We start from the raw sequence: 144179 nt of genomic DNA on the forward strand, positions 1-144179 counted from the left end.
GATATTTGCAAATGACATATCTGAAAAGGGTTAATATCTAAAATATGTAAAGAACATATATATCACAATATCCATAAATGAATAATCCAATTAAAAATGGACAGAGGACAAGAACAGACATTTCTCAAGAGAAGACATACAGATATTAGACAAACGAAAAGATGCTCAATATCACTCACCCTCAGGGAAATGCAAATCAAAACCACAAAATGATATTACCTGACACCTCTCAGAATGGCTAAAATAAAAAACACAAGAAACAACAAATGTTGGTGAGGATGTGGAGAAAAAGGAACTGCTGGTGGGAATGCAACTTGGCACAGCCACTGTGGAAACCAGTATGGAGGTTCCTCCAAAAATTAAAACTAGAACTAACCTATGGTCCAGGAATTGTATTAATGGGTATTTACCCCCAAAATACAAAAACACTAATTCTAAGAGATATACACATTCCTATGTTAATTGCAGCATTATTTACAATAGCCAAACTATGGAACTATCCCAAGTGTCCATCAACAGATGAATGAATAAAGAAAATATATTTATATTCATATGGAATATTATTCAGCCAAAGAAAACAATGAAATCTTGCCATTTGCAACAACATAGGTAGAGCTAAAGAGCATAATGCTAAGCAAAATAAGTTAGTTAGAGAATGACAAATACCACATCATGTTACTCATATGTAGAATTTATGAAATGAAAAAAATGAACTAAGGAAAACTAGATAGAGAGAGGCAAACCAAGAAACAGACTCTTAACTATAGAGAACAAACTGATGGCTACTAGAAGGGAGGTGAGTGAGGAGATTGGAGAAATAGGGGATTCTCATTAAAGAGTACACTTCTGATAATAAAAAAAATAAATGAATAAAACAAAATGAAAAAAAGGATACACATCTGTTGAATATTTGTGTCATGCAATGAGAAATGTGGAAAAAAAGTACCTTTACTGCATACTAAAAGACCATGATTATCCCAAGGAAAAGCATGGATATAGTTTTTGTTTGAGTTGCAAGCTGAGCTAGCCACCACTTTCATGGATTACTTTTTTTCTTTTCTTTTCTTTTTTTTTTTTTTTTTTACATTTCAGAGAATGACTGACAGAGACTATGGTTGCCAGACTTGTGGATTTAGCACTCATTTTCTAAAATGAAGTAAGTGAGTTTGTTTCTTCAAGGAAAACAACTTTCAGTATTTGTTGCAGGATACAAAGTTAATGTTTTCATGTAATAATTACAATGGTGGAAAAATTTTATCCACCATTATGAACTTGGCAGCTTCCTAATAGTTTGAGGCTTTTCTGATGAGACTAGTGGTGAAATTAATAAGTGTGATACGGTTGTTTGATGCTGTATAACAAAAGTGTATCAACATTTGGAAGGTCTAGATAATGAAAAAATAAGATTTTACAAATAATAAATGCTATGCATGGGTGAAAGGTCCACACAAAATGCAAAATAGATTAATGAAGTCTAGGGTAACAGAGTAGGAAAGATAGATTGACATGGTTTCAGATTCCACATTGCAACTAACCTTTAAGAAACAGCTAGTGTTTCAGTGTAGCATCAAAGAGCAGTATCTACAAATATGTGAAAAGGTTATGGAAATACTCTTCTTGTGTCCAATAACAAGTTTATTTGAGACCAAATTTTCTTCATATGTTTCTACAAAAGCAACATATTGCATCAAATTGAATGCAGATGTAGTGTGAGAATTCAAAGGTCTTCTGTCAAGCTAGACACTGGAATGTGCAAAAATAAAAAACAAAGTCAATCTTCTCACTTTTTGGCTTGGAAAATATTGATTTTCAAATTAATTCATTAATTGAATATATCCTATAGTGGTTTATTATTGTTATTTTATATGAATAAGTAAATATCTTTAAAAAATTTCTCAGTATTCATTTCTAATTCAGAAAATAGTGATATACTCACATGAACAAAAGTGCTTTGGTGTCCTCAGTGATTTTTAAAAAAATAAAAGGGATTCTGGGAGGAAAAAAATTGAAATTTGAGAAGGATTAGTTATACTTTAGGTTAATATTTCTCAACGTTTATTCTTCAGCAAGCTCCTAACTAAACATTTGGATTTCTTTTTAAAAATTTAATTCCTCCAGCCCAAGAGCTACTAGATAAGAATTACTAGATGGGTCCAGTAAATCTGAATATCAAATAATCTCTGAGGGATGCATCTCATGTATAATAAAGTATGCCATCTGGGCAGCCCAAGTGGCCCAGTGGTTTAGCGCCGCCTTCAGCCCAGGGCGGGATCCTGGAGAACCGGGATCAAGTCCCACGTCAGGCTCCTGCATGGAGCCTGCTTCTCCCTCTGCCTGTGTCTCTGCCTCTCTCTCTGTCTCTCATGAATAAATAAATAAAATCTTAAAAAAAAAGTATGCCGTCTTGTACTAGTCACAGGAGAATCTCCATACTTTCCAAGATATATCAACTAATTTAGCAATAACCTCAGTTCATTGTGAGTACTCTTCTCTTAACCTCTGTACTTTGTAGCCTCACTTCTCTCCCATAGGTAAGTGGTCAGTTTTGTTTCATCATAGCTGATATGCAAAAGTCTTCATTTAAAAGATAGATTCTAATCTTTTCTCTTTTACTCAAGTACACCCTCAGCGCACCTACCTATATATCCCTGTATCCATGAATACTCTCAGAAGTGACATAGTCTAGGATAAAAAAGGAGAAGGCCTGGGAGGAACTGGTAACTGGGTCTTTAGGATGATGAATACGCTGACCAATTTATTGACACTGCCCAGGGGATGAATCTGGTCACTCAGAGTGAGAATATTTGGGCTTTCCTTTTCTTTGAATTTTTTTTTTATTATTGTGATGAAAATGTACAAAACAAAATTTACCACCTTAACCATCTTCAAGCATATAGTTGTATCAGAGTGATTGATACAAAGATCTTCTTCCCATGATAAGTAGAATTGCGTCCTTTTTAGAAGTGAAGAATTCAATAAAATCTCTTGTTACACATATGAAGTACTAAATCTGCAGCTCCAGACTTTTAATTGTCCAGATACATTATGGATTATATGTTTTAATATATTCATCCATTATACATTTTATTATTTTTGGTCAGGGAGAACTATATGGTGTGTCCCTGGGCAAGTCCTAGAATCAGAGTTATAAATCCAGATTCAGAAGGACCTCAAAAGCTAGCTAATTTAATTACCCATCTGATGGTTGGAAGCAACCATGAGAAATCACCACCCATAAGGCAAAACATTTCCTCTTTAGATTTCCCAGATTGTTAAAAAGAAAAACAGTTATATTACATGAAAATCTCACCTCTCTAACTTCAAAATGTCAGTCCTAATTTCACCTCTGAGGAAATAATGAAGAGAACTATCCTATTTTCCCTTGGTCTTTCTCCAGGCTAAATATCACTATCTCCATCAGATGTTCCCTTGGGATAGGGTTTAATGCCTTCAGCATTCTCTTCACGTCTCTGGAATAAACTTCAGTTTGTCTGAGTCTCTTCCCTAGGAGATTCTGTATCAAGAGGTTTGGTGATTCTTAAGATCAGAGAGGTGAACCTGTAGGAATATGTCAGACCAGCTAGATTACAGCCAAACAGCACTCTCTCTATTCAGAATACCAGTATTATATGAATGCAGCCCAAGGCCATGTGTGCTCTTTTATCGGACACAATACATAGCAAGCTAATATTGGTGTTATTGTTATAAAAATCCATAAAAATAATATTCACATCTTCCCCAAGCTGTCCTTTTCCAGCTCTAATTTTTTTTTCTTTTTAAATCTAAGATCAGGCACTGGCATTCCTACTAAATTTTGTTGGCTTTAGCTATTGTACCAAGACATTAGTATCTTTTTGGAATCTTATTCTACTGTACAATATATTTTCTATTTCTTATGGCATATATCATTTGCAAATTTGATAATTATGCATTCAATATTCTTATCCAAGTACCTGACAAAATCTGTGAACAGGACTGGTCCACTGAAATGGAATTCTTTTATACTTCATGGAAACCTTCTTCCAAATTAATGGAGATTATTTTAATCTGCATACCTAAGATTCAATCAGCCAGATTTTGTTCTTCCATCTTATCTGTCAAATGCCTCACGATCAGGCTAGTTGGTATCTCTGGTTTTTATTTGCCCCCAGCAATTGAATAGAAATACAAAATGCATCACCTCTTAGAAGCAGGGTAAGAATTTATGAGATAAGGTCAATTGAATGCTTTAAGTTCCTTGGAGGAAAATGGGCTATATACCTATGATTATTAAGAATAACAAAATAATTTACTTGAGAGAATCCTAATCCTTCTGTACCATTCTCATCTACTGGGTAATGACTGCTTAAGACAAGGAAACTAAGCTAATACAACTCTGAAACACATTGTGACCAACAGATTTTGAACTTGAGGATTTTTTTTTTTTAAGATAAAGGACATTTTTTTGTTTTTTTTTTTGTTTTTTTTAAAAAGGAAGACAATGGGAAAGCAACTGTTCATTATTTTCTCATTCATCCTTCACTTATCCTTTATGCACGTTTAGATCAATTGTTGCTAGTACGTCTTCATAGAAGGGGAAAGAAAAAAACAACAGAAAAGACCTGATTTTCAGGCTCAAGTGATTCATTCAATTATAAAGACTGGGAGAGCAGGCCTTATAGCCAAGAGCTTGACAGATCCTTTAACTACTGGAGTGTGCTCTAGATTTGAAGGCCGAAGTTCTTATGAATTTTTCCTGGTCCACTTAACTGCATCATCTAAACTTGATAAAAATGACCTTACAATGGCAGTCATTTTCTTGAAAATATTAGGATGTGCGGGAAAGCTACTGAGAATAGAAGGGAGTGAGCACTTAATGGGCTGGACGATTATAAAGACTATGTGTTTGTTGAGGGGGGAGTGCTCTGCTATACAGAATCTGAATCAATTAGAAACAAACTCCCTCCTTCCAGGTCTAGGAGCCCAGAAACCCCTTCACACCAGACTAAGGATGCCAGGAAAAATCAATAAGCTATTGAATTGGGTTCTCTGGGGGAGAACACAGTGTATTTTGTAATTTCAAAATAGCTCTTTTATTAGAGAGCTGAAGAGGGCATAGCAGACATTACATTTCTATGAAATATAAGCCAGGCAACATTCAGATCTGTTTTAAAATTAATAGTGCTTCAATCTTTTTTTTTTTATTTTGTCAATAGATTGAGTTGTGATGCCTGCTAACTGTCTTCATTCTGATTTAGTAAGCATTTATTAAGAACAGTTTTATATTTCTCTAACTGCATCTCCAAAGCCTCTCTCTTTCCCCTGGACATTAAATTAAGTATAAAATGAATTGCAGCAAAGCTAAATAAATAGACCTTTAATTTTTCCAAGCAACATACATATGTATAAAAAATAAATGTTATGGTGTTGGGCTTTGGGACTAGAGAAAAGGTGGTTTGTGTGTAGGTTTAGTTATCAAAATCCACAGCATATAGGCTGACAGCTTTTGAAATACATAAACTGTTTCTCTCTCTCCTGTTTCCATAGCAACAGAGTGCACAAAGCCTTAGTTTTTGCACATAGAGAGAAAAAAAATTGGGAATGGAGTCTGGAATTGTCTGGAACAAAAGAAAAATGTAGCAAATGGAAAATTAAGCATCTCTAGTCCTCCAGAGGTTCATACTTGCTCATGGCCCCTTGATGTTATTATTCACGGTATGTATTCAAATGCAATGTTGGGGTAACTTTGAAGAGTTTGTCTGGACCTGAGAGCTTAGAGCACCTCTGCCTCACTTCTGCAAGCCAGAAGTCTTTTTGGATATGTCATTGCCACCCTTTTCTTGGGAAGTTTCATTATGATTCCCTCCTTCACGGCATTCTCCTGAGAGTTGTGTTGAGCTTTTATCTCCTAAGCGGACTTTAGGTTAAATGTTAAGATCTCTCCATTTTCTGTTTTCTCCCTAGTTCATTAACTTGAAAGGGCCAATGACAATGCACTAAATTCAACAGATAATAGGAGGACATAACATATCTTTTAAGGAAGAGTGTCACAAAGCAAGGCATGGAGACCAACAAAGCAACCAAATCCTAAGGAGTACCTTACCTGGGACTTCCCTGTTGGGCTGGGGTTGGAAGGTCTGCATCAACCCTGAATGGGTACAGCTCATTTATTGCCACAGATCTGCATGTGTTTGCTTAGTGGTGTCCTTCCTAGGGGTTCATAACCATTTCTCTGAGTTTGCCTTAGATTTTACCTCCTACAGAATGATGATCTCGGCTAGATGCATATATGGAAAAATTTAGCCAATACAATCAATATTTGATCAAGCCTCCTTCCTTCAGGTACAAAAAAAAAAAAAAAAAAAAAAGTCCACTGAAGAATACCAGTTTTCTTTAATAAAAAAAGGAGGGTTTTTTTTTTTAACTTTATAATGAGAGTAATAAAACTTGAAGCATCTCTTATAAGAAGCCCAGTTGAGATTAAATGGAAATGATATTACACAGTTCCTAAAATTTCCTTTTGGCCTGGGACCCTGAAACTGGTGTACTTTATTCATATACCTTGGTTCTAACTAGCTGATAGTTACTTTGCTAATGACAAATATGTATCATATTCTCCCTCACTACCCCCTTAATGACCGAAAATATCTATTGGTACCTGTCCAGTTGGTTTTGAATGGTACAACAAAATCCTCAAGACAAGGTATTTGAATTGTTTTTACTTGAATACTCCTGGAGCAAGAAGTGAATTGCTAGTTCTTGCTAGAAAAAAAAAAATACATATAACACTGCAATCAGGAAATTTAGAGCAGGACATGCCCTAAATATATAATGACATGATGAACTGGATTAGCTCAGATGAAGTCATTACTGTCTATTTGTAAATAATAAACCTTTTAAAGAAGCATATGAATCAAAACATATTTAACCAATAGACAACAATGGCTCCTAAGGGGCTTTTTGGTTTGATTGGGAAAATAAATAAAACATGCTTTCTAAAATTGCCAAAACATATATTGACCTGCTAGACCACAAGGACAATTACTAGGTACAGAAAACTTACATTTAGAAATAAACAAAGAAAAAAAGTAAACCTAAATACAAATCCTCTTTAACAGCAGCTCTCGGAAAAGAAGCTTTAGAAATTTTCAAATTATATAATACTGAAAACATGTTATCTTTTGACTTACTGAATGGATTTTTGCTAGAGATAGGAGTAATCTATAGCAGTCTGTCCTCAAATAGCCAATGCCCTTCTCTGGCGCTTCTTGCTGTTTCTCTTGCCATAAGTTAACATGAGCCGACAAAGACTCTTTTTTTTTTTTTTTTTTTTTGTAACCTCTCACTTTTCGATTCTTGAAATAATGTTTTATCTCCTGTACTGAAAGCAAGACCAAAGGACTCCTTCCTGTGAGTTGATGTTGCCCCTACACCCAGCTACACACCTGGCCCTCATTCTTTGAAGCATTTAGAAGAGGTGAGACTCTGAGTTCACAGTCCTGGTTTTGTTGGAGTCTCTGAGACTAACTGGGGTCCTATGGCACTACCTATTAACCTTACCATAGGCTGTCGTGAACCTGCTCCTGTGAGGATGAGGTAAGTCTAAAATTCTACTGACTTTCATTTGGCCCAAGACCCTACCTTGTCATGTCATGGCTGACTCTGGTTACAGCCTTCTCATTTCTGGCTTTATGAATATCATCTCTTCCCTTTAGTCATCTGACGGTGTTCAAACACCCTCTCCCTTTCTTTAGCTCCCCCATCATACCTTCTAAAATCTTCTCTGACTTTTCTTTGTGTTCTTCAGTGATTTTAAAATTGCTCACCTGGACAGGCCCATATTATTCTTTTGTTGTCATAATACACTCCCTCTCTTCTTCTTTTCCCATTCTTTTTAACCTCTCTCACATTTTCAGCGAAGTGGCTGGAAATTACTTGTGCTGAGAATCCAGAAGGAAATACTGCACTGTGGACTCATTTGCAGGCAAGTCAGTGGGGAAATCTGAAAACTGTGTTACATGTTTCTCTCTGAGTTTCATCACTGGGTATCTCATTCTCCTATAGACTTCCGCACTATTTTTTTCTTTCTTTTGTCCTACTGCAGTACTTTCTCTCAAAGCAGTCCTTGAACCTCTTGAGAAAGTTGGCTGTTCCTAAAAGTCCCTTACACTTCTTCTTAGAAGTCATACTAAGATTCACTAATGTGGTTTTTGTGCTTCTGTATCTGCTTTGGGCTCAATGCTTTCATGCAGGCTAATGTTTAATATGGTCCACTAGACACTTTTCCTCCTCTAGAAATACAACCTGGCTTTCAAGAAAAACCTTTATGGAAATAAAATATTGTAACCAATACATTGTTGAGGCTATGGTGGGGATGGAAACACCACCCACCTGGTCTCTGCAAAGCCTCATCAGCAATGCTCTTGGGACATCCACACTGAGCTCTAGGTCTTCCAGAATAGTGTCTGAAAAATGCTGCTGTGAACCATAAAATGACTATGGATTAGTCAGGTATTAATCAAAATCTAGGATTCCATAAATAGAATTCTACTACCAGTCACTTCCTAGTCCACTCCTTTTTTTTTTTTTAATTTAGATTTTTATTTATTCATTCATGAGACACACACAGAGAGAGAGGCAGAGACACAGGCAGAGGGAGAAGCAGGCTCCACGCAGGGAGCCCAACGTGAGAGTGAGACTCGATCCCAGGTCTCCAGGATCAGGCCCCGGGCTGAAGGCGGTGCTAAACTGCTGAACCACCCGGGCTGCCCTCCTAGCCCACTCCTGTTGTCATTCTACTCTTTGCAGCTCTGACCTTGGTGCTCCCACCTTTCCCTGGGGATTAATGTGCAAGAGCTTCTACTACTGTCCTGTGTCCAGGTTACTGATCCATGAAGTTCCTCTCATGAGCCATTCATGGCTCACCAGCCACTGGCTGCCACATATTCAGTCACTGCATTTGTAGTAATGCAAATGATATTTTAATAACTTGAAACACTGAATATGGCTTCTGAATTGCCACAAGGAATTTATCGTTTTGGAAGTACTATCTTACCCAATTATAAAAATAACTGTAATTTGTCCTCCTCACTGGATATTCTGTGTGATGTCACTCACGAAGAGAAATACAGTAGAGAGGGAAACAGTACATTACAATCAAGGCATCTATTGATACACTTACTTTCTGACTTGAGATTCATATCTATCATTTTTTCTTGATTTTCTTTTTAATTATCACATGCTAATGACTTCTTAATGTACAGTGTTATACATTTTTAACACATGTCTATTTGTGTAACCACCACTGCAGTCAGGACCCAGAACAGTTCCAATAATCCCTCAAAAAACCCTCCATGCTCTATCTTTTTTCCCCTTCATTTCTGACCTAGAATTCTGAGTTGATAGTTCTTTTCTGTTAGCACTTTAAAGACATTTTTCCACTTTTTTCTCATCTCCATGGTTTCTGAAGAAGAATCCATTGTCATCTGAGCATTATTCCCCTACAGATAATCCATCATTTTTCTCTGGATTAATTCATGGTTTGTATGTGTATGTGTCTTTCAATGGTTTTCAGTGCTTTATAATGTGTGTAGACATAGATTTCTTTGGATTTGTACTGATTAATGTTTGTTGAGCTGCCCCAAAATGTAGATTTATGGTTTGAGGTTTCATGTTTGAGGTTTTCAGTCATTATTTATTCAAATATTTTTTTAAGCACCATACTCCTCTCCTTCTAAGATTCTGATGACACAAATATTAGGCCTTTTATCTTCTCCCAGACATCCTAAGGCTTAGGTTATATATTTTTTAAACTTTTTTCTTATTTGTGTTGTTAAGAGTGGATAATTTCAATTACTCATTTAAGCTCACTCAAGTTGAGATTCAAGTTTACTTTCAGTTTGCTATTGAGCTCACTGGGTGAATATAATAAATGAGCTTTTATTATATTTTCAGTTCTATGATTTCCATTTGATTCTTCTACATATCTCCTATTTCTTTGTGAAAGCTTTGTTTTCCATTCATTTCAAGAGTATTTGTGATTACTTATTGAAACATTTATATAATAACTACCTCAAAGCATTTGTCAGATAATTCCAACATCTGTGTCTTCTTGGCATTGGCATTGTCTTTTCCCTTTAGAGTTGAGGTTTTCCTTGTTTATTCATATCTTGAATAATATTGGTTAGTGTCCTGGACATTTTGAATATATGAGACTCTGGGCCTGTTTAAGTTTTATGGAAAATACTAATATTTTTGTTTTAGTAGATAATTGGCATGGTTAGGTTCAGTTTGCAAGTTCCAACCAGCTTTGCTTCTATGGGCCATGGTTTCCGTGACAGTACAGTGTTCAAAGCCTTTCTAATGCTATTCAGATCTGTCTTACCACTGGGGGTAGTGACCTATCTGTTGGTATGCTGATGGGATCCATATGTGTACAGCTTGAGAGAACCCAGGTGTTCATAAAAAGCTTTATGGAGTAGCTTTCTTGAGGTTCTCTCTCTCTCTGCCCTTTCTCTGTGACTTTCCTATTCCCTGGGGCTCCCCTTTCTGGTCCCCCAGGCAGAAATCTCAGTCTCTAATTCCCTCATCCTGCCATGTATTTCCATGACTGAATTGGAAGCCAAAAGGCAGAAGGACAGAGAGCACAAAAAAAAATGCAACAAATGTTCATCTCACTTTTTCAGGATCACAGCTCTGTCAACTGGATAGAGAGGTTTCCTCCCTTCTTTTGGGTTTCTGTGCCTTCCTTCACATTACACCCAGGGTGGAGTGTGCTTATTTCTCCATCATTTCATAGGAATAGGAAATCCTCAAACAGAACCACCATGTTTGACTGTAGGGAGTTACATTGTCACTCTTCATGAGGGTTTTATCATTTGAACTATGCTGTCAATGGTAACCTCTGGAATTGAGCAGTAGATGATTTGTAACAAATATCAGGGTAATCTTACTTCTGTCCATGTTCTCTTCTCTTACTTTAGGTACCTTCCCTCAGTGATCATAGCAAAGTTTATAGCTTTATTTTGCATTTGAATCTTGGATGTACTATGTCTATCTCCATCCTCACATTGAGTTCTTATTCCATATTTTCAATCACCTGATGAATATTTCTAACTGGACACCTGTTTCCTTCACATATGACACACAGAACACAGATCTTGTCATCTTTCTCATAATAGCTCTTCCTCGCTTCACTATTTCTGTCTGGAGCATGATCAGTTGTCTTCTGTTCACCAAAATGAAAGTCAGCTTTGATTTATTTTCCTTCTTTGCAAATATTCTTTGCAAAAAAAAAAAAAAACAACTATTTATCAAGTACTAATATTACTACTACTCTTGCTGCTCACTATCACCACCACCATCACCACCATCATCATTCACTGGATATCTATTACAAATCTCTTTTATAGACCCTGGGTATATGACCTAATCACAATCCTAAAAAGTAGGATTTGTTATTCTCAAGTCACAGATAAGTGAACCGTGATTCTGTGCCTGGCTAAGGGAAAAGTGAGAGCTAAAACTTAACCTAAGTTATATTCAGTATGTACCCCCCCCCCACACACACACACACATCACTGCAAAAATCTACTTGGTAACATGGAGGAAGCTTTTCTCTTTGAACAAAGGTACTGTCTGCTTCTGAAACAGTATAATGTACTCATGATTTGATCTCAACAAAACTGTCTCACATTTTTTCCTAACTTGTCCAGTGTTGTAATAAAAAAAAGAACTCAATATTTCTAGATGTGACATGATTTTATTTGTTTGTTTGTTGCCTTTGCTTTTATTATTTTCTGTATCAGAAAATTTTCTCTGTCCATTCTTGCCCACTATATCTGCCCCACTCATTCTTCAGTCTACTTTTACTACAATCATTCCATAATTACCTCACCAGAAGTGATGCTCTCTGGTCTTCCAGTAAATTTTTTGGTATGTGTTTCTTTTATGGTTACATCATTGCAGTTACACTGCATTATCTATAACTATATGGTATTAGCTCTTTCCTAGGAGATCCAAATTAAGGTTGCATCCATATTTGTCATTGAATTCCTATCATACCCAGCAGAGTATCAGAGATATAGAGGTGCCAATATATATCTCTTGAACAGTACACTCTATTAAAAATAAACTAGAGTTTCAGAAAGTGGAGCAGAGGTAGTTTAAGAGCCCTGAAAATGCCACCTTGTGAATTTTAAAGAACCGTAGTTGAACCACATTTTTTCACAAGTTGTTGTAGACTTAATAGAACCCCAGAACTAGCCATAATTTTATGAAGTTGCATACTTCATTTCTGAGAATGGGAGCAGGAAGAAGTATCTTCTTCCTAGAAGTGATACTACTAAGGTCAAAAATATTAATATATATTTAAGGAATTTGAGATTCTACTTATACTAAGGCTCTTCTATTTCACAAAATGTACTCTAAAGTGCAGCTGCTTTGTTTTTATTACTGAATTAAAAATTTAAAAGTGCAAGTATTCTGACTCCATTTATTTAGCAGTACTCCTATTTTGCACCATTTAGGGTCTTGCAAAAGGTTATTATGATACTAATTCTGTAATGGACATTTTGATATATAGACTAATTTTTAAGATTTATTTATTTGAGAAACAGAGAGAGAGAGAGAGAGAGAGAGAGCAAACATGAGCAGGGGGAGAGGAAGAGAGACTCCCTGCTGAGTGCAGAGCCTGAGATGGGGCTCCATCCCAAGACTGTGAGATCATGACCTGAGCCAAAATCAAGAATTGGACACTTAACTGACTGAGCCACCCAGGAGCCCCTACATAAACTATTGTTCTGATATGCTTCTTTTTATTTTCTAAGGTAGGTTTCTAGAAGTGAAGTAACTAAGTTTAACAATAAATATTTTCTTAAGGCCCTTAACATACTTCCAAGATGCTTTATCTTAGAAACCAAGTATCAATTTGTACTCTCCCTGGCAGGATATCATAGTGTCCATCTCATTGTCCTTTCTCCATCACTAAGTATTATATTGAGGAACAAATCTTGCCAGTATAACAAGTTTATTAATCTTGTTATTGAATTACATACTTTTAGTAATTAGGGATCAAGTCTCTTTCAAATGTTCATTGTCTATATTTTTCCTAAACTTTGATTCTGTGATACTAATAAAGGGTAGTAACAACCCAGTTTTTTTTTTTTTCTGTGAGTAGATTCTGGCCCTCATAGAGCAGTTAGAAGAGGGCCTTGAATAATACATTAATAACTAACGTTAATCATATAGCACTTTGTAATTTATGAAGCATTTCAATGCATTATATCATTTGATTTTTCAACAGTTCTAGGAGCAGCAAAAGTAAGACAATTCTCATTTATAGACAAGAATACTCATGTAAAGTTGTTCAGGTTGTTAGTGGTAGAACCACATCAGGACACTTGTACATACCTAAAGGCGCACAGCTAGGATGTAGACTCAAATCCAAATCTTACTCTCCTTAGGCTGAAATCCTTCCTTCAGGCTATGATAACACCTGTACTCAACACCAGAGGAGCAATGTGGGCATCACCTGGGAGCTCTTCAGAGCTGTAGGCTCTCTGGCCAGGGGCTATCTATGCCCAGTGGTATCTGTGAGGTGCTGCTTTAGACCATGCTGAGAGCACATACACAGTCAAGTGTGAAGAAACAGACAGGATTTGTATGTAAAAGAAACAAGGAGAAAGTAAATCATGAGTCTGGATATTCTTTCAACAATTTATAAAGTGATGGGATGTTAAAGGAATAACAGTTTTTCTTAAGTGTTTTAAAGAAGAACATTTTAGATTAAAAAGACTTCCATAGTGTCCATTAAGTAGCTTTTTTCCCTCCAGAAAAATGTAGGCATTAACCAAGAGTTCTGACTACTCTGAATTTTTGATGAATCCATATGAACTGTTTTTCTTTCCATGTGTGGGAATTACTGGTGGGGCTTTTTTTCATAACACACACCTAACTTTGCTAGGCTTCCACTGTAAGCTCCACCTGACCTCAAACATACACAGGACACCTGCAACCTACTGCTGTCTCCAGTTTCACCAACAGTGACGCAAAGTTTGGCTTAATGATTTGCCTGCTATTAATAAAAGCAATCCTAGGGGGAGGACATATTGCATCCTATCAGTCAAGAAAGGAGGAGTTCTGTTTGAGAACCTGCTATGAAGTGTTTGAGTGATGTTGGGCAATTCAGCTAACATGTCAGGTTCCCTTTCCTTATGATAAATAGTAGTTGTAGACAAAGTTATAATAAGGGCATTTCCAGACCCAATAGGCTGTTATTTTTGCTTCTAAAAAAAGTGAGCACCCAAGATGACTGGGCCTGGGATGGAAGAGATGAAGTAGCCAGTGGGGGAAAAGAATAGAAATGCAAGGCATGGACAAAGAAGATAAATTTTATTTGAGTTATAATTTTGCCTAGAACCAGACCTCAGTTATGGGCGATAGGTTATAATTTGTCATCACGCTGGGCACTAAACTTTATTGTGAAGCTTGTCACTATTATATATGATCATTTTAGGAGTCTTACTTTAATGTCCATTTGATGTTCCTCTAAATATAGAAATTAGTGGGTACTCGCATTTCATACAGAAATGCTGCATTTTTTTTTGCTCTCGGTGGACATTATTGGCTTAAATGTGTCCTTTTTAGCACTCAGACAGTGCTTGATATTCTTGCATTCTGGGCCTACGAATCTAACTAACATGTCTCAAGAGGCCTGTGCACAGGAATTTCTTGTCAGTAAAACAATGCCTCATGAGATTCTGTAGATTTATAGCTGCACAGTCCCCTGGTCAAATTTGGCTTATTGCTCTGAATCCATTTTTGTAATAATGATGCTGGTAATGCCACAATATATTATTTTAATAGGATAACATATGGAACTCTAATTTCTAAGGAATAAATGTATTATTCAGCCTTGGCATCATATGCCCAAAAGAAGAGGAAAGTAAAAAGATGTCTCACTAGAATTATGTGTAATTGTCAATTATGAAAAGTAGATAAGAGATGGTTGGATTATACATATTTGTGACATTTACATTGAATAGCTGCCTGCTCTTCACTTCTGATTCCCCTAATGTTATATTCCTCTAAATATAGAAATTAGTGGATACTAATTCGCTAGCTTTAGAATTTATGTTCAGCAAACCATAATGGACCAGAATAGGAGTGAGGCTAACTATAGGACCTAATGTGCAGGATATGCCTTCTCTGTGTTTAGAAAACTTCCTTTTAAGGGTAAAGAAATGTGTAGAATATGTGCCAAAAACTACAGTCATGAGATGCACAAGTGTTCTGACAACTCCCCTTGTAAACTTTGTCTAGTAAGCCTTGCCAGGCAAAGTTCAACTGAACAAAAAATATTGTCAAATACTTTGATAGGTCTTAGACTCTACCTCTTTTATGTGATGAGACTGCAAAGCTAGAATGAATGAGGATTGTGTATGGGTGTGCGAGTTGTGTGTGTTATCATTATTAATGATAATTTGAATAAAATCATCAGCAGGCAAGTGGTATTACCTGGCTAATCATCCTATTTTGAAAGGGTACTTGCTTTGAAAAGGTATTTGAACTTACTCTGTCTTTGATATGATTAAAATGTGTAGGATATAGCATGCTCTTTCATGTGATTTTACTCCATCAAAAATTATATTCTATCTATTAAAATCCATGAGTACAAACCTCTGTATTCACAATATTCAAAACTTTAGAAATCAAAGAAAAAACTAAAGAACAATAATCACCTTACTTAATATTGCTCTCAATCGTTGTATATACAACTCAGACCTAGTGTTATCTCCATTTGAGGTGCCTTGAATAAACAAAAACAAGTTAACACAAAAAGAAATCTTATGCAAAAAGAAATTGGAATAGCCTCTATTTTCATGTTTCTTCAGATGAAAAAGTTGTAAATTTATTGATGGCTTTCTCTATAGAAAAATTTTGCCAAGAATGAGGAAATATATTACAGAAGCTTATGATGTAGCCTTGTCTTCTTTATAATTTTTTAGAGAAACACCATTATATTCATCCAGAAAGAAAAATTTAAGTCAACTAAATTCAGTAAATATAAGTTTATCTCAGTAAATAAATTCAGTAAATGTTAGGTTCAGCAAAAGGCTTGAGTTTCATTCCCCATGTCCTTGGGGGTGTTTTCAGGGCCCTACTTTATAGTGGTTTTCTTCCATCTTTGCTCTGTGTCCTTCCCTCCCTGCCCAGCCATTATTCTCAATTAGCAGTAGCTATGGGCAGTCATTATCTATCGAACCCATTTAGAAACTTGGCCACAGACTTCATCAACTCCAACCTTTCAAGGATACTGAATTGGCTGCAAGAATCATAGCTTTGAGTAAACAAGCCAGGTTTGTTCCTAAGTATCATATTTTCAGTTCCAACCAATATTCTGCTTTTCTCTGGGAGTGAACACCTGATTAGAGCTGTTCTTTTTGCTAATTCAGCTCTCTGGATAATAAATATTTTATCTTATCAATAAACATGAATTTCTGTGATCCAAAGATATTTAGATCCTTAATTAGATAGTACATCTAAATTGGTTAATCAGAGTGTTTTCTGGCAGTTTCTGAGTCAAAGTTACACTTCATCTCTGGTTAGCCTTTGTAAGATTCAAGCTGAACAACTTAAAATTCTTAGTTCAAACTACTTACAATCTGTGTTAATCAAAATGCTGTAATTAAATTGGGCATGGACTTATTCTGTAACCTTATCCACTTTGCATTTAAGTTGTCTCTACATGAATGTTTGACACTAGTACAGTCTTTAAATATTAATGCATAGGGAAAAAAAGAAGAAGATGAAAGGAACGTTTGGAGCTAAGAGAAAGTGAAAGATAGCATGGGGCAATTGTAATAAAAAAGAAAAAAAAAACCTTAAGAAAGTTAGGAGAATATGCAAAGAAAAAATAAACTTGTCAGAGCAGTTAGTTACCAAAAAAAAGTAGCACAATTTATACACAATCGAAAGCTCCAAGGAATGAGTAGCCATAACAGGCTTTTGTGCAATAAAGATCAGAATCTCTGTGAAGTAGCTTCCTGTGTCTATTTTCCCTCTGCTTTTGAATCTTACCTTGAAATGGTTGCAAAGCTACAACAGGTTAAAAACAAAACAAAGTAAAACAAATAGAACATTTTTTTTTCCTTTCATGCATAGGAAAAGAAAACACACCTGAAAGTCTGGGTTGGTACCTCTAACATCAGGCTCCCTGTGATTCTGGTATAAAATAGTGTAGGATGAAGCAACATCACAAAATAATGTGTATTTGTGCTCCACACACAATGGAAGACTTCTTAGCATAATCTGCAAAAGTTTCAAGTGGGTGTACTGCCAAATACTTTGGCTTTTCCTGTGAGAAAGGAAGAAGGAGAGTGTATGAAACTAAATGTATAGCTAGTGTCTCTCCTTGTACCAGATAGAGAAATTATATTTGTTGAGACACTGCACTGTTGAGATTCGAGGAGAGAGTATGCCCTCAATTTCACTGCACTATGCTAGTGTTCATTCAACTGATGAAGTTCTCAACTCAAAGGGCAACATCCACTTTGTTCTAAGTTCCTGCTGGAATGGAAAAGCTGACAAGGGAAAACTTACACAAAGGATATTGTGCTGTTAAAGTTTGTTCAAAGCCACACTTGTCAGATCTCTTTGAAATGAAATTGAAAAGGAAAAACCAATTTTCTTTGAGGACAAAGTTCATCTCATTTGGTGTGCTGCACCTGTCTAATTTTCTTCTCTGAGAAAGAAATCTTGACTACGAAAATTTGAAAAAATAGTTTATCCTAGTGCAGGTATGTATCATAATGTTTAATTCAGACGAGTGTTACATTCTGAGAAAATAAATATAAGTGAATTACTGCCTATTTGAAGCTGTGATAAATACCTAGGTTGGCTGAAATTATTAGACGCATTATTCTGTCTTCAAAATGTCTCTGAAGGGCAACAGTCTGAACTATCTGGAAATGAGAGCTCTCTGATGTTTTCCTTTGTTAGTGGTGTGTAGATGCACAGTATGATGCAGAGTACATTATCAAACTGAAAACCAAGACAGATCCCTCAAAGGTGTTCAGGTAGATATCTCGCATGCTTCCAAATTCAGAGGGGGGTTAGGGAAAGCAACATCTATTTTTAGGGTAGCATGTTTATGAATATTAAAATTCACAATTGATTTTTTTAAATGCCACCAAATAATTTGTATCAACAGCAAACAAGAGGACTTTGCCTATTTGAAGTCACAATTTCCTGTATGTAGAAATGTTACATGATTATAGATCGACACAAAATAAAATACAGAATACAAGTGGCTATGTAATTTAAACTGGAAAGAAATATAGCTGTGACCTCAGACAAAGACTTAGGTTCAAGATAGAAAAATGTGATTTTAGTCAACAGGGGGGAAAAAGAAAAACACACCAAGTGTAATCTCCTTTAATGCATCTCGTCTCCTATTTGCCTGTGTCTTTGGCTTGTCTCTGTTTTTCTGTCAGCTTTCCTTGTCTGATCTTACCAATGTGATAGGCTACATGTTTAGATATATATCCCATATATTGAAAATAAATGTATGATTAAAAATGAGGGGAATTTGAAAGTGGGAAGGAAGGGAAAATTATGTCTTATCTGTTAGATCATGGGAAACAGATGATCTTGGCTATTGCCAAATTCTCCTCAGAAATTTATATTCCCTAGTTTCCTTCTTTGTGAATGTTTTCCATTTGGAACTACATTGCCAATGCCTTTTTATTTGCTCTGTGTCCAAATGTGGATCCAGCTGGATTCCTGTAATTTTGTTTTTATTCTGTTTGCATCTCTCTAGAAGACTGTTACGCATATCCACACCCTTTATGTAAAATTTAATACCTTTTAAACACAGTGTTCACCATGACCTTGAGAAACAAAGACCTGCCAGTGAAACTTTTGGACAGAAGCTACCTTCCTTTTCTAATCAAAACTCAAACAACCAACGTCCTGATAATCAAAGGAGAATCTTCTTAGAGTAGAAATTATTCAACTAAATGAAAAGCAGGCTTATTGATTTTAGTCCCTCTTTTGTTTAATTTTTATTTCCTTTGTGCTCCATTTGTTATAGAGTAAATGTGTTTCAATTTAGTGAAAACATCTTCAGAAATTAACCATTCCTCTTATGGCTTAAAAGTTGCGTGCTATTTGTATTCAGTATTTGTCAGAAACATAATTTATTATGTGCTTGCGTATAAATTAATCCTGTGTGGTATTGCCTTCAAAATCCATGAGTTAAAGGGAGAGTCTTCTGGAGAACAGTATCTTTACCTCACACAAGATGCACTTCCCTCAGCGCCACCTTATCTGCTCAATAAATATTTGTTGAATAAATGAAGGTGTGTGGCTTTCCCTCTCCCCCTTGAACATCACTCTGGTTTTCCCTCTATAATGCCCAGGGCACTAAAGTCATGTCACAGGAAAGAGTGTTATTTCCTCCTTCACAGTCCACGCGCTAATTAGATACTCCTCTTCCTGGCCCATCTTCCCCCAGGGATAGTGAAATGAAGCCATGCTCTTCCTAGATTCTAATTCTTCCCCTATTTGGGGATACTGTCAATAGTCTATGTGCTTTCGTCAGTAATGAGTTTTTTCTTTGTAGTTGTTATATAATTTTAGTGGGCATTAAAGGATTTCTAGCAGAAAGTGAACCAGTAGTAGCTGCACTGTATTTCTTGTTTTCTCTAATGGAGCTGGTCACCACTATGTCTGCATCCTACTCTCTCCCTTCTATGAAAATTTATGACTTGGGATCAAAGCATAGGCCCACATTTATCGCATACAACATCAAAGCATTGGTACAAGAGCCAAAACTCCTGTATACAAGCACTCATTGCACAGATATTCCTAGCCCCTACTGTGGGTTTAATACAGTACTATGAGAACCACAAAGAGGCATAAACAAAATAGTCCCTACTCTTAAAAGCAAAGAGGATTTTGTGTTTTCTAGAGGACTTCCACATTAATTATCTCATTTTATTTCCTACAACAGCCAAGAGAGGGAAGGAGGATAATTATTACTATACACATTTTCCAAATGAGAAACCTGTAGCCTGGAAATTGAAGTCACCCTACTGGTTATGCCAGGACCTCAATAAAACACCTAGGGGTTTGATTATACCATTTAATAACTCTCCCTTCCTACATCATAGAGAACCAAGCATTTTCAGTGGTGAATTGCTTCTCAGTCTGCATAAGAATATTTATTCGATTCCAAAATTTCCTTCCTTTTAGAATGTAAGGCAGGCCAATAATTAAAAGTACTTTGGACCTAAATGGAACCATTCAGTTCCCAAGGCTTGTAGTTTCTAAACCAGCCATGCTTCAAAGCACAATGTATTATTTGAGTATCAGCAATAACAATTCTCAAGGCTGTGGAGTTCGGACGACAGCTGCTACACATTCCTTCCTTCCCTTTCCCGCTTCCATTGTCCCAGCGCAGGTCATTATCTCTTTACTTTATAATCTTTTACATCTATCATCTATCTTTCAGTCTCTCCTCCCACGCACCTATCCATTTACATGTGTTGCCAGGTAAATTTTCCTGAGTACAATTATATTCCAGTAATTACGCTTCTCGGAAAACAGAGATGGCTTAATGTAGCCTACTGAATTAAGTCCCAACTCTGAGCTGACCCCAGCTTCCCTTTCTATCTTTCACTTAACCTACAAGGAAACTATACCATTTACTGCTTCTCTACATACTCATCCCTTTACTACCATGGTGGTACCTTTCTCGCCCTTCTTTCTGACTGGAATGCTTACTTTCTTCCAGATCCCTCACTAACCCTTTCAAGATAAATACCACTGAAGTCTCATTCTAAGTCTTCCCTATGGCTCCAATGGGGGACAAATCCAACTTACTTTGAACACACACAAAACTTCTCTGGAGTCTCTTTCCGGGAAATTATGAAACAGCACAGGTGTTATGGACAGACAGGCAGATGGAATTAGGTTTAATCCTGAACCAGTCAAACTTGGGTAAATTATTTAATTTCTCCAACTATCCATTTCCTTATCTGGAAAAGCACTGGATGCTTTTTTGGTGAATACTACTGATTATCCATACAAATGCTCTAGTCAATTCTTAGTATATATTAAGACTTGATAAATGGAAACATTTATGTTTAGATTCAGTTTTGCATTATAGTTCTGTCTGTGGTTATTATGTAAACGCCCATATGTTGTCTACTTTCTGAGAAGGCTGAGGCCATAATTTTATTTTGGTTTTATCATCTTTGTAACCATATAGAGCTTGAAACACAAAAAAATTTTCTTCATGATGATCATTACCACCATTGAACACCTACTTAATCATAAAAGAATTATAGATAACGTCCACATTTGTGAATCATGAATTCCGAGTAACCCTGGCAAAGCCATGAATATACTGGGTTTGTTTTTTTTTTTTTGTTTTGTTTTTTCAGTTTTAGAATAAGAAAAAAAGTTGGCTCAGTTTATGAATCTTCTAATTATAGCTTCTTCGTTAAAATTTGGTCGTGTAAGAAATTTAAGAAAGCTTAAATGCAATTAATGTAGCCCAGGAAGTCAACCACTTAAATAGTGTTGTAGCCTATAAAAAATGGATCAGGGCTAGAAAATTATGTAACGTATTTATTTCTTCATGGTATCCCTAAGGCTGCTTTTATGTCATCTAGGCAATGCCAACCACAAAAAGCATGAAGTGGTAAACCACAAAAGCTGCAAAGTTGACTGTACCCAAAGTAAATTGGCATAAGTTCCATCACAAATGTGCCCTTTGTTAGATTGGAAAGAAATGGGATGTCAGAAAGACTTATGGAGGAGTTTAGGTGATTTAATCGTAACTTTCTCTGTGAAGGAATTAAGAGAACATCAACAACAACAACAAAACAACAATAATAAATAATTATACATACATGGCACCACTAAAAGCATATTATTATTGTCGATTTCTTCTTAGCTTCAGAATTAATATATCTGGGGCATGTGGGTGGCTCAGTTGGTTAAGCATCTGCTTTTGGCTCAAGTCATGACCCCAGGGTCCTGGGATCAAGTACAATTTCAGGCTCCCTGTTCTGTTAGGAGCCTGCTTCTCCCTCTCCCCACCTGCTTATGTTCTCTTTTGCTCTCTCTCTCAAATAAATAAATAAAATCTTTTTTTTTTAAAGAATTGATATATCTAAGAGAAAAAAGTTATTGGTCTATTGGAATAAAGTATTTAAGAAGTAAGAGTGCAGTAACTGGAACTGTTTTTTTAAGTGAGGACAAATGTTTTTTAATGTGGTGGGAGAGAAACATTCTGATATTTAATGGGCACTCTACATCTAGGATCTTTTTAATAAGCAAGTCAGTGAGAAGTAACTAAACTTTCTTATTTGGGGATGAGATTTCACAGTAGAAAAACCTCTAAAATATTTACAATCACTCATTCTCATGTTTCATTCCCAAATGAAACATTCTCAGAAATACTCTCATATTTTTCATTCTCAAATATTTAGGGATCAATCTTATTACAGTGGGAGTAGACTGGAGGTATAAATCTAGAAACAGAAATACTTTTTAGGGAGCTATTGTGGTGATCCAGATGAGAAGTGCTGATGGTCAGCTCTGTGCAAGGGGCAGTGAATGAGATATTTTGGGAATATCTAAGCCACCTGATTTTATCTCAAGCCTCAAGGAGTCTCAAATTTAGGCTGCTATTTTACATTAATTTTCCAAATTTGTGCAGGGAATCAGTGCCTCATTAAAAAAAAAACTATATAACTAATCTGGAATTCTTTTAATATCCTTCTCCTAATGCTAGAGAAATAGGAAAGTGATAGAATATATCAGAGAGTGAGGGGCCTCAAGTTCTCCACTTTTCCTGGCCATGATAATACTTATATAGGCCAAAAATTAAAGTTGATACTTGGTTGGACATGGGGCACAGAGAGAAAAAAGCATTCTCTAAGAATTCACCAAGTTGCTGGCTTGAGCAACCAGGTAGGATGATGGTACCACTTATTGAAATGAAGAACAGAAGAGTTAAGAATAGTTTTTGGAGTTGATAAAGATTTTAAATTCACTTTTAGACATATTAAGTTTTCAATAGGGCAGGAAAATACACATGTCTTGAAGACAGTTATGTTTTTTAGTCTGGAATTCAGAAAGGAGTTTTTGCTGGATTAGGAGTCATCAGCATATAATGTTAAATGGGATTTCCCAGAGGGACATTATATAACTCAAGAAGAGGAAAGAACCCTCAGTAAAATAAGCATTTGATCTTCAGGTAGAGAAATGGATGTCTATAAAGGGAACAACCAGGGATGTAGGGCATGTAGTGTCACTGAAGTCAAAAGAAGAAAGTCTTTCAAAAAGGAGGCCAGCAACAGTGTTAAATGTTGAGATTTCAAGTAAGTTAAGTTCTATGAAGTTTCCATTTGTTTTACTTATGAAAAAAAAAGTATGGATGGCTTTAGTTTAAAAAACTCTGGTGTGTGATGGGTCCACAGGCCAGCTTTCTGTAAAATGCAAAACATCTCATTCAATTTAATCTTCCATAATCAAGAAGTTCGATTGTGCAGGGCAGGATAAAGGACCTGAATTAGAAGAAAGTTTTTCAATTTCCTCCATTTCCAATATATTCTATGTTCTTTTATTTGTTGTTTTACTGATATAGGAATGGTTGGTTTGCACTGGCAAATAAGAACTTTTTTTTTTTTTTTACACAAATGACGGACACGTTAACTTGGCACAGTTATACTTCTGGGATTTTATATGAGGTCCCAGTAAACAAGAACAAAAAGCTTTTACATTAACTCCTGTCTTTACTTCTTAGGATTAAAAAAATCAAAATCCCTATATTTCCCTTCCCTTTGCTATAGTATACTCAGCAAATCCAGTCATTAGAATTTGCCTCCACACACCTATGGGCAAAGAGAAGATTCTATAAGAGATTTCTACATTAAGAGTCATAGATATTTTCTTACCTTCAAAAAAAAATAGAAAACACAAATGTTAGTAATGAAAATCATAATAGTTTTAATTAGAATTTTTCAGTTTTTCAAGATATGTGTTGAAAGAGATTTTGGAAAATACTAGTGTACCATCTCTCACCTTTATAGAAACTTCTGTGAGTCTGGATATTGAACTATAAGAAATATGCTGCTTGAAGGAAAAAAAAATGTTTTCTTCTTCAGAGGATAAAGTAGGTTCTTTCTCATCAATCTGAAACAGTATATAAAATTAAATTTTCAATTTTCAGAGTCTATAAGCAACAATCAGAATTACATGAAGTACTTTAGAAACTGTTTACTTTTTTCCATCACGAATAAAATATTATTTCAGAGGACAAATGTTGGGCTATTGATCTCAATATAGTAATAATAGTTAAAAAAACACTTTTGGGTGTCAGCTATCACAATAAAAATATTTAATTTCTGTATAGAACTTTACCACTTATGAAGAACATAGAGATCTGATATCTGTGTAAGCCTCAGAATGATCCTATGGATTAGACAAGGCAAATAAAATTACTGTCACTTAATAGGAAAGGAAACCGAAGTTCTATGTGATTGTACAGTTTGTCCAATTACACTAGGTTTAAAAAATGAAGTTGGACTGGGATTCAGGTCTCCAAATTCCTAAACCAACATTTTCAACTAGACATCAATAGTAAACATCAAACACTATGTTAAGAACAGTGAAAGAAATAAACTTTTCTCTTGAGGTGTTTATGACTGGGTTGGGAAGATCAGGCATGTAAACATGAGAGATTAATATAAACAATACACAACCAAATTCTAAATATGCTTCATTCTACAAACATCTGACTTCACTGGTGTCATAGTTTGTAATGTCTCTTCCTTAGAAGTGCCATAGTAATGATTCCTGTGATGGTTCATTTTATGTTTCAATTTATTTGAGTTATGAGTTTCCCAGAAAACTGTTAAAACATTATTTTGGTATACATCTATGAGAATGTCTCTGGAAGAGGTTAGCGTTTAGATTGGGTGGTAAAGACTGAATAAAGCAGATGGCTTTCACTAATGTGAGTGGGGATCACCCAATCCATAAGGGCTTAAATAGATCAAAAAGGTGGAAAGGGTGAATTTGAGTTGAGATATCCATCTTTTCACCCTTAGACATCAATTTCCCTAGTTCTCAGGCCTTCAAACTCAGAGTTTGAAGTACGACCAACTTTCCTTGCAGACAGCAGATCCTAGGATATCTCAAATCCATGATCACGTGAGCCAATTCCCATAACAAATCTTCTCTTACAACTATCTATCTGTCTACCTATCATCATAATCTATCCATTTTATTTGTTCTGTTTCTCTGGAGAACTCTATTACAGCTCCCACTGTCTTCCATCTCCAAACTTAAGAACAAAACAAAACAAAAGGAGAAGTTCAGGCATCATGAATCAGATTATTTGAATCTCACTGTATCTGAAAACATATATCCCCTGCAAGAAGAAATAAAAAAATGGATCTATAATGTCAAATGGATAACTGAATCAAGGTGTCTATGTGTGTGTGTTCCCAAACTAGAGTGTTTGAAGTCTTGAAAATGTGAAAAATAATGGTCTACTATTGTCTGTTGTTGTTATTGTTTTTATATGCTAATCTATGATGTCCAAGGTGCTTCTTTATCCAACCTAGAAACATCATATTACAAAAGCTTGTATTTATAGGTGGTTTAATCCAAATAGTATTCAGAATGACAGGACCATAGGATCATTCCTTAAGCTTATTCATGCTAACCATGTTTTAATAAGGCTTCTGTCTTAATTAAATAGGAGATTATAGACTGTTGTAACATACTAGAGATTTTAGGAGGCTGTGAGGAAGGTAAGATTTGAGAAAAGTACAAGTCATTGCTCTCCAGGGGGAAATGAAACATGACTCAGCAAGAGATGCAGAGAAGGTAACTGTAATGGACAGCAGACAAGGAAAAGAAAGTACAGATATTGATCATTGAGTGATGGAGCAGATCGAGAATGCCTCATGGAGGAAGGAGGATATAACTGGAGTCTTAACACATGAATAAGGTTTACTTAACCATAGGTGAAGAGGAAAAGCATTCCAGTTATACAGAAATGGATGGATAAATCTTAACATGTAGAATATATGTTCTATGTGGGAGGTCAGGTAGTAGAACTCTCTGCAAAGGGAAAAACCCAATAATAATAAATATTTTGATAATAGTTATTTGAGCACCTGTAGCATTATAGACGCTTTAGACACACCCCCCCTATAGACCTCCACAAAACCATGCAAATAGGGATTACAATCCCCTTATCTGTTGGTATGTGTTTTTCCTATGAAGTAAGCATGACTTGGAGACATTCAATAAACTATCAACACCCTCTTGTAAGTGGGACAAAGATTTACATGCCCTAGTCTAGTTCACTTCTTCCTGCTATGTAATGCTGCCTTCCCCATTATACAAGAAGAGTGCCCTGAGCTATCACAGAAGTTCAGCAACTCTAGCCCCACCATTCAGAACCAGTAATATATTAACACAAAAGAATTAGGCTTAAAATAAATTTACTTTTTGCTTTTGTTAAAAGGGGCTTCAGTGGAAAGAGAAAGGCTAGGGTTGTAGATGCCTTATAGACACTGGGCCAAGGTAAGCATAATTCCAAGTATACTTGGGCCATCAGAAAACAAATTAGGAACAGAGCTAAGAATACCCCAATTTTATCAAAGTGCAAACCCTTTTTGTTTACCCAGAATCACCTCACTCACATACTGCAGAGGGCCCTTGATATGGTCACACAATTAAATGTCAAGAGATCAGTCGCCCTGAACCTCATTAACCTTCACCATTTCCAATCTTCTATATACAGTAGATGTCTACATTAGTCGTTTTTCAGATTTTCTGTTTCCAGACTTCATAAAAGAAGAATTTGCAAATAAGTTTTTATCATCATTAACAATACTATCGCTAAAGGGCATATGTGAAGTTTTATGATGGTTTAGCACATTAATATTTTACAATCAGGCTTTAACATGCTTTTATCTTTTTTACACAAGATTAATATCCTGCCTGAATTAGTTTTATTACATGCATTTTCAATTTTCACTAAGCTGATTTTCCTGCACTAGAATTTAAGATTTTTTTCTTACAATTTTTTTTCTTTCTCATTTGTAGGATTTAATATGCTGTATCCATCTTAATTTTTTTTCCCCACAGTATTGCAAGGATTTTCCTGTTGTGCTGCCATTTGCAATGCAGTTCCATTAGCTAATCACACCATTCAATGTTAAATCTTTCATTTACACAACATTTATAGTTTTGTTCTCTCTGAAGCCTGTACAATTACTGTCATGTCTGCAAGTCTAGGCAAGAATGTGGATTTAGTAAATAACTGACTACTATGATAAATACAGATGATCTAATCAGGTAATTCAGTATCATATTTTTACTTCAGTGCTTTACTTTTGTTAGAAGAGTACTAAAAGTGACACATTGTATCATATTTGGAACTACCTTAAAATACTAAGAAATATTTTTAAAATTAAATAAAAATAATTAAAATGTAAAATTAGTGCTTCTCATTTTAAAGTCCTGTTTGGGCAATCTGACATCTCCCCATTATCCGTTTTACTGGCTAGCAGAGTGTAAGACATAGCTTCTCAGTCTGCTCTACATTCTGCACATCAGACTGTGGAAATAAACGTCTGACAGTCCCAGATGGGATTGAAAATTACTCTTGGTTGAAACCTAGCTTAGTCTGAACAGAAATTAAGGATAATAGACAAGACAGGAAGATTTAGCAAGAGTCAAATAACAATGGCAGAGAAAGAGTACTATAGTAAGGGAATCATAGCAATAGAGATACAAAGTTGATCTTGAAAAAAATCAACCAGTATGTTTTGCCTATGTTCTTCTCAGTAGCTGCTATGATTTTCTCTTATACTGACCTCTGAAGCAATGCCTCACAAAATATACCATTCCCCTAAAACCTTCTGCCTCCTGTCCTGGTATTACTGGGTCACCTGCTAGATGGCTGGAGAGACAGTATAATTAATATTCATGGCTAAGGTTTTAATGCTTGTTTATTATATCATACACACACACCTACTGTCAAAGGGAAATTGTTGCATACATGGAATTCTCAGTACTTTGATCCAAAGAATTAAATCTTCATCATTAAAAAATAATAATAATAAATAAATCTTCGTCATTTTTTGCTGGCCAATGAAGTCACATTGACAAGGAACAAGAGTCATCTCAGATGACAAATTATACACACCAAGACAAAGGGGTGAGTAAGGCTATAGGTCAGTTCCATACACAATGTTTCCTATTGTCATCTCTGTTTGTTCTTTTCTTCCCACTAGCAATTAATTTACTAATTGGCCTTAGGTTAAATTTAGTTAATCTCCCCCCTCCTTCTTTTTCTAGAGCTGTTCAAGCAGAACAAGAGAAATAGGATTCCGGCCAGCAAAATCCTCACTCCTCAAATCCACTATTCCCACTGGCTAATCCTAAAAAACAGGAAAGTGGTCCATCTAGTCTAGGTTGGAAAGAATTTGCCTACTGAGGCAATCATCTTTCATTATACTCCCCTCATCTAAAGAGAAAGGATGACCATGAGAGGCAGAATAATTTGATTGGCTGAAAAACTTGGGTTAATAATATTCTCTTCTCTAGGAGATGAAGAAGTATATTAAAACAATAGCATAGTTAGAATAATTTTATTTTAAAAATCTACTTTCAGATAGGATATCAGTAAGTATCCTGCATGAATAACATGCAATAGGTGGGATCTGTGAAAATATACATTAAAGAGAAAACTTACTTGTGTAAAGCCAAATACTTTTGGAGATGGAGTTGACAAGAATTAAGCCCCAAGATTTTCTCTCAGATAGAGGAAGCAGGATCATCCATCTGAGTTATACAAAACAGAAACCTTTGTTCTTTTCCTGAAGCAGGAAAGGAAAGTCCCCTATGGCAGTTGGTGTGTGTGTTAGCTGTTTCTTGTGTGCTAGAGAAATGAATGCCATTTTCATGAGGGATGGAATAACTACTTTTGGAACCCCATTAGGATAGCTGGATGCTTCTCAATGCATACTAACTACTTTGCTCACAAACAAGATGGTGGACGAGAGGCATAATTAATATGATGTGGACTGAGTGGAAGCACTGTGGGGAGTTTTGAATTGTGGCAATGCAGATAAGGTAACTCCTAAGTGCCAATTCAATTACTATTAGAATTCATCTGCCACTCTCCACTCCACTTCATATTTAATTATTTCAATAAAGAAGTGTGAGTGATTTTTATCATTTCCATCCAATTCCCCAATGCACTTATTTCTTCCCTGGACACATTTATTCCACTGTATTCTCAGCTGCCTTAGCATATAGATTTGGAAAATGAACTCAAAAGACCAGAAAGCTGAGGATAGTTGGTATCAGATGTCTTTTCTCTATAGATTAAAAAAAATGTTTTACCAGTTGTGGTCGCTTCTTTCAAAATATAACTGTTTAACTGGGCAAAGCAGGCTGGGCTTTCCTTTTCTCAGCTTTGTCTGGAGCCCTGTGCATTTGCACTTTGGAAAGTCAGCCTCTACTTAGCAAGCTTCTGTTCTGAACACTGTGTATTAATTTTAGGCACCTCCCTTTATTATTTTTCGTGAAAAAGAAAAATAAGAAATCAAACATTCAGCGGTATCTTACCCCTTAAAGCCTGCACAGATTACCTGCTTTTTCTCAGACTCCCCCTGATATGAGAAGGTGCAGATGTGCTTAATCTCATGTTGATAAACTCATCCTCAACAAATAAGGAGGGAGTCTCTGTTGCTGAAGAGCTCCCTCCCCATCTGAATGCACTGGTACCTGGAGGGCAAGGCAAAGATACATATAGTTCTATCACATATATTTTAACTACCCCATAATCCTCATGGAGTTTTTAATTTTCAAAATGGCCTCCTTTCTGAATTCTTGGTCTATGAAATCAGTAACTCAACAGTTTTAACTTTGCAATCTGTTCCACAGAGCATTAAGAAAATAGAGCCTTTTCTATCTCGTAGGCTCTAGAGCTAGCAGTAACGCAACCAGTTTTCATGGGCATTGACTCCCTGTTAAATATCAAATGAGGAATCAAATTCAGTCTTTTTTGAAAAAAAATTATTTATTTGAGAAAGAGAGTGAGAGAGAGAATGAGCAGAGATAGAGGGAGAGGGAGAAACAGACTCCCTGCTGAGCAGGAAGCCTGATGCCAAGTGCAGGTGGGGCTCCATTCCAGGACGCTGGGGTCATGACCTGAGCCTGAGCTGAAGGCAGATGCTTAACGACCAAGCCACTCAGGTGCCCCAAATTCAAAGTTTTGAGAGAAAGGAAGGATCCAAAAGCACTTCCTCATCTTTTTTTTTTTAAGATTTTTTTATTTATTTACTCATGAGAGACACACAGGGAGAGAGATTGAGAGAGAGAGAGAGAGAGAGAGAGGCAGAGACACAGGCAGAGGGAGAAGCAGGCTCCATGCAGGGAGCCCTGTGTGGGACTCGATCCCAGGACTCCAGGATCACGCCCTGAGCCAAAGGCAGACGCTCAACCACTGAGCCACCCAGGCATCCCAGCACTTCCTCATCTAAAGCTGAGACTGCCACTAACATTTTACCAATCAAAGTGATTATTCTGGACACTGTGTTGCTAGAAAGAGTAGTGGTGGGATGGAAATTAACTCGCTTTCCAGGTATAAGAACATGGCTCCTGGGTCAGACCACCTAGGCCCAAACCTTAGCTCCTCCACTTACTGAGAGTATAAATGTAAATTAAATGGGGTAAGGGTTAATGTTCTAAGATGCACCAAAGAATACAGAACAGTAACTGCAACGAGTAAGTGTTAAATAAGCATTGACTATTATTATTGTTCACAAGAGTGGCCTTTTGATGACTTGTTTTTCCTTCATGAGCACCTCTCTGTGCTCATTTCATTCCATGAAATCCATTGAGGGTAGGGTAGGGGAGCAGAGTGGATATACCTTCCACCTGTCATGGTTTATCCCACATAATTCTCATTCATTGCTCTGCCTGGGAACAAAACAAACAAACAACAAAAAAAGGGTAAGAAATAGTAATGTCTTCAAGATTTCTATCTAAGAGGCACTTAGGGACCAAATTCAGTTAGAGGAGGAAGAGGTAGAGGAATTATATTGACACTTTATATACAAATACGTTTTTACTGAGTATTTTATTTGGGGTCACTGAGAGGACATGGATTGAAACTACAGGGAACTAAAAATTCCTCCAACTCATTCACCCTCTGGTGTTGCCAGTAGTAGGAATGAAGATGAATACAAAGAGATGTGGAAAGAGACATACAACAGTGCTCTGGTGAATCAGTATTGCTACTTCTGCTGAGAAGTAATAAAATATGACAAACTATCCTAAAAACCAAGAAATATATGTGTCCTCTTCTATTTTTTCTTGGAATCCTACAGATCCCTTTTCACTTCTCCTCTCCCTTGAGAGGCCTTTTAAGGAATGGAAATCCAATACTTAACTTTCCCAGGTAAGATGGGATTCTGCGAAAGGTGCTGCTGGCAACTAAAATTTGTATCTTACTAATTAGGGTTGTTCACCCAGTCCCAGAATGTACATGCAATAGCTAAAAGATTCTTTGACTTGGCACTGCACAAAGATGACAGAAACAGGGTATCTGGGTGGCTCAGTCGGTAAAGCCTCCAACTCTGTATCTCAGTTCAAGTCTTGATCTCGAGGCCTTTGTATCTCAGCTCTGATCTTGATCTCAAGGTTGTGAGTTCAAGCTCTGTGTTGGGCTATACACACACACACACACACTCACACACACACACACACACACACACACACAAGATGACAAAAATAATCTCCCCCAAATCACTTAATAATCAATCTTTAAAAAAGTGTTAGAGACTTCAACAGACATACCTAAAGAAAACCAAATTTGAAAGATACATAGTGTATTCTTAAATGAAACTCTAAATTCTTCAGAGGAAGGAAATAACTTTTTTTTAAAAAAGTTTTTATTTATTTATGATAGTCACAAAGAGAGAGAGAGAGAGAGAGGCAGAGACATAGGCAGAGGGAGAGGCAGGCTCCATGCACCGGGAGCCCGACGTGGGATTCGATCCCGGGTCTCCAGGATCGCGCCCTGGGCCAAAGGCAGGTGCCAAACCACTGCGCCACCCAGGGATCCCAAGGAAATAACTTTTAAACAACATGACTAAGAAAATAATCGTTCAAACTGAATCTTATTTTCTATAATATACACATTTTTGTCTTCCTACATGATGAGCTGGTCTGGGCTGCATTTGCTGCTTTGTGGTTTAGGATCATCAATGTAAAGTCATGATCTTTGCTAAGGCATTTACTAAAGGCAGAGTTCTAAGGTCTGAATAATTATTGGTTGATTTCTCTGAACACTTTTATTCCATCTCTTAAACTCAGAAAGATTGTGTTTAATGTGATACTCTAAGATTGAATGCACAGTTTCCATAAATTCATCCTTTCTCCGCAACTAAACTATGAATACCTTAAGGACAGGGACTCTTCATTGACTTTGTACCATCATTTCCTTCATAGTCCCTGACATACAGGCCTCACTAAGAATTTGTTAAGTGAATGAATGAATAAAAACAATTGCAGATTTCCAACTTCCAATGTGTTTTTCCTGGTAGCCTGCTGCAGGCATATAGAAAAGAGCCTTCTCTCATTTTTATCCCAAGCTTCTTTCTCAAGAGGCCTTTTGAAGTAATTTGGCCTAAGATTCACCAGCTACTACTGGTTTCTCTCTATCAAAAGGCACCTGACAATATTCCAAAGAAGAAAACACTACATCCTCATCCTGTAAGGAAGAAACTTGATCAAAATCAAAAGATCTGTTTCTTCCCAGAGAGGCTATACAATGCTGGCACAGCGCTCAAACAGGGAAAATTTCCTAAAATACTTTCTGGTAACGAGCCACTAAAACTGTCTCAAATGACTGATAAAGGAATGAAAGTTTTAAAATCCTTACCGCATCAATCCTGCATTTTAGAGTGTCCCATTTTATTGTACTGATTAATCATATGCTCGGAGGAAGTTGGCAAAAGCTATCAAAAGCCAACCAGTATAACTTGAATGCCAACTTCACAAAATAATCAGGGTCTGGTGGGATGTGTCATAAAATATGCCAAGATGGGTCATTCTAATGCACTCTTGAAAGAATTATACATATTCATCCTCCTCGTTTAGCACCTGAATGACAACAAGCAGGTGAAAGCATCAGAACCAATGTATCAAGCCAGACAGTTGCCATTATGAACAAAACATAAAGGAAGAGTGACGGTGCTGAAAAATGGTAAGAGTCTTCTACTCAGACCTTGCAGGCACTGCTCTCTTTTGATAGGGAAATGAAGCTTGCTGGGAGAGAGAGAGCTATGTCTTATTGTCATTGCTGCTTACAGTTTATGGGAAATTTACATGAAATATACATTTTTAAATGGAATTAACCATAACTTTTTAGTTTGTGTGTTTTACAAACATTGTGAGGATAGAAAAACCGTCAATCTGAACTAAATGCTTTCCTTAAATATCTAAGATCATCACTGGGCAATGAACGGCTCTATTAATCACTAATAAACTCCTAAATGCCACCTTCAACTGAAATAATGATGGGTAAAATTATACCATGACACACTGACTGATGAGAAACAGCCCCCTTACCTAGTTGTTTGGGGTGTTACTGGATTGCAAGGAACTGTTTTAAAGGAATAAAATAAATAGCTGACGGGCTCTAGTGGAATCACTTGTATTTCACTGTGTGTGTATGTATGTTTATGTATAGGTTGTGTACTTGTGTGTGTTGTAGCACAATTTTAACAAGGAGTTGTCTACATTCTTCAAGCCACTGTCACTGACTTCTACCTCCTCTCATGCCATGTCTCGTTGAAGAGGGCCCTCTTTTCTGTAATTAAAACAACACCACTTATAACTAGAACTATGTAAAATCACAGATAAGCTAAGCAAAAATAATTACTCAAACTCTGGAAAGCATAATATTTTCACAGGCCTCCAAGTGTTCTTTTAATTGCTATACATAGCTTTTGGGAATTGGACTGATTGAGAGAATCAGTCATCATCCTCATAATGATTTTTGTATTATAAAATGTACAGTGACAGAGTAGGTTGGACCTTTGAGCTGAGTTTGAAAGTGTCACTCCAACACCTTAAGAGAGTGCTAGTGTCTTTAAATTAGGGAGAATGCCCTAGACTGGCTTGAATGCATGGCCTGAGCTCTGGCTCCTGGCCAGTTTTTGTTCTAAGAAGCCTTCACTTAGATGGCCAAGGGTAGTGTGCCTCATGCACTTGACCTCTAGGATTCTGGTATCTCTTCTTAACCTTTTAAGAATGGCTTCCTGGTCATGGACCCCAGCGTTTCTCTTCCTAAGAGCTGGACTTGGAATTCAACTATGTCCTTTCAGACTCTTCTATCTTGACCAAGCAAAGGTTCAACGTGGATGTCTGACACTGGCCTCAAGGAGACAACACTAACACTGCACTGATAATCAAAGCAAAGAAACCAAACAGCAGGCTAAATTGGAAGGCCCATCTGACATGAGCACTGCACTTCAATGGAGAAAGTTCTGAAAGAAAAAAATCTGTGTGCTACCAAGACTAGGAAAAGCTCTTTGGAGACATTTAACGTTAGCTGTTTATTTATTTATCTTTTGCTTTCAGCATTTCTGTATGGTCTAACTACTTTGTAACTAAAGCTAATCCTTTTCGTTCCCCCTTACTATTAATTTGAAGATATTTAAAGAAGCTGCAATAGAAGGCTCTGAAGTTAGAACCATTGCCTATAAACCATCTGGGCTACTTGGTTCCCCCCTGTGTTTCTCACCTACCCATCCCCTTTTTTTCTGCCTGCTTTTCCAGTTATTATGGCTCCTCTTCACTAACATCTAATTTCGAAAACACAGGTACTATAAAACTACCTTGTCCTGCTGCCTAAGTTGAGGAATCTTATCTCCTTGGGAAGGAAAGTGGTTCATGTGAAACTCCCTCTCTTGGACCAATGCAAAGCTGTAGAGGATTATAAGACAGGATTTTCCTCTAACCCCTCCACAAGAGGTTCAGAGATGAGCACTATTTGAATGAGGAAAGCTTTATCATGGCACTTACTAGTTCTATCAGTCTCCTATTGAGGTTCAAACCAACTTAGTAACTCATTCTTTCTTCTGGGCAGCCCATAATTGGGTAGCAGGTGCATAACCACAGGTGGCCTTCAACCATTTCCTGTATTCAACTAGAAGTCTCATTATTGTGAGGGCAGCAAATAAGAGAACAAATCAAGTAAAGCGTGGTCTATGAATCTGCAGCTCTTTCCTATCTTCATCTTTTGCTGCCCTTCTGCCAAGAAATATTTCCCCTCATGTCCTTTCTTTTTCGTCTCCTTGCCTACAATTCTGGCCTTAAATGGCTATGCCACTGTACTTGCTTCTTGATAAGCTATCATTCATTCATTCATTTCACATACATTTGTTGAGTGTCTTCTATTTATCAGGTATTATTTTAAATATTGCAGAAGAACAATAAACAAAGTCCTTGTTCTTACGAAACATATGCTAGTGGTGGAAGATAGAAAAATAAAGATTTGTTGGCTTTTCTATTACCTTACATACATATATTGCATTCTTAATTATGGTTATCCCAGTTTTCAATTCTAAAACTTTCATTTAATGTCTTTTCATAGATCCCCCATCTTGTTATCCATATTCTTGAACATACTTGTCATGGTTATCTAAAAGTCTGTGTTTAATAACTGCAAAATCTGTGTCTCCTGTGGGTATCTTCCTATTGCCACTTATATTCTTATAATTTTGGCATTTGGCAATGTCTCTTGGTATGTACAGTAACTTTTCACCAAATGATAATAAGTGTGTGAGAAAAACTGTAGAAGTATTTTGAAAGCATGAAGGATTTTGTCCTCTTCTACCAAGGACTTTTTGTTCTCTTTGTTTGTTTTTGTTTTTTAAAGATTTTATTTATTCATGAGAGACACACACAGAGAGAGAGAGAGAGAGAGAGAGAGAGAGGCAGAGACACAGGCAGAGGGAGAAGCAAGCTCCATGCAGGGAGCCCGACATGGGACTTGATCCCAGGTCTCCAGGATCAGGCCCTGGGCCAAAGGCAGTGCGAACCCGCTGAGCCACCTGGCTGTCCCTGTTTTTGTTTTTTGAAATGATTTTAGGCTAGGGAGAAAGTAGAGTAACCCAAACTGCGATTAAGCTGATCTAAGACAGGTTTTAGTTTTATGAAAACTAATACATCTTCTGATTTGCCCTTTTCTCACAAGATACTCTGTGGCTCCCTCACTCTTGTTCTCAGAAGAGGTGCCTCTAGAAGTCCCAATGATAAGCCCAGGGCATCCTATTTTGACAGCCCCTAACTCTAATTTTTATTTCCCATGCTTTAGGAAACTGAATAAAGCTCTGCTTAGCTTTTCATGACTCAGCCACATTAATATGTAAACACCTGGAAAGAAAAAGTAGAACTGAGTATTAGGCTCACTTCTCTGTTATTCCCTTCTTTTCAATATTTCTCCAAGATCTTGGCTTCTCTAGTCCTTGCTGACTTTGTATTTTTTCCAATGCATTCAAATAGATTTTCTTTTCTTTTTCTTTTGTTTTATCCAGCCTTTCTAATTCTTATGGGAGGAAAAGCTAGTCTTCACAAATTAATCCACCAGAGCCAGAAATATGTCCCTTACTATTCAGAGTTTTAATATAGCCAATGTTCATTTTATCATAAGAGGAGATTGGTAGCTTTATCCTATTCTCTGGTCGAAGACTGTAAGTCTCATCACAATCACTCATCTTATAAATAAAGGCCATTATACTAAAGAACAACTAGTAAGATGATGTGGATGGATCTTCTGTCTTCACTACTGAAATAAAAATGCCGAATACCTGCACTATTGAATAGGCGCTGGTAACAGCTTGATATAAAGACAACAGTTTATTTTAGCTTTTGAGTCCCTATGAGTATTTCCAGACTACCAAAATGGAACATTTTGTTTTTAATACATCAAGTGATTTTATGGCTTTTGAAAAATGACTATAGATAAGCAATTTAGTCACTAGAGGGATTTCAAATGCTGAAATATGCTCTGCTTTGCTTTACCTGACAGTAATGTACAAATAAGACTCGGGACAGCTTAGTAGACCTTTCATAGGGTCCTAGTATCTATGTAACTTAGCTGGGTTCATCTTGAGATTGAAGTTCACTTATCTTCCCTGGCATATAGGTGATTTTTCATTTTAAATCCCATATATACATGCACATATATTCTTTTTTCAATTCTGTTCCTAAATTTCAAATAGCCATTATATTTAGTGATCTTTTTTAATTTGTTTAAGCTGCAGGGGATCCTAGTTGAATGATCAGCTAGAAGTATATTTCTAGTACAATCCATTAAAGTACAAAATTACTATTTCAATATTTAGAATATTCTCTTTTGGGTCATTCACTTCTCAGGGATGAGTAGTAATGATCAGAACTCTTTTTAGTAGCAGGACCCAGGAATTCGATTAGTCTAACTACAATACATACTGTTGAGAGATCTCATAGGCCTGACAACTAACCATCCCCCCACCCTCCCCACCAAAGTAGTAGTAGGTAAGGGACAAGTAGTACAGGGTACCATGACTTTAAATAATTTGATTAGTAACTCCATTTCCCTGACTAAAATAAAATGTAGTATGGAAAGGAAATCTTATAGGATTCCTATGTGTTTATTTTTCACAGCACTTAGAGTATGGAATTAAACTACTCCCTATACTCAAGAATAGATCCAACATAAGCATGGATATAGCATAGAGTGATGGATCAAGCCATACCTCTTTCTAATTTCTGTAAGTACTAACATACTACAATGGTCAATAAGGCCTCATGCTAAGTGCTGGGGTAGCAGCAGGGGGGGAAATGAGAACCTTACTGTCTATGGTAAGACCAGACCAAATGAATTGAAAAGTAATTAAAAATTCAAGAAGTCAGTATAATCATAGATGGTCTTTCGAAATGCAGGGCATGGAAGAGTTAAAAAAGTACTGCAGAAACTGAGAGGATTAGAAGAAATAGAATGGAAAAGGTCAGGAAATGCTTCACTAACAAAGAGAGACTTTAAACAAAAAGGCAGAAGGCTAGATATTATTTTTAAAAGTAGTTTTCAAATACTGCTTTCCATTATTGGTTCCTAAAAAAAAAAGCCTTAATAGCTATAGAAAAGTTGGATGGACCAGAAGAAGGGCACCTAGACCTCTCATTCTCCACTTCAGTCATTGAATTTTTCTGTTTGTACTGTATTTTACATTTTATAAGATTGTGAGGGGATGAGGAAAGGGGTTCCATGGCTTTTTGCTCTTACTTTCACTGTCTCACTTTCCCTTTCTATGTATGTATTTATACATAAAATCAGAATCTGAACTTTAGAACTCTAAAACTCTGCCTTTCATGCCAATTCTCTTTCCACCTCTTCCTTTAGTCATTTTAAGTGACACTGCTAATCACTCTTTCGCAGAACCACCTGTTACAAGGAAAGGTCTTTCCATCATCTGTCTATACATCTATCATCTATCTATAAGAGTGAGCGTGCCTTGAAATACATGTATCTATAATTTGTTTTAGATTTACTATATGTGAGAAACCACCAGTCTGTTCTTTTTTCTCCATGGTTGAAGAAACCAAAGCTCAGAGAGAGGAGTCAAAACACCTTTCCAAGGTTATTTAGTTAATTAAAAGCTGAATCTGAACTTCCACTTTCTTCCTGTAGTCACTATGAGTAGTAACACCTAATATGATGAGCTATTCTCATATCCAACTCTGACAAGGGAAGACAGTGACAACTGTACTCTGGTTTTGTCCCCAGATCTCAGGAGCCTTCATTCATTCATTGCCCACTACTTTTGTTTACTAAGTCATTTCTAGAAGCTTTCTGAAGGAGATGTGGATGTTTGTCAGAGACTCGTATGAATAGCTAGGTGATTTCAAAGTAACTGGATTAATACTTCCTTTAATTTTAATTCAAACATCCATCTCAGTGGATAGTGGGTTTTCTAGTGATTAAAATACTGAAGCTTAATGAGAATAATAGATATTCTGACTAGAATTTATATTTTACTGAACTAAATATCTAATACAATTTAAATACAAAATGAATAAATACACTGCAAATTTTAAGATGAAAATACAAATGTATAATATGTTAAAGTATGTTATCTTTCTGATATAATTTTTAGCAGATAAAATAATTAACATATTCCCAAAATAACAAGATAAGTGCTATCTAAAATTAAGGGATTTAATTAGTCATTAAAATGAAAAAATAAAATAATATTCTTTGATTTTTTTCTAAAGTGTGATATTAAAAATGAAGTGAGTCAAACATGTCATCATTCAATTAAGAGTACTTTTGTGCATATTTTTCTAGATGCTGATAAATCTCTTACTTTACACTAGTTGGTGGAATGGTGTGGTGAGTTACTCCTTTATTACAGTTTTTCTGCTAAGGGCCTCGTAATATATATTTTTGGCTTTGCACTTAATTCTGATTATTATATTTAAAAGACAATATGTAAAGGTAATCATAAGCAATATGTAAGTGAATAGGTGTGGCTCTGTTCCAATAAAACTTTATTTATAACATAGCCTATTGGCAAGATTTGTCGTGTTGGCCATAGTTTTCCAACCAGTGCTCTAGCTCCAAATATTTTCTTTTGACTCCATCTTTAAATAATCCCCTCTCTTGCTTTATAACTTGAATGAGATATTTATTGAATAAAACATTTTAAAGCTCATAATGGATTATATGTTTTATTTTAAACATCCAAATTTCTTCATTTTCTTTAGTTTTCTATTATGTAGATGGAAATCTATTGCAGAATTACCTGTATCAATTTGAATACCAGTTTTGGAAGCCTTCACATTCAAGAAAGAATTATTCTACCAACATAAGCTTTTAGTAATGAAACTGTACAGTGATGGGTCTATCTAAACTTGTAATCTCTACAAATGTATGTTCTTTTGCATAATTTGAATGAGTCATGGATCTTTTTTTAAAGATGTAAATAACTAAGTTGTCAGATTTTTGCTTAAATACCTAAATACAGGGATTTGTGGCAGGACTAGCTAGCTGGATATGGAAGATCTATGATCCTGTTTCAAGCCGTAGAATCACTGGGAAGCATGTGGCTGGACAGAAAGCACATTTCCCAAGTCACTGAAGCCTATTGGGGCTGTAAAACCAGTTCTCATTGCTTGTGTGAATTCCAGGTAAGAACATTCAAGAAGTAGGTGTGCTTTTTCCATCATCTCTCTTCTAATCAGCAGGTTTGATATCAAAGCTTAGATTGACATTAGAAGGCAGTATTACTGTCAAATGGGTTTTATCTGAATAAGAAATAAATTTCTGTTGGATTCAGTCACCAAGACTCGGGCTTTATTTGTTAGTATTACCTAAACTAATAAAATATTAAACAACCACAGAAAAACCTAATATATTTGGAGATACATTCCTAATATTTTATAATTAAAAAATAGAACATTATATTTGAAATATTAAAATTCTGAAAATGAATGCTACAAGCACTTTCAATGAATGTTGTTCTATAATACAATGAAATGTGTCAATGCTTAATGAATGCAAAATGGTTCAGATATTATAGTTGACTACATATATAGAATAACTTCATAAAATAGTTACTTTGGAATAGATAATTCTTCTATTTGACAGAACTACAAGTGTCTTCAAATCTAGTAAGCTTCTCATCCTTAAATGGAGCTAGCTGGTTACACACTGGCCAATTTAGTTTCTGTAAATGCCTTTCCTTAGGCTTAGTTTGAATATTTAACCCCTATACATAAACACAAATAGAGAAATGTGGCATCTGTATTCTAAGTACCTAGATGCCATGTCCATCCTGATTTTCACCATAAAAGTCAGTATTTCAAAAAATAAAATGTCTTGGTCACAATACAGAAATGTCTGAGGAGACAGGTCAGCAAAAGAACAGAAACATGTTTTCTCCCATGACTATCCATGATGCCAATTGGTGATGTGAAGCACATTAGTAACCCTAGAATTTTCTCTTGACTAAGCATAATAAGTAGCTAATTTTACCAGCTTCTCCTTGCTTGTAAGCAAGCTTATAAGTAATTACATCTCATAGTCATATGATTGGTGGTATATTATGGTGGATAAATTTCTAGGAGTCATTTTGCATTTCAGTCATCTGAAATAAAGAAACAGGCAGAAGTTGCATCTGACTTAGGTAGTGTGAAGCATTAGAAGATAAGTAAGCCCAGATGGACTGGGGACAACAAAAAGATTAAATTCTAAGATCTGACCTAATGGATACTTTTTAAAGACCATGAATGGAGATACTCTCTTCTTCTCTTAATCTCTTTTACTTAATATCATTTATGCTATTGTAAAGCCACCATTCCAATACATAGGACTGCCTTCTCCTCTTGTTACTATTTTTCTTACTTAAATACTACTTAAAAATTCTGCAAGCACCCTAAGTAGTTAAAACCAGTAGGGTCTTTTATATAATTAGGAAGTCTTGCTATCCTGAGCATTAAGGAATACTTTTAGCTCTAGAATGGATACTATTATGACCATGCATACAATGAGCAGTCATTGAATGTTTTGTAGAACAGGGTTGTGCTTAAAGGGTATTTTGGGAAAATTACCAGAGGACCAATTTGAGTAGGAAAGAATAGAGCTAGAAAAAGTGGCTAAAATGACATTCAGTTAATAAAAGTGGCACCAAAAAAAATGAAAAGAAAATAATGAATGTAAGAATCATTTCAAAAGAAAAGAAGGGTAGTTGCAAATCAAAGCCACAATGAGATACCACCTTACAACTTATTAGAATGTCTATTAAGAGTAAGACAAAAAATAACAAGTGTTGATGACCATGTGGGAAAAAGAGAACTCTTGTGTGCTGTTGGTGGAAATGTAAGTTGATACAGCCACTATGGAAAACAGTATGGCACTACCTCAAAAAATTAAAAATAGAAATATCATATGATCCAGCAATTCCACTTCTGGGTATTTGCTTAAAGAAAATGAAATTATCTTGAAAAGATGTCTGTATCCCTGTGTTCACTGCAGCATTTTTTACAATGGCTAAGATATAGAAATAATCTATGTGTCCATTGATGGAAGAATAGATAAAGATATCTGGTGTGTGTGTGTGTGTGTGTGTGTGTGTGTGTGTCTGCATATAAAATATTATTCAGCCATTAATAAAAGGAAATCCTGCCATCTGGGACAATATAGATGGATCATTATGCTAAGTGAAATAAGTCAGACAGAGAAAGACAAATACCATGTGATCTCACTGATATGGAGAATCTTTAACAAACAAACAAAAACCCCAGACTCATAAATACAAAGAACAGATTGGTGATTGCTAGAAGTGGAGGGTGGGGAAATCACAAAATGGGTAAGAGTGGGCAAAAGGTAAAAACTTCCAGGTATAAGATCAATATGTGCTAGAGATATAATGTATAGCATGATGACTATACTGTAGTCAATATTGTATTGTATATTTGGAAATTGCTGAGAGAGTAAATAAAAAATTCTCATCACAAGAAAAAAATGTGTAACTGTGTGGCAATGGATGTTAACTAAACTTGTGGCCATCGTTTTGCAGTACATACATATATCAATCATTACGTTGTACACCTAAAATGAAAAGTGTTTTATGTCAATTACATCTCAATTTTTTTTTTAAAGGAAAAGATTTGGTTTTAAACATAAAGAGTTGGATGAACAAGGGGTACCTGAGCAGAGGTATTCAGTAGGCAACAAGCAAGAGCTTGTCAAGTCCATCAGGTCTGAACATCCACATGTGGAAGGTGACCTGATAAATGCCTCTGACCAAGATGCCCTTAATGTTCTCTTCAGTTCAACTAAACTTTAGATGGATTTCTTGTACTCTAAAGATCCTGACCTCCCTTTTTTTAGGGCATTTACTTAAGAAACTTGCAATTGTAAATTCTTTCTCTGCCCCTTTGAGATGTAAATCTTTTTCCAGCCTCTTGCCAGTTTTGTAACCCAGGAATGTCTTTCTCAAGGACCTGGGAACCATCCCTTTGAAATGTAATCATCAAGAAAGAGTGCTTTTATCTCTCAGTCTCTATGGGAGGGTAAAAGCCTAACTTCTATAAACACCAATTAGCACACTCAGATGAGCTAATCACATTGATCAACCTCCCCACTAATACTTTCTCTCTCAAGTACTTTTCCACTAGCTCACCTCAGTGCTTAAAATGCTTTTGATTTTTGTTTCTGCAGAGTTGAGTTCAATATTTATCTATCACAATGGTTATGAATAAAATCTTTCTTATCTGTTTAACTTATCTAGTACAATTTCCTTTGATAAATCCATTGGACTCATAGAGTATTTGAAATACCCAAGAAAGGCAGTGAGAAAGAGATAAAGGACAATTACGTAGATCAGAGGAACTCAACTTTTTAATTAGAGGGCTGGAGAAAGAATTGTACAAGTGGAAAGAAAACCAGAATATATAACATGGGATTTAAAGTCCAAGAGAATTTCAAGAAGGGAGATGTCAACAGCATCAGTTCTGCATTAAGATATAGGACAGTGATTCCTGAAAAAAAAAAAAAAAAAAAAAGCAATTGGCCAAAACAAGTGGGAAATAAGTGCTGATATTTATTCTAACATCTTACTGCATGGATACTGGGTGCCATGCCATTTTCAAAGCTTGAATTTCAAAGTTGAGTAAGACCTACAAGGTGCCTGATCTCATGCAACTTACATTGACTTGGAGAAGACAAAAAATAAAGTAACAATATAAATAAATAGAAAGAATTATAGATGCTATCAAGGAATTTGAAGAGAATGTTTCAATAGAAAGGACTGGATAGATATTTTTGATCCAATTGGCCTCTCTGAGGAAGGGATAATTAGGCTGCAAATTGGGTAGAAGAAGCCAGCCATACAAAGCTGATAAACTGTGGCAAAGATCCTATTGCAGGAACATTCTAGTTGAGTTCAAAGATGCAGAGCCTGGCTATAGCACAGTGAGTGAGAATTGTATGAGATGAGATCAGTGGAGACCATAAAACCAAGCCAGTATAAGGTGTCTGCATTTTATTTTCAGTGTGACATGAAGCCATTGGAGAGGTTTAAGCACAAGAGTGACATTGTCAGTTTATGTTTTAAAAGGATAATTCTGACAGCTTTATGGAGAATGAATTCTAGAGATGCATGATGGGAAACAGAGAGACCTTTTGGGACCCTGCAAGTCTAGATAGAGACTGCTATGGCTTGGACTAGGGTTCATGAAGAAAACAGTTTCAATAAAAAAGAGAGGATGGGAGTCAGATTTGTGCTGAGAGGAAGAAGATGGGTGATGTGGGAGCCCGGGCAGCAGACATCATCTTTGCTTACATGCTTTGAATTTGAGATTTGGAGGCCAGCAATGAGAAGCATTAAAAAACTTAATGTAGAGGAAGACTGAGATATTCAGAAGAGAGGAATGGATGTAAAGGAGAAAGTGAGTTCACTGCAGAAGGAAAGGGTTTAACATTTGAAATAGAAAAGAGCAAGAATAGAGAATGCAGTTCCATGAATGCAGATGGTGCTTGGAATATTGTAAACCTTTACAGTTTCATCAATGAACAAGCAATTTCTTCTTTTTTCCTCTGGAAGAAGAGCATACACAATTGTTAAATAACAATGGAACATAAAGCTTAGCAAACGTTAATTTGTACCACTAGAGCCTCATTCATTCTGGAAACTGCAGATCAACATCAATGGGTACTTACTGCATCAGCTGCCACTAGACTTTCTCTGGGTCTCAGAAGAACTGAACAGGAAAGTCACAGTGTAAGAGGTTTAAAGCAAAAATAAAGTAGTAAAACAAAAGTACTACTGCCAAATATTCCTCCTAAGAAAGACCTTTCTGAATGGGGATGGTTAAGAAAAAAGGCCTAAGAAGATGATACTCACAGGCAGGACACCAGTGAACCTCTGAAGGCACTTCTATGAAGGCAATTACTTTCATGCTGGAAAGTAATTTGGAGCACATGACTAGCTCTCACTAATATTTCCTTCCAGTTCCTCAACAATGAGTAAAGATCATGAATATGAGGGTCAGAGGAGACTTCTTTCCTAATTAAAATAAAACAAAAACAAAAACAAAAACTTCCAAAGTGCTTTGCAGCTACAAAAGCAACTATCATTGCTCAGCGGGTGGAAACATTTTTTTTTACCTCAGTACCCCAAAAGGCAAGGCAAGTTGAGCCTAGGTGGTATATGTTTTTCCCTAGAGGATGTTTCCTCAAGCAGAAATTGATCCCTCAGTGCTCTTTCTTGCTGCCCTAGTGCATACTTTCTGGGAAGCCTAATTCACAAGTAAAATATTTTGGTGGCATAATAAGAATATATTGTCACCCATTTCTGAATTTTGTCATTGCGATGATTTTTGTCTGTTTCACGATCACTAAGTTCTGCCAAATTTCCAGTGATAAGAATTATTGCCATGTCACTGACAAGAAATAGAGATGTTCATAGTAGCTGGACTGGAATGCCACCAATAGTCCTTACAGTTCTGAGATTATATGAAGTCCATACTTCCTGTGGGAAGCAGAGAGCCGTGAGTCTGTCAATCTGGCTCCTGAGCTAAACCCACAAAGCCCAACCCCTCAGAAGATAGTGTAAGTGGGGAGAAAATATTTGCAAATATTCCAAGCACAGTCTGCTGTGTGTTTCTTGAAGCTCCCAAGAATTCTAGCTGATTATTTTTTTCCATAATAGGCATATGAAGGTAAATTTTTATGGTCTGGGGATTGGTGTGAGTTTTCATTCATGGTCTGCTTTGCCGTACTCTCTTTAAGAGTTGAAAGTGTATATGTCATCTCTAATTGGAACGCCCAGACAGAAACGATGCCATCAGGGAACTTAAAATATGTGACCGTGCGAATCACCCTGCAGACCAACCATATTGCTATAAAGCAAATAATTTACATTTAAATAACTTATCTGCATTCACCTAATTTAAAAGTAATCTTTATTCTTTCTCAACTAATCCCCAAACTTATGGACTAGTTTGATCATATTTGTGCAATAAAATTGAAATTTTCAGATACGGTAGGTAATCAATTTTAGTCACCTCATCTGCGTTTCCAATCTCATTACAGATTGCAATTTTCAGTGCAGATTACATGATGACCCATCAGTGGCTTTGTTGTTTCTGAATTACCGATTCCTTGCCTACTGCCAGATAAGAACAAAGCCTATGCATCAGCCTGACAGCTTGCAAACAGAAAATGGGCTTGTAGGATTGGATTTAAATCCCAGGTGTAGGGGATAATTACCACATCACTCATGCAGTAACTGAAAAATGGTATTTCAACAAGAAAAATTACATTCCTTTTATAGTGCCAACAGAAATCATTATTTGAGGCTTCACACTGATTCACTGTATCATTACATGTGCACTGTACTCATTAAACGTAATGTTTGTTGCAACATAAAAAAGTTATTGTTTTAGGTACTTTGGTAGAACAGGTAGCTTAAATTTAAGGTTTGTGGAACCTTGATGGTATAGAGGTCGTTTGGACTCTAATATATACCGTGCAAGAGAAATGACAACCCAGACGCAGAGCTTTCCAACCGGCTCCTATTACAGAAGGCATGGATGGATAGCACAAAGAAAATGGAGTATAAATCTTTTGTTTCAAAACCCCAGCCGTTTAACCCTATAGTCTGTCCAGAGGAGGAGGACAAATAATGATTCAAATCTCCTCGGCAGAGCAGTGCCGCATAGTGCATATTTTACTATTAGCTTTGAAATCGTTGAAGCCCAACATACACAGTCTAAAGGACGGAAGGACGGAGACCATATTCATTTGAAAAATCATTAAAGAAAACACTGGCAGACACACTGGAAATGCACTCCTCACCCCTGGCGTCTGGTCCATCACCCACAAGCTTGCAGTTGTTTCCCAGGGATTGTGTGAGCAGCACCACAGTGAAAGCAAGAACGCAGAGTCTCTGTAGGTACAGAAGGCTAGTGCCGACTGCTGAGAGCAACAACCCACGTTGTAGGAATCGGAGACCTAGTTATGTTGATGGCCAACTGGCTTTCTCATTAGGACAATCAGAAGAGTGCAAAAGAGGACTGCCCTGTGCTTTGCTGTACTCTTGCGTAGACTCCAACGGGAGGCACTGACTACTGGTAGATAGATGATGATGATGATGATGATGATAATAGATAGATAGATAGATAGATAGATAGATAGATAGATAGATAGATGGCAGATGATAGGTAATAGACTTTTATTCTATTCAAAGAAGCTCAGAGCTTCTTTGCCTTGAATTCCTAATTTAATATAATGTACCTAATTCTCTTTCCATGTGTGGAGAATGAGATCTTTTGTGGAGAGGCTTAAAGCACAAGTGTGAAGAGCTGAAATATGTCTTTCTAATCCTCTCCTCCCCTCACTTCTGTAGTCTTTCCATCTTGAAAATCTCTCCAGGATGGCTAAGACCTTCCCGGTGCTGAAGCAGGCTGAGTGTGTGGAAGGTATACAAAGTTCTTGAATTTCTCTCTAAGCTTAGGAAGGCACTTGCTGCAACAGACTTACCTTTCTAAGAGCTAGTTCCTATCCTCTTACATCCTAAGAGAAAATTCACCAACAAACTTTAAAGTAGTGCATACAGATATGCTGCCTGTGCTCAAAGAGCTTATACTCTCGTTGGAAAGGAGAGACACGAGGGATACTTGGGTGGCTCGTCGGTTAAGTGTCTGACTCTTGATTTCAGCTCAAGTCGTGATCTCAGGGTTGTGAGATGGAGCCCTGTGGCGGGCTTCATGTTTAGCTTAGTGAGGTGTTTGACATTCTCTCCCTCTGCCCCTCCCTCAACTCTCACACTCTCTAAATACATACATACATACATGCATACATACAATCTTAAAAAGGAGATATGGAAGTAAATATATATATATATATATATATATACACACACACACACACACACAGAGATGGAAGTAAATATATATATTTATATATATTAAATATATACATATATATTAATAATGAATATATACATATATTAATAATAAATATATACATATATTTTATATATGTGTATATATATTTACAGACACACACACACAATGAAAAATATCCTAAGTATTAGGAGCTGAATAAGTGACAGGGGCATAGATCTACAGGAAAGGTAATACCCCTGGTTGAAGAAGGTTGCATGCAGAAGGAGGGGAAATAAGGGAAAGAAGCCCTTAAGAAAACTAGTGAAAGGGCTGGGGGAACTTCAATACTAAAATTTTTGGCGGTAAGACCATGAAAGAATGTGCCGCCCGCCTCCTAGATGTAAGGTTTTCAAAGACAGAGACTGGCGGTGTTGCTGGTACTTACCGGGCTCTCAATCATATTAATCTGAACTTTAATCATCATAGAAATAAACATTTATGTGCACTTTTTATGGAAGCTACAGTGCTTAGCACTTAAGATGACTTATCTCGTTTAATTCTCACACCAGTCTGACTAGGTTATTACCACCCCATTTCAAATAGGTGGAAACTGAGACAGAGAGAGGATAAGTAATCTACCAAGTAATGGAGTCAGGATTTAACCCAGTCTGTTGTTCTACAGAGCCTATTCTCTTAATCACTATACCAGTTATAATGGCTTCAGAGTAGATAAGAAACCTAAATTAAAAAAAAAAAAGTTTTTTTTTTGTTCTCTTGTACAAAGCTAACACTACCTAACCCCAGCCACTTGCCAACTAAAATCCATCACAGCTACTAAGCAAATATGAGCTGTGTTGATAGCCATTTTAGAACAATGACTTTGGATCCGATTAATAGTCATAACAACACACATCTCAGGTGTGGGTCAAATCTCACATTGTCTTTGAAGAGCATACTCTGAGCTCCAGCTATGCCACTATTTAAATTCTGTGTTGTTGGTGGCATTTCATTCTATTTCTTGAAATGCAAAGCATAACCTATTCCACCCACTCAGAAACTCAGCAAACTTGAAGAGATAAGTCCCTTTGAAAGATGCCTTAGAGGATTCCCCCCCCCGTCCCCCCCCCCCCCCCGGCTTATCAGGGAGAACAATGTGGGTTTGGTTCTGGATCAGGTGGTCATATTAGAAAATGCATTAAAATGCAGGCTGACAAATAAGACCAAATGCAAAATTACCATTCTGTTCTGCTCCTGACAGCACTGTGGAGAATGGGATTGCTCTGTATCCGTGCCATCGGAGCCTTCAGTGGCATGGTTTAATTGGGGGTCAACATGTGGTTGAACTAGAGATTGTAAGTTGGGTTCAGAAATTAAAACTGACCAGACGTGAATACCATTTCCCACCTGCATAGTCCTTGTAGTTCACAGGCCAAATTTTCCACATGAAAATCCCTACACCTTTCCAGCACCCAGTCTCTGGTCACACTTGCTCTGCAACTCCTAATGTAGTCAGAAACAGAGCAACCCCATTCATCTGAGAATCCCTGTGCAGGGAGGCTGATCAAAGGCCTCCCCTATATGAATAAATTGGCTGCGCCCAGAGTAAGAAAATCTGCTGTGTATTCTTTAAAGGAATGCGATCAGAGCATGTATGATTTACAAACCATCCAGTATTTTCATTGCAACATGAAAATAAATGGATTTGGTCCCCATCACAGCTCAGCTCTTCCTCCTGGGGCTGGAGGGGCTGCCTGTTTGGCCCCGTGGCACGCCCTTGTGAGGGCAGTGAGAAAGCAGCTGCTCACATTACCTGGGAGAACTCTCTTTAAAAGCCTCTCTTGCTCTAAAGAGCTTCGCTGCTTAATTTTGTTTTTCCTGAACATGTTAGATGTCGCCGGTTGGTGCTGCCTCCTGCTGCCTCATTGTTCACTGCTGGGTTGTGCAACATCTCCACGCTTGGGAAAGGTGCCGTACAAATTGCACAGAGGATGTCTCATTGTGTGGGAGTCTGAGCCAGGCCAGGAAGATCTCACAGCATTAGCAACTGGCGCGCCTCCAGCCTGGGAGGTAAGAGTAGGAGGTGGGAAGGTGGTACACTCCTCATGCCATGCACAAATAGTGAAATGACTAGTCTGAAATCACACAGGAAGGAACAGGCATGCACAGAGCTAAAGAAAAGGCATGTATGGAGTGAAGGGGACCAGAATTCATTTGCGTCTTCCACATTGTACCCCTGTATGTCGTCTGGCTTTGTTAAAGTGGCAAAATGAAATGCTCTTGCGTTGTTCATGATGGGCAGGAGGTTTTCCTTCCCTGTTTGCCATCCCATGGTAAATAAATGCTTCCAGGACATATTTTTAACTTCTCCTCATGAAACACTATTGGGGGAAAGGGACAATAAAGTCTGTCCCCGCTGGGCAAGACCAAATGTAGCAACGGGGACAGAGAAGTTAACTGCCTGTTCCGTGTTTACATGTGGCAAATGTTGCCACATACCTTCTAAGAATCTGTTCAGCTTTGAATTGCTCAGCAGTGTAAATATGAGTAAATTGTTAGATCTTTGAAAGTCAACACAAATCCATTGCAGTTTTCAGAACTCTGGAGCAGCCAATACAGCCATATTGGACATATTCATTACTTAACTCAAGACCTAAAATTTAAACTTTTGTAGTGTCAGATACTTTATAGGACTGACTCTGGAGATGACCTATGGTTACCTTATTTCTGATCTTTTCCTAACTATTCTTAAACCCAAAGTGTCAGGAGAATTGTTCTAGGGCTGCTTTTTCACTCAATTAATTTTTATTCATCACCTACCAGCAGTAGAACTTTATGCAGGGTGCTTAGGGGGAAAATGAACTTCTTCTTTCAATTATTCTTCTTTCAATAATTTTATAATCTGGTAGAGGTTATCAGCCTCCCAAACTGGCTATACTATCACAAAGATCTGTATTACAAACCTTGGAAGACTGAGGTCATTTCAGTGGAAGTGACAGCAGAGAAGGAGTCCTATAGAACATGCTTTTGAGTTATGTCCTAAGGACAGAATTTTGAAGAGCAGAGACAGAGAATTATGGATGGGTGGAAAAGAAAAGAAAACTGGAGCTGGCTGGAATGTAGGCTATATGTTCAGAAGGGGTAGAAGAGGGATACCCAAAACCAACTCATATTTCATTTGATAGATGGCAGGCATAGAGGATACTGACTATTGCTCAGGAGGGTACTATGAGCAAGTCATATCTTAGAAACATACATCTGGTACTAGAGGCAGGGAGAATCGATTCAAAGGCACTTGATATTCCAGGTGAAAATAATAGGAGCTCAAATGAGAGTGGGAGCATTGCAAAAGGAAGACACACAAATGTGAAAAATATGGTAGGTTTGCTGGACTCTGCCAATTTTACAAAGAGCCAATGGAACTCTGAACCATACCCAAGAGAAAGCAGGAGGTATGGTTGGCCACACCCAATAGAAAGCAAGAGGAGGATGACCCAAAAAAAAAAAAAAAAAAAAAAAAGCAAGACAGAGAAAGAACAGAAAGTGAGGCTTTAAATCAGCATTGAGCATATGAAAGGACCAGTAAGAAGGATTTTTTCAAATAGGAGCTCAAGGTCAATAATCGCAAATGCTGTAAGGTCAATGATAATAGTGATAAATAGCCACTGGGATTCAAAACCAGGAAGTAGTTGTTCACCCCCAAGAGAAGAGTTTCAGATTACAAACATTAAGGAGTGAGAGATGGTAGGGAAGCAGACTCATAGTTCTGTCTTTAACATATTGTGTAATGTAACTTAGTGGGGGTGTTGTGGGAATAGCCACTGATATGTGCATGATGGCAATGTGAATAGGCAAAGCCTTTCTGGAGAGCCTTTTGATCTCAATTAGGTTTTCTTTGAATTTATTTTAAGGAAACATATATTACCGATCCTTTAAAAATTTATCTATAGGATGTTTATTACAAGTCTTTATATAATGCTGAAAAACTGAAGTAAACTAAATGAATTCTGATACATCCACTATAAAACATAGAATTATATATCCCTATGAAAATATGTTGCTTTAAAAAAGAAGAACCTTGTGGCATAGAAAGTTTATAATTTTTTATCTGTTATTAAGTGAATTAAACAGGTAATAAATAGCAAGCAAGGTTTTATTTTATTTTAAGTGTAATTATACATAGCACAAACATAATTCTGTTTGTAAATGCTTATATGCACAATACACACTCGTATACACATGCATACATATGTGTAGAGAAGTATACAATGATAGGTACATCCAGATATCCTTATTTTTTCAAACCCACTATACACTTAGTATACCTTGCTCTCTGCCTCCTGCTCTCTGATATATTTTGGTTACTTCTATAGGATCTCCTGTGTAGGCTAGTTGGGACAATGGGAGAATAAGGCAGGAGAGTGGACAGAGCAAAGGGAATGAGCATCTGCATATATGTTTCCCTGACTCCATCCTAGTTTGATTATCTTGGTCTCTTTGGATTCTGCAAACAAAGTACTCAACTCTTATTCACATTGGGTTCTTCCCTACAAGGTTCTCTCCTCCTGGGTTCCAGTACTCTTGTTTTGCCTCACTTCTTTGGGCCCAGAGCTGATCACAGATAGATAACAGGTATGATGCATTATCCCTTATGGCTTCCCTATATCTTGTCTACATTTTTAAAAAATGTCTCTTTATTGAATTTGCTTTATTTCAACTTGAGTTTGCCTAATTTGAGTGGGACAATGGTCTGGTTTGTGCTGCTACAATTTTAAGAGCCCTATTTAAGAAAAATAATACAAATTTATAAATATAAATTTAGGTATGAGAAATAACATGTATTTACAATGAGAAAAATCAACTAAAACACACTATAAATTTTAAAATAATTTATATTAATTATAGTTTCCTGAATAAAAAAGGTGTTTTAATAAATTAACCTTATGACAGAGCTCTATAATACAATTTTTAAAATATTAGTTGCCCATATATTCTGTTTATTTATATGAAAACAATTTAATAATCTTGTCATCAATAGAGAGAATATAAAAATAAGTTGATCTTTCCTCTAGCATGGGTGAAAAATGTTTTAATTGATAGTTTAGAGAAGTTCATTTAAGCCTTACAACTTATTACTGATAAGATCATGTCAATTATTAAGAATGTTGTTAAATTTGGGAGAAATTCTTTCTAGTATCATATAAGTTCTAAGAGGCATTATTGAGTACATTCCTGGCAAAAGAAGACTTTCATTTTGACCACTCATCAATGAAACAAATCTTCTTTTATTTATAATTTTACACATCAAAAGCCTGGAAGAACTTTGCACAAATTAACTTCTGGTTCTGCACATTTTAAATCTTGTTTCTCCTCCTCCATCTACAGTATTATAGTACCAGACATCTAGAAAACATTCATATCGAGATATGACCTCTGGCCCTGCACCTTTGTCTCCCAATCCTGGATGAGTTGGCATAGTATGTGGGAAGAATATCATGGAATCTATGCCCACCCTGGAATGGTTAGCTGTAGGTTCATATATATATAACTGCAGACCACAGAAGTATATCTCACTAACCCTACCTTCGTCCAAGTCAACTGTCCCCTAATTATATCTTTAAAATTCTTGTGTCTTCTCCAAGACCACCTGAGCCAAGGGGAAGGGAAATATGTTGGAGGGGATGTTGGAGTTGAAAGAGAAAATGATCTCAAATAATAGGGATTAAAATATATTATACTAAAACAGGTGACCATAAGCATACCTCAAAAGAGACTCATGCAGGTGCAGGGCCACGAAAGAGAAGTTTCATCAGTAAATCCACTTCTGTATTTATTCAAGTTGCCACATCTTACGTGCTCTCCTTGCATCTCTTATCCCCCAGATCTAGCTCCTTACATTTCACACACTACCGGCAGAATTAATCCATCTCCCTTCTATGTTGTTATAGTTCCTTGAAGAATCTTCTCTAAGTACTTTCACATTATAGTACTGTTAATGATTTAAAAGCCATTTACCTATAGATCTTCATTTTGTTAGTTATAAAGATATAAAACCAGGCAATTGATGAAACACAACTACAAAAAGGAGTACAATAAGTGTTTTCTTTTAAATTATTGAATCTTCTTTAATAAGGGGTGATGAGATAAATAATAGCAAAAAAGAAAGCTGGTAGATGAATTCTAAGCATGGCTATAGAATGGAAGGAAACTATAAGAGGATAAGACAAATCCTCAAGAAACAGAAAAGATGCAGTGGAGAAAAGGAAAGTTGAGTAAGCTCCCAAAAGATCCCTTCAATCTTTTCAGTAAAGTAAGGAGGTAAGTCTTCAGCTTAATGGGAGAATATAACTGAGATTTGATGTACAGGAGGCCAATCAGTTGGAAAAAAACACTAATAGAGGTATCTCATGAAATCAAAGAGGTATAAGCCATAGGATAAACAAACAATGGACAAGGATAAAACATCTTTTGTTGAAACTCACAACCTGAGTTATAGTTTATGTTGTAACTCACTCAAAATCTGTGCTCTTTTTTTTACACAATTATGTCTTTTGTACAAATCTACTTTGCCAGTCTAGGCACTACTGTTATAGATTATAAGAACGTTTCAATGGAGAATTCAACCTCCTGAGCCATTACCAATAGAACCAGAGCTCTTCATCACATTTCTTGACAGCATTACATGGGCAAAACAAAATGTATGTACAGACTCAATCCTGCCCACAGGCAATCAGCATGTAGCCTTATTTTAGATCCATTCAACATCTATAAAAGCTACGAAGAAGGATGCTGTTTCCTTCCCATCACCTCTAATGAACTTCATTGCAAATCCACAGGTGAAGCAAGGGGAAGCTGGGGAATTGCACTACTGTGAGTTTATTAAATATGTTAATTTGTTTATGTCAGAGTGATATATTTATTCTAAAACTAACATGATTAGTCCTCAATAAGGGTGACATGTGTCAATAGAGGGACTGCCAAATTAAGAATTGATGGGTTAAAAGAAAAACAATTAAGAATGCAGTCAATTGATCTGATTTGTACAGGCCTCTGACCAATGAAGATGGAAAGCAAGGGGCATTAATGATAAAGCAAGATTCCATACCAGCACTTCTTACCTGTCTGATTGCAGATCTGATTACAAATCCCCTGACTGATAGACACCACCATTCTGCTGGAGGAATGCATCATGCCTTAGCCTGTGGGGAAGAGAGATTTGATTTCACTGTTACACTTATTAGAGAACTAACTTCATTTAACAGCATTATCAACAGAAACTAAGTGCTAAGTGTGTATAGACAACTCCATCAGGCCTTGTAAAACAGTCACAGACTAATAGCTTCAAACAAATCCTTCAAAACAAATGAGTAACCCAAGATTCAAAACAAATATGGAGTTTCACTTTAGTAATAAATTTGGTGCTTCCAGATTGTTCTCCAGAGTCACAAGTAGATGCTTAAGAAGAAGAGAAGGGGAGATTTTACATAGGATGGGCCATGAAATGCTTCCTTTCCATATGGTAGTAAATCTCACACTCAAGTAGTTGAGATGAGATACCTCTCATCTCTTCATTAGGGAGGGAAAACAACTGAACTGTCCACTGTGAGATGGGGACTCTTGCTGAGCTTCAAACTATGCTAAAACACTCACAATTAAGATATTCCTATAATCTCAAGGGAAACTGGGCCTATGTCTAAGCGACCTTTTCTCAACATGTTTCTCCTAGTATTTAACCTGAACCTCCTATTGTTTCAGTTTAATCCCATTTATCCTGGTTCACTCCCTAGTGGCCACACTGACTAAAGGTAATGCTACCTCTGGGAATGAAATTGCAGTCCTGGATAGCAGGTTTATCAAGGCCACTAGTGAAGGAGGGGAGATAAAAGAAAATGCCTCAGGAGGCCACAAATGGTTCAAAATCCAATAGAAGTGACGTTATACATTCAGTATTTATGAGAAATGAGCTAAATAGATAAAAACTCTAAATGTTTCAGTGAGGGTGAATAGAGGAATGAGGAAATAGAAGTTAGGCTATATACTATGTATCAGAACACTTTACAATGATTCTTTGAAAATTTCCTAGAATTGATACTTCGTAAGTTCATAGGAAGGAGGTGTAAGATACAAGGGTAATACAGGTTTACTGTCAATTATTCAAGTATGATGAATTTATTACTTTATTGTCTGGAGTTGCTAGACCAGTGGATTATTACCAGGTCTCTGAGCTCACTACTTGGTGGATAATTGAAGGATGATGAACACTAAAGGGGGAGAAATTCAGAGGGAAAAGAATAAATTAAACTTGAGATATTGTGAGCTATCTATCCATGCCAAGAGATTGGGTAGACAACCAGATATAAAAATGTGGAGATCAATAGACAAGTTTGGGTTGGAGAAATGCATTTGGAAAAAGGTGGATGGGGAAGTAGGAGAGGAGGAAATAGGAAAAGAAAATTGGATCATGTGGTGTCATAGGAGTCAAGAAAAAAATGTGTCAAGAAGGTTTTGTTCTAGCAAATGTGTTGAGTGTTGTTAAAGAGTTGAGTAAGATGAGGAATGAGGCTTCCATTAGGTTTGAAGATGTGGTATAATCTAGTGAGATGCTATGGAAAAATACCTTCAATGTAATTTTTTCTTTTTCCTTATTTGTAACTTCAGTTTCTTAACTGTTACCTGTAATGATTACAGATGTAGTTTTGTCAAAATTAATACATGGCTGTTTTTGTTGCAGAATATCCCCTGTTTGCCTGAGGGAAATTCACGCCTTAATTATTTGGGGCATCTCCAAGGATGCTAACATTATCATTATCTATGAATCAGTACTGGCCATTCCTTGCCAGCAGTGGGAATGGAAATCCATCACACCCATTGGCAATGAAACATGACGGTGGTGTGTAACACTGAAGACCTGATTGCTGTAGTGACATGTTTGTGACTAGAGTCAGATAGACCCCTCTGTTGTATTCAGTTGGGAATACATCATAATAAAGTCACTTGAACACTAATGTGTTTATCCTGTAGTGAGGCAGTCCTGTCAGTCCCCACACAGTTACTCCTATCCTCAGAAAGCACACCTGTCTTCAGGATGGCTGGATTTAGCATGAGCTCTGGTAACTTCGAAGCATTGCTGCAGCTGGCAAATATTTTTCCTTCATGCATCACTACCTGGATTTCTCCTTCCATTTTGGGAAGCTCCACCTGAGGGGTTCTCTCTCTCTCTTTTTTAAAGATTTTATTTATTTATTCATGAGAGACACACACACAGAGAGGCATAGACACAGGCAGAGGGAGAAGCAGGCTCCATGCAGGGAGCCTGAGGTGGGACTTGATTCTGGATCCTGGGATCATGTCCTGGGCCAAAGGCAGGCGTTCAACCGCTGAGCCACCCAGGCGTCCCCCACCTCAGGGGTTCTCATTGTCCTTCCAGCTACCTGGCTTCAGCTACCTGGCTTCTTTCACTGCCCTGTCAATGCATCAGAGGTAGGTGAATATGGCCGAAGCTCAATGGAGGACAGGGGTCATGTTCCCCAGGAAACCATTCACCCTTTGCAAATCAATGGATACAAATGGGGGTGGGGGAGGGGGGTGGAGCCTATGCAACTTCACCAGCATAAAAGCTGGATCCCTAACCTAAGACACCTTGTTATGTACATTCACATCACTTCTATGAAGTTTGAAAAGATTCTAATAGAATCAACTTAAGATAAAATTGATCCTCAGAGATGTTAAATAATTTGTCTGAAAGCACGTAGCACATGAGTGGATAAGCAGTGACTTGAATCTAGACCTAACTGACTTCAAGGCCCTTTTCTTTTCTTTTCCTTCCTTTTCATTTTTCCTTTCTTTTTCTTTTCTTTCTTTTTCTTTTTTTGTAATCTCTTAATGAAGTATACTTGTCATGCAATATATTACCCATTTAATGTGTGAATTTTGATAAGCTTGAACATATTATATACCCATGAAAGTATCATCATAGTCAAGAAAATGAAAATAAGCACCACCAACAAACATTTCTTTATGCTTTTTTCTAATATTTCCCCCTTTCCTGTCTCCAACACTCTAACCCCAGGCAACCACTCATCTATTTTCTGTCACTATGGATTAAGTTGCATCTTCTAGAATTTTATATAAGTGAATATTTGTAATATATACTCTTTTCCTCTAAATTTTGTTACTTAGCATAATTATTTCTGGTTTGTTTATACTATTTTGTGTACTAAAAGTTCATTCCTATTTACTGCTTAAGAGTGTTCTATTTTACAGATATGCCAAATTTTATTTATTTGTTCACCAAGTGATGGGTATTTGGGTTGCTTCCAGTTTGGGATTATTACAAATAAAGCTGCTCTGGACATTCACATGCAATGTGCAATCTTTGTAGGACTTATGCTTTCATTTCTCTTAGGCAATACTGTGTGTATATGTTTACTATTTTAAGAAGCTTCAAAACTTTTTCAGAGTGGTTCTACCATTTTCCGTTTACTCTGGGCATATGAGAATTCCAAATCCTCCACATCTTCACCAATATTTAGTATGACCAGTATTTTAACAACCTACCTAATCTTATTGAGATATTTCATTATGGTCTTAAATTGTGTTTCCCTGGTGACTAATGATGTTGAGTATCTTTTTTGTGTGTTTATTTGCTATCAGTGAATCTTCTTTGAAGAAGTGTCAGTCTTTTGTACATTCTTTAAATTGGATTGTTAATCATTGAATATTAATAAGCATTCTTTGTATATTCTGAATACAAGTTCTCTTTATCAGATCTATGATGTGCAAATATCTTCTACCAGTCTGTGTCTTACTTTTTCATTTACTTACTAATATCTTTTAAAGACTTTCATTTTTCTAATGTCTTTCAAAGAGTAGAAATGGTTACTTTCAATAGATCTGATTTATCAATGTTTTGTTTATCTCATGGATGATGCTTTCAGTGTCCAACCAATGAAATCAGTTTAACTTAAGGTCACAAATAGTTTCTCCCATGTGTTCTAGAGATTTTATAGTTTCAGGTTTTACATTTAGATGTATTTGGAATAATCTGGAATCATTTTTATTTATAATTTAAGGTATGGGTTGGTGTTCATTTGTTTTGCTTATGAGTATCCTTTTGTTCCAGCACAATCTGTTAAAAAGATTATCCCTACTCCACTGAATTTGGCTTTGGTATTTTCCATATATGTATGGGTCTATACCGGACTTTCTATCTGTTCCTTTGCTCTATTTGTCTATATTTAAGCCAGTTCTATATCTTGATGACTAGCTTTTACTGAGTCTTGAATTCAGAGTATTGTTAGTCTTCTGATTTTTTTTTTTTTTTAATCTTTCAAAGATTGGACTACTCAAGATTTATCCTTCTACATTTCCCTAGGACTTTTAGAATCAGTTTATCAATTCCTTCAAAAACTCCGGTGGGATTTTGAGTGCACTAGTGTTGAATCTAGGTAGGCAAATTCAAGGAGAACTGACATCTTAGCAGTATTGAGAATTCAAATCTTTAAAGGTGGTTATCTTTCATTCAGGTTCACTTTAATTTCACTACATAATGTTTGATAGCTTTTAGCTTAAAGACTTTTACATACCTTACATAAAATGTATTCCTATTTCTCTCATTTTTGAATATTATGATATTTTAAATTTTAATTTCCTATTATTTGTTGCTAGCATATAGACATATAATTGTTTATACTTGATCTCATATCCTGCAACCTTGTTAAGCTCATATATTAGTTTAATATCTTTTTAGATATTGCATACATTTTCTACATAAGTGATAATGTTTTATGTGAATAGAGTTTTACATCTCCTTTTCTTTTTTTAAAATGGTTTTATTTATTTACTTGAGAGAGAGAGAATGAGCAGTGGGGAGGGGCTGGAGAGATAATCAGATTCTCTATTGAGCAGGAAGCCCAATACAGAGCTTAATCACAGGACCTGGAGATCATAACCTGAGCAGATCATAACCTGATGCTTAACCAACTGAGCCACTCAGACACCCCTCACTTCTCCTTTTCAGTTGGATACCTGCTATTTCTTTTTCTTGCTTTATTGCACTGGCTAAAGCTTGTACTCCTGGCCCTTCATTTATTCATCTAACAAAGAATGTTCAAATTGCCTATTATACATCAGCTATGATTTGAAGTGAGATGAATGTAATGTGAATAAAACAGGAAGAGTATGTATTGTCATGGAGCTTATAACAATTGTGCAATTGCTTAAGAAAATAGATGTATTTGAACATAAGTGTTATTATCGGCAAGAAATAGCTGATTGAAATAGGAATATGTAGCCTAAAAAAATAACAGGCAAAAGGGAAAATAATTATGTCTTCAAATATGCAAGGGGCTATTTTGCAGAAAAGATATTTTTTCTGTATAATTCCAGAGGACTTAACTAGGATTAATGATGAAAAGTTGAGAAGGAAAGAAATTTAAGAATTACTGCCATAAAAAAAAAATTGATATTGAAACAAGCTGCCTCTTGAGAATCTTTCTGTGAAGAGTTTATCAAGAGGCTGGATAACTTTTTATTAGGTATGCTGCAGGGAAGCATCATTCTCAGGTAGAAGACACAGTTAAAGATTACCAGAGTGATTTCCAATTTGTATAATCTGAAATTCTATAGATATAAAGATGAATGGGACATGGCTTTTGTTTGTATTATGTTTACAATCTCATTGGAAAGAAAAGCAGGTTTATAATATAGACAAACTCAATTCAGACTGTAGTTCAAGACACCAAATGGAGATGCGTACAAAGTAGGGTACAATTAATGGCAATATAAATGGTACAAATTATATAGTCAACAAGAATTGTCCAGAAATTTGTTGTCAAATCAAGTTTATAAATTGCAATTATAATCACGTTATTTTTTCACACATTCCAATTTCTTTCCAAACTTCCTATTTGCCTTCTCTTGAGTATCTTTTCCTCTTCTTTATATAGTTTCTACTTTGTAATTCCTCCTTCAATATTGATCTTAAATTCCAAAAGCATCCTTCATGAAGATCTCCTCAAAATTCTAGTCCTCTGTGGTCATTGTCTTTTCACATTGATTGTTTACACTTCCGTTAGATCATCAGGAGAGAAAATAAGTCTTACATCACTAAGTATGTCTAATCCCCAGAATAGCATTCACAACATGCACTCAATAAATGGGAGCTAATATTAACAATGATAATAATGCAAAAAAAAAAAAAAGAATAGGGAAGGAAGCTAGGATGATAACTTCAGGATGCATAGTCAGAAAATGTTTTTTAGAAGAGGTAAGATTTTACCGCCTACTTCTCTCCTGACTATATATTTATTCATTTTATAAATATGCATTGATTTCTTGTAAGCCACACCTTGCCAGAGACTGGGACACAAAAAAGAATAAAATAGGCATAACTCTGCTACTCTGGAACTTACACTCTTATTATAGAAATAAGAAAAAAAGACAAATGCACACTGATAAATAAATGAATTACAAATTACAAAGGGAATGAACTAGAGACTAATTTTACGTCGCATGATTAGAAACGGCCTTTCTGAGGAACTGATACAAAGTGTTGGGAGCAAGGAAATGGGGGTACATTGTAGGAAGAAGAAAAGAGCTTCTGCAAAATTTGTTATGGGAGAATGATCTTATTTTGTTCCAGGAATGAACAGAAGGTCATGTGGCTGGAGCAAAGGGGAGGGGATGATTAGATGAGCTTAGCAAGGTAGATCAGCTCCAGATCATGCAAGGCTTAAAGGGCTCTGGGGAGGGGATTCAGATTTCAAGTATAAGAGAAAGGGCAGCCTGGGTGGCTCAGTGGTTTAGCACTGCCTTCAGCCCAGGGCCTAATCCTGGAGACCCAGGATCAAGTCCCACATAGGGCTCCCTGCATGGAGCCTGCTCCCTCTGCCTGTGTCTCTGCCTCTTTCTCTCTGTGTCTCTTATGAATAAATGAATACAATCTTAAAAAAATAAATACGTATAAGAGAAGACGTTAAAGGTTTTTAAGCAAGAGCATGACATGATATACTAGTTTATATTTTTTCAGAACGTTGGTTGCTCTGTGGAAAATGGATTGACAAGAGTATGGAGTTAGAAGGCAAGTAACCCAGAGAAGAAATGATACTTGCTTGAATATGGTTAAAGTAGCAGAATTGGAGAGAACTCAACAGCCTTCCATTCTGAAACCTGATATGGCCCCTTTAGCAGCCCTTTGAGCTTTAAGAATATTGGAATTCTGCTCTTCTATGCCTCAAATCAAAGCTGGAAGGATTTCTCTTCTTTTCTTTTCTTTTCTTTTCTTTCTTTTCTTTTCTTTTCTTTTCTTTTCTTTTCTTTTCTTTTCTTTTCTTTTCTTTTTCTTTTCTTTCTTTTTTTTTTTTCTTTCTTTTCTTTTTTTTTCTTCTTTCTTTCTTTTTTTTCCCCTAGGAAACTCATTTTTCTCTATTTGAATGCTGTTTTATTTATGGTGGCTTGGAAGAGGACTGCTGCTGAAGTTTATGAATGTTCTAGGTCTCCATAAGCCATACATGGTGACACCTCAAGTGACCTTCCACAACACAGCTGTCTGCTGCTCTGTCAGCAATGGCTCCTGCTCTTCTACAATGTCAAGAAGCTCCAACTACCTTAGGATCTAGTCTGGCATAATTTAATAACTTTGTTATTAAAGGTAACCAATCTGGCCAGGAGAGTGACTCATCATTTATAGATGGACATTAGGCTGGATCCCTACATACCACATAGATAAAAAAAAACGAATTCTGTAGCTTCTAGAACATTGCCCCCTCCTCCAACATAACATTTGGGATTCAACCAGAAGCAATTCTAAAATGGCAGGAAGGCCACATCCTTTGGGATCAACCTACTCCTACAACTGGGAAATAGCTTGGCCTGCTGACAAAGGGTTCATTCATATCCAGGCTGCTCTTCCCATTTGTTTCAGGTCCAACCCCAATCCTCCTGGCTGCCGTGGAATCATAATCAGCAGGGCTGGGCCCATGTTTATCCTCATCCATGGCCACCTATGCTGTTTGCAAAGTAAATAAGTGGTGCAGAGTCTATGTCACTTGTGCCTGGGTTTTAGCTTACCAAAGTATTCAGATGCCAGGAGGCAGAGAAACTGCTGCATACCTCCCATGATAAATGCTGCCAAGCCAGAAATTTTACCCTTTCAAACTTGTATTAAACCTAACAAATTGCATGCAGATGTGAATTCATTCATTCATTCATTCATCCATCCATTTATTAAGTAGGCTCCACAACCAATGTGGGGCTTGAACTCATGACCCTGAGATCCAGAGTTACATACTCTACTGACTGAGCCAGCCAGGTGCCCCATGTGTAGATATTTTAAAAATCTTGTGGTTTGTTCACCTGCACTACTATCACTTCTTGGTGTCCCATACAGCAAAAGAAAAAATCTACCTACTACGCTTTTACCACAATTACTACAGCCACATGGATTGACAGAATAGGATCCTTGCCCTCTTCTGTTTTTCTCTAATATGATGGGTACATTTTCTGCTTAGTCAGAAACTGGGTCTCCAGGAGGTATAAAGCATAGCTCACATCCAAAAGAAGGTGAGTGGAAACTGGAATGTCAAAAATTCAATTCAAAACCTGTTTTTTAGTGGACATGACAACATACGAGAAAGAGGCCACTCAGGTCTTTTAGGAAAGGTGTCTTCTTTCTTAAAGTCATGAGAAAGGGGTGGACCCACGTCTACCTCTGGACACCCTGCCTGAACATGATGCTTGGAATGACTAGACCAGCCTAAGGACTGAGAAGGAAGTAGGTCAGAGCTGATTAGAAAGATGGTCACACAGGGTTCTGAGCATCCTCAAGCCTATCTAGGAGCTACTAGACTCCTTTTCTCTCAGACTCCTTTTATGGGAGGTAAGTTCCTTATGGTTGAAGCCAGTTATTATCTCAGTTTTAGGTTGTCAACCTGGTTAAGTGGGTAAGAAAAGATTCCCTTCGTGTTTAAGAAGGGCTTTGGGCTCCTGAAATTCTACGCAAAGAGTAACCTCAACATGTCAGAATGTAGAGGGACCAAGGCACCTGAGAGATACTCCAGGGACACTCATGTGTTGTGATAGCACATGACTCCTCATTTCTCAGCTGATTTGTAGGAGGCCTTGACCTTCTCAGGGAAGATCAGGGGCCACTGCTCTGAAGGTTCACTAAGTCCCCTCTGACCTGAGAATATGTTATCCTCTAGACTCTCTCCATTTCCTGTTTTATGTTTTCTGCTTACACAAACTCCACTTGTTAATGGGAAAAAGATGCAAAAATATTAGAGAATCACTTGTAATCCTGGCATTCAGACAATGTTTAGTATTATCATGCCATATAAACTATATATGTGTCTGTGTATCTGATTCATTTTACCCTTTCAAAAATTTGATCATCATACTGTATCTGTAGTTTTATATTCCATTATTTGAACTCATGACTCTATTATGAGCATCTCTATATATTACTAAATGTATTTTGAAAGCTAAAAAAAAAAATGCCCTTTATTCTGAGCAATGCCTCCAAGGTATTCCAGTGAGCAGTAATTTCCATCTTTAATGTTTTAAAAAACTCTTATTTCTCAGTACCATTTCTAGATTTAATCTTGATGAAGGGATGAACGATGCTGATGGCTGAGTTGCTAGGCCATGCTCTCTCTACTTACAAAAAGAAAATATTCTAAAACAGGTGCCAGTGTGTAAGTATTAACCATATGACTCTGTGGAGCTCTGCCCAGTCCAGTGTCTGAGAGTAGGGCCCTAGGCTTTCTGGCTTTCCCCTTAGTTGCCTGTGAGATGAACTTAAGCAGGCCATTTAGCCTCCCTCATTCTCCTCTTCCTCATTTGTAAAACAAAAATAAAAATAGAAGCGATTACATAAGGTTGTGGTGGGAATGTTAGGGCATAATTCTGAAATGTTAGCTACATTTATTATTATTATTATTGAAATTTTAGGGGTTTTACCATGAGTTTGTACTCATCTTCATTAATCTAACTATCCTTTAAAAAAGCAGGAATTAAGGATTCAGGAGGCATTTTTTTCGTCTCGACCCCACTCAAGTGGCCGCCTTCTAGAATGTCTTCATGCCTCAGACTCTCACCATGTGTAAGCCCTCATCACTCCCAGAGTACAACAGACCTCTCCATGCGTGATTTCATAATCCCTGTCCACACGTGATTTCTTCTGCTAGATGCCCACCCCCTCACTTCTTCACCCACCCGCCAAATGCTTGCTCTTCCTTTAATATCTCCTCCTCTGGGGAGGCCTTGCCCAAATCTCCAAAGAGGTGTTGTTCCACTCTTTTGCGCCCCCACAACACCATTTTTAAACCAATATCCTCAACACGGCACTTACCAGGGTTTGTTCAGTTTGCACGATTCTTCCACTGCTGTGTATGTTTCTAGGGGGGGTCCAGTAACATGTCTTTGTCATCTCCAAAGAGCACAACAAATGCTAAATGTTCAGAGGAAAAAAAAAGTGTAAGCCATACAGTTCCCCCAGGGGAAAAACACACATGAGCTTTTAGGAGTCTGAAGGGCAGATCAGTTCCCCTGCTCTGCACCCTCTGTGTGTTCAGGACAAGAAAAGCCCCTGACAGAGTCAGAAGGAAGGGTTCCATTCAACACACACCTAATTACAGTCCTCACTCGATTCCCTCTTATAAATGACAACCATCAGATGCCAAGTTGTGGCAGAATGACATCTGGCTCTTTGGCAGACACCCCCGGCAACAGCGTTAATGACTTCGGAGATGGCTCTGGATGTGTAATGCTGTTAAGTTTGTTGTCTGGATTACATTATCCTCTTCAACATCTTTTTACATTGTCCTCTAACTCACTTCTGATCCTGTATCTGTGAGACCTGGACACATTTATCCAAATTTGCCCAACGCCCTTCATGGCCTTGACACGCCAGTCCTTTCATACATTTTCATCAGCTCCTGTGCATTTTTCAGAGAGCTGTGGATGTACTTCACAGCTAGTTTGTGTTCTCATAGGCAACTCAAAGGGAAAGGTTTTTATCATCTGGGAAAAAGTTCTTTAGTACTAGACCAAATTACATTTTCTAAGATGACCACATTTGGGGCTCCTTTTGAAATCATGCTATATAAAGAAAAAATGCCTCAGTGACTACATATGCTTTGAATTTGAAACCAATATGCAACGCTTCATTAGATCCCAGGATGAACTATAAAAAGGCAGGGGTTGCAACCATAACAGTCTTGCCTCTGACTGAGAAAAATATATACATTTTAATTTTTTCCTAGGCATTAAAAACAAAGCCTTTATCTGAAATTTCATCCAGTTTTCAGAAATGATGCATTTAATTTCAGTACTGAGCTCTCCCTCCCCCATGTGTTTTTTTCTCTCCAGTGTGTAGAAATAGGATGCCAAACTAGGAAAACAGAATAGTATGAGAAAGAAAATCCCCAAAGCTTTCTCTTCTGTACCAGTTGATTATTGGGATTTTGGAAGGAACCAAATTAATCAAATAGGATATAAATGAAAATGTATAAAATATTCAGAGAAATGTTAGACTCCAAGTGGTAAATCATTATAACAAGTAATGATAATAAGAAATTCTTGTAATGTAAATCAGCCACTGAAATCAATGGACTTAATGTTAACTTCATTCTATGGCTGTTTTGACTGAATTTTTTTTTTTTCTTACAGAAGAACTGCAATACTCACAACTGGAGAAAAAAATCACATTATCTAGTGTTTTGACTTATAGGGGAAACATTTATGTGTAGAACCAATGCATTTATCATGCTTAATTGGAAATTAATGAAACAATATTTATATTGCCTGTGTTTTTGCTTTTTTTTTTTAATTTAGGCATGCCATCTTAAAATGTATTACCCCCATTTAAAATGCTGATGGAAATCATAGATATAGGATTATAAAATGTCAAATGCAAAATTATAAGGAAAAGGGTAATTTTTAAGACTCTATGCAGGAGTTCTCAAAGATACCATAGTACCCTATAATTCTTCAAAATTCTGGGATGATTTGTAAGAAATAGAAATGTCCACGATTCAAATCCTATGAGTTTTAAATGTCATGTTTTGTTTGTTTTCATAGAAGAGACAAAATAATAGCAAAATGGTTTTTATTTATTAACTATAAGGAATAAATAATGAGATCTTTCCAAAAGTTGTCAGTCTTTGGCCAAAGTTTCCTGTGCATTGGTTAACAAAACTTCAATTTCCATAAATCTATTGATGCCTCCAGAAAGGTGTGAACAGATGCTTTATCTCTACATTGTGTGCATAAATGTACGTTCTGAGATGTAAATTGATCAAACTGTAGAAACAAATCATTTAAGATTTGTGCAGTGATTAATAACAGAAGCCAGTAATCAAATCTCCCTGCCACCAGCACATCTGTTACAGAGAGTTTCTAGTTTGCCCTATTATGCAAATGTGCAATAAAACAAATACATTACTTAATTTAGCAGCTGGTTCAAAAACATTATTTTAGGTGATTTCTCTATGTTTTGTGTACTTTTGCCATTGATCGTGGTTAATGCAAACTAATTCAATTGTTTATGAGTGAGGGCTTCCACATAAAAAAGAAAATATATAGTCTTCAGGAAAGCCTTTGGGAAAGCCTTTGGGAAAGTCATTTTGACCCTTGTCTCTGAGAACCAAACACTGCAGCAAATGCATGATAAGTCATGGCACTCAGGACCCCCACTCAAACAGCACTGGAACCTCCAACGGTTTAAAATGGAAGCTCCCTTTATTCTTGAGGATGGAGACACATTCTTGAGGATGGAGACAAATTCTGACCAACCCTGAAACTTGCTGGATTGGGGCTTAAATGTAAAAATAACAAGATAAAATAAAATAATAAAATTTAAAATAAAAAGCCTAAAGTTGCTTTTTAGATTAAAAAAAAAAATCTAGACACAAAAAATAAATCCTAATAGGAGCACTGGACTGCATGTTCTGATGTTTTCCAGTAAAAGGTAGGGTCTCCTGGAATCAGAACCAGTTAAGTATCTGGCATATTAAAAAGTGGAAAGCTTGTTTTTCATAAGCTTGACACTGACATGAAAGCCCACCAGCAGGTGAGTTGGTCTCTTACTCAGTGCTCAGGGGTACCTTTGGTATAGGTAGTGACCAAACTTGCATTTGCTTAGACCAGCGTAGGGAAAAGATGAGAAAACAGAACAGCGGCATCAAGTGCCATCTCCCACAGAGTCTTCAGCAGCTGGATAGCAGGTGGGAAAAAAAGTAGCCCTGATTGTTTTTTTAGCACTGGAGCTAAGTAAAATGTGACTGTAGGATAAGAAGTAATATGTTACTGTAGAGTTTTAAATTGTTTGGAGACTGCCACCATACTTCAGACAGCATATAGATGAAATGTAAGATATACGCCTGGTTCATATTAAGGCCTCCCAGTTAGCATGCAGGTTCTGAAATCCCTTCCATTAGAGGCCCAGGGGACAGTTTCAAAAGGACCTGTTGGTCATTTGTTCATGAATCCACCTTCACTTCAATGACCAAAAACTATAGCTTAAAGATGAGGAATGATATACATACTTAACATGCTTACTGATACCCATAATAATCCAAATAATCAATGTTTATTGATGACTTACATTAGCGCAGCTCTGGGAAACATCCTTACAGACAGTATCTCTTTTGATCTTCATATTTTACCAGTGAGAGCAGTGAGACTCTAAGTGACCTGCCCAAGGTCACTGGACATGGGGACTGGAAAAAGTGACTGGTTCTCAAATGCACGGTCACGATTATGTTATCTTGTCCCCTAAACCAAGGTTAAGTTTCCAGAGGAGACCTGAAGAAAGAAATTGTGGAGTGTGTCCTTAGCACATCAGAGGGAAGAGGGACAAATTCTAGTTTTCTAAATAAATACTTTGCTGCTTGTTCTGCAAAGTAAGTGGGACCATACCGAATGGAGAGTTCAAGTATTAACATTAAAAAAGAAAAGACAGATTTAGAACATTTGACTGAAGGCAGACCTTTTGAAAATGTGGATTACCCAGCAGATAGACTATATTCAAGGCTCTCCAGAGAAATGGAACCAATGGGATGTGTGAATTTATGGAAAGACACCCCTTAGAAAGGAATGGGCTCACATGGTTATGGAGGCTGGTGTGTGGGAAGCTGGTGGTGTAGGCTGGCAGGCTGGAGATGTAAGAGGTGCAGGTACAGATGAAGCCCAAAGACAGTCTGCTCAAGAATTCCCTTTGGAACAGGAAGGCCAGTCTCTTCATTCTATTCAGATCTTCAATGATTGGATGAGGCGCACCCACACTGTGGAGGGCAATCTGTTTTATTCACAGCTCACCGATTAAATGCTAACTTCATTCAAAACTGCCCTGTAGGTTGACACACAAAATTAACCATTACACAGACCAAGTTTATATTTAGGACACTGGCAAAATAAGGTACATCAAAAGAAAATTTTTAAAAGAACTTAATATGTGATATTTCCAAAAAAAACCCAAAACAAAACATCATGGATAAAACTATGATTCTGGCTATCTTATCCTTATTTTATAGTTTAGCATTTTTTGTATTTTGATTAGATGCAGGGTGGAGAGGGACCGAAAAAAATTTCCATAATCACCACAACATTTTAGTGCTTGGGACCTCCAAGGGCCTGCCTTCTGGCCATCACTAGATATTTCAAACCATCATTACATGAATTTTTTCCTGTCCAATCTTTTAGAAGTTATAATGAAAGTGAATTGAATTCATTTGGCAAATATTAGGCCTGCCAACAATATTCTTACTTTCTATAGAGAATGAGAGGGCAACGTAGCATAATGGGCAAGAGCAAAGCATTGAAGTCAGAAAGGCTCATTGCTTAACTCTTTTTAATACTTTCTATCAGTACGATTTTTGGCAAGTTACATAACTTTCTAAACCACAATTTCCATAGCTATAAACTAAAGATAATTGAGCCTATTTCCTAGCACTAACCTGAGGATTAAAGGAGTTAAAGCATTTGGAACTCGGGTCACAGTGTTTGACATATGATAACTCAATAAACATTATTCTTGTGATAGTCACGGGAAGAAGAAAAGGAGTCAGAGCAAAAGGAATAGCTGTCGTACCAAATCCATCCATGAATATTCTTCCACATGCTGCACAATGAGTATTCTTGGTAAGGAGACCACTAAGTTAATATTAGAATTATTGAAGAACCATCCTAAACCCTATGCTATTTTTGGAGGTCATATCCCTCATCATTTCATTAAAATACACTCAGCGCCCACATTAAAGAGAAATTCAGATGCTAAACAGTTCTGAAAGTTTATCTTTTACTTTCCAATTTTGCTTTTGAAACTATTTGGCTCTAAACTAATTTGCTACTTACTGACTTGGAATTTTAGGAATTTCTTCAAAGTAAGAAAATTTAAAATTTTTCTAGTGAACTGTAAATTTTATGGAATTTAAATTTGATGTTGAATGAAACTGTCAATATTTTGTGTTGTAGACATTCTAATAAACATTTTAAAATTTGCATTTTTTGTTTATTTTGGAGTCAGTAAAGTTTATTCATGGGCTGCAAATACTCTTAAAAGTTTTTGAAAAGTTTACAGATCCCAGATATTATTACCATACTACATAATGTTTAAAACCGTCATGCATAAGTTTTAAGTTCTACAGAAAGACACAGACAGAAAAAAGGTCAGGAGGGGGTAGGGAGAGAAAGAGAAAGAGAGTCAGAAAACCATGTTTTCATCCTTAGTTTAAAAGTCTTTATAAGGGACACCTGGTGGCTCAATGGTTGAGTGTCTGCTTCAGCTCAGGTCATGATCCCAGGGTCCTGGGATCGAGTCCTACATTGGGCTCCCTGCATGGAGCCTGCTTCTCCCTCTGCCTGTGTCTCTGCCTCTCTCTCTCTGTCTCCCATGAAGAAATAAACAAAATGTTTAAAAAATAAATAAGAGTCTTTATAATTTTTATTTTTAATTATGAAACATTTCAAACATACATAAACTGTAAAACATAATGAACTACATCCTATTATTTATTGCATCACCCACCGTACTTCTAAGTTAACATTCTTTGTTCCAGAAGTACATTCATTAATTTCAGTTTGGGCTCACAGTTGAATGTTAGGTTGAAAATAAATTTCTAGTCTCAAAGATAATGTTACTCAGCACTTTGAATATATGATTCTATTATCATCTTATTTGTGTTATTGCAGTTGAAAAGTTTGTTGGCAGTCAAATTGTCCTTTGAGATCTACTTATTAGCTTCTCAGGTTTGCTTTCTGACTTTGGTATTGTGTACTTGGCTTACAATATGCCTAGGTGTAGAATGAATATATTATAAACATATAGCCCTATATATAATATATAATATACATGTGAATGTAAATGTATATATACACACACATGAATATATAAATATACATATATATGTAACATATATATATTGTGTTGAGTTGAACTTCTTTTATCTGAAGATTCTGGTCATGAATCAGTTCTGTTAATTTTTAGACATTTTGTTTTCGAATTTTCTTTTTTTTGGCCAGTTTATTTTTTATTTATTTTTTTAAAAGATTTTATTTATTTATTCATGAAAGACACACACACACACAGAGGCAGAAACACAGGCAGGGGGAGAAGCAGGCTCCATGCAGGGAGCCTGATGCGGGACTCGATCTGGACACCCCGGGGAAGGCAGGTGCTAAACCGCTGAGCCACCCAGGGATTCCCTGGCCAGTTTATATTTCCTTTTCAGAATTCTATTAGTAGAATGTTGGACAACCTTATTTTATCTGTTAAGTTCCTGTGCATATTTTCTGTATTTGTATTTCTCTTGCTTCTTTCTGGTAATTTCCTCAAATTTATTTTACAAATTACAACTATCTCTTTACATATGTTCAATCTACTATTTAACCCTATCTTGATAGTTTTTAACTTCAGTGATGAAATTCTTCGTCTACATATTCTATTTTTATTAACTTGAAATTTCCCTATTTAATGGTAACTTACATTCTTAGATTTCTTCTTTCATGTCTTTAATACTTTAGGCCTCTTTCATTCTTTTTCTCTTTGTATTTGTTAATCTGTAATCTCAAATTCCAGGCCCTTGATATTCTTGGTTTTGTACCTATGAACTTCACTCATGGTGGATTATAATTTGTCTTTATACATTCATCCCTCCTCTCTCCCATTAAAATCCCTATAGAAAAGTTTTTAATATATTTCTGCCAGTCCCAGGGTTCCCACCACAAGGGTCATTGTTTGGGGTTCTTGAATCTAGGATTTCCCAGACCATGCAGATACTGTAAACTTGAATCTTAAACTTATAAGAGTCCCATGCTCAGTGTTTCAAGCCTCCGGAAAGACTTTTTTCTCATTCAGAAACTGGTGAACACTGCAAGCTTTGTTCTCATCTGGAGATGGCCGCTAGATTTTTTTTTTCCTAGTTCATCCTTAAAAGGATGAAGAATTAAAATTCTTAGACTTATGCAGACATCTTAGTGCCATCGCTGATTTATATGGATCCAAAGCCTCATATTCCTTCTCTGGTGAAGAACTAAAACCCAATCTGCTATGTTACTTGGACAATAACTCACAACCTGCCAGTGTACCTTTTCTGTTCTTTGTTTTCGGCATCTGAAGATTTCCTTTTCTTTTAGTATATTCAGATGACATTCAGATATTTTTTTATGTATCAAAATTAACAATATTAAATGTTTATTACTGGACAGTATTTATTTTAGTCAGTGTTATGGGCCGAACTGTGTCCCCCTCAAAATTCACATGTTGGAGCCTTAGCTCTCAATATGAAGGTATTTGATGAGGCATTTGAGAGTTAATTAGATCATAAAGGTGGGACCCCCCCCACCATCATGGGAAAAATACTTTTAGAAGAAGATATACTAGAAAGCTCGTTCTCCCTCTCCTTGCCATGTGAAAACACAGTGAAAAGGTGGTCAGTTTTCTACAAGCTACAAAAAAAGTTCTCACCAAAATCAGAACATGCTGACCACCTAATCTGGACTTCCAGCCTCTAAAACTGTGAGAAAATTAATTTCCTTTATTTACACTGCCCAGCCTATGGTACTTTGTTATGGTGGCCTGAGCAGACTAAGATAATCAGTCATCTTTCTGAAATATTGAGTCTATGATCTCTTATTTGTTCAATTAATATTGACAAGTTTTAAGGAGAAAAAGTCTTGCTGCTTTTAGCTTTAAATCAACAACTAGGGCTCCCAAGTATGAATTCTCTGTTGACCCTTCCTGGATTCAGATAAACCACAATATCAAAGCAAGTAATAGACAAAACAAATAAGCAAAAAATACCTACTAATTCATGTGGAACAAGTAGTTCAGATCATGTTAATTCCAAATGGAACACAAGGTAAAGAATCAAATTCAAAAGAATAGCCAAGAACAGAATGATTTTACTTTGTTAAGGAGGAAAAAAAGCAAAACAAACACAAAAACAGCTTCTATATGAATTCAGAAGGCAATCTACAGAAGCCTAACAAAGTGAAAACTTCCATCAATATTGCAAATGAAATATCTTGAGGGAGTGTTTATAATTAATAGAAAGATGAGGCTATAATTATTGTGGTAGATATAAATTATTACCAAGGGACCTCTGGCTAATTTAAAGGACTTTTGACTTTTATGTAGCTATAGTTGGAAATAAATTTACTATAGGAAAACATGTAGTATCTATTGCAATCTCAAAACAAAGAAATCTGTTGAATGACAGCAGTATAACCCTGAAGCATCCTCATGAACTGTAAATAATCCAGGCTCTTCTGTGTGTGCAAGAGGGAAGAAAAAGCAACTTAGCTGATAACTCATAGAGGATTATATTCTTGTCATGTGACTAAAGGGCTTTCAAAGGACCTTTTCCTTGTGCTTCAGAGACTGGTATTAATAAAATTACTTGGTAATATGGCAGTTGTAAATTTGTGCCCTCTTGTCATTGGCTGGGTCAAAGATGTCCCTCTCCTTTCCTTTTTAAACACTGATGGGTTCAACAGAATAAACACTGACTTCATAAATGAGCAGGGAGTCAGAGCACTTTAGGTTCTAGTCACTTCCATAATAGGAAGTAACCAGAGCAATTTAACAGGGGATGAGAGAGGGGAAGGAGGGAGACTAGGATTCTAGTCAAACAGATAATGGAATGAAGACCCTATTTAAGTGTGCCAGACATATTCATGTAAAAGAAGCTGTGGGTCACCAGCAACTACAGGAATGACATATTGGGTTGCTCCCATAATTAAGAGAAAAGGCAGAAGTCAGGAGCATCTCAGATGAAACATGCCCCTCTGCCATACACTGCAGTTATTATCACTCTTACGTTCTTACTCCAGTAGGTATTTTACACCGATGATGTGAAGTGATGATGTGAGACCTTCTCTTGTCAGTATCACAATTAGAGTGAGGTGTACGACAGATCTGAGATCAACTAACTCTCCCACTCTTGCATAGACTGTGGCCATCACTCTATCACGGCAAGGCTAGCAACAGAGATTTCCCAAGGGCAGCATCCATAATTGGCCGATTCTGAAAAAAATCCATCACTTTAGGAGCAACACATGCCAGATGAATTTCTGCCAGTCCTTTTCCAAATGAGGAAGTTAGTAATCAAGGAAGAAAAAGGTTAAACTCAACATCATTAGCACTATCACTATACGTGCATGTTTATGCTGAGTGGAAGCACTGACATGTTCTTTCTTCTCTCTTTCTAAAATCTTGTTCCTCATAACATCTCCAGAAATTTATGTGGAAGACATGGTTAGATATCTACCCAAGAGCCCCTCTTAGCATTTTTCCATGCTAATAGCGTCTTAATTTAGTTTGGGGCAGAGTATGCCTATCACTAGGCAGTGAAACATAATTGGCTAAAGCCAATCATGACAGTCCTTTCTGATACTTTAAAAACTCCTAGGAATAGTCATATGACAAGTTCTGTCTGATGAGACCTTAAAGAAAGTATGCTGGTATATTTCTGAGGAAATAATTCGCCTTCCAGATAAAAAAAAAAAAAAAAAAAAAAAACAGCAGTGTCATACTTCCTATGCCCTGCATATCCTTTGCAGAACATACTCTGGCAGCTAGGCTGCTGTGGTCACTTGTACTCAGGACACAAAGGTGAGTAAAATTGAGGCGCCATGGACCTCAATACCACCAAGCTACTGACCAAGACCAGCATTAGCTAACCACTTATCTTTAGATTACATAGGGGAGATAAACTGTATGTTTAAATAACAGTAAAATTTTGTTACTTGCAGCCAAATCCATGTTTAACTAATATAAAATATATAGCACTACAATTTAACAAGCCTAGTTACCATCAACAAGCATGCAGTGTTTTACTTTCACAATAACCTCGAGGTGAATGCAGTCGATCACCTCAAATCCCAAGTTAACAAATGGGGAAGTTGACACAGTGCAAGTTGTTGACTTAGCTTGGGTTGTACAGTGAGTATGTGGCAGAGCCTGAGTTGAAGCTGCACTTGATGTCATTCTTTCTTTGTTCATTTATTCATTCATTCATCTAACAGACTTTTGACAATCTATTTTAGGCAGAAATGCTTGTGCGCCAGCAATATAAATATTAATGATTAGACAGTTTGTGCTCTCAAGGACCTCACAGTCTAGTGAGTTCATAATCCTTGAACTCTCAGTTCAGTGGCATTTTAATTGTATCAGTCTACCTTCTTGCTGATAGCCATTGTCATGTGAGCTATGTTTTTTTTTTTTTTTTTCTCCAAATGCAGGTGATTTCAAGGGCATTTGCCTAATCAAAAGATGTATCTTTCATCTGTTACTAGGATGTGAATGGAAATTTCCAGCATAATTTCAAAACCAGAATTTTCTGAACATTTCACCCTTCCTTCTACAAAGGAAATTCTGCGAGTGTTTCTTTTTAATGCTTCATCTGAACGACGGCTGCATTGAGATAGTGTGAGGTGGTCACATGTCTAAAGCTGGAAAACCAAATGCATAGTGACACATCATGGGGTACAATTCAAAAGAAGGATTGAACATGTAGGTGGAGGGATTTAGGCCAAGAAGAATCTGCAAAATATGGAAAGATGTGCTCAAATGCTAACTTAAATAGAAGTCAAAATATTCCACTCAATTCAGAAGCCCTGGGGAATGATAAGGATATGCTAATGAAAGTACCTGTGATATGATCAAGGACTCAGAAAATAAGTCATGCCAAGAGCCAAAGACTGATAATGACAAAGAGGTATTCTCAATCAGCTATCTAAGCAATTGGATAGTTTCTTGAAAACTGTTATGTGCTTAGAAATGTGCCAAGTGCTACACAGGGAAGAGCAAGACACAAAAGAATCATAAAACATCACCTTTTTAGTCAGTTAAGTTAGAGTCCAGTTGGGGAAAAGAGAAGAGACTAACACAGAAAAAAATGAACAATATTTGAATGGGCATGGAATGCAATGCCAAGAGATAAGAGGCATAAAGGTGTTTCAGGACTGGAATGGTAGGATGCATGATAGAAAGAGTCTAGGACTGAAATCAGAGACCTCACTCCAGTTGCAGAACTATAATCTGTATAAACAAAAGGTCCCACAAACCTCTGCTTCTCAGGAAAGAGCTAATTTAAAAAGGCAGATAGGAAAATATGGAAGGTCTTTGGAACTCTTAAATATTAGATACACATTTACACTATCATTTTCATGAGTGTGAGAATGTTCCATAGGAGAAAAAGAATGAGAATAAAAAACCAGAAAGGATTTACACAGTCCAGGAAATGAGTGATATTTCCTAAGAGGGAGATAATAGGAGCAAAGACAGAGGACACGGGCAGAACTCTCGAGCTCTACTTGTAACTCTGCCAATTAGTCATTCACTGAACCTTCATTTCCTCATTCACAAAGTTGGAAAAAAAAATAGCCCCTTCAGTGGCTCCCAAGGGACACAAGGATGAAATAAAATCACAGATATCAGATTGTTCCTCCAAAGGATGTTCTCTTGGCTGTAAGGATCCCAGACTGGCTGGAGAAGGAGGGTGAGCTGGAGGCTAAATGAGGCATAGGATGTTAAAAAACAAAAAAAAAACAAAAAACAGGTGACTCCTTGGAGGCAAAGGAATTCCAATTCTCTGTGTCATTAAGTGATATCAGTACAGGAGTCTGAGTCACCCACCATTGGTGCTATTGGGCTGCCATCCAGTGGAGCTCGATCATGAAGAAGAGTATAAAGAGAGCCTCCTAACCACCAAGGTGAGGCAGACAGTTCAAGTCTTAAATTATGCAAACTCTGCATAGAATCTATTAAAGGGACACAAACACAAACAGTGAACTTTCCCCACCACCCAGTCGCAGCTGTGCAATATGATCTACCGCCCCAGGTGCAGGCAAAAAGGAAATGCATTGTTGACAGAGAATGAGAAATTTATTGCTCTACCAGCAACCAAAAGACTGTCTGCTTTTCATTATCACTGTACACCAGCAACTCTAAACAATGTCAGTGATGAAATACTCCACTGCAAAGAAATGTCTCATTGGCCTCCTTTCTAGACAATCACTGAGGTTACAACTGAGTCCTATTCCTATGCATAAATGAACTTAGCATATTTTCTTACTTATTAGTTAACAAACACTGTATTCTACATGAAAGTTACTTTAGAGAACTCTCCGTTATACAGGAGTCCCTGACACATGTGGACTCAGCTACTCAAGGTTGGTTCGAAAGAAGTTCCTAATAGTTTGGCATCCTTCAAGTGCAGATCCAAATGCTGTGGTTTTACATATGCCTGAGTTTAAACAGTAAAGAAAACATGATCACGCATGACTATAACATGAAGAAAGAGAACATAAGTTATTTAGTTCTATCATTCTGGTGACCACTTTACATTGGCATACGTGTTTAAAATTTACAAGCTTGAAATAGAGCATGAACTCCACATTGCTGGGAAGTGCCAATTTTAGGTCATACATGAAATAAGTTTCCAAAGTTGAATAATTTCTCCCAAGTTGAAATTTATTCTAAGTTGTTAATTATTTAAAAAAAAAATTAAGGAGGAATCAAGAAATCAGTGATTACCACTGATTATTATATGATCATCACAAAATATTTTTGTCATATAAAAGGGAAAGATCTTACAACTGGTCCACTCTGAGGGCTAAACATTCTAGGTATGTCAGAGGGAGAGACTCAAAAGACCCCTAAGTACTTTTTTTTCAAGGAAGTTTTGTGCTTTGTGTCTGTTATCTATACACAGTGCTATTGAACACTCAGCAGATTTTAATTCATGGTCAGTTCTACAGTAGAACATTCCCTAAGAGTGAAAACACATTCTCTGATACATCGTGCCATATCTTCCCTACAGCCCCTTAAAACAAAATCTATGGTATTGGAGAACTCTTCATTACTGCGATTTACACGATAAGCAGAAAAGAGTGCAGTTTTGAGATTGCTTTTGAGAGATAATACAGAACTTATTCATTTTGTTTGGGAGGTATAAATTGTGAGGATTTCCCCAGAAGCATGGTTCTAGCTATGCTCTCTGAGGCCTGACTCTAGCTGTCTTCGCACACTTTTGTGGATAAGAACCATCTGGAATACTCCCAGCTGGACGGAGTCCTGGAAATGCAGGACTCCTGAAGCCCATCCCCAAAGATTCCAATTTAAAAGATTTGGGATAGAGCCTGGAATCTATGATTTAAATGAGCACACCACTGATTCCACTCAGGTTATTCCTGGACTAAATTTTAATAAATGTTGAAGCTCGCCGAAAAGTGGAACCCTTTTGGTAACGTTTTCCTGTTGACTACTAACAATTTTAATTCAGCAAACCGGCATTTTGCACAAAGAATAAACAAACAGACACATAAATAAGGAAAGGAATAAAATAAACAAATACTACTCACACGCACTCCCCTCAATAATAAGAGGACAAAACAAGCAGTAGACAAGAAGAGTTGCTATTGATAGAGACAATTCAGGGGAAAGCATCTATGATAGTGAAAAGGTCTGAGAATAAAATACCCTGTCAGATTCAAAGCGAAGAAAAGGAATTTTGTTATTTTATATCGCCTCAATGTCTGTGGCCCTCCAAAACCCATATGTAGAAATCCCACCCCACAAAGTCACGGTATTAAAAGGTGAGGTCATTGAGGGTGATTAGGTCATGAGGGTGGAGCCCCTTATGAATGGGATTAGTTCCCTATTAGAGAGACCCCACAGAGCTATGTGCAGGCACAGTAAGAAAGTGTCTTCTATGCACCAGGAGGCAGGAGCTCACCAGACACCGATCTGCCTGTGCTTTGATTTGGACTTCCCAGTCTCCACAACTATGAGAAATAAATTTCTTTTGTTTAGAAGGCACCTAGTATCTGATATTTTGGTATAGTAGGCTGAAGGAAATATGACAGTTGAATAAATATAATGAAGTTCTGGCGTTGGATTCCACTTCTGAGAGTTTTTAGAAAGGCAAAAATTACATAAATTAAGAAGCTATAAATATAAACAAGTGTATTCTTTTTTCCTTAAAACCTTCTCACATTTGACTTTTAGTAGTAATAAGTTTTAATTTTAATATTCAATAAATTTTTTATATTCAGTTTAATTCAGAAATCTCTATTGGACACCCATTGGGTGCCAAGCATGGAGACAGAACTGGCATTGCTCTGAAGGGGCTTTTAGTCTAGTTACAGACATAGGGCATAAGGGTATTGAGGCCTGCTCAGAACCATTCTCTGCAGATACTGAGCAGCCCAGAGGATTACCATTTGCCGTTTGCTGGCTGAGGCCCCTCTGTGGTTTAGAGTGACAAGGTGGGGCCGCATGTGGCATTTGTGCGTACATGCACTTGATCGTACATGCTGGTAAGGTATCCTGGCACGTGCTTCCCAAGGGGTGATGTCTCTCAAATAAAATAACATTGCCACCTGGGCCGCATCCCTTGAAGGAAGCATTCACACGCCAGATTGAATATAGAAGAGCATATGCCAGAAGAAGGATGAGTGGGGAGAGGAAGTTCACTTCCTTGATGTAAGTCCCAATAAGCTGCTGTAAGCCGCTTCTCAATATTCCCTGCCTGGAACTAGGGGAATGTAACTGCCAGCCTCAACCATTGGGCAGATTTGTGGGCAGCTTCTATCACATATCCTTTCCCTTCTTGTCACTTCTCATTTTGCCACAACAGTCAGACGATGCTGTGACTGCCACCGGCCTCTCCCCAGTTCTAGTCAGGCACAAGGGAAGCCAGGAGACCATCTTGTTCTTATATTAAATATAAGCCCCAAGGGTGATGTACACAGCACTCCGTGTTCTTTCGAGTTGTTTCAAATGAAAAAATAATGTCTGTGTGTGTTGGTTGGTGGTTTTAAGACATTTCATTTCTGAAAACATAAGGATAATAACAAGCGACAAAAAGGCTCCCAAAAAGCAAGTGTTTCCCTTTTTCCCCCTCTGTCAGGAGCTAGGGCTCGTTGCCACCACCCCCCAACCCCACCCCCCACTGATGGAGCTCTTTCCTGCTCATCTGTCACCAGTCCTCAGGGGACCTTTCCTCCTGGTGACTTCTCACAGCCTAACAGGCCTCTTCTTGGCTCGGTGGGTTTTTCTGGGAGCTGATGTCTTCTTCCTTTCCAGGTTTGTCCCTTTCCTACTGGTTTTTCTGGACTCCAGAAAATCCGATTTGCTGGGGACATGTGCGGTTCCAGAGGGAGCTGCCCCGGGAAGGGAAGCGCGGGGCAGGGTCACAGAGACCGTCCTCCACCGACTGAGTCAGGGTCACCCTGTTGTTACCGCCGTCTCTCAGCAAGAAGGTACACACCAAGTGCGCCGCAGCAGGCCTCACCGAATGACCAAAGATGGCAGCATTTCAATACCAAACCGAAGAACCCGTAACTTCCAGAGCCCGGTTTCTGAAGCGATTCTGAAATTGATATTTTACTTTCATTGACTATTTAAGACAAAGCAGTGAAGTTTGAAAGATGCAAGCATCCCCAAAGGGCATAGCGACGAGATGCCCCTTCCTTGTGTGTCCCAGCCGCACCCCACTGCCCCCTCCTCATCCACTGAGGTGGGTCGGAAAGAGCCAGAAATTGCCCATAATCACGCTATGCCTTTCTACTGTACATCCAATATGTGCTGTCATTATTTCAGTTTTTGAAGCTCTCATGGCAGCATTGCCAGTGAAGATAATGGGGCCTATTATTTTCAATGAGCTCCATCAGGAGGCTTCAATGGGCCTGCTATCACTCGAACAAAGACGCATTGGGAAGCAACACTGCTTTCTTGTCATCAAAATGGCTGTGAGTTTGTGTGAAACTAAAGAACACCCCTTTTCCTTTTCAGCCCTGTTGGATTTGAAAGGGCCAAGAAAGGCAGTTTAGAAAGAAACAAGCCTGGCTCCTTGCCGAGTGCCCTTTGCCCGGGCCAGATGTATATACGAGCTGCTTTCGTTTTATAGAATCGATAAGTTCAGCAAAGTGAAACCTGCTTTTCCATTGATTTCCTATTTATAACCAGAAATATGTTCCCATGGAAAATATCCTCTGTTAAGAGTCGAAAACAAACGAAACAAAATAAAGGCAAAAAATACCTGCCAGCAAAGAAATAGTTTCGGGGGTGGTTAAATTTAAGGCAAATTAAGACATTCTACACCATTGGTGCAGCATTGAAATTTCTTTTCCACCTGTTACAGATTCTTCTCTTCTTCCCCAGACTTGAGAAGTTTTCCTTTGTCTTTACATACATGGGAGCTCGAGCTCAATCTCAAAGCTCCTTTTGTCTTCATTTTTTCCCGAGCTTTAAAAGTTACCTTTTAATAGAGACCATAATCACAACACTACTAGTCTAACCCTTCCTAAATCGCGGTCAGTATTAGGATTAGTCATACATATTTTTTGAGGTTTATGAAAAGGAGATTCTGAAAAATGAGTTCACTTATAATAATGGCTCCATCAGTTTGTTAAATAAAAAATAAAAGTCACTAAAACATTTCAACTTTTTGCATGCTTATTATTGCATGTTTCTAAGTACATTACACATTTACTCAATCTTTGTAACCACCTGTGAGAAAGAGTGCTGTTGTTATTCTCATACACAGATGAGGCCTAGAGAGAGGAAATCAGTTGCTGAAAGTTACTCAACTAGCAAGTTCCAGAACAGTTTCAACTTCATTCTAAGGTCCACAGAACAGGGGAGGCCTCTACACCTGATTGAGCTGTTGTAGAGTTCTTTGAAACGCTGGCCAGTATTTCTCTCTCATGCTTATATTCCTTACCTGCTCCCAACCTTTCCATCCTTTCTCCTAAATACCTCCATTCAGGCAGTTAGTAGGTTCCAGGTCCATGTCCTCAAGTTTGCCAGAGTAGAAAGCAGAAATAGCCTGCAATCTGTCTCTAGTGTTCTCAAATGCTTAAATTCTGTTAGATGCATTATTTTAGATGCCTCTGTGTCAAAAGCACAAAAATGGAGGCAATGTATTTGAGAGGGAGAAGGATAGAAAATAAAGATTTCTGGAAACATTGGTAAATCTGCAGGGTTCATACCGGAATGAGAGATGTCTCAGCCAACTTACTCCCAGCATGGATATTTTTGCTGTGTCCAAAAGGTCTGTGGACACCATATCATAATTTGCAGAACATCCAGTCTTCATTCCAGTGAAGTCCATCCAAAGCCTGAAGCCAAGGCTTCAACTGGGCTACCTTCCCATTTGCTGCAGGGGGACACTGGCCTTCATGGGCATCCCAGCTGCACCCATTGAAGTCCGCCAGTGGCAGTGGCACCCTTGTGTGCCTACAGACCTGGCTTGGCCCTGTCCAGTTTATCATCTCCATTTATCCTGCTATGATCCCAAGAGAAGGAAGGGAGATGTCTCCATCTCCACTCTATTAAGTGCCACTCTCCCAAGGGAGTGGCACTTAATAGAACCAGTTTAAGTTGCTCTAGGCTGGGACAGAGTTTGGATGCAGGCTTTTATACCAGCTTCGTGTATACTCAGGCTATAGGCAGGGAAGTGCTACACACTACTCTCACCACTTCAGTTGTCATCCTAATAAGTATAGAGTACTGCAAGGTGAATTGACACATAATAGTATTGTCAATGAAGAATGATTGGAAATGTTTGGGAGGACCACAGTAGGGTAGTGAAAGATCAATGTCTGTGCAATGGCACTTGACCTCTGGTTCACGTGTCGGGTACTAGAAGGCTCAGATGGGAGGTGTTTTATTGATCTGTGTGCCAAATATGCACAGTTCATATTTATGTTTATTATCTCATTGCAAAAAAAAAAAAAGGATTGTGATAACAGTGTCTGAAACAGTCTAGCAAAGACAACTTCCACAATGCATAAATATGCCCATAATAACTTTCAACCTTTAATTTGGCACTAGCTTTATCCCCATTATATTCTAGTCACTGCTGCACCCAGAATTTCTCATCCATTTCTAAGAGGTCAACAGTGGCTACATTTTTGTGGATTATTTTTTGGATAATATACACAGCCACCAACTCCCTACCACATGCAATAGTCAAACTTCTATACCCATTTTTGTGAGAGAATATGTAAAAGCATAGAGATACCCAAGTGTATATGGCTGAAAGCAATGATTTGTCCATTGATGCTATGGCCTGTGCTGTAACTGTGGTTTAAGTATTTGTGGTTTAAAATTAATAGACTCTACATTTTTAAAGCAAAGATCATGTCTTATTAATATTTTATAAGCACAAGTTAAATACAGCATCTGGAATATAGTAGGTGCCTAGTAAACCCTTCTGGGTGAATGATCAAATATTCTTATTCCGCTGAAGGTAAACTAGAGAAAGAGAATATGAGTGAGGTCTTTGCTCTTCTCCATGTGAGTAGTGGCTACTTCAGTTTGGTAGTGATGTAAAAAAAAAAAAAAAATTATACTTATCTAATTAACAAACATTTACATTATGCTTACTACATAGTGCTTTTTATAAGCCTGGTGGAATTTGAATTATCCTACAAATATGCTTACTCCTCATAATGCCTCCTTGAGTTACTGTTACTATTTTTATTGTTGTTTTCCCTATTTTACATAGGGGGAAACAGAGACACTGTGAGGATGATCTGCTCAAGGCAACGTTATGAATTTACCAACAAGAATATTTAGTTGGTTTCTTTTTAACATGAATTATCATTATTCTACCTTCTATTTATCTAGATGATTTGGGTTTATGAGAAAGTACAGGTAAATTTGTTGCTCTAGATATCAAATGAAGTTTAAAAGTATTTTTTTAAGATCGGTTCCCCATTGCCTAAAAATTCCTCTGCTATGAAATAATTCGTGGGTGGGGGTGCATTCCAGAACTACGTGTTTTAGACTCCAGATTTAAGATAAATGTTTTGAATCACAACTTATTTTATGTAAGCCTATACAAACAGCTTACCAAATAGCTTAATTGATGTGATTATCCATAAATCACTCTTTCTTATTCAGAAACATAAACCACTTCATCAAATATTCTTCTAGGGATTTTTCCCAGACACTGTCCAACTAATTCAGCCTGTCAAAATATCAGATTATGTGGACAAGTGGAAATCTTGCAAATCAAATGCTAAAAAATAGCACAGCAGCTAAAAGGGGGGAAAAAAAGTCCAGGGGTATTAGTTGACTATAGTTTCAAAAGATGCTAAGATTATGATAAGACTTTTGAAAAGATAATTCCATTTTATACTAAATTAATAAATGTACAGTGTCAGGGTTGTCATGGTAGGGTGATGGGCCTACTTTTTGAATATGGATTTCAGTTCAGGCACCTCATTTTAAGAGAGAAAAATGACAAACTTAGATTACTCATAAAAAATATGCTAGGGAAGACAAGGCATCTCTAAATCACAACAAAAGGGCGGGAGATGATTGGTTGGACAAATGGAAGATTAGAAAGCTCATAACAGTTGTCTTAGAATATCTGAAAAAGCCTTGGTGGTGAAGGGTAAATATTTTCACTGCAGATACCTGCCTTTCTATTCCTGAAATACACCTTCCTCTCTCTATTGCTATTGCTCTGACCTAAAATGCCTCCTTGTTGCAATAATTTTGTAATTAGTGTCCCTGCATCTCATCTTGTATTTCTCCCACACAAATCCTTCACAACATATCAGAATTATCTTTCCAAAACATAAATCTTACTGGCTTAAAAACCTCCTAGTGTCTCTGCACACACACAGCATAAGTGGGAACCCAGTGGCCTTACAGGATTTCTGACTACAGCTCACATTCTTCTCCTGCCACTCCTCTTCTATCCCAACCTCCAAACTATCTCCCTTTCATTAAAATTATGCTCTGGTTTCTAAGAACTAGTCACTCTAAGAAACTCGATACTTCTAAAGTTGTTTTCCTTTACTCACACTGTTCTTTCTTTCAGTCTGAAATTCTCTACCCCATCCCCCAGCCAATGAACTTATATCTATCTTTGAGAACCAATTAAAATATGTCAACTCCTCTACAAAGCATACTCGACTTGCCACAGTCAGGATTCAGGGCCTGCTCCTCAGCACACCCCTTGCACTTCGTACATAATTGCCAAGTTATTGTTAGAAATTAATGTGCACGTCTTTCCATTTTGCCAAACTTTCAACTTCTCAACGTGGTGTCTTCCTGACCTATGACAAGGCCTGAGTCCAGATAAAGACTCTGTTTTTTGTTAGGTGAATGAAAGAGGATAATACAGTGAAGGGCAGATACTGGTTCAATATAATAACATCAATGATGACAGTGACTATAAAAGCCATCATTTCTAAGCACCAAAGAGGTGCCAAAGCAATGTCTTAGGAGCTATGCGCATACCATCTTGAGCCAAATAACCCTAGGCAGTAGGTTACTTACAAATAAAGCATCTGAGAGTCAGGGAGATAAAGCGACTTGCCCAAGGTCAAACAACAGATAAATGGTGGAACTGGGATTTAAAAACAATTCTCTCTGACTCTAAAACTCATGCTCCAAACAATACATCCACCTGCCTCCTTTAAAACTCAAAAAAATCAGAGGTATTCAGTTGATTCTGGGTCTTTCCCTGGAGGTTGGTTTCCAATCATTGCAAGTTAATATTTCTCAGAAATATTTTGAAATGATACCTTCACTCTTTGGAAGATTGGATTCTGCACAGATTCTGCACCAAGGTACGGGTGGCTTGGAAGGGTGCTAGCCAGCTTCCCCTCCTTGAATAATCTCCATTGGCATTCTCGAAGGTACTCTGAATATTTATGTTATCTAAATAAAATTAGGCATTTATAAATGAACAGAGTTTCCAGACTAGCTGCATTTACTCTCTCTCTAGATTGATACCTCCAGTCCCTCCTGTAGAGAAATTTGGGACCTTCTGCTGACTGTACAGGATGCCTTCATGTCCAGCATTTAGTGAAAAAACAGATTCTATAGAACACAGAAATGTAGATTATTACTGTTTAGGTCCTCTGCTTAATGTTAATCATATACATTCTATATCACTCTCTTTCCAACCTCTACAGAGAACATTCTTTCTGAATGTGCTATAATGATTTACTTATTAGGACCATCAGCTAATGCTTATGTTCTTGGCTATTTGAAAGCCTAAGAAACTTTCTGAAATTGTTTATGGAAAAATTGCTTAGTATTTGCTTATCTCCCTACCATGGGATATATGCAAGGAGAAGCTTAATGTACTTATGTTCCCCCTCTGATTGCATCTTGCCATCTGTGGTGCATCCAAGAGGACCAGGGAGGCCTGCATCCATAATGACTGTACTTTAATATTCTGGATGCTATTGTAGATACCAATAGATTTCAGAAGGAACCAAAGCCTAGGGAAATATATGGTAAGTGCAGCCCAGTTACGTTCTTTTAGATGACACGCCCGAAGTGGAACATCCTAAAGTTTGCAGGTTTGTACGTGACATCTTTGAAAATAGCTCTAGATGTGCAGTTGGCTCTGTTCAAAAAATGGAACGTCAAAGGTGACTCAGCCTAGCTGAAGCAAGAAAAGTTTAATTCAGAACATAATTTGCTTTCCTTTATTTGCACACTGCAATTCTGGGGAATAAAAGCCATTATGGAATCAAAGGACAATTTGCTTTTTTGTTGTTGTTGTTGTGCACTGAATTTTTAAAGGCTTTTTTAAAAGAACATAAACAGATGAATGATACTAGATTCAGTTCAGCTTAAAACTAACTACCTTGAGCTCTTTCCCATGATAAACAGAAACTAATCTTGGCTCTCTGCCCCCAAGCACAGCACAGTTCTGTGTGTACTCACTGAGACAGATCTCTTTCTTGTCTGGGGAAAGAAAGTCCGAGCAGCAGCATGGGCAGTGATTTTCAGAGAGACGGGATTTTAAAAGATACTCAATTATGAATGTTTCAACCTTCTCCCTCAACCCCCCTTGCCTTTTGGGTCTCTCTGTCTCTCCAAACTTCAAAGGGAGATTTTGAGCCTGTAAGAGAAATCTCTGGGCCTTTCTATGCGTCTTGTGGGGAAGAGGGAATACCATTAGAGTGGGAAGCTCAGGAGAAATTATGTCCACACTCAAAGGAAAGTGAAAGAGAAGATCTAATAAAGTGAGGGATACAGTGAAGATTCCAAGAGCCAAATAAAATGTGTTCCTCTAGGAGTTTTTGTAGGATGAGGATATAAGGTGTGGATGCAGAGGTTTGGGGGGAAATGACAGAGTGTGAGGATATTGCTATGAATTATGCATTGAATTCCTTGGACCTTTAAGAAACATCAGGAAAAAGGTAGGATTGCTTCTAATTACTTGTTATTTTATTTTTTAATTTAAATTCAATTAGCCAACATATAGTAAGTACATCATTAGTTTCAGATTTAGTGTTCAACAATTTATCAGTTGTGTATATCATCCATTGCTCATCATATCACATGCCCCCCTTAATGCCCATTACCCAGTTACCCCACCTTGCCTCCAGCACCCTCAGTTTGTTTCCTATACTTTAGAGTTTCTCATGGTTTTTCTCCTTCTCTGATGACTTCCCATTCAAGTTTCCCTCCTTTCTCCTATGATACTCTGTGCTGTTTCCTATATTTCACATATGAGTGAAACCATATGATAATTCTTTCTCTGATTGACTTAATTCACTCAGCACAATACCTCCAGTCCATCCATGTCAACATAAATGGTAGTAAGTATTCATCCTTTCTGAATATATATATATATATCCATTCATCTGTTGATGGACATCTTGACTCTTTCCACAGTTTGGCTATTGTGGACATTGCTACTATGAACATTGGGGTACAGATTCCCCTTTGGATCCTTACATTTATATCTTTGGGGTAAATGCCTAGTAGTGCAATTGCTGGGTCTTAGGGTAGCTCTGTTTTTAACTTCTTGAGGAACCTCTAGACCATTTTCCTGAGTGGCTGTACCAGCTTGTAATCCCACCAACAGTGTATGGGGTTCCTCTTTCTCCACATTCTTGTCAACACTTGTTGTTTCCTCTCTTGTTAATTTTAGCCTTTCTGACTGGTGTAAGGTGGTATCTCATTGTGATCTTGATTTGTGTTTCCCTGAAGGTAAGTGATGTGGAGCATTTTTTCATGTATCTGTTGACTATTTGTATGTCTTCTTTTGAGAAATGTCTGTTCGTGTCTTCTGCCCATTTTCTGACTGGATTATTTGTGTTTTGGGTGTTGAGTTTAAGAAGTTCTTTATAGATCTTTGACACTAGCCCTTTATCTGATATGTCATTTACAATATCTTCTCCCATTCTGTAGGTTGTCTTTTAGTTTTGTTGACTTTTCCTTGCTGTGCAGAAGCTTTTTATCTTGATGAAGTCCAAAGAGCTCATTTTTGCTTTTGTTTCCCTTGTCTTTGGAGATGTGTCTAGCAAGAAGTTGCTGTGGTTGAGGTCGAAGAGGTTGCTGCCTGTGTTGTCCTCTTGGTTTTGACGGATTCCTGTCTCAGTGTATTGATAGAGGGAACCTACTTAAATATCATAAAAACCATCTACAAAAAGCCCACAGAAAATATCCATTCTCAATGGGGAAAAACTAAGAGCTTTTCCCCTAAGATAAGAACATGATACGGATGACTACTTTCACCACTGTTGAACATAGTACTAGAAGTCCTAGCTTCATCAATCAGACAAAAAAAAAAAAAAAAAGGAATTCAAATTGGCAAAGAAGAAGAAAAACTATCACTCTTTGCAGATAATATGATACTTTATGTGGAAAACTGAAAAGACTCCACCCCAAAATTCCTAGAACTCTTACAGGAATTCAGTAACATGGCAGGATATAAAATCAGTGCACAGAAATCAGTTGCATTTCTATACACTAAGACTAAAGAAAGGGAAATTTAAGGAATCAATCCCATTTACAACTGCATCAAATGCATAAGATACCTAGGAATAAACTTAACCAAAGAGGTAAAGGATTTGTCCTCTAAAAGCTACAGAACACATATGAAAGAAATTGAAGAAGACACAAAGAAATGGAAAACATTTCATACTTATGGATTGGAAAAGTAAATATTTTTAAAATGTCTGTGCTACCCAGAGCAATCTATACATTCAATGCAATCTCTATCAAAATACCACTGACATTTTTCATAGAGCTGGAACAAATAATCCTAAAACTCATATGGAATCAGAAAAGACCCCAAATAACCAAAGGAATGTTGAAAAATAAAATCAAAACTGGTAGCATCATAATGTCTGATTTGAAGGTATATTACAAAGCTGTGGTCATCAAGACAGTATGGTACTGGCACAAAAAACAGAAACATAGATCAGTGGAACAGAATAGAGAATCTAATTACTTTCTGATTGTGGAGGTCTTTCTCTGAATATACAGTACATGGAGAATAGACACTGTTAGGACCCAGCTTATAATAGGAATTAAAGAAGAACCTAAGTCTAAAGCCAGGAAGGAGTGAATTTTGTCTCTACAGCCCTTCTTGAATTGGAGATGCAGCATGTGGCCTTAAGGACCATGAAGCTGTGGTCATGGAATCACCAAGGAGAGCATTGACCTAGAGCATGGTAGGGACCATTGGAAAAGTCTCTGTGTCAAACATTTAGCTCTACAATATATGTCAGGACCTTACCGCTGGCCACTAAATAACAGGATTCACCACTACCACTAAGAGATCACCTGCTGTAGTTAAGGACAAATGGAAGAACAATTAATGATGTCTCAGGGATCTACCAAGGGCTGAGTTCCAGGATAATGCTAAAAACAGTGTAAGACACAGCTGAAACTACCCAGGAAGTTTATAATCAGTCTAGGGAATCATGATTACCCATAGGGCACAATTGAGGATTAAGAAAAACTAGAAGAGTCAGGAAAGGCATATTCAGTGGCAGTTCAGTAGCGGCATCTCACCATCTCTCAATTTAGGTAAAGCATGTCCCAACACAGAGGATACAATCTCTTGGGGGAGAAGGATCACCTAACCCCATGGGTTGGGGTAGCAGCTGCATCAAACTGGGAGACAGACTTCCTAACCCTTAGTCAGGGCCTTACATTTTCATTCTGTGCTAGGCACTGTAAATTATGTAGTTAATTCAAAAGTTGGGTAATGTTCATATAGGAGAAATGAAGGAAGGCAATGAATCACAGGAAGGGAAAATGACATTACCTTGGTAGAAAAAGATGCTTCTTCCAACTGTATTTATGAAGATTCGTAAGTACTTTCTTAGCTTCAATGAAAGACCATAAAAATAATTATGATTTTCCATATAATCATACCTTCTTAAGTGTCTAGAACCCCTTTGTAATTCTTTTACCCTTGCATTATTTTACTATAAAGGCCAGGAAGTTAAAATTATCAATTTCCTACTCTACCTTGCTGCCAGTTGTAGGCTTGTGACACAGTTCTGGTCAATGAAATATCACCAAAAGTCTGGAGTTTGCTTCCCCAAATCAAAAGGCATTACCTGGGGATCCCTAGGTGGCCCAGTGGTTTAGAGCCTGCCTTTGGCCCAGGGCATGATTGGATACCTGGGATCGAGTCCCACGTCGGGTTCCCTGCATGGAGCCTGCTTCTCCCTCTGCTTGTGTCTTTGCGTCTGTGTGTGTGTGTGTGTGTGTGTGTGTGTGTGTCTCATGAATAAAAAAATAAAATCTTTAAAAAAAAGTGGGGGGGCATTACCTAATGAGATTTAGACCTTACCCTTCCTCTGTCCATGAATGGTGACATAAGATAAAAATTCCATTCTTCAACCCCGAGACAGGAAATAATAAAGGTTAGTAAATGCGTAATAAGGATGGAGTAGCTGAGGATAGAAGAGTTTTAGTTCCTAATGGCATCATTGAACTGTCATGGCAATCCTGAATTTTCCACCCTTTAACTTCCTGTTTCATGAGACAAAACCCTATTTAAGTTATGGTAATGGAATTGTCTGTTATTTACTCCTAAATGAATTTATATCTAATACATGTTTCAATTCAATATAAATGCCATTTATTCCCTTCCTTATGTCACTGACATCTTCTCATAGGGGCAAACAGAGCTCTTTAAGTTTTTATGACTTTTTTTAAAGATTTGTTTATTCATAAGAGACACACACACACAGAGAGAGAGAGAGAGAGAGAGAGAGAGAGGTAGAGACACAGGCAGAGGGAGAGGCAGGCTCCATGCAGGGAGCCTGACGTGGGACTCGATCCCGAGTCTCCAGGATCACGCCCTGGGCTGAAGGCAGTGCTAAACCACTGAGCCACCTGGGCTGCCCTTTATGACTTTTTCTAAAATCCATAATGTCTTCCTGGATTTGGAGGAAAACATCCATTTTCTACACATGATATATTAATATTCAAAATCCCATATTGATTACCAAATGCTTCCAAAGGTATGTACCATTGTTTATGAAATTATAAAACCATATTTAGCCCCAAATTAGTACTAGACCCTTTTAAAGTCAAGCATATATGCTAAATAGTAAAATAATTACCATGTATCTTGTATTTCTACATTAATGTAGTACTATAGCATGGTCTAGAACATTTCAATTTATGATGAGATCTAAATGATTTTGGAATAGCTGGTTGACCAAAAAACCAAACAAACAAAAACCACTCAGATTGCTTCTCTTGGTCAATTCTAAAAATTTTTTCCCATTTATAGATGATCAAACCAATTTACCTTCTAGCATTTTGACCACATCCAATATATTGGCAAAATGCCAAAGTTACAGTTTCAATTTGCTCCTTACTTTTTTCAGATCTTTTTTAAACATATTTGAAACATACCATACTATGAGATGTTGCAATATCTATTAATGATTTTTTTTTTTTGACCCAAGAGATCTGTCTTGGGACACCTTCAGCTGCCAGACACAAAGTGTCTTGAACCACTATGCAAGTATGTATATTGTTTACTTACCACGAATGCTATATGCAGGTAATTGCAGAATTGTTTTAGCAGCTTAATGATATGATAAAAGACACTGGTTCTTTCCATTGGTCTAATCCTTCATTCTCCATGTGTTTGTTTTCATTCCCATTTTTGTCACTTCATGGTCACAAAATGGCTGCCATAGTCCTAGTCATATCATCTTTATCCAACAGCACCCAAGTAAAAAAAGAGGGAGAAGAGGGCTAAGAAAAATATTCTCCTTACACAACTGTCTCTTTCATTAGGGAGCAAACTGACTTCCAGATGATCTCACCAAACTACTTCTTTAAGAAATCATCCCAGAACAATCTCTGCAAGGGGTAAGAGAAGAAAATAAGTGCCATTATTGGCCTAAACTAATCATGACATGCCCCTTTGGGTTAGTCACAGTGCTATATGAATACTATTAGCAAAGGAAAGATGTCTGAAGCCAAGTAACCACTTACAAAGCTACAGAAATAGCAACACTCCCCTTATTCCCTTATCATTGGAATGTTATTTATGACCCTCCACTATATTCTTATATGCTCACTGAAGTTAGCTATCAACAATAAATTGATATACAAGCCTATGATCTTTTTTTTTTTAAGTTATAGTTAGCCATGGCAACTCTAAAGAGCTTTAGATAGTTTTGGAAATGTAAAACCATATAGTGGTGCATTTTTGTTCATTTTCTTATTCAATAAAATTTTACTTAATAGGTCCCATGTGTCAAGTCTGTTCTATGTTCTCAATACTTACCAGGGGGAGAAAAAAACATGAACAAAAGAGAAAAAGAGCCCTGCCCTTGAGGTGCTAGGGGGGATCACAATAAATAAAAAACATCAACTAGTATTAAGCCCCTTTCTATGGAGGATTTTCTTCCTACATTTTTTTACTTCAAGTTTGGCCATATTACCTGTTTTAGCTAATAAAATGTCAGTGGGAATAATGGATGCTATTCCAAGCAGGAGCCTCTGTTTTCTACCAGGTGAAAAAGACAATTCAGCATTGAATATTCAGAATGAAAGTGATATTGAAGCACAGCCTCAGTCAATCTATGATGTAAAATGTTGCTGTAAGTAATGGAGGTGTTGTGTTACTACGGTATGACAGTAATATGATAGGCTAAGCTGACCAGTACTGGAGCTCATATAGTGTATAGACGCTGAAAAGTAGTAGAGTACAGACCCTCATAGTAAGGTAGGGGTGTGTTCAGATAGCTGTATTAAGTAGAATAATAAAGTAAACCCATTGAGGAGATGCGATTTACATTTGTGTTCTGAAATAAGGTGAGGAGATTTTGCCAAGAGAATATACAGGGAAGGTGAATTCCAAATAAAAGCACCAGTTAGACAAAAGGCCCTCAAAGAATTGTCTGTGGCTGGACGTGGCTCATAAAAGGGGAATGGTGCCAAATAGAGAAGGGTGTGGAGTTCAAGAGCAGCATTTTGGTGGTTACTTTGAGCTAACTAGAGAGCCATTACTGGGTTTCTAATAGAGGAATGAAAGGTGTTAACTTAAATTTTTAGAATTTCACTAAGCTACTGTATTGAAAATAGACTTTTGAGGGACAAAAGTAGAGCATGGAGGCCAGATAAGAGGCTAGCACAGGAATCCAGGCTATGTAAAATGGTTACTTGAACCATAGAGGTAGTCAAGGAGATCACAAGATATGGTAAGATTCTAGACAAGTGATGCAGATAGAGAAAACAGGATGTGCTGATGGATTGGGTGTGGGGTGGAAAGAAGAAAAGACTTTATGCTTCTTTGATCAAAGTGTGCTCCCTTAGAAACAGTAACTCCATGCTCTCCAGTGGACAGAAGTATTCAGTACCATCCTTCCTACTGACTACCTGATAGTAACCAGTTATCCCACTAGGCCGGGAGACATGCTATGCCCCCAGACCACCAGTCAGTAGTGTCCACGGTCACAGTGACTTCTGAAATATGAGAGGAGATTAGAAATTAGCTATTCCTGTGTAGAAAGGAATCTGAGTATGCTTGCTACATAGTTTGATAATCTATGATATTATTATGATATATTATTATGATATGATATATTATTATATATTATTATAATCTATGATATATTATTATCATTTATTATATGGCATAGATCTAAAACTATTTTTTACTATTTTGTAATTCTTTCCAATAAGCTTTTTTTGGTCTCACTAAACTAGAAAACACTAAATTCATGTTTAGCAATTTTCAAAAAAGGGGTACAGAGTCTCCATTCCTCAAGAAATTTGATGATAAATATGCAACCTGCATAAACTCTTGATGATATTTACCATCTTTCATGGGGATATTAATGATACTACAAGTCCCATGAAAAACAGAGGATAGTTTTCTGCTCCTCCTCATTCTACACAGAGCTGTATCTCCTGGTACAGTGCCAGCTATGCCCCCAGGACACAATGGTGAACATGTTCCCATGAGATTCCACTCACAGAAAATTCAACAGCACACAGTCAAGGCTGAAAACTGGAGACGTGTCATCATAGAAAGCCCATCTCCATCTTCCAGGATTGAGACCCTAGATTCTACCAACATCAAATGGGGTGATACTGGTGCTGAGATTTTTTTTTAAAAAAAGAAAATAAAAACAGGGCAAAATTGTGATGAAGTATCAGCATCAACCTTAAGGTTTATTTTTTTAAAGAAGATTGTCCTTCAAAACGATTTTATATGTGCACCTGCCAAATACAAGTTCACAGATCACTAAATGAAGAATGACTTTTCATTTAGATCAATGTTCATTATTTTAAACTACTTTTGCTCATCTTCCATTTCAAGTTTTCTTATGGTTCAACAGCTGAAGAGCTTTTAAGTGATGTTGGTGCCCTATGAGTGTCATCAAATTTTTCAAATAGAAAATCCATTAATTCAGTAATGGTTTGATTACTTTATTCAGCTTCAGTTCAAAGTAAAGCTTTTAAAATTTCATTTCTTTGAAGGTGAAATTTCTGACATTATTTCAAATTCCACTTGGTTAAATGCAGCAATAAAGATAGAATTATTTGTTTTACAGTGAAAATTTGAATGAGATTTTGGGGAATACAGTTTCATAATCAAAATGAAAATAACAACATGCTTACTAAGATACTCATGAAGTAGAAGTATATTGGAATTGATTGTAGAATATATACAACTCAAAATTGAGTCCAAATTTGGGGTGATATTCTAAAAATAAAAATGAAAGTTGTCAAAATTTACACATAATTTATAGACACAGAGAAAAACTGAGCTATAAAGCTGATGTTTAATTTTTTAAAAAGACAGATAGCTGCTGTCGGCAAATTAGTGAAATCTGTAGTTTGTAGTTGATTCCTTCAAATACTACTAAGTATTCCAAATGGCAATGAAACTTTTCTGACTGTGTCTTCTAATTCTTGTCTTCAAAAGCATTGGAAGTGTTTAACTGAAGTATTCAGTAATGAGAAAACCTAAACAAAACAAAACTCCAGCTACTGAAGTTTTTAATGTATTGCAGCTAATAAAACTAAAGCCTGAAAACAGAAAGACTTTTATATTTATCTCTATAAAAACGAAAGAATAACAGACAAAATAAATGATGATGGATCAAATGAAGTACACAATTTCATTTTGAAATTTTACAACTTTACTTTGAAATATTCCAAGTGTAGAAGGATTCATTTCATAGAACTTTTAATTGTATATTTATATATTCTGTGCCAGTGGGATAAAATTGCAAAGTCCTATGGTTTTGCGGTATCTAAATTTGGAGCAACACTCAAAAGAAGTATATGTAGAGAAAATGGTTTGACAAATTTTTATCATAAAAATATTTATCAAAGAAAGGTCCTCTTGATGGAGGCACTTGATGGAGGCAAAACGAATTTGTGGCCTATTTTAAATGAACTATATGTATACTTTAATGAAAGAAAGCAGAATTGAGATCTCTTCCATTTAATAGAATTTACTCTGAGCTTCCTGGTTTCTTGACACTTGTGGATATAGTGTTTTTCTCATTTAAAAATACTATATTATACAGAGAAGAATCTACTGACTGTATCAGTAATTCAAATTACTGTTTCATATTTTCTATATATAAGGATATATGTAAATTTTACTTTAGAAATGTGTTTTCAAAAGTAGTTATGAATGAATTATTTTCTAGATCTGCAATAAAGTCTAATTTTCCATTGCAAAATACCCATTTCAAAAATTATATAATTTCAATTATTTTTCACTTCTGTTTTCTCTTCCAAGTGTAACCCAGTTTGGATGATAAATTATATAGTCATTCTAGACAAGGACAACATCAAGGATTTTTGCCAGAACAGGTAGAGAGAGGGATGGATTTGCTATTAATTGGGATGGGGAAGGTGGTTTTTGGAGCATTTTGCCTGTACTTTTGTGATAGGACTTTTTTTTCCTTTCACCAAAAATGTGAAATCTATTTTCCTGTCTCTTGAATGTGGTCTTGCAACTTACTACAACCAACAGACTGTGCCAGAAGGGATAATATGACTTTCGAGCTAGATCTGTACAGGCCTTTCAGCTTTCCCTTCTACCCTTTTAAGAACACTGCCCTGAGACTGCCACATAAGGATGCCAGTCTGACCAACAGGAAGATGAGAGGCAACAAGCAGGAGAACCAAAACATACCAGCTGACAATCAGAATCAACTGCCACCCCGATGTGTGAGGCCATCCTGGACCTTCCAATATACCTTTCAGCTGACTGCAGTCATGTGAGTAAGTTAGGAATAACCTTCCACAGAACCATGAAACACAATAAATTATGTTTTAGACCACCAAATTTTGGGGTGATTGGCTGCAGAGCAATAGGTAACTGTTAGAATATTTAAACAAAGAGATTGATTATGAAAATCTAAAGAATGATGGACAGGAAAAGGATGAGGATCAAGGACTAAGTCCTGGGTACTCTAATATTTAGTTAATATCTATACTACATTAGTATATATTAATATTACATGCATATTATATTAAATTTTGACTATATTATTGGAAAAATATTTTGTAGTTAAAAATAGCTACGGAAGGGATTCTCTTATATTTCAAAAATGTTAAGCCAGTGTGACAACTTACAGTGACAGTGTAACCTATGAAAACATCAAAATGTTTTCATCTTTTGCTTCACAAATTCTATTTGTTTGTAAATGAGAACATGAAAAGTCTATTGTTAGAAATTACTATGTATATAAACACACACACAATATATGTATATTGCAAATATCACAGTGACTAAAGTCACAGTGTGTGCGTGTATGTGTGTGTGTGTGTGTGTATGTGTTTACTGGCCTAGAGCATCATATTTGGGAACCATGGATGACAATGACAAACAAAGCTTTATGCCATAATGAAATTTGTGATCTAGTGGAGGATATAGACAATTAAATGAACAATTACGATGTGAGGAGTATGGCCTGCTATGGGACAACATACTGGACAACTTTAACCTCAGACTTGGGAAAAAATCAAGAAGAGAAATTTTCTGAATAAATCAATTTCCCAAATGAGACTTGGAAAATATATGAATGCTAACCAATCAGCAAAGATTATAAGATATGAAATCCTGAAGGTCAGAGAAGGAGAGACATCATTATATGTTCTAAGATTTATAAGAAACTGTGGTGCATAGTGTTTGGAGGAAGGGGAAGAGTAAGAACAGAAACACTGAGGAAGACATACAGGGGATCAAAATGCAGGATTCTAAGTATTATTCATCATGTTACAAAGTAAGACTTTATTTGAAGATTTAAAATAACTGTTTCAGTATAGTGGTAGGGGTGAAAGCTAGGCTATAGACAGTTTCAACTTATGATAAATTGACTTATGATTTCTTGACTTCACAATGATGCTAGGGTGATATGAATTCAGTAGAAACCATACTTGAATTTTTTGGATCTTTTTCTGGACTAGTCACATGTAGTGTAGTACTCTCATGATGTTGGATGGATAGCAAGCCACAGCTCTCAATCAGCCCTGCAATTGCAAGGGTAAACAATTCATGTTATACACTTTCAATGATTCGGTGTCCACACAACCATTCCATTTTTCACTTTCAGTACAGTATTCAATAAATTGCATGAGACATCCAACACTATCTTATAAAATAGATTTTGTCCTGGATGGTTTTGCCCAACTACAAGTTAAGGTGAGTGATCTGAGCATATTTAAGGCAGGCTATGCTAAACTAGGCTAAACCATGATGTTTAGTAGATTAGGCATAGTAAATACATTTTTTACTTAGGATGTTTTCAATTTAAAATGGATTTATTGGAACATAACCCAATCAGAAGTTGAGGAAAATTTGCATAGTGGATTGAAGTATGAGAGGGAAGAGAATAGCCATAAAGATGTTTAACACTTTCAAATTCTGTTTCTATGAAAGAAAGATGATAAGGACTTGGTGGCTAGGAGAATAATGTGTTTTCAAAGAGGTTGTTATAAAGTTAGGCAACACTTGAGCATGGTTAGTCCTGATAGGGAGTAAGCTCAAAAAAAATGGTAGAGCTAAAGGTACAGGAGAAGGAATCCTCCCCCATTCATTGAGGGAGAATGCTGAAAGGTGAAAAGGAAAGAGATCAAGAGCCCAGGTAGAGACATTAGCACTAGACAGTTAATTCATGTACTGAAATGAAATGGAGAGAAAGGAGGAGAGGATAAGTGCAGGTGCAAAGAAACTGCTTTGGTTGCATGAAGTTGAGAACACTGGTAGTAGGCTTCTATTTTCTCCTTAAAGTAGGAGGCTAAGACATATGCTGAGGGGTAAGAAGCAAACTGGCAGGAACAGAGGTTTAAGGAAAAAAGGAGAAGGTTGGAAATAGCTGTTACAAAGAAATGAGATCAAGAACTAATTAGGAACTCAATGGCAGCCCAGTGGAAGTTGGATGTCATGAATTTAGAATAGCATCAATATGCTAGGTTGTAAGTTTATTCCCCTCAGTGCTCATCATTAGGGATATAAACTCAAGGAAGATAAGGTAGCTAAATTCGGTCAGAATTATCTCTTCCAGGAAGATATTTTAGAAGGACGATGGAGCCATATGACACACATGCTTCAATATAAGGCAAGTTAGGATAAATGTTACATGAATGATACAAACAATGATGTCTATAAGCCTACGGAGAAGAGGCAAGTCAATATTGCATGCATCTGTCAAAGCAAACAGTGAGAGTTTTCTAAGATAGATGGGAAATGTCAGGACATTCTGGATGAGGAAAACTCACAGGTGATGGCTTAGTGCTCTTAGAGACAGGAAAAGGAGTTAAAGAAATGATGGGTCCTTGGTAAGAAGTGAGGTAAACTACATTAGAAAGGAAGGTGTGCCTAAGTCAAGGTAGTGTGTGTGTATGTAAGTTTGGAGCCATTATGAATCTTGAGCAAAATAATGATATATTGTGGGCAGAGGTGATGAACAAAGGGTGCATGCACGCACACACATGCACAATAAACTCTCATGCCTTAGTCAACATCACTATTGAATAGACACTCATGCTTTAATTTGGTTAGCAATAAGTGGATACCTTAGGAGTATGAACAAAATTGTGAGAGTCATATACAACTTTTAATATTCTATATTTAGCAAATGTAGTTTTGAAAACTCAGTATATTGTTTAGTTTCTAAAAGTTTTGTTTCTTTCTTCAACTAATATTGATTAAGTACCAGGTACTCTTCCATGTGGTAGGATTACAATATGAAAGAAAACAGAAAAAAGAAAAAACCCTGTTCTCAGTGAGTTCATCTTTTATTAGGAAAGACAGACCATAAAAAATAAATAGATAAAATACATGGTATGCAATGATGTGGTAAGTTCTTTTAAAAATGAATAAAGCTTGGAGGAAAATGGACAGTGCCAGGTCTTGGGAGATGTTTTACAAGTTTCAATTGAGTGGTCAGCAAAGGCCTTATTATGGAGTTGACATTTGAAAAAGAGCTGAAGGATATAATAAAAAAGCCATAGGGCAATCTGAGGTGATTGTAAGGACTTTGGCTTTTACTCTGAGTGAAAGGGCAGGTCATTAGTGGGTTTTGAATAGAGGAGAAAATATGATTTGATTTAAGTTTTGAAAGGATCATTTTAGCAGCTATACAGAAAGTAGAGTAGGTAGGTAAGAGTAGAAATGGTGAAATGATAATGAGACCGTTTGTCATTTGAAAGAGCAATGATGCTGCTTTGCACTGTGGGTAGCAATGTTGCTGTGATGATCTGTTGGAATATGAACATATTCTGAAGGTAAGGTCAATAGGATTTGATGAGAGATGGAGATAAGGTATGTATCAAAGAATGAAGTAAAAAATGACTCCAAAATTTTTGACTCAAGCCAAAGGATAGATTTACCATTTCCTAAGATAGAAAAGACTATAGGTTGGGGGATCCCTGGGTGGCTTAGCGGTTTAGCTCCTGCCTTCAGCCCAGGGCCTGAACCTGGAGCCCCGGAATGGAGTCCCACGTCGGGCTCCCTGCATGGAGCCTGCTTCTCCCTCTGCCTGTGTCTCTGCTTCTCTCTCTCACTCTGTGTGTCTCTCATGAATAAATAAATAAAATCTTAAAAAAAAAAAGACTATAGGTTGGAGATGAAGACCAGGAGTTTAGTTTTGGACCAACAAAGTCTAAGATGCTTACTAGACATCCAAATGGAGATCTTTAGTAAGCAGCTAGCTATATAAAATCTGGAGTTAAGGCACAATTTCAGCATAGAGATATAAAACGTGGAGTATTTGTCATCTAAATGAGTATAGGTAGAGCATAGGACTGGGCTCCAAAGCCCTGCAAAATTTATGGGAGATTGAGGAAAATGACGGTGAGGTAGAAAGAAATTCACTTTAAATACAAAGATGCAAATAGGTTAAAAGTGCAAGGACAGTAAAAAATAGAATATGCTAAATGCTAACCAAAAGAAAGCTGGATTAGCTATTTTAATATCAAACAAAGTAGAATTCAGAGCAACGACTATTACCAGGGATTAAGGGGGTTATTTTACAATAATAAAGGGGTCAAGATGTAAAAATCCTAAACATTTACGCATCTAATAATAAGCTTCAAATTATAAGCAGAAACTGAAACAACTGCGAGGAAAAACAGAGACAGCCACTGTGATGCCTGGGCATTTCAACATTCTATTCTAGATAATATATAGGAAAATTAGACCAAAAGTCCATAAACATACAGAAAATACAAATAATATTGTGAAGAAAGTTGACGTAGTTGATATTTGTAAGACATTCCACCTCACATTTTCCTTAAGCACAAATAAAGAAGGCATTTTCTAAGATAAGCCATATTCTGAAAGTCCAATAAACAGCTCTATTGAGAGCTTTATTTATTTATTGAACTTTAAAATGATCAAATTTTACAAAATATGTTCTCTGACCACATTCCAATTATTTTGGAAATAAATAATAAAAATATCTCTGAAAACCCCCAAATACATTGTAACTGAAAAACAAACTTATAAACAACTTGTGGTTCAAAGAAGAAACCACAAGAGAAATTAGAATATATTTTGAGTTGAATGAAAAAGGTAATATAATATATTAAAATTTGTGGTATTTTATTCAATGCATAAGGGAAAATTTCTAGTATTCAACACTTGTAGTAGCAAAATATAAAGTTCTCCAAACTATGTTCTGAGTTTTTTTTCCTAATGAAAATAGACAAAGATGAAGAAATGAAACCCAAAGTAAGATGAAGAAGGAAATAATGTAGATAAGAGCAAAAATCAATCAAATAAAAAAACTAAAAGGAAAGAGAGGAGTGAGAGAATATAAATAGAACAAAAGCAGGCTCTTTATAAAATTGATAAAAACAACAAACTTCCAGCTAGACTGAACAGAAAAAAAGGAAAAATGCATAAGTTGCTAATGTCTGATGAAAAGAAACTATCACTACAGATATTACAGAGATCAAATAGATAATGAAAGAATATTTTGAACATTATACTAATAAATGTGACAATTTAGATGAACAGAAAAATTTAAGACAAACTACCAAAGCTCACTCCAGAAGAAACAGATAACCTTAATATTTGTGTAGCTATTGGAGAAATTGAAACTCTAGTTATCTTTGAACAAGAAAAGTTCAAACCCAGATGGCTTCGAGGGTGAATCCTACCAATCATTTAAAGAAGTAGGGATACTACTTTTATACAAACTCTTTTCAAAAATAGGAGAGAGCTTTCCAATTCATTCTGTGAAACTTGTATTACCCTGATACCAAACAAGACAAAGCCATTGATAAAACATATCTACACACCAGTATTCTTTATTTAAAAAGATGCACAAATTATAAATAAAATTTTAGCTACTGAATCTAAAAATATATCAAAATGAGAAGACATTTTGACCACATTGGGCCATGTGGTCTCAGTCACAGCTATTCAACCATGGAGCACAAAGGCAGCTGCAAATGATCAGGGCTATGTTTTAATAAAACTTTATTTATGGACACTAAATTCAAATTTTCCATAATTCTTACATATTACAAATGTTATTGTTCTTTTGAATTTTTTCCCAACCCCTTGAAAATATAAAAGCCTTTCCTAGCTCATGGGCCAAGCAAAAACAGATGGTAGACCAGATCTGGCTAATGGGACATTATCTCTGGTGTAGAGCAACTGGAACAGTCACATTCTGCTTGTGGGAATTTAAAATAGTATGACCACTGTTAGTTATTTCTGATAGAGAGCAAGCATGAGCAGGGGAGGGGCAGAAAGAGAGGGAGAGAGAAAGTCTTAAGCGGGCTCCACACTCAGCACAGAACCCAATGCAGGGCTCAATTTCACAACCCTGAGATCATGACCTGAGCCAAAATTAAGAATCAGGTGCTTAACCAACTAAGCCAACCAGGTGCTCCAGTACAAAACTTTAAAAGCAGTTTGGCAGTTTCTTTTTTAAAATTCTATTTAAATTCAATAAATTAACATATAATGTATTATTGGTTTCAGAGCTAGAGTCAGTGGTTCATCAGCCTTATGTAATATCCAGTGCTCATTGCATCACATGCCCTCTTTAGAGTCCATCACCCAGTGCTCCCAACCCCTATCCCCTTCCCCTCTAGTGACCCTCAGTTTGTTTGCTATGATTAAGAGTCTCTTATGGTTTGTCTCTCTCTCTGATTTCGTCTTGTTTAATTTTTTTCCCTCTTTTCCCCTATGATCCTCTGTTTTGTTTCTTAAACTCCACATACGAGTGAGTTTGTACAATAATTGTCTTTCTTAAAAAGTTAAACATATACCTACTATACAATCCAGCCATTTCATTCCTAGGTATTTATGCAACAGAAAAGGAAGCATATAACCTCACAAAGACTTGTGCTTGAATATTCATAGCAGTGTTATTTGTAGTAGCCCCAAACTGGAAACAACTTAAATCTCCATCAATTAGTGAATGTATAAACAAATTGTGGCATATCCGTGCAATGGAATCTCAGCCATAACAAGGAATAACCTATCAGTACACACAACAACAGAGAGTGCATCTTAAAATAATTAGGCTGAGTGAAAGAAACCATTTATAAAGAGTATATGCAGTATGGTTCCATTGATATTAAATTCTATGTCATGCAAGCTCATCTACAGTGATAGAAAGCAAAACAGTGGTTTCCTGGAGAGAGATGGGCATGTGAGAGAGGCCTGGATTCCAAAGGGCCACAGGAAAACTTCTAGGAGTAATAGAAATGTTCACTATGTTGATTGCGATGATGGTTTTAGAAGTATATACACGTGTCAAACTCATTACGTTGTGTATGTCAAGTTGTACCTTATATCAACCATACCTAAATAACATTGCAAGAGATTAAACCTGTCCTCAGAAGCAATTTTATAAATTTTACATGCTACCCCAAATTTAAACTAATGATTGTCCCTCTGGGGCAATTGCTTTTTAAATCTTGCATCTAATTTTAGAACAGTGGGCTTTAATTCCTTGAATTTGTCAGCAAGATTTAGCAAGCAGATGGGGAGTATATCTGGAGAGGCAAGCATATAGTAGGCAATCATAATGATTTCTGAATTGAGGAAGGACTATGTTGTCAGACAAATATGCATACCATTTAAGCATTTACATTTTTGACTGTGCGTAGAACCAGTCACTTGGGGAGCTAAGAGACTAGGGTGGGACCTCCTCCTTTCTAATTTGCAGATCAATTTTGATTTTCCCAAATCTTAAGATTTCAAATGAGACAAAGTAAGTCTCTGTGAATTTTGCCAACTGGTATGTTGAAAGTGAGGAGTCCAAGTTTCCCCACTAAAAAATCTAAGTGCCAACTGGAAATTTGGAGACAATCTATCCCTTCGTTTTGTAGATAAGAAAACTGAGATACAGAAAGGTAGAGTGACATCGTAACACATTTTAATCAGTTTCTGTTACATGCCAATCAGATACCAGCTGAAGTACTATGGGCAAGTAGCAGACAAGCTTATATAGTTACATTAACAAGAAAAATGTGAGATTATATCAAAGATATTAATGATCAGTGAATAGCTGTCCTCATGAGTTTTCCTTCCTATAAAGTCATTAACATATGCACATATGAAATGTGCACAGAGTGAAAAGTGGTGTAATAGATTGGTGTATACTCCCTGTTATTATCCTTTTAAAATAGTTGGATATACACCTGAATTTAAAAAAAAAAAAAAACTGTTAGGAACATATAAATTAACACATTAGCCCTGAACATCAATAACGATGGTTTGGGGTCTGGGTATGACCTCATCCCGAGAGAGAGAAGATTGTCTTGAGAAGATAATGCATTGTTTTCTATTATATATATGATACTATTTAAATTCAGCACTGATTAAAATTTGAAGTAAGTTTAATGTCACTGCTTTCATTTATATAGGTGAACCCCAAATGGAAACTCTGAAGCCCAAATTGATTTACAAAGCCCTATTATTCTCATGTAGTTTTTCCTTGTAAAACTTCTAACTGGTTATGGTATTGTTTCACAAACAAAAGCTTTGCAAGGTTATCTTTTTTGTCTGGTTTGTCTGGTAGCTCCCTTGTCTCCTAACCTGCATTACACATTCTGAATAGGACCCTGTGAATGTAATTAAGGGTCACACATATGATATAAAGAGTAGGGGGTGAGGAATTAATTTCTCAGTTTTTCTTCCCTGGGCTACAGATCAGTTTGCAAGTTACTATTCAATTCAGCAACACAGAGCTCAGAGGAAAAGACCAAACTGCTACATCTGCTCTGCATTATAAAGCAAGAGAGAGAAAGAGAGAGAGAGAGAGAGAGAGAGAGAGAGAGAGATTAGATTTTATTTGAGCACAAAATGAACATCCACAGTCTGTACACTCTGCTTGGGAATAGCTCCGTGTTTTAGGTTGGGTAGCTTTTTTAATGCTCTTTTCCTCTTCCTCCCCAGTTCCACCCAGTTCATCACTAAAGCTCAGACACAGTACTCTTCTGGGCCCCATTTATGCAAATTGTGGACCATTCAAAAGGAAGAGCATAAAGGTGATACAGAATGGCCAGGAAACTGCACTCTGAAGGTGATTATTAACACCATGAAGGAGTCTGGGGAACGAGATTAAACCATGTCTACTTTGAGCCACTATCACAAATATTTTGACACCAAAATGTGGTTTCACTGTGAAGTACCTATGACATTCAAAGAGAACATAAAGATGAAAATGCTTTTAAAAATAAGAAAGCATTAAAATGGTGGAACAGTCTACTAATTGAGAAATTACTGGCATTGATACTGGGGTGATTTGATAACATTAAATAGACATTACTAGACGTTACTTCATCATACAGAAGAGGAGACGTCAGTGGGATTTATCATACTTGCTATCTTGTTCCTATTCATGGTTAATTACTTAGGACTCTGGGAAATCAAATAAAACTAGCCTGGTCTCTTCTATAGAACTGAATTCACTGGTTGGTGCAAATGTGTTTGCAACATCTTAATAACAAATCAGTGCTGCCCCCTTAACTTGTGAAGCTCCACATTAACAATAGGATCTATTAGCTATACAACATTGGTTGGAAGTTTATTGGCTTTATTTAGGAATGGTCTTGCCATTTCTACCCTCTTCCCAAAACTGCCAAGGGGCTAAAGTTTGATTTAGTTACCCCCTTCCTACAGTCTCCTCACTTCCTCCCATTTTGTCCCAGGTGAAGTACCACAGGGACAAGCAGTTTTCTTTTCTTTTTATTTTTCCCCAAAACTCTCATCAACTCTTCCACTGTTGTCTTTCTTACCTACCTGCTCAAGATAACAGACTGAGGATTAACCTCAATTTCTTTCTTCTTTAAGAAGAAAATGACAGGAACAGTATTTGTAAATAGAGAGAAACCATAACAGTTATCGGAAGGTAAAGGCGAGGGAAGGAGCAAAAAGAAGGAATAAAAAGAAAGCAGAAGTGAAGCAAGTTTTGAGGACTTACTGAAAGAAAGTGTAGAGAATCAGGTTGAAGGAGACAAAGAAGAAGGAAACCTTTGGGGAAGACAATGGGCATATGAGTGGGTCATCCTTGTGTTCTGAAAAAGCTCCAAAAACTCAAAGCAGCAAAATAAACCACAGCAATTCACTGTCAGTGAACAGTAATTCTTCTAAATTAAAAACGAGGACATTTTTTTAAATCCAATGAAGAGATAAAATGATTAAATGGGAAGAACAATAAGAAATTGCTGAGAAGATCAAATTGAGGAAATTTCCCAGAATGAAATGTACAAGAGAATGAGTCAGAAAGAATAAAGGTTCATGAATGATAGATACAAGAAATGTAATCTCATCCTATTAGGAATTTTAGAGAAAAAGAAAAGAAAAAGCAAGGGAGAGGAAAAAGCAATAAAGGCACATATATACAACATAATTTCCCTGAGTTAAAGAAAAGTAACAGCCTTCTGATAGAACAAAACCACCAAGTTTCAAGCAGAAGACATTTTAAAGATCCTGGTGAATTTTGAGAATTCAGAGATCCAGAGGAAATGCTAAATCTTTGGAGAGCGAGGGGGTAGGTTCCCTGTGAAGGAAAGAGAATTAAACTGCTGTTAGACTTCTCATTAGCAATCTGGGATGCTAGAAAACAACAGAACAAAGTCTTCAGAGTATTAAGGAAAAAATTAATTGAAACTTATTTAGGTATTTAGGTTTAGGTTTTGTTTTTTGTTTTTGTTTTGTTTTGTTTTGTTTTGTTTTAAATCAGAACAGGGAATGAAAGGAAAACTTTTACTTGCTGTTTTCATGCTAGACCAGGGTTCAGGTGCTGCCTGCCTTTGTGTGATCTGAGGGTTAAGAATGGTTTTAACATTCTAAAATAATTTTTTAAAATTCACTTTCACAATACATGAAGACAATATGAAATTCAAATTTCTGTGTACACGCATAAAGTTTAATTGGAACATGGTCTCACCTCTGTATTTACATATCATCTGTGGCGACTTTTGTACTGCAATAGCAGAGTTGTGACAGACAGTATGGTCTCTCAACCCGAAAACATGGATTTTTCTGGTCCTTTACAGTGCCAGTACCTATTTTAGAGTCTTTGCTTTTCAGCCCCATTCAGGTGGATCTTTCCTCCCCACCCACAAAAAATTTATATAACCCCATGTCCCATTTCCTCAGGGCTGCCTAAATCTTAATAGGTAACATGACTAGCAATGAACATATTAGCAGGAATCAAATAAACAACTGAAAAGGTAATAGAATTCCAGTTCAAATGAACTCCACAATCAATGTGAAGTCAAAATAAAGACGTCTTTGGACATGCATGGACTCTTAAATTACCCAGCCTCTCAAGGTAGCACTCCCAAGCAGCAAAAGAGTCATACAAAAAAACAAAACAAAACAAAAGATGATGTGGTACAAAAGAAACAAGGGCAGAATAAGGTTTGGATAAAATAAAGAGAATAGAAGGGAAATTCAAAGGAAATCCACTGGACCTTCACACATGAATCATTCCCATCGGAGCAGAGACTTAATGACAGGATTATATTTTCTTCTCTATCCATTCAGTCATACTACAGAGATCTAGAGTGAATAACATTTATATAACAACAAACTGAAAATATGGCTTTCATTCTGTTTAAGCTATTAGACCTAACCTGTAGACAAAGAAAACAGGAGCATTATTTATATTTGTAGGTTAGAATATACATTTGATATAAGTTAATAATGAAATAATAATCATACAGTTAACAAAAATCAGAGATAAGATGTAGGGTTATAGTGCCCAAATCTTCATATTTCCAGGAGGTTATGACTATCTGAAATTGGTCAAGGAATAAAACATAACACTAGCTACCAGAAATATTAACTGTGGTTAACTCTGCAGAATGTGAAAAAAAAAACAAAAACAAAAAACAAAAAACTTATTCTCTAATTTTAACTTTAGACACTTTTTTTTGTTTCACTGTATGCAGGGTACTCCCAGAACGACAAATACCCAATCTCATCCCCCATTCTCCCAGGGCTGCTTAAAGTCTTGATGGATAACAAGGGTAGCAACAAATACATCTACTCACATTAGCATGGGTCAAATAAATAAGTCAAAAGGCAACATAATTCCAGCTAAAATGAACCAGTCTCTGTACATCCCTTGTAGGCTGGAGCTGGGAACACAATTTCACCTCCTGTGATGGCCCAGTGGGAAAAGGAAACCCCTGATCTATATAGCTTTCTGCAGCCCTCAGTGATATCCTGCAGGTAGGAACAGATTTATTTGATTCAAGCCTATTCTAAAGGCAAACAATTACAGAAAAATGATCAATGGGAAGCACAGTATGCTTGGGTCAAATGATGATTATTTCTGGGTTAGGCCTACAGATTAAGCGTGGGTCTGACAGCTCAGGTGGGCATGTAGGTAAATGGATGACCATTCATTCTGAGGGTGGAAGTGAATCTGGGTCAGTCGTAAGAGTCTGTCATGGATTTTGACCACTAGATGATGCTCCCGAAACCCTAATTTACTTCAAATATTCTGCGGCCAACTATAGATGTCATAAAATAACCCACCTCCTTAAAATGGCCACAGAAGGACTCTTAGTCTCTTGAAGCCAACCTCTCTCCTGAAGGTTGTACATCAGGCTAAAGTCAAACTAGTTCCTACTGAGCCCAGGGAAATGGCTCACTCAGCATGAAAAAAGTACAACCCAGCAGGCTTCCTGCCTTCAAGTGTTTTTCTCTGACTAAAGCAACATGAAATGGAAAGAGAATAGCAACCAAAAACAAATAGTTCAACCAAATGTCTTTTGCAGATAAATTACCTGGAGAGCCAGGCTGACTTTCATGGCTACTCTCTTCTCGACTGGGTTATTTCTTGTCTTCGCCCAAATCTGTGCGATAGGGATCTATCCTGCAGGATTCATGCTTTGTTTATTGTCCATGCTTCTGAACAATTTCATGAGAAAGTCGAAATCCTTGAGGGGATTTTCCCCTGCTTGTTTTTATGGACTTTGGCCTTGCAGTATTTTAAAAGTCATTTTTATTTCCAATTATCACTGCCACTGACTTACTGAATTCTACTTCCCCCTGCTTTTTCCCACTTCCTCTCCTTCCCTTAAGCAGTTTTTTTGTGGTTGAGGAATAAAGTTCTGTCTCTCTCTCTCTCCCTCTCTCTCTCTCTCTCACCTCTTCACTCCAGTTAGTTTCCCCCTGCTGGTCCCAACTGTTAATCGGACCATTTCTTCCACACTAAATTACAAAATTATCCTGAGGCAACAAAACTTCAACATGAATGTTTCTTTGCAGTTCAAAAGTATTTTAGGCACTAGGTGAATGCCTAGTGAGAGTTCATCCCAAAATGTACACAGTAGTAATTCTTTGGGGTTTAATTTAAGCTATGAGAGCAAAAAATAAAGTAGCGTTACTTCAGCAACACATCTCCCCCCCCCCCCCTTTGCTTAGTGTTTATCAGTGCTTCAAGGTCATCCTCGACACTGGCAGCTTTAGACTCATTCTAGGGCTTCCTCTGTTAACAAATGGCCCTTTTGACTTCCTCTCCTTAGCTTTGCAGGATCCCTCTTTAACCTTCTGTGAGTGGAAAAACAATCATGCAGCCTTGTTCCTTCTTTCTGCAGTCTCGAAGATTTGCTCTTGAATCTCTGCTGAATTCTGTTTGAATAATTCATCCAACTCAATTTTTACTGAGTGACTAATGTGCTAATTAAAAGAGGAGTCATTTTAAGGTTGGATTGGGTGCTCATTACTAAACATCACTATAAAATATTCATATTATATTTGGGGATTTGGGGGTGTGTGTAGAAAGGACAGGCATGTGTAGGCATGTTAATACCTTTTCAAAAACCATGATCAAAATCACCATCTTTTTGTGATTTTGTGTTGATGTTATAGTGTTGTGTATAGTTGTGTATGTTGTGTTGTTGTATAGTTTTGTGATTTTGTGTTGATGTTATATGTGTTGATTTTGATTTTGATTTTGTGTTGATGTTATAAATCCTGGGCTCTGCCATTTCTTGCTGGGTAAAAATGCATTTAGGTAATGGATGACACAATTTAAAACAAAAGGATCCAAAAACTGCATCTCTGCCTAAATCGCTCAAGTGTCTAAAGAGCGGTTGGATCCAGTAAACAAGGCTATCTTGATTCTAGGAAGGTCTCTTCATTTTTCAAGCCATGCCTTGAATATATCAACACATTTCAGGGTTTTATTGTATCATATTAGTCATATGTATCTAGATACACCCAATCGTAGAAACAATGTCATTTCTGCCTGACAGGGAAATGAGATTTTAGTGACAATTATTTAAGATACTATGTGACATTCTGCAGGCGAATGGTCTTTTGACCAGAGAACTTTCCCTAAAAGTCAAGGTCTAAAATCTCTTAAAAGTATATTTGAAATCTTTGGTAAGTGACATTCCAATACACTGACTTCTCAGATAGTCTTGAGTAGACTTCCTATCAAAAAACATAGTAAAACCTTGATAAATGGAAATGCTTGAAGAATAGGATATTTTGACTAATTTAATTCTGTAATGAAACAAACACCTCTATTTAATTCTTGTTATTGAAAATGGTTCTCAAATACATGGTTCCTCTTTCCTTAATACCATAGGGATCAAAAATGCATTTTTCTTTGATGACTGAAAATTTTGGAATTAACCATCATGAATATCTATCTATCTATCTATCTATCTATCTATCTATCTATCTATCATCATTTACCTATCTATCTGTTGCAAATTATGGATTATATAAAGTCTCCATGAATTTATTAATCTGACTTTTTACTCTTTCCTCCTTGAGTATGTTTCATATAAATAATTGAGTTGCATTACCTACTTAATCAAGATTTACTGTGTACTATTCTTAGACTTTAGTAACAGACTAATAAACCAGTCCTTGGAAGCAGGGCAACACTTAGGGAAGCACATATGATGACTTGAACCTTGTGGCTGTTTGGCATTAGATGGAGACACAATCTAATTGTTTAAAAAAGTACAGGAATGAAATTAATAAAATGCAGGTAGAGCCTTCACACAGTGGACATTAAACTGTCAAATTTTTCATGGTTCTAGTTGAGAATGCCAGTACCACAATATATCATGGGAAGTATCAGAACAACTAGAACTTTGTACACAGGGCTTCTTTTTGTACACAGGGCTTCTTTTTGAAGATTAGTATTAATCTGGAAACTCCTTTTTCCCTGACAGAAACCCAGAAGACTCTATTACGCCTCCCACCACAATGGAGATTAGAGAGATACCCACATCCAGCATTACACTAAATTAGACAACGGTCAAATAAAGATGTACAGACACAAATGAAGGGATTTTACAAGGAAGGTAAACTTCCTTGGAAATAAAAAGGAAAAAATAAAAATTCTGAACATGGTATAAACATAGAGGAATTCCAAACAGAGAGACTTAGAATTTTAACATGAGTATTATTTAAAAGTTCTACCCAGGGGGACTTGGGTGGCTCAGTGGTTGAGCATCTGCTCAGGTCATGATACTGGGGTCCTGAGATGGAGTTCTGTATCCAGCTCCCTGCATGGAGCCTGCTTCTCTCTCTGCCTGTGTCTCCGCCACTTTCTGTGTGTCTCCCATGAATAAATAAATAAAATCTTTAAAACAAAAAAAGTCCTACCCATTACAAGAAAGCAAGATACCTAAAACATGAAATAGCAAAGAAGTAGAACATTAGAAGATACAGAGCAGGAAAATCTAGCATTATAAAACCATGATAGTGAGAATAGAGTAAAGCTTTGGGTGAGAACGGAGTTATTGCCCTTAGTCACAACCATCTGAGTGGATTCCACTAATTCCCTCCTGAGGATGCTTTGGAAGGTCATGTTAGAGTAGGAGGACGAAGGCTTGGGTTCAGCTCTAGGTCCAGACCCTTTCTAATGAGAAGATCTTTCAGCAAATTATTTGCCCCCAGTTTTCCACCAAAATAAACTTACCTGTTCTTTTGATGAAATAAGGCAAGTACAATGCAATCACATAAGAAATGCTCGAAGCCTATGGGACCTATGGGACTGCTGCTGTGCTGTAACTCTCAGGTGTCAACAAAGGAACAAGTGAGCATGGACGTGAACAGCTCTCTCTGCCTGAAAAAGACAGAAAGATGTCACATAGGAGATACCCTTTGAGCTGGGTCTTGAAGGATGAGAAGGAGCCTACCAGATTGGAAAAAAAATTAAAGACATGATTTCGAGGATCATTTCAAGGAGTGGGAGAGATGTGAATGTACATCTAAAGAGAAAAAAAAAGCAAGGAAGGAAGTTTAAAAAGAACGAAGTACAGTGGTATCATTTTGGAGACTTGTACGTAGAGATGCATAAGATATTTGACAAAAAAACCCTGCAGAAATTATTTCACCAGATTTTCACAGCAGTTTTGACAAAGTATGTTAGCAGTTTTTACAAATGGCAGAGCTGTAATTCAGAGAAACATTTTCCCAAGAACAAAATATATAATAAATAATAATCCGGTGCACCCTCTCATGTAGCAGGCTATGCCTGCAGTCAAAGTTGTGCCCCCGTTCATCTGAGTTGCACACTGAGGCCATACACCACAGATTGCCATCATGGGTACCAACTCTGGACAGGTTAAAGGTCAGCTCAAGGCAGGGACCTCAATATGAAGAGTTCAAAGCTAAGTACCATTGAAATAAAAACCCAAATCAGTGGGAGATTAGGAAAAACAGGAACCGCGGGCATTAACTTCAAATAAAGGCTGTAATCCAGGACTTACTTTTGTGGGCTGGCACGCATATGGTATATGGAATGGTCATGCTCATTTAGAGTTCCAAGGAGGAGACTAAAAGTACTTAACAGGAGCCTAATGACTGGAATACATAAATAAACCTCCCAGCGAATGACTTAATAGACTTTGAAGTTGAAGAATAATAGAGACCACTTAGAAATAGAAAGAACCTTAACTATCATCCAATTCAACTCCCTCTTTTTACAAATGAGGAAGCTCATTTGCCAAGGAGTCAAATAATAGGAAACCTGCAATAAAACCCCAGGCCTCCTGTTTCCTCATCCAATGCTCTGTTGTATCTCAGTAGGAATCGTGGATTACAGTATTTTTTGCTGCCTCGATTCTGCAAAGGTGCTCTACATGCAAATGCAGGCCTCTCCCTTTCCCACCCTATGCCCATATTTCTAAGGAATACAGAAAAGTGAGAATCAAAATGGAGATGAAGAGACTCTGGCAGAGAGAAAGAACAGAGATTTGGTTAAAAATTATTTAGGATTGTTCATGGTCTAGAACTCAGTCTTCCATATCTTGGTGCATGCTATCTACTTTTACCCTACACACTCCTACCTCAAATGGCCACAAGTTAAACGATTGAAATTCTATACCTCGGCTTTGCTGGATGCCCTAGCTAAGGACGTTATTAAATACTGCTCTGTTTCAGCCTAACCGATAAAACTATTATGAATCTCTTCTCTAATTAAGGATTAAGAAATTTATTGCATACAGTAAGGCCTTTATAAGATGTAGAATTGTCTCAATTTTCTTTCTGGTAGTGCTCCTTCTATTGATATTTTAGGTAGACTAGAGCAGATTTAAAATGTATTTGAAGAATGAGATGTGCAAATATGAAGTGTAAACATGAATGTCTTTTAACACCTTATATTAAAGTCAATGAAGGAAAAATTGCTATTTGGCATAAAAAGAGAGATGTATCAATTAAACATAGGAAAGATACCAGTAGCATAGGAGAATGTAATAAAGCCAGTAAAGGGGACTCAAAGAAAACAAGGGCATTTTACAAATACTGCAGTGAGAAAGAAGTACCAGAGAGAAAATAGGTCCACTAATAAATGAGGAGCATGAAATTAATGATGAGTCTAAAATGGTAGAGATAATGAACTCATTTGTAAAATCGGTCCTTAACAAGAAAAATGAAGTTAGGAAGTTTGAACAATTAAGAAGTAATGAAAATCTTGCAAAAATAGCTGTTGACAAAGAAACAGGAAAGAAAAGGCCAGTTCTATTTTGGGCTGGATGAAAAGAATTATCTCATGGCAATGAGGGAAGAGGATTCTTATTATGTCAGTGAGAATGTACCTCAAAACCTGTTCTAAGTGTGTGGCCATCTTGTTCAGCTTCATTCTCATAATCAAGACCGGGAGTGAAGAGGCTAGAACTTAAGGGGGTACCACCTGTCAGGTTTGTGCACATGCAGAAGAAACTAGATATACTCTGGCTACTAGGACGATAAGTGATAAGTTGTTTTTGTGGACATGGTGAGTAGATTAAAATGTGTTTTACATATATAAAAAGCTCACAATTTATTCTTGATTTAAAAAGGCATAAATTGACGAAATGTTGATCTACAACCTCAAACAGCACAACAGAAATGAAGATGGGATGATATAATAGATTACCTTGTCTGCCCCATGAATACCTGCTTTCTACTTGTTGATGGGTAGATAATGTAGAAATTACATGACTGTGAAAAATATAGAAATACTTAATATCCCTTTACTTTCAAAGTTTCACATCCTCATAAGGTATAGAGCTGTCTAATCACTATGTTATATACCCAAAACTAATGTAACATTGTGTGTCAACTACATTTCAATTAAAAAAAATTTTGTAAAGCTTTATTGCCTCTTCTTCATGTAGCCATGATTGAACAAGTTCTAGTAATGTTTATAAAAAAGATTCTGATGGGACACCCGAGTGGCTCAGCAGCTGAGCGTCTGCCTTCGGCCCAGGGTGTGATCCTGGCAACCCGGGATCGGGTTCCACATCGGGCTACCTGCATGGAGCCTGCTTCTCCCTCTGCCTGTGTCTCTGCCTCTCTCTGTGTGTGTATCTCATGAATAAATAAATAAAATCTTTAAAAAGAAAATATTCTGCCACTTTATGTCTCTCTACCAAACTTCAATACTGAAGGGGTTCAGAACAAGTCTCCCTAAAATGTGCCATTTTGGTATGTGGATTATTTTGAGCTGAAGATAATCAAGCCCCAAAAGCCTTAGGAAGAGCTTTTCCTCCCCTTAACTGCCTAAAAGAATTTAGATAGAGGCCCTGATGGAGGAAGAGAACTATCACCAAAGATACAGAGTATGAGCTAGGTAGGCATGGTGAGCTAGGAAAAGCTCAGCAGGGCCTGTTTGTTCAAATCTCTCTGTCTCATTGTCCCTGCATGGAATGACAAACATTCATTTACCAAACATTTGTTCTTCCTATCTTCCTGTGAGTTGTCTTCCTTCCCTTTGAAGCCCCAGACCCCTACCATCGTTTTCTTAGCTCAGCATGGCAAATAAGCCACAATTGGCTATCTTTGAACCTCTCATGTCTATGTGAGGCTCCTGTAGGTAGGAAGTTAAATTTGTTTTTCTCTTGCTAGTCTTATGTCAATTTAAATTAATAGATAAGCCAAAGAACCTAGAAGGGTCAAGTAAAATGTCTTCCTCCCCTATAATGCCATACAGGAGGCTGGAGGTTCCCAGGAAAAGAACAGCAAAGGAAGTGTGGGATCTGATGGGGCCAGGGGACAAACACATAGAATACTGCTTACCATCTCAGTGGCCTTTCTCTTCCTCCCATTCAAAACTTCAGACGAGTTTTTTCTGAAAACATATATCAGATGGCATCATCATGTCAGCAAAAACAGAATGTATGCTGTATGGAAATTAAATTCATTGGCAAATTTTAATCTATCAATTCAGTAAGTGTGTATTAACTATAAGTATGTATTGACTGCCACCATATTACATGCTAGGGAAGACCTGGAAATGGGTGGATGAGATCTGAGCTGAGATGTGGTTGGTAAGAAGTCAGCCTTCCTGAGCACTAGGAAAAGAATCTTCCAGGGACAGAAAACAAGTAGCAACAGCAAAGGACTTAAGGCAAGAGTGAACTTGGTAAGTCTGAGAGTTTTTAAGGACAATGTGATGGGTCCATATTAAGTGAGACAGCATGCTCCTATCAGGGAGCAAGGGCCTATCAAGCAGAAACATATAAACTATGACTGAAAATGTAGATGACGTGCCAAGGGCAATGATAGAAACTGGAGTATTTTAAAGTAAATCACGATTATGTTATTTACAATTTGGGAAAATTAACCTCATTTTAATAAAGAAAGATACCTTCCTTCTAATTTGAGGGTGAAAGATGAGTAAGATGTCTTAGATTAGAATTGAAAAACGGGTGTATGGGTGGCTCAGTTGACTGAATGGCTGACTCTTGATTTCAGCTCAGGTCTTGATCTCAGGGTCCTGAGATGGAGACCCACCTCAGGCTCTGCATTCAGCAGGGAGTATGCTTGAGGATTCTCTCTCCCTCCTCTTTTGCCCCCCACCATGCTCATGCACTCTCTCTTTCTCTCAAATAAATAAATTAAATATTAAAAAAAAAAGGAATTGGAAAACATACCAAATGCAAAATTAGAAATTACTACATTTTAAAGAAACCCTGTTTTGAGCACATGATGGTGTCCAAGAGGACAATAGAAGCCATTGAAAGGGGTCCTGAGTTGAGGACTAAAACTACCTGCTCAGCAAAAAGTTCAGGCGCTTTGTTGGAGTGGTAAATGAGCAATCACTAGGAGATGAAGAACTAGATGGGTTTCAAGAGAAAAGAGCAGAGTTCACAGTACTCAATATAATATTAATCCTCCTCTGGAAAGAACTGATTAAATTTTGTTTTTGTCATTTCCAGCCACTAGAATTCTTCACCTGTAAAGAAGCCTAACAAAAAAATAAATGTATGGCCATTCCAAATAACTCTCAGACAGAGTAATTTTCACCTATTATGTCAGAAGACACCATGTTCTGAGAAGTAAAAGATGTCTTGGAGCACCAAAGTCATGAAAGAACTTTGACTTCCATTGAGAGTAGATTTAAGACCAGACCCACCAGTTGCAAGGCCACCTTTCCAAGATAGTATGGCAGGGCATGCCAGAGTCACTAAGAACAGAATACTGTTAGAAAGAAGAAGTACTAACATACTGAGATCAAACTGGCTGAGAACAGTGCATATTGACAAAAATATACCTGAGGTAGATAAAAAAGGGAATCAGAAAGAGGAGAGGGCCACGCTATTAAAAGTGAGAGAACTGTAGACATTAATGATGATAGACAAGAACAAAATGGGGGGAAGAAAGGAAGAGCATAGAAAAAGAAAGATGTACAATATTTCGATGACACACGTCTTCCTGTGGTGTTGCTCTTGAATCCTGCTTTTGAAGAAATCCCTTCCAAGCATAATGCCTGTTTCTTCAGACCAAGTTAAAAGGCTGCTGCCACATGTATTCAAAAGGGACTGACCGTGAAACCACAATACACTGAAAAGGAAAGGAGTATTTAGTGCTCACGTAGATTTTGCTCTTTTAAGAAACAGTAATCAGTCTGTGTATGTAATTTGGAGAGTAATGTAAATTTGGATAGGGCTTGTTTATAATTGGGTACTAATGTGGGAGTATTATGCTAATGAAAGAGTCAAGAGGGAAGCAGAGGCTGCTCTTTAATGGATAGTTTGTAATAGTAGTTATTGTAAGACACAGCAATTTTGCTTAACAATTAAGCCATTGATTGGTTTGGGAAGGCCTGTTACATTTTTCTATAGAATCTTTTTAATCATGGATATGGTGGTGAATTGGCCCAGGTTTTAGTTGGGGGATGGAGTCATGGAATAGCTATTTCTTTCAATAGGTAGAATGTCTCAGGAAACAGGTACCCTAGGTGATGCCAAATGTCACTGCACAGCACAGTAACAGTAAAGGGTAATTGCCTCTGTAAATGAGAGGCGATGAGGAGACAGTAACCCTGGGCGCTGCATTACTAAAGCAGCTTCTGTGCACATGGGGGTCACCATTTCTTGCTCTATGCTTTGCCCTTGGCCAGGAGTTTGGAGCCTTGGTCTTGAAGAAAATTAAATGACAAAAGTTGAAATTCAGTAAAGGTAGGCAGCGCAGTGTAATAGAAAAAAAGTACAGAATTAGAGTTATAAATACTATGCTGGAATTCCAGCTCTGCTACTGACTAGCCATTACCTGATGTGAATAACTGAAACTCCCTGAGCTTCACAATAAGAATAATATATATCTCCTAGTATTATAAAATTAATTCATATGTAAAGTGTCCTGTTTCAGTGCCTAGCTCATAGAATTGAGTTATTATATTTTATTATCACATTTCAGAAGAGCATTTTAGATGTTTCCCTTTAAAAGTCTCGACAAATACATATAAGTCTAGCTAACTGGAAGTTGAACAACAACAGAAAAAGCAAGTTGTCAATAACTGTAAAGCATGATAGAATGTGTATGGAGATCTAAAAACACAAGAATACTCCTACACATTAGTAAAGGCTTAGAGAAAACTAATAGAGAATGGTAAATCCCAAACTTTGGTCAGTAGTTGCTTCTTCAGGAGGATGAAAGGAAGGGTGAGAGGGAATGCTGTGAACAGCAGTATACAGGATGGGGTAGGGCTCCAATCATCACTGATTTTTGCTTACTCAGCTGAGTCATGGGTATATGGATATACATTGTTATAGCTCTTTCTAGGTCTGACAAGTTGTACATTAATTTAATTGTACACTTCCATTTCTTCTTCTGTTAGAGGAAACATAAAGTCACACAACACACATAGGAAAACTACCATTAAACATTAATGGTTTGCTAAGATAATAATTTATGGATATTTTTTGTGTACATGATCTCAAAGAACCCACATTTAAGCAAGATAGTGTGGAAGAAAAAAATGCAGCTTTAAGTTAGATGCAGGCTCAAAACTTGGCTCTAGTGAGCCAAGCCATGTGATCTTAGTCAATGACCTTGGCCTCAGTGATTTAGTTTCTTAATCTATAAAAGCAGAATAAATGCTTACTTCATTGGGATATTGTGATGATTAAATATAACAGCACATAAAGCTAGCATATAGAAGACTCTCACAAATATGAGTTCACTTAATACCTACCCTACAGAAATCCACAGGGACTGTAGTGTGAAACTCTGTACACTGTTTCACATTGTGAAACTCTGCAGTGTGAATTGTGAATTTGAATTTCAAGTTGTTCAAATACGATTCAATGAAGCAAATTCATTATTTTTGAAAATCACCAGAGCTGGGGTCCCATGTTACCTACCCAAAAATCTAGAGGGGGAGTTGCTGTCGGGACTGGGGAATGAGTAGAAAGACTGCTACAAATATTTAGGAAGAATTTAGTTGACTATTTGTTTACGTGACATCTATGTCCTCTTACCAACAGAGTCAGGAATAGAGATGTACTGAATCTAATTAAATATAACAGATGAAATGATGTCATTTAAAAGTCACAGCACCTCTAATTCTGGAACACAGGATTAATTTCCTTTTCTCTGAGAAACCATTATACCTCAATAGGCTGTTAGGACCAGAGACTCTAACAAAATAGGACCTAAGCTTCCTTCTCCAGAAACCCAGTTCATCATTATCATGTCTTCCTCTCTGTCTCTTCCTTCCCTCCCCTCCTCTTCCCTACCCCTCCCTCAGCTTGTAAGAATTCACATGCTTTTAATTCTGCATGAAGAAACACATTGGATAAGGAATCATTTGAACTTGAAATACTACAATTATTAGACGATCTCTATGCTAATCAAAGTATAACCTATGAAAAAAAGCAAAAGAAAAGTAAAGATAAAACCATGAGTCATAAACCAGTTCATTAAAATAGGTGACCTTTAACTATGCCTCATTGGCATTTTCTCCTCACAAAATATGACCACTTATATAAGACACCATGAAATTACATACCTGTTAGTTTTGCTCTTTGCAAATGGAACTGTTCACACTGGAAATTAGAATGTTTTGTATCTAAATGCATACTTTTTAAAGGAACTTAAGAGTACATTTGAATTTGGAGTTTGGGCTATGACAATAGAAAAAGAATTTACACACACACACAGACACACACACACATGCACCTTTTTCTCTAAACTTCTTTCATGAAGAGTTAAAGAAAACTGATACATTGACTTGTCCCTTTGATTTTTATACCAAACAATAAAGTAAATAAACTATATCCTGATAGTACTTGTAGCAACATTGAGAAAATATCTTTAATAATCTGCTACTCTTTGATTTTTTATTTATTTTTTCCTGGTGGTCTTTTTACTGTAGCCATTTCTGTAAACATTTTATTATTATTATTACTATTAATGTTATTGAAGTATAGACACACAATGTTACAACTTTGGGTGTACAACATAGCTATTCAGCAAGTCTATACATTATGCTATGCTCACCACAAGTGTACCTCCTATCTGTTACCATACAATGCTATCGCAATACCATTGACTATATTTCCTATGCTGTATTTTTATTTCCATGACTTCTTCATTCCATAACTGGAAACCTGTACCTCCCTCTCCTCTCACCCATTTTGTCCATTCCCTACCCTCTCCCCTCTGGGAACCATCACTTTGTTCTCTGATGGCACATCTACTACCATTTTTAAAAAGCAAAAATTTTAAGATCAAAATACTTGATGTTATAGCAGTACTGATAAGAGTATAAAGAAACAGGCACTGTCAAATGCTACTAGTAGGTGCAATCTCTTTAGAAAGAAATTTGACAATAATTATATGTATCAAATTTTAATTACATATACCCTTTGATATAACATATCCTCTTCGAGGAATCTAGTTTATAAATGTACTCACTGGTCCAAAGGGTATTAATGAAGCAATTTTTCAGCAACAAAAGAATGGACACAACCTATATATCAATTAATAGGATACTGGTTAAATACCTCAGCACAGCTGTAATATGGAATATATTTCTGCCATTAAAAAGAATGAAATAGACCTCAAATGTATTCTGTTGATAATCACTAAGATACATGTGTGAGAGAAACAGGATTAAGAAACAATTTATTGAGAATATGCACACACACAATTATCTACATAGAATATTTCTTAAAAAAAAAAAGAAGTTAAATAGTTTTTGACTTGAGGAAGTCTAATTAGAACCCAAAAGGGGAAGTATACTAACTCTTCAATGTACAACCTTTTATATTTCATTTTTTAAATCATATCATGCATTATTTTTTCCAGTTAAAAATACTACTGCTGGTATTGGGAAAGGAAATATGTAACACTGATTTTATTTGCCTGCCTGAATTTGAAACAAAATAACAATAATAATAAGACAGACAAATAGAAAATTTAGCTTTAGGATTATAAACAAACTGTCTTGAAGTCACTCTACTACAATAGACAAACTAAACTATTCAATCAAAGACTATACTGGACAATCATAGGTCTACTTTCCAGCAGCCTGAGAATAGAGAAGACCTATATTCTAAGAATAGGATATTTGAAACAAAGAAAGATCCCAGTTGGGACTGAGCCAAATATGATTAGTTCTTTATCCTACATGTTTATAAGAGAAGTCACTCTTCCTACCTGCTGTAAGCCTTCTCCCAAATGAACTCCCATTAATTGCTGATGGAAATGCAACATGGTATATCTACTCTGGAAGACAGTTTGACAGTTTCTTACAAAAATAAAATATATACTTATTATATAATCCAGCCATCATAACTCCTTCATATTTACCCAAATAAATTGAAAACTGATGTTCCCACAAAAAACCTATGCATGGTTATTTATAGCAACTTTATTTATAAGTGTTCAAACTTGGAAGCAACCAAGATGTCCATTAATAGATAAGCGGCTAAATAAACTGTGGTACATCCCGAAATAGAATATTATTTAGCACTAAAAAGAAATGAGGTATCCAGCCTTGAAGACATGGAAGAAACGTAGACACATATTACCAAGTAAAAGAAGCCAATCTCAAAACGTAACATACTACAAGATTCCAACTGTACGATCTTCTTTCTGGAAAAGGCAATACTACAGAGAAAGTAATAATATTAGTGGTTGCCATGTGTTAGGAGGAAGTAAGGCATGAATAGGCAAACACAGGGGATTTTTAGGGAAGGGAAACTATTCTTTTTTTTTTTTTTAATAAAATAATTTTTATTGGTGTTCAATTTACCAACGTACAGAATAACACCCAGTGCTCATCCCGTCAAGTGTCCCCCTCAGTGCCCGTCACCCACTCACCCCCACCCTGCACCCTCCTCCCCTTCCACCACCCCAGTTCGTTTCCCAGAGTTGGGAGTCTTTATGTTCTGTCTCCCTTTCTGATATTTCCCACACATTTCTTCTCCCTTCCCTTATATTCCCTTTCACTATTATTTACATAGAAGGGAAACTATTCTGCATGATATCAGAAAAGTAGATATATATCATTATACATTTGTTAAAACCTATAGACTGTACACCGAGAAGGAGCCCTACTGTAAACTATAGACTTTGTGTGATAATTATATGTCAGTGTAAGTGCATCAACTGTTATAAATGTACCATTCTGGTGGAGGATGTTGGTGGTGGGAAGGTTGTGTATGTGAGGGGTGGGGGATAGGGGTATATGGAAATTATCTGTACTTTTTATTCCATTTGGCTGTGAACCTAAATCTGATCTAAAAAATAAAGTTACTAACAAGCAAGGTTTTCTCCATTATTACCTATCTAGCTATAGATTCTATTTCACAGATAAAATTAGAACAATAATTCTTGCCCATTGATATTTAGGACTATTTTATTCTAAATCTAGTACAAAAGCAAATTTCTCAATAACCATTGAATCACTGGCCTAAAAAGACCATTTATGGGGGCACCTGGGTGGCTCAGGGTCTGATTTTGGCTCAGGCCATGATCCCAGGGTCCTAGAATGGAGTCCCATGTCAGGCTCTGCACTCAAGGGGGAGACTTCTCCTTTTCCCCTCTCCCTTCGCTTCTCCCCTTGCTCATGATCTTTCTCTCTCTCTCTCTCTCTCAAATAAAAAAAATTAAATCTTTAAAAAAAGAATGATTTGCGGTAATTCAGTAAAAACGTACAAAGTTAAGAGAATGTGGAAAGAGGACAACATAATTATCTAGTACCATTATACTTTCATGTGATTTCTTCAACCTCAATTGATTGGCAATTGATTGAAATCCATCATCATTGAAATCATTCTAGATTATTCATTTCTTGGTCTTTTTGATTCAATATTAAGGCTTCCTAAATGCCATCACTTTCTAGTAATAGGAAAAAATTGCAGTCATAAAAGCCAAAATCATTCACCTTGCCTTGGGTTAATTTTTGAAAAAAAAAAAAAAAAAGAAGAAGAAGAACTTTTTTTTTTTTTTTTAATCTCACAATGTAACTACAGAAATTCAATTACGGTGGGCTCTGTTTTGGTGAAGGATAGTGTAGGGAAAGCATTACCATTTAGATCTTTGCATGAAATTGGTGTAACCTAACACTAACAAATAAACATTGGTACTTATTGTGGTTTTTGTTTACTTCAAGGTTTTCTGACCTTGAAATAGCAGAGAGTACTACTGACTTGGAAACATCACTGCTTACAACTCACCACACTGGGATTCAGAAGGATTTACAAGGTTAGGATGACAGGCATGTCATGTATTTGCATCATGTTTGAAATGTTAGTAGCATATCACACACATGGCCAGCATATTCGTTGTGCAGTATTCATCTCAGTTCTTCCCGTCAAGCATGGGAAGTACAAGCAATATGACTCTCAGATACAGGTGGTAAAGAGCCTTCCTTTACAACTCCTCTGCTCAGTGACCATAAAGCCATGCCTCCTGAATCCATGCTTCTAAAACTTTCAATGATTCAGTGTTATATCTCACTTTTTGCTTCTCCATTTATTGAAACCAGTGGCCATGTTCAAGAATAAACACAAGCATAGATCTAATCTTTGGTCTCCTATGTGGTAACATTTGAAGGGTTCATATCTTAAGCTTGTTTACCATTTCTTAAATCTCTTTACCCCTATACATCAGTTAAGAGGAATATATTATATTTTTATATGCTAGCACCTAAATTCTTTAGGTTAGCTAGTTGGGTAATAAGACTTAAGAGGGATCCAAGAAAACAAGGTATAGGTCAGGTAAATTTTTGACTTGGGGGAAAGGGAATATTCTGGAACATAAAATACAGTTCTGCAGTATATCTGCAGTCTCAGTGACAGCAATAAAAAAAAAAAAGGTGATATCTTTTCCTTGTCCTAGATTAAGGAAAACAAAGAAATGGTGTTATTCTTATTCAGTGCAACATCTAGAGGTGGCAGTCATCTCCTGCACAGAATCATGGCCACCCTCAGACCTCTGGTAAAGCCCAAGATTGTTAGAAGGAGGACCAAGAAGTTCATCCAGCACCCATCAGACTGATAGATCAAAATTAAGCACAACTGGTGGAAACCCAAAGGCATTGACAATAAGGTACACAGAAGATTTAAGGGCCAGATCTTGATGCCCAACACTGGTTATGGTAGCAACAAGAAAACAAAGCCCATGCTGCCCAGTGGCTTCTGGAAGTTCCTGGTCCACAACATCAAGGAGCTTGAAGTTCGGCTGATCAGCAACAAATCATACTGTGCAGAGATTGCTCACAATGTTTCTTCTAAGAACCACAAAGCCATTGTGAAAAGAGCAGCATAGCTGGCCATCAGAATCATCAGTCAATGCTAGGCCGTGCAGCAAATAAAATGAGTAAACAGCTTATGTGCCCATCGCATTTGTATTAACAAAACCATAAAACTACCATCTGGCATTCAAAAAAGAAAGAGAAGAAAGAAGAAAGAAAGGAAAGAAAGAAGAAAGAAAGAAATAAAAGAAAAAGAAGAAAGAAGAAAGACAGAAGGAAGGAAGGAGAAGGAAGGAGTAGAAGGAAGAAGGAATGAAAGAGAGACATAAGAAAGAAAAGCAAAATAACAAAAAAATCCTCACTGCCTATCCTCGCCTTCATCACTAAAATAGAATCGAAGAAGCACTCACGTCATAAGAATCCTCTACTGCCCCTTCCTTCCTTCTTCCTTCCGTCCTTCCTTCCGTCTTCATCTTCCTCCTTCCTTCCTCATTCCTTCCTTCTTACTGCCTTCCTTCCTCTTCCTCCTTCCTTCCTTCTTCGTCCTTCCTTCAAGGAGGAGTATTTACAATGGAATCATGAAAAAAATTCTCTTTCTTTTACAATTTTGCTATTTCTTCCAAGGGCTACTCAATGCAATGTCATTGCAAGGATTATTCAGGTTATTGATTTTCCTTTTTTTTAATGTTTTAAATTTAATTCAATTAACATATATTATTAGTTTCAGAGATAGAGTTTAAAGATTCGTCAGTTGCATATATCACCCAGTGCTCATTACATCACATGCCCTCCTTAATGCCTATCACATAGTTACCCCATCCTACCACCCACTTACCCTCCAGCAACCCTTAGTTTGTTTCCTATAGTTTAGTCTCTTATGGTTTGCCTCCCTCTCTGATTTCATCTTTTTTATTTTACCTTCTCTTCCTCTATGATCCTTTGTCTTCTTTCTTAAATTTCACATGAGTGAAATCATATAATAATTGTCTTTCTTTGATTGACTTCATTTGGCATAATACCCTCTAGTTCTATCCACATCGTTGCAAATGGTAAGATTTCATTTTTTGATGGCTAAGTAATATTCCATTGTATATGAATACCACATTTTCTTTATCCATTCATCTGTCAATGGGTATCTTGACTCTTTCTATATTATGGCTATTGTGGATATTGCTGCTATAAACATTGGAGTGCAGACACTCCTTTGGATCACTGTTTGTATCCAAAGTGATCACTGTATCACTTTGGCTAGACACCTGGTAATTCATTTTTTTTTTTTTTTTTTTTTTTGATACCTGGTAATTCAATTGCTGGGTCATAAGATAGCTCTACTTTTAAGTTTTTGAAGAACTACCATACTCTTTTACAGAGTGGCTATCACAGTTTGCAACCCTACCAGCAGATAAGAGGGTTTCCCTTTCTCTGCATGCTTGACAAAATCTATTGTTTCCTGACTTGCTAATTTTAGCCATTCTGACTGGTGTAAGGTGGTATCTCGTTGCAGTTTTTATTTGTATTGATTTTCAAAAGCATTATCTCAGTCCCAAGTTCTTGAAATTGAATGAGAAGAGTGTTGTGCTCCCTCAGAGTCATGGTATTCCATAGAAGGTATTTTTTTGTTTTGTTTTGTTTTTGTTTTTTGCTTGTTTTGTTTTGCTTTGTTTTGTTTTTTTGTTTTGTTTTAGAGGAGAGATGAAGGGAGGGGTAGAGGGAAAGGGAGAGAGAGAATCCTTCTGGGCATGGAGCATGACTCAGGGCTTGATCTCATGAGCCTGAGATCATAACCTGAGCCAAAAAAATCAAGAGTCAGATGCTTAACTGCATGAACCACCCAGGTGCCCTTCAATGGAAGCTCTTAAAAAGCAATGAGAAGTTAATTATTCATAAATGCCAATACTTAGCTGTTATTCCCCCTAATAAAAAAAACTGCCAAGTTTCCCTTTTTTCTATAATAATCAGTCTGAACCCCCCACTTTTGGCTTTTGGATATTCTTAATTTGGTCCCAAATTAGTTTTCCAAATGCTCTTAAATTCAAATCTTCCCTCCACATATGTCTGCATGATCAACCCACTGTGCTGAATGTCTCTATTTCAGTATACCTTCCTTTTTCTATTTATCTACAATTTTCAGGAACTAGTTCAAGACACACGTCTATAAAGCCTCCCTTACCTATTCATTTGATTTTCTATAAAATTGAATAAAATCAATGGCATTTAATCTGACCAATAATTTAGCTGCATAATCATACTGTTTAGCAGTATGGGCTCAACAAATGTGGAAAATACTATAGTTAGTGAATTTACGTAATGGGTATATGGGTGATTATTGGATTTTTCCTGGTACCTTTTTGTAGACTTAAAATTTTTTCAAAAGGTTGGGAAAGAAATTTCTTAAATCAGATAGCCTATTTTCAAATGCTACTGCCAAAATTTATCGCCATGTGTCTTTGTACAAGATCTGTCTCTGACTCAATTTCCCTTGTAAAATGACAATAAATAATGATGCCCACCTCATGCAGTTGTGACAGTTAAATAGGATAATGGCTATTAAAGGCTTAGATCAATAATTTCAAAGTAATTTTATTTAAATTAATAGTTATAATTGTCACTGTGAGCAATGCAATATAGTGTAGTGGATAAGAATACATTCTCTACAATCAGATCCTTGAGCTCATGTCCTGCTCCACTACTCACTAGCTATGTGAGAACATAAATGACTAACTTTTCTGAGGTTTGGTTCATCTTTTGCTAAGCTTTTTTGTGAGGATTAAGATGGTAATATACAGAGAGGATTAACTCAGTATCTGGCAGCTAAGCAAGAAAAAATTATTTTGATTTATTTTATATAGTTCTTGATAGTAATATGTGAATAATTTTTATCATAAAAAATTCTAAATTTCTTGACTCAAAGCTCCTTTTTAATACTTTAGAATATGCCACATCACCAAGCAAAAGACCATTATCTGATAAATATTACTTGCCTTGCAACCTGATCAAACTCATTTCTTTTGTCACAAAGAGGAGACCTAGAAAGCATGCCAACAATAGTTACATAGAAGACGACAGATAGGTAAGTAACTGATCATATTCTTATGAGAACAACATCAACATAATGAGTAACTTGCTCATAGGTCATGTTCTTAAATATTTATTACAGCAAACTGAACAATTTTGAAATGAAGAAGCTTACTAAAATTGGGAAGCAAGTAATGGGGAGAGAAAATCAGAACAATAGCCAGTCTGAGGGAAGGATGATGCCAGCAACATCCTTGTAGTGGGAATGGCAAGTAGGTTTATGGGAAGCAGTTGCCAACTATAATGGAGGGAGTTGCCTGGAAATTAGGGCAAAAATAGAATTGGGACTCATTAAGAAATAAAACTAATACTCATCCTCATGAGTTCTAATTAAGACAATGTTATCTGCTATTACAGATACACTTCAAATTTTCAGTGACCTGACACAATTGAAGTTTGTTTATTGTCAATTGTCAAGTCTTAAAAATGGGTGTTTCTGCTTAATGAGATGAGGAGGACAGGACTCTCTCTGCTCCATAAAGTCACTGAAAGACCTAGATGGTTGGAGGTTCGTTCATCTCCACTTCCCTATGTATAACCCTCATTCTAGAAGGAGAAAAAATATAGAGGATCATACATAGATAGTTTTATTGTGGTAGGAATGGAAGCAAAGTACATCATCTCCCTGTACATTCCATTAGTTCTAGACTTTAGCCATATGGCATAACCAAGTGCAAAGAAATCTAGGGAATGTGATCTAGCTGAGTCCAAGAAAGAAAGAGAAATAATTTTGTGATCAGCTAGCCACACCTGCCACAACATGGCTAACCAATGATGTCTGCATGAAGCAAAGAAATCGGCTGTGACAACATAAGGAATGTATTTGCTGATGCTGAATCACATAAAAGAACATGTAGTACTTTTATGGAGATATCACAGAATTCAAAATTGGGTCTTTTGTGCTTATAGTGTGAGGATTATAAACTAGAAAATCTGGAGAACCTGAAGGCATCTGACCTCTGAGGTTTTTGACTGAAGTAGATAAAATTTGAGAAAATCAGTGGCAGAAGACTATCTTTTGCTTGGAGAGTATCTAGCTCTTTAAAGTGGAGTTCAGAAAAAGACAGTCTCTTCAATAAATGGTGCTGGGAAAATTAGACAGCCACATGCAGAAAAATGAAACTGGACCATTTTCTTATGCCATACACAAAGATAAACTCAAAATGGATGAAAAACCTAAATGTGAGACAGAAATCCATTAAAATCCTAGAGAACACAGGCAGCAACCTCTTTGACCTCAGCCACAGCAACTTCTTGCTAGACAGGTCTCCAAAGACAAGGGAAACAAAAGCAAAAATAAACTATTAGGACTTCATTAAGATAAAAAGCTTCTGCACAGCAAAGAAATAGTCAACAAAACTAAAAGGCAACCTAAAGAATGGAAGAAGATATTCACAAATGACCTGTCAGATAGAGTTAACATCGAAGATCTATAAAGAGCTTATCAAACTCAACACCCAAAAAACAAATAATCCAGTCAAGAAATGGGCAGAAGACATGAACAGACATTTCTCCAAAGAGGACATACAAATGGCCAACAGACACATGAAAAAATGTTCCACACCATTTGCCATCAGGACAATATACCGCCAGTCAGAATGGCTAAAATTAACAAGACAGGAAACAACGAATGTTGGCAAGGGGACAGAGAAAGGGGAACCCTCATACATTGTTGGTGGGGTTGCAAGCTGAGACAGCCATTCTGGAAAACAGTATGGAGGTTCCTCAAGAAGTTAAAAATATGCAACCCTTAGACCCAGCAATTGAACCACTCGATATTTAACCCAAAGATACAAATATAGTGATCCGAAGGGGGACCTGCACCCCGATGTTCATAGTAGCAATGTCTACATAGCCAGACTGTGTTAAGAGCCAAGATGTCTGTCTACAGATGAATTGATAATGAATATGTGACACACACACACACACACAGACACACACACGCAACGGAATATTACTAAGCCATCAGAGAAGGTGAATACTTACCATTTACATCAACATGGATGGAACTGGAGGGTATTGTGCTAAGTTAAATAAGTCAATCAGAGAAAGACAATTACCATATGGTTTTACTCATATGTGGAATATAAGAAACAGTGCAGGTAAGGGAGGGAAAACTGAATAGGAAGTCATCAGAGAGGGAGGAAAACCATGAGGACTCTTAACTATGGGAAACAAACTGAGGGTTGTCGGAGGGGAAGTAGATGGGGGGATGGGGTCATTGGGTGATGGGCATTAAGGAGGGCAGGGTTGGGATGAGCACTGGGTGTTATATGCAACTGATAAATTATTGAACACTACAACTGAAACTAAGTATATACTATATGTTGGCTAATTGAATTTCAATAAAATCAGTAAATAAATAAAAATAAAGTGGGGTTCTGGGATGGAGTATGAATAGAAACAGGAAAGAAATTAAAAAAAAAATACTTCTTAGGACTGGCTTCAGGCCCAAGAAATAAAGCAAAGTAGAAAATTGAGGTTTCCTTCTAGGTTACAAAGCTTAATGAAAAGTAAAAAGAGTAAGATTGTGTACTGGTCTAGAACTCAATTTTTTGCTTGTTTGTTTCTTTTAGGTGCCTTCATTGTAGTGGTTAGTATAGAAGATTCTTTACCTTTGGTGGAAGGCTCATAATTTAGCTTTAAATCAAGTCTTAAAATATCGCTAGCTCTGGAATACTTCTAGTCCCTCCATAAAATTCATATAGGTTCATTGAGGCTTATTGTTAAAGGAATCATTTTCATTCTTTTTTGGCATTGGCCCAAGCAGGCCAATGAAACATTTCCTGTTCCTGGAACTATTAAGAAAGTAATTCCCATGCATCCGTCCATCGAGTTTACTTACTCCTCCCAAAGGAAAAGACATTGCTTATCTGACTGGTGAGATTAGAAAAAGAGTCTGCAAACATGTGGCCTTGGCTTTAGACTCTCATATAGGGTAATCCATTATTAGAATTTCCAGCACTGGGGAACACAATGGGGATAGGGATAGTAAGGATTGTGGTTCTGACTGTGCCTTGGAGGATTATTTAATTCTGAGAGAAATACATGAAGAAATCCTATTATGGATATATTTTCAATCTACCTTTTCTAATTCAACTCTATCATCAATAAAGCTTCTATTTTGATATTTGCCTAACTCTTGTGTATTTTTTTCAAATAGTTCTTAAACACACTGTCATTTATTGGCAGCCAACTACAACAATTACCAATATTACTCTTTCTTCTTCCAATTATTTCTAGCTAATTGTATGGCTCCTGGATCCTAATAACAATAGCAACAATAATAATAATAATAATCCAAACATTGTCAGTAATTTTAAAACTCATCTCACAGGTTCTCAGAGAAATGTATAGGGAATATGGGGAAAAGCAGAGTATTGAATATTTCATATCTGTGAGGTCTAGAAGCTTGATTTCCCTGTAGACCTAATTTCTTTCAAACACAGAATATTAGTGCGAGCAGAGTTGAGGTGACAAGAAGATATATATTCAAGTACAGAAAGCCATGATCCACTCAGTTAACATTCCTGGGCAGTTCACCTCCTACCTCCTCCTGCATAAACAAACAAAAGAGGATTTTGATGAAGTATGTATTTCCAACTTAAATTTTTGTCCCTAGAATGCAACTTGACTTTTGGGCCTACTTCATCAAGGTTATTATCATGGCTGGAATGCAAGAAATAGTAATAAAGCCATAAGGATGAATGAGATATCTGTTCCAAATAGTCCAGGTTGTTTTATGGCTAAAGACAAGCAGTGATTTCATTGATAAAACTACTTAGATGGAGAATCTTGCTGTTCAAATTGATTCCATTTATTCGATTTTTTTCATATATGGTAAACACAGATCCAAGTTTGCAAATATGAGGGTTAAGTGACCTTCCTTAAAGGTAATCTTTGGAGAAAAAAAGAAATTCTTCCCACATTTATTGCGTAAAGTAGCATATCCATCGACTGAGAACTTCTTTTATATCCTTGCATTGCTTCTCTTCATTAAGCTGTAAATGATTTCACATGACCTCATAGGCAGACCAAATCTAAGAATTTTCAGGTTGTGCTGAAAACAAACCAAGTAAGCAAGCATAAATAAGTTAGATATTTAAATTCTAATTGATTGCAAACTCCAGAGCCTATCTGTTTCATCTGCAATTTCCCTCAAACTGGGTTTCTATTCCAGTTTGACTTAAAAGAGAAAAGAAGTACCTGCCTGTGTGTGCTGGGGGAGGTGTGGATTTCTTCCATGAGGAAGGTAGTCAGTCTCCTACTCCTCAAGAGGGAAGGAGGGAGAAGAAAAGGCCTCTTTTCTCTGTGAATAGCCACACCCATTCCATAGATTCTGCTCTAAACAATGCCTGTGCTTCTGCAGCTATGGCTTTCCCCAACCCTCTAAAATTTACTTTAAAAATCATTACACCTAATTAAAACTATCTGCTTTCCTGTCACAGTGGTCCTCCAATGCCCTACAATGACACAGAGCCTGCTCAGAAAGGGATTGGAAAGCAGAAGGCAACATGGAGCCTCTGCAGCTCTTCATGTGCAAGAAAAGAAGCAGGAAGAAAGGTTAATGTTATTGAAAAATCCCAGAGACTGCAGACAGGTGTTAGGACCCGAGGCAAGATTGGAGACCGTGGGAGATTATGTGCCTGGAATGAGGGTGTATGCTGGTCTCCAAAGATCCAGCCAGCAGTCCTGACCTATTTGCTCCACAGGAGTGACCGTGTTATTACTTGTGGTTTAGTATGTCAGCCTCCATGCTTACTGGACCCTGGATGCTGAAGGGTATGGGCTCTGCGGCAAACCTGGCTCGCTTAGATTGGTGGTTTAATTTTCCTGCTGCTCTCCAGAGAGTCTATTTCTATACTGTAGCATATTTATTGTGAATATTAAGTGATAAAACGAGCTGTAGTTGAGAAAAGAGTCATGCCCACTGAAAACTCCATGTTAATTAGCTACAAATAAAACTCAAACATCTCTAGAAAACCTAATGTTTTATATTCTAATTCTATCAGCTGTTAGGTATCTGTTTCCACATCACTACAGAGCCACAGGGTGAAGACATTTCTCTTAATGTACATAGTAATATTTTCAAACATTCTTTGTGCCACTATATTTCTCGACTTAAAAACATTTAGGGATGTTCTAGCAATAATGAGGAAATAGGAGGCACAGGAGCACGTGTATATCATGAAATTTTACAGAGGCATCAAATGTCATTTTAAGCAACAATTTTGATATTTCCCCTCCCAGCTGAAGCCTTTACATCAGCTTATTAATAATAATAAATACTGAGCATCTCAGGTGGCTCAGCGGTTTAGCTCTGCCTTCAGCCCAGGTTGTGATCCTAGAGACCCGAGACCGAGTCCCATGTTGGGCTCCTTGTGTGGAGCCTGCTTCTCCCTCTGCTAGTGTCTCTGCCTCTCTCTCTGCATCTCTCTGTGTCTCTCATGGATAAATAAATAAAATCATTAAAAAAAATTTTTTTTAATAATAATAAGAAAAACCTGGGGCACCTGGGTGGCTCAGTGGTCGGCATCTGCCTTTGGCTCAGGTCAGGATCCTGGGATCTTAGGATCGAGTCCCACATCGAGCTCCCTGCAGAGAGCCTGCTTCTCCCTCTTCCTATGACTCTGCCTCTCTGTGTCTCTCATGAACAAATAAATAAGATCTTTAAAAAAAAAAAAAAGAAAGAAAGAAAAGTCTCTTCTGTGATTGCACCCTGAATACAAAAGCCCAAATGATGAAAAGGAAAATAGCCAAAGATGTGATGTGTGCATGTGTGTATTTCTGGTATGGGTGCAGGGAGTATAGATGAGGTAACGGGAAGGAAGAGACATTGGAAGGCAAGAGAAAGAAATCTACCGGAAAACACACCACCCAGAAATATTGCCTTTGAGTAATAGTGCCTACTATAAAAATACTGACAAAAGGATTTCACTAACAAGATTTTCCCCTTAAGATCATTTTTCTCTAGAATATAACATCCTTAAATTAAAGAAGGTAAGAGTATTATAAAAGAGAATACCCAATTGGAAAGTGAAAACAGGCTAAAAAAAAAAAATAAACAGAAAAAAATGTAAATCAAAACTCTAAAAGAATTCTAATTTATGTGTCAGCCCTTTTAGAAATCCAGAGACATGGTTAAAACTTCTTCACTCCCAAAACCTTTCAGCATAAAATGTTTAATGAGACTTACTGGAGAACCACAGAAATCTGGATCTCCTCAGCTATTATGTGCTAAGTTATAAAGGAGTCCATTTTTCAGCTAGTCAACTGTAAGTTTGAAAACTCATTTACTGCACACACTATACTGAGAGAAACTGCTAAAAATGACTAGTCCCTGTTGCTAAGGTAGCGACAGTCTGACAGGTAAAAGCATAATCAAATAGTTATCCTCATAGTCTGGGCAGTCAGTCTCTTTGGTTGTTTGGCTGGTTGGTTGGGCTTTTTTGGTTATGAGGTTCTCACCTCTTACTATGCAATATGAAAAAAATAACCTAAACGAAATGTCTTCTAGGCTTCTACTATTTATTTATTTTTTTTTAAAGATTTTATTTATTTATTCATGAGAGACACAGAGAGAGAGGCAGAGACATAGGCAGAGGGAGAAGCAGGCTCCATGCAGGGAGCCTGATGTGGGACTCGATCCCAGGACTCCAGGATCATGCCCTGGGCCAAAGGCAGGCGCTCAACCTCTGAGCCACCCAGGTATCTCTAGGCTTCTACTGTTTATAGGTATAGGTGAAATTCCACTACTAGAAAAACTGAAGTTCTGTTAACACCTACCACCTGTGGGAAAGCCAGACCCCAGATAGATTCTCTGTAACATTACTTCCCAACCTCAGAACTCCCTATGTGTCCCTGCCTGGCCCACTCTGCTCTATCCTAGGGGTGTTAGGAAGACCCTTACTTCTGATCCCATCTCTGGCAGCAGGCCAGACCTCCCACCCCTTGGCAAGAGCATCCTATGGATCAGGACCTTAAGAACACACTTGGGCCCAAGCTGTAATGTCATGCCTTCCTCAGGAGCCACTTCTTTATTAAAACACTACCATCTCTGGCCAAGCCTTCTCCTCCTTCCTTTCATATGCATGAGGGACACTGTGACTTTTCACAACACCCAAGTGAAGGCCCAGATATAGGGAAAGGGCAGAGCACACAGAGGTCAATTCACAGCAGCTCCTAGAGATGTCTGTTCCTATAGGCCTTTAGTTGTGACACTTCTTTAAAGGCTGCCTCCTTGCCTCTCCTTGTAAGGGAGGGAAGTTTTCTCCCCTTGTGTCTCTTCAAGACAATAGAGGAGAAAGAGACAAAGTCTCAGAGATAAGACCCAAACAAAAATCCTAAGGAGACGGAACTATTCCCATCTCTTGTCTAGACTAAGAATTCATTATTAACATTGACGTGGTCCTAGGGTGGCTGACACTGGAAAACCCACTCCCATAAGAACAGGTCCTCACCTTAGAGTCTCAATGAAGCAACCACATCATAATGCAGCCACCCTGCTTTATAAGTGATGCACACATAAAAGGTACAGAGGACAGAAGACTGGGGAAGCCAGGGACACTGCTTCCTTATGACCCCTGCTTCCAAATTACTAAGATTCGATCGCTCCTTAATTCTTAAAATTTCACAAACTCTGGACTTTCAGTCATGAATTTACTACATATAGGAGTGTTCTATGGTTCTTTCTCTAGGGTGAAGTGACAGTAATTCCTACATATCCTTTCCAAAGTTTCTAGGTCTCAGAGCCTAACCAACTCCAAGAATCTACTCAATCAATGCAAGACTCAAGCTGTATTTCTACAAGAGCAAGCAGCAGTTTGTAGGCATCTAAATCCATACTTAGAAAAGAAACATTTTTTTCCCAGAATAAGCCGCCTACAGAAATGCTATTCTGCCTACCACATAGATGACCTTTTCCACGATCACCCAGAACAGTTTAGCTCCTCCTAGCTACAGCTTCTCAAACACCTCCTTTTCTAATGACGACCCGTGATTTAGATTTGCATAGTTGAAAGGCCCAGGCAATGATTTCCTTCAAAATACAGAAATAGGCTGCATCAACATTGTAGTCAAGTCCCAACTTTCAGCAAAAAGGAAAAAGTGCTTGCAAATTTAAAATGACCTTTTCTCCACCCCAAGTCCTGTCACTCCTACCAATGTTTCCAATAGCATAGGACCAGCTATGCACAGGGCTCAAACTCAAAGCACCATGTGCATTTCAACACTCCCTTGAGCAGCCTCTGCGAGAAGCTAGCCCAAGAAAGAGAACTCAGCCCTGAGGTGATGGCAGTGGAGTCACTTTCATATCTTTTTTAAGGAATTGCTTCTTTTTCTCTACCTAGTCAGCAAGTAACCTTTCTAGAAAGTACCCAACCTCATGTCAGTTGAATAATAATAATAGCAAACACCTGAAAACAGTTACTATGTGCCATACACTGTTCCAAGTGCCCTAGATAGTTTGACTGGGTCCTCAAAACAACTCTATTGCATGTGTCACACACATACACACTCACATGCACATACACACACACCAGCTCTGCTCATCTTATGGGCAGAGAGAGATTAAATGATTTGCTCAGATCATACAGAGTAAAAATAGCAGGACAGACATTTGACAGTTTGGCTCCAGATTCATTTTCTTAACCACTCCACTCCACTCCACTGCCTCATGAGACTGAATGTCCTACTACTTTTCATAAATTCCTAATTTAAAAAGTCACCAAACTGACTTGGAGTATTTCAGCCACTATCACTGCATCTGTTCACTGCAGACAGCTGTAGAGACATTCTAACATACATTTGCAGCACAGCCTTGTAGAACACGGATACTGCCTGTGTCCTCTTTGCAGGCATCATTATCTCCAGTAGCCCGCATAGCAACTACTATTTGTGGAGTTTTTACTGTGTTCGAAGCACCCGGCTAGCTGCATATGATGACCAGTAACATTTAATTTTCACAAGCTCACGGGTGTTATTATTGTTCTCCATTTTGCAGAATAAGAAATGAGTCTCTGAGAGGTTAAGTAATTTGCCAAGGGTCACGTGGCTATTAAGTTTAAGAACCAAAATTTGAACCAGGCAGTTAGATTGCAGACTCAATGCTTTCTGACCCGTGTGCTATATGTACTATCTGCTGGGTATCACTGTTATTCCAGAGAAATGGGATTTGTTGTGAATCATCATGATGTGGTGAGGTCACTCAAATTATTTTTAAAAATGAAAATGCACTTTCTCTCACTCGTGAGACATGGCCTCAGATTTTTTCCTCTATGATTTATTTTTATGCCATTGAAACATCATGTCTAATATTAAGAAACTAGTTTTAGAGAAGAAGAAGAAGGATACTTTGACTTATGCTATCTGAAGTATAAGAACTCTGTTATTAGTTTTTCCATTTTTCGATTCATCTCATGAAACCTGAGATTGTATTCATTACCTCCTTGGCGCGAGCCCCAATTTACATGCATGCAGGCAGTCTGGTATGAAAACTGTTGTTCTTTGTTGTATAATTACTTTGACCTGGGATTCAATAAATAGAAACATGTTTGTAAGATTGTGATGCTAATTTACATGAAACTGGGAAACCACCAGTGTTAAAAAATTAACAAAGGAAGTATGATATCAAGAATGGCTAGAGGAGTCAAAATAATATCAATACTGCTTTTATGTTTATATGCCTTTATTTTCTCCAGGTTTTCCTATCTAAAGAATTCAAAGCCTTTTTTATATTCAAGTACATTCCAGTCTGAGGGACGGTAACATAAGGTAATAGAGTCGTGTAGGAGAAAATGCTGTGTACAGTGAAATAGCCCAGTAGAGTGAGAAGAGCATCGGCTTCAGAGGCAAGACATTTGGGTGACATTTACAGAAAGCAAGCGTATCAAAATCTTAGTTATTTTTGTCACAACAGGATTGCAGTGCTTGGTTTTGCTTGCCTAAATTGGCTGCAAGAAGGCAGTGAGAACAAACCAACAGTTTCAAAAAACCACTTCTTCCAAATGGTTTATTGACACACATTTTCCACATCTGATGCTGCCTCCCTGGATCCATAAGGTCAGCACAATTACTCATTAGGATGTATTTTAGTCACCTACTGGGTGACTGTGAAACTAGGCCTATGTTCTTCCCCCTTCCTAACTACCGTGGTGTCCAACATAGGAGTTTTAAGCTTGAGAAAATACAAACATAGACATATATATGTACATATATGCATGTATGCATAAAACTGCTGGACTGGATCTTTAAATTTTTTTTTTTTTTATGATAGTCACACAGAGAGAGAGAGAGAGAGAGGCAGAGACACAGGCAGAGGGAGAAGCAGGCTCCATGCACCGGGAGCCCGACGTGGGATTCGATCCCGGGTCTCCAGGATCGCGCCCTGGGCCAAAGGCAGGCGCCAAACCGCTGCGCCACCCAGGGATCCCTGGATCTTTAAATATACATCATGTTAGGCTCATATGTGACTAATGGGAATGTAAATTGTGTGTGTGTGTGTGTGTGTGTGTGTGTGTGTGTGTTGGGCCTGAAAATGTAAATTGATACAACACTTGGGAATCTGTTTAGCGATGTCAGCAAAGGCTAGACGTTTGTATACCCTATGCCCAGCTGTTCCACTCCTTGGAAAATGTCCTCCAAAATGTGTACATATTTCCAAACATTATACATATAATAACTTCACAGCACTATTTTCTTTTTTTTAAAAGATTTTATTTATTCATTCATGAGACACACAGAGAGAAAGAGGCAGACACAGGCAGAGGGAGAAGCAGGCTCCATGCAGGGAGCCCGATGTGGGACTCGATCCTGGGACTCCAGGATCACACCCTAGGCCAAAGGCAGGTGCTAAACCGCGGAGCCACCCAGGCATCCCCCTTCACAGCACTATTTTTAATAGACAAAAACTAAAAATCATCCAGGTAACCTTCAATGGTAAAATGAATAAATAAAGGGAATACTATACAACAGTAAGGATGAACACATTGTTGCTACACAGTAACACAGATGAACCGTAAAAATGAACAGTTGGATAAAAGAAGGCAGACATAAGGGTAACTGGATGGCAGTGGCTGAGTCAGTTAAGCATCTGACTCTTGATGAGCAGGCAGTCTGCTCGAGAGATTCTCCCTCTCCCTCTGCCCCTCCCCCTGCCTCTCTCTCCCTCTCTCTAAAAGAAAGAAATGAAAAAAAAAAGAAAGAAAAAGAAAGCAGACACTAAAAGCACATGCTTTATGATTCACTTTCTGCAAAATCTAAAAACAGGGACATCTAATCTGTGGTATTAGACTGGTATAACAGCGGTTATCTACAATGAGAAGGGGTGACCAGGCCACATCATGAGAGGGCTTCTGGGATATCAGTGATGCTCTATTTCCTGAGCTGGCTATAAAATAATTTTATATATGTGTATTAAACTTCTAGAATTCTATATATTCTTAATAAAATCACCTTAATTTGGGCACTGTCAAATTCTGGGGCATGATAATGCTTTGTTGTGGGAGGTTGTCCTGTATGCTATGGGCTATACACTGTGGTATGTTTAGTAGCAACCCTGGCCACTACCTACTAGATGCCAGTAGCACACTCCTTCCCCCAAAGTCATAGTAACCAAAAAATGTTTCCAGACATTGCCAGATATACTCTGGGAGGTAAAGTTGTCTCCAGTAGAGAACCATTGCCTTAAAATAACTTAAACACTAGGTCAAATTTTACCAAGTGTACTGATCGATTATGCCGCCTACATTATTTTCCTGACCATTAGTTAAATGTCAAGAATTTTAGTCACTGTCACATGGGATCAGCCTGGAAACTAAGAAACAGAGTCATTCACACCCACAAACAGAATTATTCATGTTACATGTTGAGCAGATGAGATTGGAACAAAAGAAGATTCTAAAAACTACCTCTAAAATCCTCTCTGAGAAAACTACATAGCAATCAAAAAATAACAGACCATATCTTGACCTAACTCAAACTCTGGACCTTTCCATATTTGGAAAGATGAATATTGGAGGGGAAGGTGAATAGTGGAGCAGATAAGAAACACTCCCCTCAGGATCTCTTTAGTTACTAAAGAGTGAAAAAGACACAGAGGTCTGAGGGACCTCGTTAAACAAAAAGTTATGGCAAAGACTCTCCCTAACACTGTATATCCCCCCTTACATGGCAAAAGGCCAGATATCAAAACTGCTCCCTGTCACTCCAGCCTTAAGAAGCAATAACACAAGGACATGGTTTCCCTGACAGAGTTTTTCTTGGCCCCGATGTCTTATCTCCTCAGTAAACTGATCAATCACTGACAAACTCTTTAACTTAAGATGCCAGAGTATAGTCTAGAACAACATTATCCAGGAGAGAGAGACTACAAATCACATGTAATTTTATATATTCTAGTTGCCACATTAAAAAAAAGTAAAAAATAATAGATGAAGTTAATTTTGAGAATATCCATCATCTCAATATATAATAGAACAGTTACTAATGAGGTATTTTTCTTTTTTTCATGCTAAGTCTTTAAATCTAATGTATGGTATATAATAGTATGATAGTTCAATTCAAACTAGTCACAATTTCACACAATTTCAAGTGTTCAGTAGTCACATTTGGTTACCATTTGCAGGTTAGAACCAATAGCAACAAGGTGGATATTGAGGATATCTGGAGAGAATCCATCCATTTTTTGGGGAGACATATGGTGGCCATAAATACTTTATCATAAGAATCAATAAACAGAAAACAAGGTTGATATGCATTCATCTCATAGTTGTCATTTGTAATGTTTGTAATTTCCATTGTAATTTCTTTTTTGATTCATAAATTATTTGGATGAGCATTTTAAAATTTCTACACTTATTTGGAAAGGGATGGGGAAAGAGTGTTCTTGTTTTCTCAGTGATTTTTAATTTTATTTAATGGTGGTTTATATTATACTAATTTTTGCCCTTTTTTGAGTCTTCCTTCTTGACCTTGAATGTGACCAATCTAGTGCATGGGTTGTTACCATAACTATTCCATGCTATTTCATCCATGCTTTCAGTCTATGAAAGAGCAAGACTATTAAACTATATTGTTCAGCTCTACAATGCATATTTAGTAAATTTTGCTCTATACAAAGAGGTTTATTAAAAATATTCTACTGTAACTATAGATTTATCCAATTTTAGTAGTTTTGTTAATATTTTCTTCATGTATAGTCTGAGTTATATGAAATTGCCAGTAATTGGTCTTTTTTAACCTAAAATTCTATAATTTTATATAGTTCAATATAATCATTTGGATTATTAAATGTATCAAAATATAGAATACTTTGAATCTTTCTGGTGATTTGTTCCTTTTATAATAATAAATCAACTAATTTTATAACTTTTTTGCATGAAAGTCCTTTTGTTTGACAATGTTGTAGCTTTTAGCTTTTTTGAATAGCATTTATTTAGATATGATTTAGATTTCTAATAAGCAATATATAGGTAAATGATTTCAATCTGAAAATTTGTATTTTAAATGTAAGATCTTAAAATTAGAGTTGGTATGATTAATGATATCTTTGAATTTATTTTTGCAATATTCTTTTGTGCTTTTCTAGTCATCATGGGATTGCTTTGTTTTTTTCCTTCTGCAGGACTGTCTTTTCTTCATTCAGTTCTTATTACTGACTGGAAAATTATATTTATTTCCATATGTGTGGTGATTATTCTTAAACTGCTGTTATTTGATTTCAAATGTAAAGTTAATTAAGAATTGTGGCTTGCTGTGTGGAATAACTATCCCCCAGACACTTTGCCTCTAATTATAACCTCCTTATCTTAATTTTATTATTTTATTTTCTACCTAGTTTTTTATGACTCCCAATTCCTTATTATTACTATGGTGGTGGCTGTCTTAAACATTAAGTGCTTTGCTGGTTTGCTGATATAAATGGCTTACTGATATTTTTCTCACCAGAGCTCATTGTACTCTGCTTCTTCCACTGAAATCAATTTTCTTGTTTCTTAAGATCAGTCTTCGATAATTCTTTCTGTGAAATCTCACAGTCTTCAATACTTTTATTTCACCTTTTATTATGTACTTTATTCCTATGTGTGTAACCCCATTATTTTTTGTTAGCACTTTGAAGACAAAATTTCCATCATTTTTTTTACCCTCTATTGTACAAGAGACTCTTGTCAGTTTCATTCTGGTCCCTTTGTAAGAGATCTGCCTTTTCTCTCTAGTTGCTTTAAATGTTTTCCTCTCTGGCTTTAGTGTTCTGCAATTTCACCACCGTGGCCTGGGTATCGATTTATCTTTATTAATTCTGCCTATTTTTTTAAATACCAATTCTGGGAAATGTATAGCATTGTTCTCATGGAATATCACCTTTAAATGCTTCTGTATATTCTCTTATGATGAAATTCCTCTAAATATATGTTTAGATTCATTTTATCCTCCATGTTTGCTTAGTTTCTCTTCTGACTTTCTTCCTCTTTTGCTGGGTAATTTAATCAATCATCAAGTTTACATATTCAGTTTTTACTTGTGACTGTCTAATATATTAATTTGGTTTTTAATCTCATTATTAAAATTTTCATTTTCTAAATCTGCTCTTTGTTTCATTATTCTCATTGGATTTTAATTCTTAACCTAATTTCTTAATCATCATTAATATAACAATTTTATTTTTAAAAAATATTTCTTTTTGAGAGAGAGAGTGCATGAGCAGGAGGGGCAGAAGGAGAGTGAGAAAGAAACCCAAGCAGACTCCACGCTGAGCAGAGCCTAACTTGGGGCTGAATCTCACAACCCTGAGATCATGACCTGAGCCTAAGCTGAGTGTCATATGCTTAACTAACTGTACCACCCAGGTGCCCCCCAAATTTTATTCTTATTATGATTTATGTCAATTCCTCTGGGCTATAATCATTGTACTACCTATTCACTAGCATAAAATTTGTCACTGAAAAAATATTTTGTAGTTTGTATTATTATATTATCTTTTCACAATTTCAATTTTTTATTGGAAATCCATGTAGCCTGGGTTGGTGGGGGTGTCCATTGAGAATAGTTATATTTGCTTCTACCAAGTATCTCAGTAGTATTACCAGCCAGGGACCAGGTTTTATATTAATATTTTTGTTTCTTATTCGTGGTCTATGTGGGTAAAATAAATTCAGGCCTCAAACTCATGTTTGATTTCTGAACTCTTAGTGGAATTTGCAAAACCCCTGTGACCCGTGTCGGTCTTTTCCCTGTCCCACTGGCTAGATGTTATCTAATCTAAGGATGAAGCCATTCATGGCACTCAACTTTATGAAGGTATCTTTCACTATCCAATATCTAGTTAAAAAAAAAAAAAAAAAAAAAAACTAATGCTTTACCTCGATCCCTCAAGTGAGGTCAAGCTGAAGCTACTTTTTCTTTGATGACAATCCATTCAAAGGCCCCAATTCCATGCAGGGATTTCACTTCCAAACACCTAGCTTGAAAGGGGCTAAGGCTTTAGCTCTGTCCCTCTAGTGAAATGAAAGCTTAACTGACTAGCCTGCAGCTGACAACTCCCACTTGACCTCTTGCTCCAGCACAGCCAAAGATTCAACATGTGCATACAATTCTGCTTTTCAGTTTCACCTATGTTCTTAAGCACCTGGAGATTTCTCTTTCTTTTTGAAAGTTCAGCTATGCATTCAAGAAATGTTGTTTTTACATTTTATCCAACAATTCTAGTTGCCAGGTTATCTTGGCATGCCATTTTAGCAGAATCCTAAAGGCTCTTTGAAACCCTTCCCTACCTCAGTGTTCATGAGGCTGAAACACACTCCTATCCATAATAGTTACAGATTTTGCATTGAATTGTGTTAATATAGGGAACATATATTTGCAAAGACTCCTAGGATAGTACTTCTCAATCTTTAATTGGCTCATACTTCATCTATGGAGTCTCATTAAAATGCAAACTCTTATTCAGTAGGTAAATCATGTGATGCCCACGCTGCTGA

General features: G+C 37.0%; 1 long non-coding RNA gene across 1 annotated transcript; it reads right to left on the reverse strand.

Annotated features, from left to right (window-relative positions):
* Positions 1-55087: 55087 nt before the first annotated feature.
* On the reverse strand, positions 55088-112777 carry LOC102153196. Its single transcript, XR_005362815.1, has 6 exons — positions 112636-112777; positions 92265-92436; positions 69077-69319; positions 68576-68775; positions 65321-65419; positions 55088-55169 (listed from the first exon to the last, which is right to left on the reverse strand). It is a non-coding gene; the product is annotated as an uncharacterized LOC102153196 (long non-coding RNA).
* Positions 112778-144179: the final 31402 nt, after the last annotated feature.

Source organism: Canis lupus, chromosome 8 (assembly GCF_011100685.1).
Source record: "Canis lupus familiaris isolate Mischka breed German Shepherd chromosome 8, alternate assembly UU_Cfam_GSD_1.0, whole genome shotgun sequence".
Taxonomy (NCBI): Eukaryota; Metazoa; Chordata; class Mammalia; order Carnivora; family Canidae; genus Canis; species Canis lupus.